The sequence below is a fragment of the Oncorhynchus gorbuscha genome, linkage group LG09 (assembly GCF_021184085.1).
Source record: "Oncorhynchus gorbuscha isolate QuinsamMale2020 ecotype Even-year linkage group LG09, OgorEven_v1.0, whole genome shotgun sequence".
NCBI classification, from domain to species: Eukaryota; Metazoa; Chordata; class Actinopteri; order Salmoniformes; family Salmonidae; genus Oncorhynchus; species Oncorhynchus gorbuscha.
In genome coordinates this window covers 75,251,529-75,358,669 of record NC_060181.1, presented here as the reverse complement: position 1 = coordinate 75,358,669, position 107,141 = coordinate 75,251,529, and the positions used below count along the sequence as shown (strand labels likewise).

Sequence of the window (107,141 nt, the reverse complement as noted above, 5' to 3'; positions counted from 1 at the left end):
TGACCTCCTCCCTATAGGCTGTCTCATCGTTGTCGGTGATAAGTCCTACCACTGTTGTGTCGTCAGCAAACTTAATGATGGCGTTGGATGATGGCGTTGGAGTCGTGTTTGGCCATGCAGTCATAGGTGAGTAAGGAGTACAGGAGGGGACTAAGTACACACCCCTGAGGGGACCCAGTATTGAGGATCAGCGTGGCAGATGTGTTGTTGCCTACCCTTACCATCTGGGGGCAGCACAGCAGGAAGTCCAGGATCCAGTTGCAGAGGTGTTTAGTCCCAGGGTCCTTAGCTTAGTGATGAGCTTCATGGGCACTATGGTGTTGAACGCTGAGCTGTAGTCAATGAATAGCACTCTCTCATAGGTGTTCCTTCTGTCCAGGTGGAAAAATGCAGTGTGGAGTGCAATTGAGATTGTGTCATCTGTGGATCTGTTGGAGCGGTATGCGAATTGGAGTGTTCTAGGGTATCCGGGAGGATGCTGTTGATGTGAGCCATGACCAGCCTTTCAAAGCACTTCATGAGTGCCACGGGGCGGTAATCATTTAGGCAGGTTACCTTCGCTTCCTTGGCCACAAGGACCATGGTGGTCTGCTTGAAACTGTAGGTATTACAGACTCGGTCATTGAAGACACTTGCCAATTGGTCCGCGCATGCTTTGAGTACACGTCCTGGTAATTCATCTGGCCCCGCGGCTTTGTGAGTATTGACCTGTTTAAAGTTCTTGCTCAAAGAGAGAGTTGTCAGACAGTCATCCAGAACAGCTGGTGCTCTCGTGCATGCTTCAGTGTTGTTTTCCTCAAGCGGGCAAAAAAGGTATTTAGCTCGTCCGGTAGGCTCGTGTCACTGAGTAGCTCGCGTCTGGTCTAGCTTTAGCTCGATGCGGATGTTGCCTGTAATCCATGGCTTCTTGTTCGGGATATGTAGGTACGGTCACTGTGTGGACTACGTCGTCGATACACTTACTGATGAAGCCGCTGACCGAGGTGGTATACTCCTCAGTTCCTTTGGATGAATCCTGGAACATATTCCAGGCTGTGCTAGCAAAACTATCCTGTAGCGTAGCATCTGCGTCATCTTACAACTTCTGTATTGCGCAAGTCACTGGCACTTCCTGCTTTAGTTTTTTCTTGTAAGCAGCAATCAGGAGGATAGAATAACGGTCAGATTTGCCAAATGGAGGGTGTGGGAGAGCTTTGTATGCATCTCCGTGTGTGGAGTAAAGGTGGTCTAGAGTTTTTTTCTCCTCTGGTTGCAAATGTGACATGCTGGTATAAATGAAATAAAAACGGATTTAAGTATGCCTGCATTGAAGCCCCCGGCTACTAGGAGCGTCGCGTTTGGATGAGCATCTTCTTGTTTGCTTATGGCCTTATAGTTGGTTGAGTGTGGTCTTAGTGCCGGCATCGGTTTGTGGAGGTAAATAGATGGCTACGAATAATATAGATGAGAACTCTCTTGGTATATAGTGTGGTCTACAGCTTATCATATGGTACTCTACCTCAGGTGAGCAATATACCTCGAGACTTCTTTTCTCTTCGCTTGTGGATAGCTTCCTGTGACCAGGCAAAAAATTGCTTTCCAAGCCAAACCTTCATATCATAACCGCTACACACAGCTTACATCATCCTACATTGTTGTCACCATATTAACATCATAGTCCTCCCGGGGAAGGACTGCCCGTTCCATGATCTCGCCATCACGGTTGACAACTCCATTGTGTCCTCCTCCCAGAGCGCTAAGAACCTTGGCGTGATCCTGGACAACAAACTGTCGTTCTCAACCAACATCAAGGCGGTGGCCCGTTCCTGTAGGTTCATGCTCTACAACATCCGCAGAGTACGACCCTGCCTCACACAGGAAGCGGCGCAGGTCCTAATCCAGGCACTTGTCATCTCCCGTCTGGATTACTGCAACTCGCTGTTGGCTGGGCTCCCTGCCTAAACCCCTACAACTCATCCAGAACGCCGCAGCCCGTCTAGTGTTCAACCTTCCCAAGTTCTCTCACGTCACCCCGCTCCTCCGCTCTCTCCACTGGCTTCCAGTTGAAGCTCGCATCCGCTACAAGACCATGGTGCTTGCCTACGGAGCTGTGAGGGGAACGGCACCTCAGTACCTCCAGGCTCTGATCAGGCCCTACACCCAAATAAGGGCACTGCGTTCATCCACCTCTGGCCTGCTCGCCTCCCTACCACTGAGGAAGTACAGTTCCCGCTCAGCTCAGTCAAAACTGTTCGCTGCTCTGGCTCCCCAATGGTGGAACAAACTCCCTCACGACGCCAGGACAGCGGAGTCAATCACCACCTTCCGGAGACACCTGAAACCCCACCTCTTTAAGGAATACCTAGGATAGGATAAAGTAATCCTTCTCACCCCCCCCCTTAAAATATTTAGATGCACTATTGTAAAGTGGTTGTTCCACTGGATGTCATAAGGTGAATGCACCAATTTGTAAGTCGCTCTGGATAAGAGCGTCTGCTAAATGACTTAAATGTAATGTAAATGTAATCATAGTCAACATAACTACTAGAACTAACATGCTTAAACCCCCTACAATCAGTACAGTATAGTCAGCAGCAAGCAGTTTAGCAGTTACACCGGCGGTTCCCAGTGGCAATAAATTATTCACAGAGGAGGATGGTCCTCCCCTTCCTCCTCTGAGGAATCTCCACTGGAACAAAGGAAACCATACATTGAATTCAATAAACAGAACTTCTACCTCATGAGTCTTGTGAATATTCATGAGCACAATAAAAAAAAGCACTCTCCACTGATGGGAGTTTGTAGAGCGCAGGTGAAAAGCCGCGCATCTTTGCCACAGTAATAATTCATTTTAAACCAATACCAAATGCATTAAATTATACATTTCAAGACGTTGTTACATACCAAAATACCAGTAGACCTATGCTAGTAATTGTTGCCCTATTGCTGATGAGCTTGCAAAGTATTCTTGATCACCAAACTGTTTTTTGGCACTGCATATTCATTTATTATGGCAATCCTTTCTTCCTATAATTTGAAGTTTGCGCTGCACTGATCCTATATCCATACAGCAAATTGTCAATCTGTTTGCTTGTTTACCACCCTAACTGTGTTGATTGACAGTTTATTGGTCCAATCAGAGTGCCGAGTGTAAGTTTCACTAGCCAATCTGTTTCAGTTTTTTTGCAAGGGCGTTGCTGCGGCTACTGTCTTTGGCAGCATGTAGAGTATTCCACGTTGACTCTGTGCAACAAAATGAGTGATAAAACATTACCAAACCTGGACAAATAAATTAAAGTAATCAGTCTCAAGTCAAAATTGAGTCCCAAATCTTGAGGCTCCAAGTCCAAATCAAGTCTCAAGTTATGTTATTGTCTATCAATTCCAGTCTCATCAAAACATTCGTGACTGGAGTCAGCATCCAGTCCAAGTCATGTGATTCAAGTCCACAACTCTGGTATAAATACAGTTCAACTCCAGATGTTCACTCTATGATTTAATGACATTAGCTAATTTACCACTAGATGGAGCTGTTCCACATGACTAGGTTAAGGGAAGGGAGCAACTTCAATCACAATTGGGCTGCTGTAGCAGATATGTAGGCCTGCATGTATGTCTGTAGGGTATTTATGTAGATAACCTGAACATTGGAGTTCTCAACTATAACTATTTTGAGCTTAGACCACCAGGTCAACACTATCACCTGTTGCTCCTGATGTTGTTGACTAGGCACATTTCCTCTGTGCCTCAGAGATCTCTCACCACATTGTGACCCAGTAGCACCATGTCCTGGTCCACACAAACCTCTGACTCCTAAAGGACTGATCTCAGAGCCTCTCGCCTGCCTACCTTTCACCACCTTAACATTTACCTCAGAACCCTTCACCACATCAGGGCACTTCCCCCACAGACTTCCCTCAGCCTGGCAGGTCTTACCTTCGTTATGGGAGTATGTTGAAAGGCTATAAACAAGGACAAAGGCAGACAGATCATGCAGTTACTGTACAGTAGCATCCACACAGGCACACACTCAAGCTCGAGCACATACACATGAATGTATGCACAAACATGCATACATACAGTACAATTGCAAGATACACGCTTTCAGGACCAGTCGGGCTGATACAACATAGTGTGATTGGCAGTACTACGGAGAATACCTGGCGTATACTCAAGAGTTCCTACTCAGTAGATTCTCCACACCTTTTTCTCAGGGCTCAGATTTCACTCTGGCTGTCTCTGTGGTTTTTCTTCAGACCTGAGAGAAGTGTTGACAGACCTCCTCTAACCCTAAATTAACACTGCCATGGTCATGACTCAGGCCTTTGATTCCCCTATCAGGGTCAACATTACTTTGAGGTTTGCATTTATGTAATTGCGAGAGAGAGCGAGAGGATTTTGCTTCATTCACCAGTCTATGGTTGCTTCGGTTCATAAACTCTCTATTTTCCTATCACTCACTGCAGGATGAGAAGGATGGACCATTCATAAACATTATTAGATTCAGTTAGCTAGGCAGCGTAGCTACATGATGCAATACTTCCCAGACTGATAAATCTATATATGAAGGACCAAATGAAATCATTGCTATGGTCGCTTAACTTACTATTATGTTTTCAAAGAAAGAGAGCAATGTTGTTTTACACAGAACTACATATTTGTGTAAAGTACGCTGGTTGGCACTGTATACTGTAATAGTCTTGTTAATTTGAAAGACTATCAGTCAGATATCTTTTATTTTTTCCTTGCTGTCAAGTCAGTGATATCTGTGAAATGTATAAGTGCTAACTGAGAAGTGTGTTTATGAAGTGGCGCCATGGAGGAGCTTGAGACAGGTTGTTTCAGGTGTGTTTAACTTACCTCTGTTGATTGATCATCTAACAGAGATGTAGTATGTCCCTGTCTCTGTCACTGGGATCAGCCTCTGCCCTCCTTTCTCCTCTGGACTAGAAAGACAGGTCCAAGGAGCAGGATCAGAACAGTATGTCTAACTGTCTGGTCATGTACTGGTGATCACTGTGGGGACAATAGACTCCACAATAGCATATGCATTGGTTGAAACTCAATGTCAAATTCAAATCTCCCTACCATCATATCTAAGCCAATATGACAACAATGTCGATGAACATTTGCAAATCAACTAGACTGGAGGTACACAACACACCCGCCTCTCGCCATAAGCCATCTAGCCGTTACCGAGAACCACATACCAGATTATTGAACAGGATTTTGAACAGGGTCGTTAGCATTAGAAAAAAATGACAATTCTTGCCCGACCTAGCTCAATATCTATGCGACCTAGCTCAATATCTAAACTTCCAATAAGGACACTACAGCATCTGGTGACTACAGTGACCGGAAACATGAACGAATACAAACAGTGTAGCTATTCCCTCCGCAAGGCAATCAAACAAGCTTAGCGTCAGTATAGAGACAAAGTAGAGTCGCAATTCAACGGCTCAGACACGAGAGGTATGTGGCAGGGTCTACAGTCAATCACGGACTACAAAAGGAAAACCAGCCCCGTCGCGGACCACGATGTCTTGCTCCCAGACAAACTAAACAACTTATTTGCTCGCTTTGAGGACAATACAGTACCACTGACACAGCCCGCTACCAAAACCTGCGGGCTCTCCTTCACTGCAGCTAATGTGAGTAAAACATTTAAACGTGTTAACCCTCGCAAGGCTGCCGGCCCAGACGGCATCCCCAGCCGCGTCCTCAGAGCATGCGCAGACCAGCTGGCTGGTGTGTTTACGGACATATTCAATCAATCCTCATCCCAGTCTGCTGTTCCCACATGCTTCAAGAGGGCCACCATTGTTCAAATCAAATCAAATAAAATAAAATTTTATTTGTCACATACACATGGTTAGCAGATGTTAATGCGAGTGTAGCGAAATGCTTGTGCTTCTAGTTCCGACAATGCAGTGATAACCAACAAGTAATCTAACTAACAATTCCAAAACTACTGTCTTATACACAGTGTAAGGGGATAAGGAACATGTACATAAGGATATATGAATGAGTGATGGTACAGAGCAGCATACAGTAGATGGCAGTACAGTATATACATATGAGATGAGTGTGTAGACAAAGTGTGGCATGTTAAAGTGGCTAGTGATACATGCTTCGATGATGTAGGCCAGTATATACATATGCATATGAGATGAATAATGTAGGGTAAGTAACATTATATAAGGTAGCATTGTTTAAAGTGGCTAGTGATATATTTACATCATTTCCCATCAATTCCCATTATTAAAATGGCTGGAGTTGGGTCAGTGTCAATGACAGTGTGTTGGCAGCAGCCACTCAGTGTTAGTGGTGGCACAGTCTGATGGCCTTGAGATAGAAGCTGTTTTCAGTCTCTCGGTCCCAGCTTTGATGCACCTGTACTGACCTCGCCTTCTGGATGATAGCGGGGTGAACAGGCAGTGGTTCGGGTGGTTGATGTCCTTGATGATCTTTATGGCCTTCCTGTAGCAACGGGTGGTGTAGGTGTCCTGGAGGGCAGGTAGTTTGCCCCCGGTGATGCGTTGTGCAGTCCTCACTGTTCCCAAGAAGGCTAAGGTAACTGAGCTAAATTACTATCGCCCCGTAGCACTCACTTCTGTCATCCTGAAGTGCTTTGAGAGACTAGTCAAGGACAATATCACCTCCACCCTACCTAACACCCTAGACCCACTCCAATTTGCTTACTACCCCGATAGGTCCACAGACAACGCAATCACACTGCACACTGCCCTAACCCATCTGGACAAGAGGAATACCTATGTAAGAATGCTGTTCATCGACTACAGCTCAGCATTTAACACCATAGTACCCTCCAAACTCGTCATTAAGCTCGAGACCCCGCCCTGTGCAACTGGGTCCTGGACTTCCTGACGGGCCACCACCAGGTGGTGAGGGTAGGAAACAACATCTCCCCCCGCTGATCCTCAACACTGGAGCCCCACAAGGGTGCGTTCTCAGCCCTCTCCCGTACTCCCTGTTCACCCATGACTGCGTGGCCATGCACGCCTCCAACTCAATCAAGTTTGCAGACAACACTACAGTGGTAGGCTTGATTACCAACAACAATGAGACAGCCTACAGGGAAAGGTGAGGGCCCTCGGAATGTGGTGTCAGGAAAATAACCTCACACTCAATGTCAACAAAACAAAGGAGATGATCGTGGACTTCAAGAAACAGCAGAGGGAGCAGCCCCCTATCCACATCGACAGGACAGTAGTGGAGAAGGTGGAAAGTTGAATGTTTTGTGGGGCTTCCTCTGACACCGCCTAGTCTTTAGGTCCTGGACAGCAGGAAGCTTTGCCCCAGTGTAGTACTGGGCCATACACACTACTCTCTGTAGCTCCTTACAGTCAAATGCTGAGCAGTTGCCATAACAGGCAGTGATGCATCAGGTCAGGATGCTCTCTATGGTGCAGCTGTAGTACTTTTCAGTCTCCCCTGTCGTGCCCTCTTCACAACTTTCTTGGTGTGTTTGGACCATGATAGTTTGTTGGTGATGTGGACATCAAGGAACTCTCGACCCGCTCCATTTCAGCCCTGTCATTGTTTGTCTTGCTCACATTGAGGGAGAGGTTGTTATCCTGGCACCACACTGCCAGGGCTCTGACCTCCTCCTTATAGGCTGTCACATCATTGTCGGTGATCAGGCCTACCACTGTCGTGTCGTCAGCAAACCTGATGATGGTGTAGGAGACGTGCTTGGCCACGCAGTCGTGGGTGAACCGGGAGTACAGGAGGGGACTAAGCACACACCCCTGAAGTGCTCCAGTGTTGAGGATCAGGGTGGCAGATGTGTTGTTGCCTACCCTTACCACTTGGGGGAGGCCAGTCAGGAAGTCTTGGATCCAGTTGCAGAGCGAGGTGTTTATTCCCAGGTCCTTAGCTTAGTGATGAGCTTTGTGGATACTATGGTGTTGAATGCTGAGGTGTAGTCAATGAACAGCATTCTCACATACAGTGGGGAGAACAAGTATTTGATACTTTGGGGATCTCAGACGATACGACAGAGGTTGAACAGGCTAGTAATTGGGGTTGCAACAATTCATTTTAGAAAGAGAGTTTCCAGATTATCTAGCCCGGCTGATTTGTAGGGGTCCAGATTTTGCAGCTCTTTCAGAACATCAGCTTTCTGGATTTGGGTGAAGGAGAAATGGGGAGGCTTGGGCAAGTTGCTGTGGGGGTGCAGGGCTGTTTACCGGGGTAGGGGTAGCCAGGTGGAAAGCATGGCCAGCCGTAGACAAATGCTTATTAAAATTCTCAATTATCGTTGATTTATCGGTGGTGACGGTGTTTCCTAGCCTCAGTGCAGTGGGCAGCTGGGAGGAGGTGCTCTTACTATCCATGGACTTTACAGTGTCCCAGAACGTTTTTGAGTTTGTCCTACAGGATGCAAATTTCTGTTTGAAAAAGATAGCCTTTTCTTTCCTATATGCTTGTGTATATTGGTTCCTAACTTCCCTGATAAGTTGCATATCTCGGGGGCTATTCAATGCTAATGCAGTACGCCACAGGATGTTTTTGTGCTGGTCAAGGGCAGTCAGGTCTGGAGTGAACCAAGGGCTATATCTGTTCCTGGTTCTACATTTTTTTAATGGGGCATGCTTATTTAAGATTGTGAGGAAAGCACTTTTAAAGAATAACCAGGCATCCTCTACTGACAGAATGAGGTCAATATCCTTCCAGGATACCCGGGCCAGGTCGATTAGAAAGGCCTGCTCGCTGAAGTGTTTTGGGGAGCGTTTGACAGTGATGAGGGTGGTCGTTTGACCACAGATAATGCATCAAATTTCCTGTGGGCATCCACAGACACATCAGGGATGCAACTGCGTGCGTCCTTATTGAATTCCAAGGCGCATATTAAAGATGTCGGAAGAACTGTCCACATTTACTTTACGTCAGCCAACAAGATGTGTAGGACCTAACGAATAGCAAAATCACTAGCCTATGACAATCTACTATCCCCCATAGTACAACAGTTGACCTATTCTATACTGTGCGAGAAATTAATATTCCAAACATAGACTGGGACAGTTTTGGGATGCGATAGATCCCAAATGAATACAACCACATCAAAAACAGATGCAACAGATCAGAACGCTTAGCGGAACATTTTAGTAAACTATTAGGCTATTTCTTCACATTATAGGCGCAGCAATGCGCAAATGTTCCATTAGAGGAAAACACCATTTTCAAAAGTGACAGCAAATGTGATTATGCATGTATTGCTTTATTATAAAGGTGCATTTTATGGTGAAAATGATCTTCCCTAAATTTTAAACTCACTCACCGCCTATGTTGGTGATAGAGGAATTCTAAATTCCTTTATGTTTTAATTGCCAAAACCAATTTCGCACTTGTTTCTAATTCATTAATGATGTGTAAGTTCATTAATTATGCATGAAGTAGATCGAGACCAGTCTTAAAAGCCAGGCAAGAGCGTTTAATTCCAGAGAGTACTAAATGCTTACACACATTTCCACAGGTTATAAACTGAACATGACATCATCAAGTTTCCCACCCTCTCTCCGATTCTCACAAGAACCCATTGTTTTAGGAATGGAACCTTTCCCAGACATTTCTTATCTGTCTGAAAAGCCATATAGCATCACTCCCCTTTTGACTTCCCAAGACACAGACAATTAATTCGTTCTGCTTACATTTTCAGTAACAGCTTAACCAATAACTTTTACTTTTCATACCATAACATAATAGTATTAGAATAAATGGTTCTAATCAATAATGTATACATAATTAATCATCTTAACTACAATTTCCTCTAACAATCCTCCCTTTGATCAAATATTATACATTCAAATCTACATCTAGTTTTATTTAATCATAAAAAATATAAGTATAAACGAACTTAACTAACCTTTTTATAGGTTAGGGGTTTATCAGATTATCATATGAATAGACACACACATAATCAACAAATTAACATTATTAAAAATGTTGATCCAACTCTCCAAATATCATTAATCAAATCTAACCTTAACTCCAACTGTTTTTAAACCTACATCAGAATCATAACTCTTCCTTCCGGATTTTCGTCACGACCTTCATTAAAAAACAGTTTAATCATGGAAACAAATTACAATCTAATTCCCCTTCATCTCAACACTAGCCTCATCAAACATAAATTCCCCACAAATGACAGATCCAGATTCGTCCACTTCCTCTGTAGACATGCCTTCAGTCCTCCACAGGTCAGAACCTGGAATCGGCCCATAACGCACCATCTGGAGTGTCATTGATCTCTCCAGAGTCCTGGAAAAAAGGCCTCGCACACAGGGAATTAGACAACAGCCGCATAAAATTAAAACAGTCATGCAGGTGGATGCCGTCCATAACACAGTGATTATAACATTTTTCCATTTTCCAAACGTACTATCAAACCAATTAGTCAGGGAAGTATTCACCCCAGAGTTTTCTGCCAACCCGTGAGCCAGGGTGGTCAAATCAGCTGATGCTTCGGGCACTGATTCGTCCGGAGCTGTGTTACCCCGGGATGTAAAACATGGTCCTGATTATCACGCCCACTTCCCCCTTTTATCTAATGCAATTCTATTCTGTCAGGTCTTCCAGCTGGTTGCTTCAGTCTGTTCTACAAAACCTTTAATAACACCTTTGGTATTCCTGCTAAAGCACTGTTGATTATCATAACTATAATCAATCCAGTCCACGCTCTTGTAAGAGTAGAACCCCCGGAAATGCTTGACTCTAATCCTGCTAGTATCTGATTTCTTGCCTTGAACTCGTTCGGCACACCTCGTGGAACCCTAATGTTATCAATATATACTCTGTCGTTAAAAGACCCAGATGGAGCTTCTCTCCTCTCTCGTTTGTCTAACTTCATGTCTTGGTGTTGTATGAGTGTAAAAGGCATTCCTAACCAGTCCAATCAGTCGGCAATACTGGCCACAAACTCATTCCCCCGCACAACCACCAGATGTCGCCCTGGCCCACTTCAACATATTGAAATCCCCAGAGTTCAACCAGCCTGTCAAATCAGACATGGTCTCGTCAATGGTAATATTCCTTTACCCTGGATGATTACACTAGGAATAGCCGTTGTTTTAGAGGGATTGGTTGAACTTCGGCCAATCATTTTCTCCTTATCGACTCTAACTTCTGCCACCTGGAATGGTACCATAGTATCAGTTGAAAACTGGTCGAAGCCCACATACCATAACCCGAGGTCCTGAGCATTGACCACCTTAATGTTAATTCGCACCTTTATACAATACTTCCTCTGCTCGGGAACACAGTCCAAAACGCCAACCCTTACTATACTCCACCTGGTCCCAAATTGAGTGTATGGGTTTACATAACCATCCCTTTCAGTGTGAGCTATGACCTGGCTCCACGACTTACACAGTGACTTACACAAATACTTCCCATAGAGTCCCATGGTTCTAGACTGCCAAGGATTGAATGACAAAAAATTATACTGAGAGATCCTTCCCAACCTCTACTCTAACTTCCTGTCTACCCAATTCTAGTGATCTCTTATGCTTATTCTGGAACAAAATCCTCATCGTCTAAACCATGGGTCAAATTACCACTCTCCGCATACTCGAGTAGGACGTGCTGTATCAGGAATATGTCACCCGCGATAAGACAGCTCAGACGAACAGCTTCCATGTGAAACCCCACCCTTTCCCCGAGAACACATCACTTAGCAAGAGCCAGACACATCTTCACCTCTATGAACAAAAACAGGGGTGACAGGACAGGGAGGGTTACTTCATTCGAGAGATGGCCCCCGGAATTCTGTTAATTCCAGTTCTCCTCTCGAACACTGTTTATTTGTTCGATAGTGCATGTGTATCTTACCCTCCCGCATTGCGATATGAATCTGGGTGGCCCACGGGACTGTATTGAGCGTCTTCACCTGTAGTTCACCTGTAGTTCACCTGTAGTGCATAAACTCTTGGACATACAGGTTTGGTTAATAAAACAGTTTCTTATTCGTCAAACCAATTAGCTAAAAAAAAAAAATATTAGTTAATTATCCCGTAGGTCACATCCTATTCTAGAACACTATTTACCCATCCCCCCTTTTGTTACCTGGCTCTGCCCAGGTAACAACCTTGCCTTATTTTTAAACAATGACTTAGGTAAAATTTAGTATACTATCCTTATGTCTGATATCATCCTTTAGGAGTGTCCCTTTCATTTTCCACATGTCCAATTCTTGCTTTTGTCTCCACTCAGTAACTTATCTACACACTATGTTATCTTTGCTCGTCCTGGCTCCCCTTCTCTGCTCTCCAACCTTCAAGGTCTCTGCAGTGCGGGGGAGGGCTCCTCTGTCTGCCTGTTCCCCTATCTGTCTATAGCTATGTTTCTCATGTTTTCCAAATTTGAACTACATGTCTCACTGTTTGGCTCCATCCAAACCCATGGACCCTCTTTTAGAAAAAAAAAACATGTCTATGAGCGGCTTTTCTCCAAATTCCCCACAGAACAAGGCATTCTTATAACCCATCTGGTCCTCTCAGCTATTCCTATCCTGCACCAGGTGTGCACCATGCCACCCTTCACGACAGGGAGAACAAACATCCATGGGTCATCCTCCCCTGAAAGCATGCTTCACCTCAGCATCTCCAACTGGAGCATCAAGCAAAGGCATCATGCCTGAAGCCTTCACCACATCTGTAACAGACTTCGTGTCTGTCCCGGTCCTTTGTAGTCCGGGGGTGTAAGTGCCTGCATCAGAGAGCTTAATAGCTTTGATGGTTAGTAGGATTTCATCACCTTTACAAAGTTCAAGAGTGCTCCCAGGTTTCCCCTATATCATGGAAAGCCTATCCACCTTTGTGGGATCCCCTAATACCATAATGATATCCTCTTCTCCAGTCCCAGAACTGTCCCAAGTTGGTTTTCATACGGACACCCTCCCCCATTACACAGGTAATGTCCCCCCGTCTTTTGACACTCCTGTAACCGAGTGTTAAAACCAAACAAAAATATCTCAATTTCTTCCCTGCCCTGTTGGCTCAAAATATGTTATCTTCCCCTATTTATTCTCAATGATAAATATGACTTTCTCTCTGTTACAATACCAAATCACTAATAGCCCATTCAAAAAACTTCACAGCTAATGTTATAAGACAGAATCCTGAACCACTTTCTCATTTGCGGTTCAAACAGTAATTCTAAGACCTCAACCAAAACTGCTTCATTTCTAATGAATTTACCTTAAAACTAGTAACTCAATATGACCCCATTCGTTATACAAATGACTCTCCCCTGAGGCTGATCAGACCTCAGAAGCCAGTCATGATAAGGTCAAAAGGCCATACCATATTAGACATAAAGATCCCTTTATCCTTACAATAGAAATAGTCACCTGTATAATTCAAACCCATAAAAAAACATCTCATAAGGTTCCTTATGTGAGCGTGCCTCTTTAAAATCTCCTTGCACTAAAACAAATCGTTCTAACAGTTGTTTTATATATATATATATATATATATATATAATTTGCAGACCTTTTTCAATTTGATCGTTTAAAGCTGCTCTCTCCCCCACTCTCCCCAAAATTATAATCCCAGGAGGCTTCTAAAAGTGAGACACCACACCCATAACTATCATTCACTAATGCTACCTCGAATCAGAAACTCAACAAGTGAACTATAACTAAAACCTAATGATAATTCCCCTTTGACTCAAATCAATAATCATAAGTTTTAAACATCGTCTACGGATATGTTTACTTAAATGACCATGCTACCTTTAGATACAATTAACCCGATAACATTATTATCCAATGCATTACTTTTTCTCTCTGCCACAAATGTCGTACATTTCACAGTGTAAGGAATCCGTAATTTAATCCCCGATATTTAATAAATATGCATTCGCATTCCCTCATGGCTCCTTTAATTTACTTATTTTGGGTAACTCTCATCCGTTCCGGAACAAAGAGTTCTATCTAAAACCGCCAGAACACACTGTTCAAGTTTAATCAACCCCTCAAATTGACCATAACCAGTAAACAAATAACCAAAACATTTTTATATCAAATTCTTAAAAGTTACTCGAAACCCCGATACACACACTAACAGCCATACATTTTGCTCCGTTATCCCCAGTCCCTGGTGACAAAAGTGTCTCGCTAGTGACGTCATCATCAAGCGCTCAACCTGCCAATTCGTAGCGACTTCAAATGAATTGTAAATAATTCTTGTTCGATTAACCAAACCTAATTTATCACATCTGTTCAAATCCTGAATTATAATTTACCACCCCAACCAACATCTCTAAATTCGCCAATTTTATAAAAGCTTTTCGATGGGCATAAATCATAATTGTCTCTTTGTTATCATTTAGAATCCATTTTGCTCTAAATACCTGTCTCGTCTTTGACTTAGTATTTTAATTACAACTCTATTCCCAATACGTTATTCACTTGTCTAATTACAAACTCAGACCAGCATTAGTGAGTGCACGCCTTAAAAATGCCTTAACCCAAACGTTTACTACAAAAACAAAACCTAATAATTATGATAATCCCCTCACATCGTTTGTTTTAAATCCCTTGAGGTATCATGTAACTTATTTTTCTATCTTCGAATTGTCGTCCCACAATATATATATATATATATATTTTTTTTTTTCTTCCACTGTCATATACTCAAACCACTGTGATTACCGTGCACTGTCCCTTTAAGATAAGGCATTTTATTTGTTCCCCGCAATGAGATCGGAAATCAGATCATTTTTAGAATACGTTACTTTTTGTTCAATTTCACTGGTGTTACCTTAACCAAAAATCAATACTCGGAAAAACAATCACAACTTCTTACGATTAAACTATTCTCACCTAATTTATAGTCCAAAGCGTTGCACTATATAGCCCCATTGAGTGTCTAGCAATTCCGTTGCTGGCTATAGACACAAATCTGCCCGCCTTTGTAAAATATATATTCCCTATTCAGATTGAGTTCAGTTTTAAATTCTAATCCTCAGAGTAAACCCAACCAAACTTCTCAACTTACTATACCCTAACATTTAACGTACCCTGTTTTTGTGCTAAACTTCTCATGTCAATTGATTCATAAATAGCCATAACGTCAGGGCAGGCTGGAATTGTATCGTATCTCTCCGTTATCCCCTCCATTTAACTTTAGGTAACTCTCTCTCTTCTATGATACATCTATTTAATTACGACTCCCATCTCAATAAATTATTCCACCAGATCATTTTGGGCGAAATAGCGTTTTACATCGAAATTGTCTCGCCATTATTTTTAATGACTTTTTTATCAATTCTATCTAGAACACATAATATCCGTTCAGTTATATCTTTTGCAAACACTGGCGACCGTATTTTTCAGGCAAAACATACAAATAGGTCAATTACGATCTAAAATCAATTTTAGTTAAACGCCTCGGCCGGGAACCGAACCGTGGATTACCGTTGGTGAGACTGTTGCGCTCACCACTATACTACCCGCTCTATGATTTGGACTGAGACTCTCCGCAAATATACCCATTTTTACAGTTATCTGTATTTGTTACTTCGACATCTAGACAACAGAAAATAGCCCCAATTTAACAACAAAAGTTTTCCCTCAAGTTAGAATTCTCGTTTTCTGCGCGTCTCTTTCTCTTTTTTGCTTCCGAAAGCCAAACTCCGGCTGTGTATAACCCCTGTTTATTCTGCTTTTCACATTATTACCACATTCCTTATGTATCTGTTTTATAAGGGATTCTAGCTTTTCTACATTTAGACGGCCATCAAAATCGTATTTTTATTTTTTTCCATCTTAGACAGAAATCGATGTTTCTCTTGTCTTTCTGTGCCATCTAACGCTCGTCTCCCGTTAGTTCTGGGGCTTCTTTCGAGGCATTTCTCCCCATTCTTAATCCTTACCGTTACTAGTAGCAATGTCTTTAAACACTTATCTATGCCTTTCTATATAATTTTAAATTCTATATGCGTGCAGTTCTATAAATTTGTAATTTACTGTTACTTAGTTACTTCTAGTTACTATTCTGTCTGCCTATGTGTGTGTTCCTTTAAAAATAATCAGTATGTATTTTCCATCCTGTGAACCGCGTCCATAGAAGACTTTTGATCGGACAATAACATTTCACCCATAGGATATTCCTTTTGGGACTTTCAACGTAAAATGTCTCAAATCTCACTACTCTAGACTAAGTTGACCTCTCCTGTGAACCACGTCTATAGAAGACTTTTGATCGGACATAACATTTCACCCATAGGATATTCCTTTTGGGACTTTCAATCGTTAATGTCTCGAATCTCACTAATCTAGACTAATCACTTATCATTTGATATTAATTTCTTTCAGCATTGTACAGGTTCATTTATTCTGTTCGCCTGGAATTACCCTGCCTTCTCACCAAGCCTAATTTATCCTCACCTGTTTTAACATATCTATCTGCTACATTCCGCAGTCAGCTTCCCATATATAGATAGACTATTAGGTAAAAACTTTATTTAGGTATGTTTATTGAATTATTGGCCATCCTATTTGTACGGAACAAGCGTCCTAATTCTCCAATGCATACTATATCACTCCTTAATAATCCTTGGCTTGCAAAACCAGGCTTTATTAAGCTCTAGTTTATTTGATGGTAGTGCCCCTTACCTCAGGTCAATTTCGGACCTGCTTCCTTTTTATCGATCTCCTGGTTAATACCCCCGGTAGAAACCCATTTTATTTGTTCGGAATATTCAAGCACCTATTATTGATCAAATTCAACTCCTTCATAACATTTTAATCAATAACTATCCTAAATACGGATCAGGGTTGGGTTATAAAAAAATATCAGAAACTTTGAACATCCCACGGAGCACCATTAAATCCATTATTAAAATATGGAAAGAATATGGCACCACAACAAACCTTCCAAGAGAGGGCCGCTCACCAAGACTCACAGACCAGGCAATGAGGACATTAATCAGAGAGGCTACAAAGAGACCAAAGATAACCCTGAAGGAGCTGCAAAGCTCCACAGCGGAGATTGAGTATCTGTCCATAGGACCACTTTAAGCCGTACACTCCACAGAGCTGGGCTTTACGGAAGAGTGGCCAGAAAAAAAGCCATTGCTTAAAGAAAAAAATAAGCAAACACATTTGGTGTATGCCAAAGGGCATGTGGGAGACTCCCCAAAAATATAGAAGAAGGTGCTCTGGTCAGATGAGACTAAAATTGAACTTTTTGGCCAAAAAGGAAAACAATATGTCTGGCGCAAACCCAACACCTCTCATCACCCAGAGAATACCATCCCCACCGTGAAGCATGGTGGTGGCAGCACCATGCTGTGGGGATGTTTTTCATCAGCAGGGAAACAGGGAAACTGGTCAGAATTGAAGGAATGATGGATGGTGCTAAATACAGGGATATTTTTGAGGGAAACCTGTTTGTCAACCAGAGATTTGAGACTGGGACGGAGGTTCACCTTCCAGCAGGACAAAGACCCTAAGCATACTGCTGAAGCAACACTCAAGTGGTTTAAGGGGAAACGTTTAAAGGTCTTGGAATGGCCTAGTCAAAGTCCAGAATTCAATCCAATTGAGAATCTGTGGTATGACTTAAAGATTGCTGTACACCAGCGGAACCCATCCAACTGGAGCAGCTTTGCCTTAAAGAATTGGCAAAACTAGGCAAGTTAATTAGGCAAGTCAGTTAAGAACAAATTCTTATTTTCAATGACAGCCTAAGAACAGTGGGTTAACTTCCTTGTTCAGGGGTAAAACAACAGATTTTTACCTTGTCAGCTTGGGGATTCAATCTTGCAACCTTTCAGTTACAAGTCAAGCGCTCTATCCACTAGGCTACCTGCCGCCCCAAGAGACATACCCCAAGAGACTTGTGGCTATAATTGCTGCAAAGGGTGGCTCTACAAAGTATTGATTTAGGGGAGGAGTGAATAGCTATGCACACTAAAGTTTTTTGTTTTTTTGTCTTATTTCTTGTTTGTTTCACAATAAAAAATATTTTGCATTTTCAAAGTGGTAGGTGTGTTGTGTAAATCAAATGATACAAAGTCCCCCAAAATACATTCAAAAATATATATTTAAAATACCTAGTACAACATACACATTTTCTGGTAAGAGGACTGTCCAACAAAAATAAGCCATTGGTTCCCATTAGGAGCGAGGAAACACATAAACACAGGGGGCTGAGTGGACAAAAGGCCCAGATAGAGGGCCTGGGACCGGCACAGACACTCCACCCCACATCACTGGGCATGGCCCGCTCCTCTACAGGCCCTAAGCCCCTGTTGTTTCAGTAATTCCTGCTCTGTTCACCTGTCACCAGCATGCTGCACTGAACTACATTTACATCAGCCTCCTTAATGTCAAGAGCTGTGAAACACAGCATGGCCTACAGTATGGTTTGCTTTTGAGTTAGGTTTTTATTATGTTATACACCGTCCAATGAAATGCTGAGTCTTCACAGTGTTTGGAAAATGTATAACATGTTGTTACAATTCGAATATCCGTGACTGATTTCTATGAATTTATGTGCCAGATCACGCTCATGTGAATGCATATTGATCAATAGCGGCCATGTTGTTTTAGTTACAAGTCTGGAAAATATTGGGTTGGGAGAACTTTGTCCATAGATGCCACATATCACATTTCGTGGCAGATCGGTCATTCAGTGCCAGAAGAGTAGCGTTTTAAGTGTTTTTCACAAAATTCAAAATGGCAAAAAATCCATCATGAGGGGCATAACCTTTCAAAGCTTGCATTTTCAATTGCTTTGTTATAGCGCCACCATCTGGCCAATTGTCATGGCATTGCATGAGAGGGTGTGGCCCTTGGCCCTTCACCGTTATGCAAGTTACACCTTACTAAGCCTTTCCATTTCATGGAATAATAATCAACGGCAACAAATACAGCTTTGCTGTTGAACACCTAATAATAAAATATAAGAATACGAACATAAAGTAAATGGCTCAGTAGAATAGAGTAAATATTTTGGCATAAATACACTGAACGAAAATATAAACACAACATGTCACGTCGTAACGGAGAAGCAGGATGCAGGTGCAGTCGGTGAGTTTAATAGGAATGAACATGGAGTGAATACAAAAACAGGGGACGCATCAGGCTTCCAGAGTGGCACATCGGCAGTGCTTGATGCGTCACTACAAACCCGGGTTCGATCCCAGGCTGTGTCGCAGCCTGGGAATTCCCAGGAGACCCATGAGACGGTGCACAATAGGCCCAGTGTCACCTGGGTTAGGGGAGGATTTGGCCGGCTGGGATGTCCTTACCCCTTTTTCTCCCCAATTTTGTGGTATCCAATTGTTTTTTAGTAGCTACTATCTTGTCTCATTGCTACAACTCCCGTACGGGCTCGGGAGAAATGAAGGTTGAAAGTCATGCGTCCTCCGATACACAACCCAACCAAGCTGCACTGCTTTTTAACTTTTTAACACAGCGCATTCAACCCGGAAGCCAGCCGCACCAATGTGTCGGAGGAAACACCGTGCACCTAGCAACCTTGGTTAGCGTGCACTGCGCCCGGCCCGCCACAGGAGTCGCTGGTGCGCGATGAGACAAGGATTTCCCTACCGGCCAAACCTTACCTAACCCAGATGACGCTAGGCCAATTGTGCGTCGCCCCACGGACCTCCCGGTCGCGGGCGGTTACGACAGAGCCTGGGCGCGAACCCAGAGTCTATGGTGGCAAAAAATGTACAGTTGACAGGAATATGTTAGTTAATGTAGAGAGAAACGATTAAGAATATTTTGTATCATAAAGTTAATTTACAAAACTTGCAATTTAGCAGGCTAGCTTTGTGGGTGTTGTGACATGAGTATGAAATTGTAATTCTGAATGTTTTATGTTTTAGAGACTCCTGAAACAACCAGGAAAACAGGCTGTCATCTTGTAAAACAGTGGATGTAAAGAATCTAGTTACCTAAAGCATTTACTGTAAATTGAATGTACAATTTTGTAAGCTTGCCTTGCTGATATTTGCCATGCAATGCAGATTGTCACGCCTTGGTCATTGTATTTTGTGTTTTCGTTATATATTTGTTCAGGCCAGGGTGTGACATGGGTTTATTGTGTTGTCGTATTGGGGTTTTTGTAGGCATTGGGATTGTGGTTGATTAGGGGTGTGTCTAGTTTAGGCTTGGCTGCCTGAGGCGGTTCTCAATCAGAGTCAGGTGATTCTTGTTGTCTCTGATAGGGAACCGTATTTAGGTAGCCTGGGTTTCACTGTGTATTCAAATCAAATCAAATCAAATTTATTGTTCCTTGTCATCTGATATCTCAAAGTGCTGTCAGAAACCAGCCTAAAACCCCAAACAGGCTGTAATAGGTTTTAGAAAGGCCAAAACCTAGGAAGAAACCTAGAGAGGAACCGTTTGTTGTTTTTGTATTTATTATAACAGAAAATGACCAAGATGTTATTTCATAAATGACCAGCATGGTCAAATTTGTTTCATTAAAGCCATCATGTCAGGTAGTCCTAACCAGGGCCACGCTGCATTTGGGGTCCGACTCTCTTTCGGGTGGACAAACGAAGCCAAGATGTTCAAATGTTCATAAATGACCAGCATGGTTGATAGAACAGTTAAACTAACAGTGTGGTCCATTCTAGTCCTGGGACATGGCTAGGGCCCAGGCCAGTTGGTAGCAGCAGCATGGCCAGGTGGACTGGGGACAGCAAGGAGTCATCATGTCAGGTAGTCCTGGGGCATGGTTCTAGGGCTCAGGTCCCCGAGAGAGAGAAAGAAGGAGAGAAGGAGAGGGACCACCCATATGTTGAATGTATGCACACATGACTGTAAAGTTTTCGCTTTGTTTTTGTATTTATTTAGTTATTTCATGTATCGTCATTTGTTTCATTAAAAATGAGGCATATCGGTTTTTTTATATATATATTTATATATTAACAGAGCTAGCTATGCTCTTTCTTATGGTGCAGTGGAGGATAAAAATACCTGTATGCCTATGGATGTGTAGCTAGCTATCTAGCCGATCTGTGTATGGACCCAAGCGTTTGGTATACATATTAGTTCAGAAATTGGCTATGAACCTCCGCTATCATAGCCTATTGTATCAACTTCAGAGCAGTCTGAATGACACTAATAATGTCTATGGATTGAGTAGAATATAATATAACTTTGTGCCAAGAATGCAAGACGTATATACATGTAGTTATTACCATGCATGAGATCCCCACATTGTAGTCCATACATTTAATATATTCACTGAGCATGTACTCTACCTTGGCAAATAAAGGTGCAGTTCAGGTATGAATGTCTTTGAGATAATGTTTCAGTCATATCCAATACCAGGAGTATCAATTTCCAGTCTTTGAATGATGCTGTGTCTGCATGTATGTATTACAACTATACACTTCAACAGTGTTTACCAATCTTGGTCCTGGGACATCAATGGTTACACATTGTAACCAATAGACTTGAAACAAGATTTAACTAGTTAAAGGCTGATTTGTAATTCATATAAACAGTACACTACACTTCCTATGCATCATGTAAATACTCTAAAACCGGTTAATCTCAATATCTAATGCCGTTCATCTGCATTGATCTGATAATCACAGGATAGCTTCAATGCACATCTGTTGTGCATGATAAAAACAGAGGAAGAAAGAGGTGGCATCGAGAAAGGTGTAAGAGACAGAAAGGGTAAGAGGTAAGAACATAGGAGCAGGGACGGGAGCATAGGATTAATGAATCAGTGCTACCCAAATATTCTCTCAGTTCATCACAACTACATAATAGTGTCTCTGGTCGGCCCAAAGGTTATCTTAAAATCGGGTGAGGTGGTGAGGATGGGACTGGGGGTTGGCATCCTCTCACATCAAAACATACAGTATCTGCAGATGAGAGAGAGCATGTTTAAGCCTTGTTTTTATTTTTTATTCTAACATTGTTAGTCATCATAATAATCAGGAGGAGAAATGCAAAACTGACCTTGGATCATTAACTCTAAGACTATTGCATCTATATCTGTATTTCAATGTAAAGACTTTCGTTAATAATACTTCCTGTTAATCTGGCCAAGTGACCTCTATCCTCGGATCATGCTGTACACTCCATGTAGCCAGTTCAGATGTGGGAGTGGTTCACCGACACAGCTGATTTAACCTAGAGGATTTAGAGAGAAGAGGAGAGGGGATGAAGTGAAGGAGAGAGACTGTTATTGAAAAAATAAGTTCATTAAAGTGACAGTGTTCAACAGAAATCTGTGTGTGTGGTCTCACCTGGTGTCCACACCACACTAAGTGGCTGCAGAGTACTTTATGCCGAAAAACATGAATGGACACATGAGGACAAACAATATAGCGTAGTTATAGAAATAATGAAGTGTTATACTATTTTCCATGTTATACTATTTTCTATTTTCCTCTTGCCTATTCTTTGAAGGTGGAAGGAGCCAGTTATACACCCGAGCCTATTAAATTCCTTTATGTTTTATTTAACCAATTCAATTAAACACTCTGCCCACTCCTAAGAATTTGTAAGACTCTTATTTGGATAAAATGGACAGAGACCAGTCTCAAAATCAATCTGTAGCGTTTATTCTCGAGAGTACTGAACACGATACAATTTACCACAGGTTATAAACTGAAAATGACGTCATTATTTTTCGAACTCTCCCGTCTCTTCTCCACTCTGATACAATGGCAGTATAGTTCTCAAGCCTTCCCGCATCGTCACCCACCAATTTAGATCATTTATGACCGAGCCAAGGTCTTCCTGTGTAGATAAGCATTCTAGCCAGTCTGATGATAAGTTCATTCATTTCTACCAAGGAATAGACAGTCATTGTTCTAATTCTTGATTATAATTACACACATTATATTCAGTACTGGGATTAAAAGAAAATTCATACATCTATACAGTAACATAATAGTATTCTGATTAGTCAGTCCTGATTGAAATGTATACATAATTAGTCATTATTGATTAAAAAAATCCCTTAACAGCCTGCTTAGGTGCACAATCCATAAATCAGATTGATATATGAGTGTGTAGATGTGGGTTATAGGGTGTCCAATTGTTATTTTTTAAATGTTTATATGGTTATATGGTAAAATAGCCTGTTTTGTTTTTGTACAGACATCACACCCTTACCTAAACTGCACCCTCACCTGAGAAGTAGATATCAAAGGGAGATAAATTGGAAATGTATAACTGCAGTTGACATAGCTAAGTAAATGGAAGTGTACTCTTACAGCAATACGAATGGCTCTTAAAATAGCCTTTGGTTGTGCACAGTGTAGTCTATGGTGTTGCCAGGGAACAGCACCCTCTTCAAAGAAGTTGGAGGTGAAGATCTCCCGCACACGGATTGTCTCTCTTGCTGCGTTGTTGGACCCCATCCTTGAAACATCCTGCAGAGCAGCAAACTTCTCATCTGGCACATGGCGGCGAGCTGCAGAACCCCTCCTGGTCCTCCTGTGTATCCTCGTGAAGTTATGCAGGACACCAGTAGCCTTCACACACATGAATTCCTCCAGGAGGCAGTCCCAGACGGCCCTGGTCACCCAACCTTGCAGTGTTAATTGTAGGCAATCATTTTGAAGGAATTTCCAGTTACAAGGTAACTGTAGGAATATGAAAGACAATGTAATTGTTAGACTTTTACATCACCAGGTCATTGTGGATTACTAAAGTATAATATCCCTGATAACAAATCATGGTAACATTGGATTGATAGATGCATGGGCACACATATGTGCATGTGTAGCATGTGACAATAACAGGATCATATCAAGGATAGCATCACAAATGAATATATAAATACCACTTGAAGCTTGATGATGAGTTGATCATTTGAATCAGCTGTGCAGTGCTAAGGCAAAAACAAAAATGTGTACCCCTTTGAGTCCCCAGGACAAGGACTGAGAACCATTGCTCTTCATTGAGACCTCTTCATTTGTAGACAGGCTTTCATAGCCCTCTTTATCTGAGGACAGAAAACCTCACAAGACTTCATTCTACTCAAATTACACTGCAATGAATATTATGTTACAATTATCTCCATCATCACTTCTAGGGACAGGAACTACACAAAAGTACCAGCCCTATCCAGAATAGCCTACTCTCTTACTGACAGATGGGGCTGCTTTCCTTTCACCCTCCTCCATGGCTGTTAGCTAGCTACCTACAAATGCATATGGAGTTTGTTTTTTACAGTGATAAATACATCAAGATTGATAGCTAATATGAATTTAGGTAGCTGGTGAAATTTGCTAGCCAACTGGCAAACTCATTTTGCAGCTCATTTGAGTTAGCCTGCACGGTAGCTAGCTAGTTAATAATACATTGTTTTTAAAAACATTTTCTAAATGTATTTACTTACTTGAATAGGTCCTCTCAGCCATGTGGAAAGTTTGTTTCTTACCAGAGCGTTTTAGAGGATATTACTTTTGAACTACAGTTGAAGTCGGAAGATTACATAGACTTAGGTTGGAGTCATTAAAACTAGTTTTTCAAACACTCCACACATTGCTTGTTAAAAAACTATAGTTTTGGCAAGTCGGTTAGGACATATACCTTGTGCATGACATAAGTAATTGTTCCAACAATTGCTTACAGACAGATTATTTCACTTATAATTCACTGTATCACAATTCCAGTGGGTCAGAAGTTTACATACACTAAGTTGACTGTGCCTTTAAACACCCCCCCCCCCCCCCAAATGATCCCGCAGGTGAAAAAGCCGGATGTGGAGGTCCTGGGCAAGTCGTGGTTACACACGGTCTGCGGTTGTGAGGCAGGTTGGACGTACTGCCAAATTCTTTAAAATGGCTTATGGTAGAGAAATTAACATTAAATTATCTGCCAACACCTCTTGTGGCATTGCAATTGCATGCTCCCTCAAAACTTTAGAAATCTGTGGCATTGTGTTGTGTGACAAACTGCACATTTTAGAGTGGCCTTTTATTGTCCCCAGCACAAGTTGCACCTGTATAATGATCATGCTGTTTAATCAGCTTCTTGATATGCCACACCTGTCAGGCCAAAACGCTCACTAACAGGGATGTAAACAAATTTCTGCACACAATTTGAGATAAATAGTATTTTTGTGCATATGGAACATTTCTTGGATCTTTTATTTCAGGTCATGAAACATGGGACCAGCACTTTACATGTTGCGTTTATATTATTGTTCAGTGTAGATAATGACTGTTAGCACTTGGTGGCCAATAGCAACACCCCAAAATAAAAGGCTTTAGATATGCCAGGTGCACCTGCAACCACAACAATTCAATAACACTTGACATAAGATCTTCTCTAAGCATTACAGGGATAAGTCTCTGAATATATACAGCAACATCTCCCGCGTAAGCATTCCTATCTCTTCTATAGATGTTATGTCCTCGTATTGCTATTGCTGTATCATCAAATAAATTATCTAAGTGAGTCTCAGAAATGTATAATATATGAATGTTATCTGATGTTAGCAAGTTATTGATTTCATGAACCTTATTTCTAAGACTACATATATTGTCATAGCGAATGTAAGCAATGTCCCCACACGCTCTGGCAGGTAAGTTCTTTCCTCTTCTGGCGCACAGCTTCTGAGTCGCCCTCGTTGAGGAAGATATACATTCCTCTCAAGTTCTTGGCTCTTTCCAGAACAGCTACCTTGTCCTTGAACCTCAGGAACTTGACCACTATCGGCCTGGGACTGTTCCCTGGGCCGGTGGTGGGTTTAACAGTCATGTTGGCATGCTCCACCTCAATCTGCTGTCCCTCTTCAGTTTCTCCGAGATAATTTCCCTCACTTTGTCCTCAGACTCCGTCCAGGTTTCAAGTGGAGATTTTATAATTCCGTCCGCAACCATGTTGTTCTGCCTTCAAATCAAATCAAATACACATGGTCAGCAGATGTTATTGAAAGTGTAGCGAAATGATTTTGCTTCTAGTTCCGACAGTGCAGTAATATCTAACAAGTAACCTAACAATTCCACAACAACTACCTAATACACACAAACCTAAGTAAAGGGATGGAATAGGAATATATACATATAAATAAATATATGGATGAGCGATGACCGAGCAGCATAGGCAAGATGCAATAGATGGTATAAAAATACAGTATATACAGATGGGATGAGTAATGCAATATATGTAAACATTATTCAAATTATTAAAATGACTAGTGATCTATTTATTAAAGTGGCCAATGATTTCAAGTGTATGTAGGCAGCAGTCTCTCTTTGTTAGTAACTGCTGTTTACCAGTCTGATGGCCTTGAGATAGAAGCTATTTTTCAGTCTCTCTGTCCCAGCTTTGATGCACCTGTACTGACCTCGCCTTCTGGATGGTAGCGTAGTGAACAGACAGTGGCTCGGGTGGTCTTTTTGGCCTTCATGTGACAACGGGTGCTGTAGGTGTCCTGGAGGGCAGATAGTTTCCCCCCGGTGATGCGTTGTGCAGACTGCACCACCCTCTGGAGGGCCTTGCGGTTGTGAGTGGTGCATTTGCCGTACCAGGCAGTGATTCAGCCTGACAGGATGCTCTCAATTGTGTCTGTGAGGGTTTAAGGTGACAAGCCGAATTTCTTCAGCCTCCTGAGGTTGAAGAGGCGCTGCTGCGCCTTCTGCACCACTCTGTCTGTGTGGGTGGACCATTTCAGTTTGTCCGTGATGTGTACGCCGAGGAACTTGAAAATGTCCACCTTCTCCACTGCTGTCCCGTCGATGTGGATGGGGGGGGGGGGGGTGCTCCCTCTACTGTTTCCTGAAGTCCATGATCATCTCCTTAGGTGAGATTTTATTTCCCATTACACCCCACTTTGAGTGCCCTCACCTCCTCCCTCGTCATTGTTGGTGATCAAGCCTACTACTGTTGTGTCATCTGCCAACTTGATGATTGAGTTGGAGATGTGCATGGCCACGCAGTCATGGGTGAAAAGGGAGTACAGGAGGGGGCTGATTGTCCCTAGGGATAATCAGATTTCTCTGCCATTGTTATCATGGATTCACATACAGAACTGACATCCTCTCCCAATGACTTACAGATTGCTGTCATCTTGCCTTTTCACGTTTAAACTTCTTGAACTGATCCTGGGAGAACAGAGAGGTCCTGGACCTCTGTTCAGGTTGTCCATTCTTGTAATAGTTGACTCCCAACAGTATTTGGACAAAACACTTGAAGCTATTTTCTTGTTGTTGTAACAACTGCTTGTAGAACTCTTTTTAATTGTTTAAAATATACTTCACCTGTGATAGAGACACCATTGTCCTCAACGGTACTCCCGTTGGCTTTGGTCTTTGTCATAGTAGCAACTTAAGTTACGCTGTTACTCCTCGCAGTTCCAGGCGGGGCAGGTCGCAGGGAAGATTGAAAACAACAACAACAAACAGCAGGGATCTAGACAGCCACAAGCTCGGGACAATCCGTGGTCCTAGCCACAATGGCTAACTGCATTGCGGGCTGCGTTCAAGCCCTCATGAAAGCCCTGCTAGCTTGATAGCCTGCTAGCTAGCAGCTAGGTTAGCTGTTACAACAAACAGCTCCTCAGACCTGGCCTTGGTCAGCAGGATCACTGGACAGACAGTAGTGGTCACAGCAACTGATGCCAACTGCAGCGTGGGATCCAAATTCAAAAGGTAGATAGCTAGTAACCAAACTTTTTCAATAGACTTTCAAAACTTTCCAAAACTTCAAACTTTCCAAAACAACTAACCGAGCTCTCCCTCATTGAGAGTTCAAGAGGAAGTGACGAGTGCCGCTGGACATAAAAACTGAAGACGAGGAGGGAAAGATTTTTTTTGTCATTCCCATCAAAGAAATGAGTGTTTACAAAATGACAGTCGTGCCGGGTGTATAAATTGAGCATTATTGTTAGGGCAGGACAATAGTGCTCAGTGTGTTTTGTTGTGGAGTGCCAGAGTGATTTAAAGCTGCTGACTGTACCAGACGCTTACATTGCGCTCGCCTCTCGCTGGCTCTCTCTCCCTCCGTCATTTGTATGGATGAGCACAATCTGTCTGCCTGCACGGTCTGGTCACAGCCTGCTGCTGCCTGCCTGCCAGTCACCCACAATGGGCAAATGCTCTCATTCGCTCTCTCTCAATTCAATCGTCTATTGCTCCCTCTCTGTACTGTCTATCTCCCCATAGCCCCTCTCTCTGATTCTTTCTATTTCATTCACTTACTTAATCTTCCTCTGTCCTCTCCACAAACATATCTCTCTCTCTCTCCCTAACTCCTCTCATACAGCGTTCCACCTGAGTGTAACAGTCCTGAGGGCCTCCTGGTGTTTTAATTAACTATCTGGTGGCTGTGACTGAGCAAATGACTCAGGGATGGGAGGAGGTGAGAGGAAAGTAGAGGGAATAGTATGAGAGGAGAAGAGAGAATAGGAGAGAGGAGTATGTAATGACAACGATAGTCAGAGAAGTTGGCCAAACAAAGCATTCAGATGGTACCAGACTATCTGCTGTTATTCACTAAGACATTCACAACAACAGGTGGGTCTGGCAGCCAACAGTGATAAAACAGAAGGCACCAGAATACAGGGAGGTGGAGGTACACGCACACATCCAGAACAGACTTCGTGGCAACGGGAGGGGTTACTGACCTGGAGTACCCACCACAATAAACACACTCTCACAATACATGCATGTAGAATAATCGTCAGTGCAGTGAACACGTCTGGCCAGCTCCATTCTGTCTGCAGAATGTTCTGTCTGCATGCCTTTTGTTTCACAGTAAAAACACACAACTGATCTTGTTGTTTGTGTTGTTAAAGTTTTGTTCAGACCAAAACATTTCATTTTGTTGTTTTTGTTAGAAGTTAAAGGTAAAACAGAACTCTGATGCCCTACGAAAACGACATAACAATATGGCTGATGGAATATACATTTTTTTGAGTGATTTATCGCACCATGTTGATACTCTTGTCTACTGTTCATGAAAATAATGTGATTGGCATTATGACACCCATAACACATTTCCCTATCCATCTCTCATAAGCCTATTTAAAATCATGACAAGCTGCAAGCATTTATGATTTTATCCAGTTGGGTTGCACAAGGGTAAAGGAATGGGAATATTCTGTATGAGTCTGAAACTATTTTTTTTTCCGTTGCCTGCCTCTCCCCTGTTGTTCTCTCAGCCTCTTCTCCCCAGACTGCTTTTTGTCTGACTCGTCTGGGCATCAATAGAGCATGCGTGGTCGCCATGTTAGCAAGTTCTCTCCTCCCCCGTCGTCACTAGTTACCACAGCCACACATTAATAAACCCCGCCCATTTCTGACAATTATTTTCATATTTTAAACCTAACCTCAACCGAAACTACACTGCTAATATTATGCCTAACCCTAAGCTTATGTCAAGACCAAAAAGCATTTTTGTTTTCACGAATTCTTACGATATAGACAATTTTCACTCTGTGGCTGTGGTAACTAGTGGAAATCCTCCTCCCATCGGTCTCGTCACACTTCAACGGTTCGAGCCACAGTGCAAGAACAAGAAGGCGGACTGGCTGTGAATAGCTTTTGGAAGAGGGAGTGATACAGCAAACATTGGACTAGCTAACGTTAGCTATAACAAAGACTTTTCAGAATGGATTAACCCGTTTTGCGAGAGAATTAAGTGGATATATTCTCCTAAGGACAACCTTATATCGGTAAAGGATTGCTTGTTTTCATTTTTTGCTTCTGAGAAATTCAATAATGCAACTCACCACAGTGTGTGGATAGTGATGGAGCTAACGTTGCACTTCTGTATCAGCTCTCGCTTTGGATGCTTACTGCTTACTCAGTTTGTGTTATAAGAATTTATCAATTATAACAATTTACCTATTGAGATAATATAGTACAACGACGAAATGCTGGCTTGTATGTGAGAACATACGCGTCTGTAACTGGCTAGCAAGCCCATGAGCTTATGTTAGACTAGCTAACAAGCTAGTTAGCTTGTTAGCATTTCGGCTCGTCAACTGATTGTCAAACGCGAGCATTTTCCGTCACGAGGGAAGACGTTTAGAAATCCCAAAAAGCTAAATGTTTGAACCTTGTCTTTAAAACAGATTTATTTATTGTCGGTTGATATTAATTTATTGTTAAAAATCAGTTTTTGTCAAAACTGCTGCCCTAACGAAGTGTAACGTTATCCCCTGGAATCTTTCAAAATGCACCATCCTCATTCTGCAGGAGACTCTGGCAGCGTCAGAAAGATGGCGCACCCGGCGAATTTTCCTAGAAGGGGTAATGTTAGCAATATTAACACCGGCGCCGGGAGTGTTCCCACGTTGTCAACACCGACTAGTTCAGCTGTTAGCAAATGCCACGTTCCCACTGAAGACTACCAATCCCCCCTATTGATGCAGTCTCAACCTCCTGTTGGATCATCCTCCCCTGGGCCTCAGCACCCTCCCCACAGCCTTAACCTGCACTCCCAGCCACAGCCCCAGGCTCTCTCCTCTGGGTCTCAGATAATGATGAAGAAGAAGAGTGGCTTCCAGATCACCAGCGTGACTCCAGCACAGATCTCTGTGAGCACCAACAACAGCATAGCGGAGGACACTGAGAGCTATGATGATCTGGATGAGTCTCATACAGAGGATCTGTCCTCTTCAGAGATCCTGGATGTCTCCCTCTCCAGGGCCAATGACATGGCTGGGGGCGCAAGGAGCTCCTCAGAGGAGACACTGAATAACTTTCATGAGGCGGACACCCCCGGGGCTATCTCCCCCAACCAGCCCCCCCACTCCTTGCCCCAGGGTCCCCAGCACGGAGGGATGGTGAACGGAAATGTGCACCATCACCAGAGGCAACATAATCACCCTCAGCAGGCCCTAGCTCAGCCTCCTTCCTCTGACCCCCACTTTACTCCCACTTCTGGAGGGGCTGGGGGTGCCCTAAAGATGCCTTCTACCATGGAGGTACCTCTGGAGAATGTTTCAGTGGGTTCTGCCAGTGTTGCTACTCAGCCTGTAGCAGCTGTCTCTCTCCCTGGAATGCACAGCTCTGCTGCAGTAGCTACTGTTAGCATAGCTGATCCTCTGACCAGCCATGTTTGTAATGTGAATATGTACAGCTCTTCCAATGTATCTGTGATGGGAGGTGTTAGCACCAGCGCTAGCAGCAGTGGTGGTGGCTTCCCCCCTAGTGTAATGAGTTGCGGTGGGAGGGTTGGAGGTTTGATGGGGAGTAACTCGAGCATCACTATGATTGCTGCTGCTGCCAGTGGCTCTGTGGTGTTGGGGCCCTCCAGTGGCACACAGGGTGGAGGAGCTGCCATACCTCAGCCAGGGATGAGCTCCTCGGGCATGGCTCTAGCCTCAGTCCCCTCCTCCCAGCCCCCCCCAACCCCAGCTCCTGCCACCACTAGCTCTCGTTTCAGAGTGGTCAAGCTTGACTCCAGCTCAGAGCCATTTAAAAAGGGCAGATGGACATGTGCTGAGTACTATGACAAGGAGACCCCAGCTTCGGCCCCTGCCCCCTTGTCCTCTGAGGCTACTGCCCCTAGTGGCCGGGTTGTGGACAGCATGCGGCCGTGTGGGCCTGAGTGTGTGAAAGTGGGGTCGGAGAGGGAGAACACCAGTGGGAGTTCAGTGAGCAGCACAGTCAGCACACTGAGTCACTACACAGAGAGTGTGGGAAGTGGAGATGCTGGAGGCCCCCCATTACTCCAGCCCCACCCTCACTACCAGGACTACTCCAACCCCCCTCCGTCCTTCCAGACCTCTCGCCCAGGTTTCCCCATGGTGGTGTCCCAGTCTCATCTGCTGCCCACCGTGGCTCCCTCAGTCCCTGCCAGCGTTCACCAGCCTGCCCCCATCAACATGGTGGGCCTCCAGACCACCATAGGCCACCAAACCACTCCTATGCCCCAGCAGCCGCTCACCTACGCCCAGGCAGCCTCCATCCCGGCTCCTGGCTCAGCTCAGAGCCTAGTGGGGGTGCTCCAGAAGCAGATGGGCTATGCTCTTACACAGCAGCCTTCTGCGACTCCCCAGGTAGCCCCGGTGCACAGGCTGAGCCAGGGAGGGGGCATGCCTCCAGACTACCCCCAGCCCAAGGCAGGCTTACCCCCACCTGCTGTGCCACAGGCCCTGCCTGGATCCGGGCAGATGATGGGAGTCTCGCAGCAGCAGGTGGTTGGTTCCATGCCCCAGCTCCAACCCCAGGGTCTCGTCCAACAGCAGCCCCAGCAGACCTCAATCCAGGCCACTGTTGCAGGAGGGGGGTTAATGCCTCAGATGGGCCCAGGAGGAGTAACTGGGTTTGGGCAGCAGCCACAAGGACACTCTCTCTCCCTGGACCACCAACATCAGCAACAACAGCAGTCATTCCCAAGCAAAGCCCAAGGACTTGCCACCCAGCTGTCTAACACTGCCCTCCCTAACCAGGGCTGTCTAGTCTCCAATGTGCTTCCTCCTAACCCACAGAGTGACTCCCAGCCACAAAACGGCAGTGGCCTGGCCCAGTCTCACCCACAGGCGCAGCCGCCCGGGGTCAGCATGCCCCAGGACTTCAGCAGTGCCCAGGCCCACACCCAGGCTGTGGCTTCCCAAGCCAGTGCCCTGTACGCCAGCCTGCCCTCCTTCACCACCACTCAGCTGGAGGATGCCCAGCGCCTGCTCTTCCAGGACCAGTCTGCCCTGCTGGCCCAGACCATGGCCAAGCTGGCTGGGGAGGGTGGCACTGCGGCAGGCACAGGCCTGGGGACTGAAAGTAACGCAGCCGCCGCCACGGCCGTCAGTGCCTTAACCTCCTCTGCCGGACTCTTCAAAGCCGTGGATGGAGACGATGATGGGTGAGTCCCAAATCAGTGCTTTTATATGTTTTTGATTGATATTGGGGTATAAAAGTGACAGTATCTCCTACACTAGTAGGCCAGCTGATATATCACTAAAGAGATTGTCTCATGTTGTCTCTTAACTTCAGCATGCTGCTTTTAACATTCCTTCCATAATGTTGTATCTGATGTGCTGAATTACATTTAGACCATTAATTGTTTAGTCAGCATTTGCCTTAAAACACAGTGTCCTGGACATGACCTTGCATGCGGGGGGAGTTCTTCCTAGTGGAGTGATGCAGCCGGCTGAGTGCCTGGTGGTGGTTAGGAATGGTTTGGATTGGGTGAATCCAGGTCGCCACGGCAGCACTGTGTGTGGGTGAGTGGGATGCCAGACAGTGTGTGTATGTGAGATGGCAGACACAACCATGTGTGCGCTCTCACTGTCTGAGAGCGCTCTATGCTACTCCTTAGACACTAGACAGGGCAGTGCTCAGCTGGAAGTGACATTTTGTATACTTTAGACTGCAGTGACTCTGCATTTGAAAACACACAGACTAGGGTTTTTAGCTTGATGTTTAAACTACAAATTGTTTTTCTGTTTAAAAAAAATCCACTTCAAAGCAGAATAATGGTCCTATTAGGTATGTACGACCGCTATGGCCGGGCAGTCATATGCCGTAGCTGAGGCGCTTTCAAGGGTTTATTTGTCCATAAGGGTACACTACTTATTTTTAAATGCCGACACGAAACCTTGTCTGGAGATGGTTTTGAAGCGCAGCTGAATGGGCATTTTACCTGTCTGTTAAGGAATGCCGCTTCTGAAGCGGGACTAACGTCCATCGCTAGGGGGGACAGAATTTTCCATCAAATGATCTAGACCTGCTTGCGCTTGCTACTACCACCTGCTTGTAGAGCAGACCACTCTATCCTAAAAAAAGTACTAGCTTATAAAAAATAAATCTTAACATAATCACTAGTTAACTACACATGGTTGATAGTACTAGTTTATCTAGCTTGTTCTGCGTTGCATACAATCGATGCGTTGCCTGTTAATTTATCATTGATTGAATCATAGCCAACTTTGCCAAACGGGTGATTTAACAAGAGCATTCATGAAAAAAGCACTGTCGTTGCACCTATGTGTACCTAACCATAAACATCAACGCCTTTCTTAAAATCAATACAGTAGTATATATTTTTAAACCTGCATATTTAGTTAAAATTGCCTGCTAACATGAATTTATTTTGACTAGGGAAATTGTGTCACTTATCTTTCTTTCTGTGCAACAGAGTCAGGGTATATGCAGCAATTTGGGCCGTCTGGCTTGTTGCGAACTGCGTGAAGACTATTTATTCCTAACAAAGACAGCCAACTTCGCCAAACGGAATGATTTAACAAAAGCACATTTGTGAAAAAAGCACAATCGTTGCACGAATGTACCTAACCATAAACATCAATGCCTTTCTTAAATTCAATACCCAGAAGTATATTTTATTAAACCTGCCTATTTAGTTAAAAGAAATCCAGGTTAGCAGGCAATATTAAACTAGGGAAATTGTGTCATTGCTTTCATTGCACGCAAAGTTATGTTATATGCATCAGTTTGGGCCGCCTGGATCGTTGAGAACTAATTTGCCAGAATTTGACATAATTATGACATAACATTGAAGGTTGTGCAGTGTAACAGGAATATTTAGACTTATGGATGCCACCCGTTAGATAAAATACGGAACGTTTCCATATTTCATTGAAAGAATAAACGTTTTGTTTTCGAAATGATATTTTCTGAATTTGCCCATATTAATGAACTAAGGCTCGTGTTTCTGTGTGTTATTATGTTTAAGTCTATGATTTGATATTTGATAGAGAAGTCTGACTGAGCGGTGGTAGGCAGCAGCAGGCTCGTAAGCATTAATTCAAACAGCACTTTCATGCGTTTGCCAGCAGCTCTTCGCTGTGCTTCAATCATTGAGCTGTTTATGACTTTAAGCCTTTCAACTCCCGAGCTAGTTAGCGGTGTGCGCGCTAATATCGTTTCAATCGGTGACGTCACTCGCTCTGAGACCTTGAAGTGGTTGTTCCTCTTGCTCTGCAAGGGCCACGGCTTTTGTGGAGCGATGGGTAACTATTCTTTGTAGATAACTTTTGTCGGTGTGTTCCTTGTTCGAGCCCAGATAGGGGTGAGGAGAGGGATGGAAGCTATACTGTTACACTGGCAATACTAAAGTGCCTATAACAACATCCAATAGTCAAAGGTATATGAAATACAAATTGTATAGAGATAAATAGTCCTATAATAACTACAACCTAAAACATCTTACCCGGGAATATTGAAGACTCACGTTAAAAGGAACCAACAGCTTTCAAATGTTCTCATGGTCTGAGCAAGGAACTTAAACGTTTTTTTTACATGGCACATATTGCAATTTTTCTTTTTTTTCTCCAACACTTTGTTTTTGCATTATTTAAACCAAATTGAACGTGTTTGATTACTTATTTGAGGCTAAATGGATTTTATTGGTGTATTATGTTAAACTAAAAGTGTTCATTCAGTATTGTTGTAAGGGTTAGGGTTAGGGTTAGTACGAGCTTTTTTTGGGGTCCTCCAATAATCGGTATCGGTGTTGAAAAATCATAATCGGTTGACCTCTAGTGTACACACACACACACACTGCCCAAGTCATGTCAGCTTTTGACAGACAGACATCACAGACCGATTGATCCATCCCTGTCTGCTGCGCAGAGCAGTGTTTCTACTTCTACCATATTGTTTTCACATTTTCTGATCTTTGCTGATTAGCAGGGGGAAAATACAGAGGGTGGATTGCCCTACACACTCTCAGCACTTTCTTATTCTACTGGAAAGGGGGTTTAGTGCCCATACACATGTATTGATCAGACTGGCCTAGAGGTGGGATAATGCAGGTGGATGCAGCATTACTATAGAACACTTATGTAATGCTGAAGAATAAACAGTTCAATTGTTGAGATGGATGTAACACTTTGGCAGTGCTATGAATGGGAGGGAAAGCCAATGGAATTTCAGTATTTGAGGTTAGTGGGGAAGGTATTTTAAATGCTTGCCTTTGCAGCAGAAAGTTAACAGCGTTTAGGTTACTAACCTCTTTTGTCTAGAACTTATGTGATGGTGTTGGAATATGGTGCCACCATATGATCTTAAATCCTACGTGTAGAGCATGTTTTAGACAAAGTGTAGTGAACCAGGGATATGGATCAACAAGAACTCATTTTGTTTCTCATTTTGAATATTCTACAGCCAGCTAGACGTGTTCATATGGCGGTCTTTGCCCCTTGGAAACCCCTGGACCACGGCTCACCTCCACAGCCGTAGCGATATTGGAGCTGAGGGATGGCTACTGTTGTCACATGATGGTGTACTCTGAGGAATGTATAATCTAGGAGGGTAATGTGGATTACCGTCTTCTCGCAACCCAAAGCCCTTCACAAATGAGCAGATCATCTTGGTGAATTAGCCTCCTAGTCAGCAGTTTACCTTTTTGTATGAAGAACTTTACATTGACTTGTATTGAGTTGAGCCTTAGCCACCAAAGGATAATCTATTAATATGTGAGAAGTACAAGTTAAATGTTCTGCAAATGGAATGGAGATAGTATGATAATTGATGTTTGTGACATGTAGATGTATAGACCTAATTTTCTCAGTACCTGACAGAGCGTGCTGTAGCAGATGTCAGTAAGATGGTGTTGAGTAGCTGTGTCAGTGACACGCCTATACTGCCCAGGCAGCTCCACTGTCAGAGAGTTCATCAGCGCAGGCAGCAGGAATTAATGAATGCTTACTCCGTGTTAACCCCTCATTACACACATGGCTATGCTGCACACTCAATCAGGGTGTTACGCCTCGGTCATTGCGTTTTGGTACACCAGAAGTACATTTGTTTCCAGTGGAACGCTGCGTTTGCCTTGCAGCATTGCGTCGCAGAGGGAGTTGCAGTGCATTCTGTGTGGTGCATATGTTGATTTTTATCGAACGTGTGCATCAAACTGTATGCGTTGACAGCTTGACAGAAATGTTAGCAAAAGGTGAATGCTGTTTCCATTTTGCCCAATGACGCTGTCAGTATGATCTAGGTGTTAGTGTTTGGAGATGGATAACTAATTACCGCTTTCTGCCTTCTAAATTTGGGTCTCTATTGTAATAGGCTAATTGACATCATGCCTTCCATCGTTTTCCCTTTCGTCCTTGTAATGCTCACAGTGGTCAGATTTTTTCCAGCCCTGAAATGCAAAGTATATCGAGTTCTATTGCTGACATAATTTTCTTTTTAGTTTCGTCCCAAAACACACAGGCCCAAGGTTTCATCACGTTAGCATCTTTGGTTGCAACCCCTATAAGTACCCACTGCACTCGTCCCTTGCCAATAATTCTCCTTGTTTTAATTGTTTTTTTTCCCCCACAGCCTTCACTCTATTGGACACTGATAAAAACCTCTCACAGTGAATTGTAATTTTGTTACAATAGAAATGGGTTCTATTTGTGACACTCAATGCGCTGCAAGTCCGGCCTCCCATCTCATTGTTTTTTCAGGTCAAATACCCACAGGCCAGCTCCTCTTTGGTGTTTAGGAGAATATACCCGTGTGGGTGATTGAAAGATGAACTGACGTCCACACTCCAGTCGGTTGTAGTAATGCACCGTAAAGTTGGTTGCCAACTGCCATGTAAAGTCCAAAGAAATAAAAAAAGAAGCCTGAGGAAGAGATGAGAGAGGAATTCGGTTTACTGTTTAATCTGTGGATTAATTGGGCTCCCGAGTGGTGCAGCTGTCTCAGTGCATGAGGCGTCACTGCAGTCCCTGGTTCGACTACAGGCTGCATCACATCTGGCTGTGATTGGGAGTCCCATAGGGCAGCGCACAATTGGTCCAGTGTCGTCCGGGTTTAGCCGGCGTAAGCCGTCATTATAAATTAGAATTGGTTCTTAATTGACTTGCCTAGTTCATTTAAAAAATAATTATTTGTCAGAGTAGAGGACAATGTGCATTTCAGGTAAAATAACAACCCAATGTTTATATCCCAGGACAAATAAGCTAGCTAGCTAAATTGCCATACATTTTTAATGCTGTCCCCAAAAGAATATAATTTGTTCAAAGTTTTTTTTACATTTCATCCTGCGTGTCCTGATTGTGTCTGGTGTGGGGGTACAAAATCAACATGCGCGCTTCCGGTTTGGTCAGCACATTACTGTGTTCGGAGTTTGTTTTAACCAATTTATTGATGAGATTATGATATAGGCTATACAGTGGGGCAAAAAAGCTTTAACTATGACAGACAAAATGAGAGAAAAAATCCAGAAAATCACATTGTAGGATTTTTAATGAATTTATTTGCAAATTATGGTGTATGTCTTTGTCTTATTTCATCAAACATTCTCATTCTTTTTGTCACTGCATATAGTTGATTTGATTAAAAAACAGGATGTGTCTATATACACAGAACCAGTCAAAAGTTTGGACACCTTTATAAAACTTGACCAATCTATTGGTCAAGAGAATACTCTGTCGACCAAGATTTTCTTTCGTCGGCAACAGCCCTAATATATATATATTTATGCCACTGCTCGATTGAGAAAAGTATGTATTTATTTATTTATTATTGGTCGACCAACAGCTGACAAGTCGAATAATTAGGGTCAGTCCTAAAACAAACTTGGCATGACCGGTGAAAGTTTCTTATCGATTAAGACCTTAATTATGTTTAAGACTTTTATTATGCCATGTGATCACATGCAATGCTCCAGTTAGCAGAACGTGTGATTGCAGTTCATTTAAGAATGTGAATAAAAGCAGAAATGAATCACAATCACACAGAGTATGATTGCCCGCTGGCTAGTTTGGTAACATAAACACACTTCAGAAGCAGTAGGAAGTGCATGAACATTTATCATGATCGCGTTGTGCAGTGATGCTAACTAGTCCATGAACACACTATGAAGTGTTCATAACGGTCTCAAACCAACAAAATTACAATTCACTGTGAGGTTTTTATTATTATGTCCAACAAAATCAGAGTTATATTAAAAAGAACATTAAATTTGGCAAATATAAAGGTCAAATGTAGCCTGTACTTCAAAATACACACATTCAAGGTAAATATGAAAGTAGTTTAACTGTTTCATACGTGAGTTCCAAATATCTCTAACGTTCGTCCCAGCATGAGTTGTTTAATGCACGTGATGTCAGAATGGACTATCTGTTCCAAAATGTGATTTGTTACGCATTTAACACGCGCTGGCTGCTAATTATGTATAGGCTATGTTTCAACTTGTCAATTTCAAATTATTTTCTAACTAGTTGTATTTTCTAACAGTTTGAATTGATGGTTGTTCTGCCTCCTCATTCATTCACATATAAGTAGCCCATTTCAGTGTTGCGTACAATTTGTTTGAGGCCTTACTGAGCCGGACAAACTTCACTCTTCGAGGAGAGCCCTTCCGCACATCAAGTATGCAGACATTTGCTCATTCTTGCATGAAGTGGCACATTTTCTGGTTGGTGCTCGCATTGCCTCCATTGTTGTTTTCCTTACTAATAAAAACTTTGGACTTGTGTGCGTTCCTATCAAAGTAAGTGCCTTATTTTCTTTATATAGTGTTTCTACTGTAGCATGAAGTATGTGTGTATGTATGCACAGTTGAAGTCGGAAGTTTACATAGCCTTAAGTTGGAGTCATTAAAACTAAACCATGGGACCAAGCAGCCGTCATACCGCTCAGGAAGGAGACTCATTCTGTCTCCTAGAGATGAACGTACTTTGGTGCAAAAAGGGCAAATCAATCCCAGAACAACAGCAAAGGGCCGTGTGAAGATGCTGGAGGAAACGGGTGCAAAAGTATCTGTCCACAGTAAAACGAGTCCTATATCGACATAACCTGAAAGGCCTCTCGGCAAGGAAGAAGCCACTGCTCCAAAACCGTCATTTGAAAAAGCCAGAATACGGTTTGCAACTGCACATGAGGACAAAGATCATACTTTTTGGAGAGATGTCCTCTGGTCTGATGAAACAAAAATAGAACCGTTTGGAGGAAAAAGGGGAGCCTTGCAAGCTGAAGAACACCATCCCAACCATGAAGCACGTGTGTGGCAGCATCATGTTGTGGGGGTGCTTTGCTGCAGGAGGGACTGGTGCACTTCACAAAATAGATGGCATCATGAGGAAAGGAAAAATATGTGGATATATTGAAGCAACTTCTCAAGACATCAGTCAGGAAGTTAAAGCGTGGTCGCAAATTGGTCTTCTAAATGGATAATGATCCCCAAGCATACTTCCAAAGTTTTTGCGAAATGGCTCAAGGACAACAAAGTAAAGGTATTTGGAGTGGCCATCACAAAGCCCTGACCTCAATCCTATAGAAAGGATTGTGGCAGAACTGAAAAAGTGTGTGTGTGTGTGTGAGTGAGCAAGGAGGCCTACATACCTGACTCAGTTACACCAGCTCTGTCAGGAGGAATGGGCCAAAATTCACCCAACTTATTGTGGGAAGCTTGTGGAAGGCTACCTGAAACGTTTGGCCCAAGTTAACCAATTTAAAAGCAATGCGACCAAGTACTAATTGAGTGTATGTGAACTTCTGACCCACTGGGAATGTGATGAAAGAAATAAAAGCTGAAATCGCTCTACTATTATTCTGACATTTCACATTCTTAAAATAAAGTGGTGATCCTATTTGACCTAAGACAGGGATTTTTTTTACTAGGATTATAAATGTCAGGAATTTTGAAACACCTTAGCCAAATACCTTTAAACTAAGTTTATGTAAACTTCTAACTTCAACTGTAATAGTCTGATTTAGCTTTTTAACTAGTTTTGCGCACAGATTTCTCAATTGCCTTAAAGACTGCCAGTCTGGGCCCAAGTCTGAATCCACCTTGGCCCATGCAGAATCACTGTTGTGTATGACTTCAGATAGCTCTGGACTGAACCAACGGCAAGACTGATTTTTTTTTTTTTTAAATTCATTTTTTTTTAAAGGGAGCATGTTTTATCTACAATACAATTGAAAACATTTTAGAAGTGGTTCAGAGACAACTTTGGGTCAGGTATAGATGCAATACATTCAAAGTTACCAAAATAAAGGTCACAAAAGGCCTGTTCACTGAAATGTTTAAAATGGATCTTTTTGATAAAACTAGGTTTGAATCGAGGCATCCGTATATCCCTGGCACATGCAATGGGACAGTGGTCACTAATGTTCAAAGCAAAAACCCCACTCCCAGCATATTTCTCTGGAGTATTTGTAAATATGTGGTCAATCAGTCGATTTTGTAGGGCCCTTTAAGTTTGGACGAGTGGGCTTTAATCAGCTGTGTCAAATTGAAATTAGTACAAAAAGCATTTAGAAAATCAGCATCCTGCGTTCCCCATGCAAGATTAAAATCTCCAAAAATCAACACCTGTGGGGTAATAAAAATTGCAATTAAATCAGTGCATTCGTTTAGTATACACTTCTTGGTGGAAGGTGGATTCCTAGAACTGTTATTCTTGAGTTTGAACACATCTGAAGACTTAAAGCCAGCAATACAAATGGTTTAGGACTGGGTGTAGCCTTTAACAGTGACACAGAAATAAGATTCTTCGTGTAAATAGCAACACCACCACCCTTTCCCATCAGCCCTAAACACATTGTAACCATCCATAGCAACTCCGTTTTAGGTAATTCACTACGTTCTAATCAATTACTAATCAATTACGTTCTGTACTTCTGTAAAATGTGTCTCACTTAATTGAGAGGATCAAGTCTGTCAGTGCAGCCCCTTGAATAATGAAACATGGTATGCATATATGTTGAAACTGTTCATTACTGTTCACAAAGGCAATGTCCATACAGTTTTACAATGCAAGACGATACCAGTAGCTTCCAAATTTGATTGTAGTCTAACTTTCCTTGCTAGTTTACAGCTGAATCCACTACCTTGTAGTACTCTGTTTGCGATAATATGCTAAATGTGCTAATTTCAAAGCTGACTGTCACAACTTTATTAATTCTCTGGTTTCAACTAGATTCCATAGCCAAAAATTCAAATTCCATAGCCACATTCAACCCCGAATGACATCATTAATTTCTTAAAAACCCATTAGTCTAAGCCCCGTCTAGTGCTATTGAATAACTGATTCATTACATGGATCAACAGATCGCCTGAAGTGTCTGTCTTTTATCTGACAGATGTAAGAAAGATCAGGACATCTTGTTTTGGTCCTTTTTTGTTGTTGCCAAAGGTTTAAACGTAATGATATTGAACTCAAAAGATGCCCAAAGATTGAACACAACAGTAGCTGAGTTTGTCTGGATCAAGTGCCATTCTGTGACTGGCTAATATATATATATATACATACGTACACACAGTGAGGGGGGGAAAGTATTTGATCCCCTGCTAATTTTGTACATTTGCCCACTGACAAAGAAACGATCTGTCTATAATTGTAATGGTAGGTTTATTTGAACAGTGAAAGAATAACAACAAAAAATCCTGAAAAAGTCATGTCAAAAATGTAATAGAATTATTAGCATTTTAATGAGGGAAATAAGTATTTGACCCCTCTGCAAAACATGACTTAGTACTTGGTAGCAAAACCCTTGTTGGCAATCAGAGGTCAGACCTTTTCTTGTAGTTGGCCACCAGGTGTGCAGACATCTCAGGAGGGATTTTGTCCCATTCCTCTGCAGATCTTCTCCAAGTCATTAAGGTTTCGAGGCTGACGTTTGGCAACTCGAACCTTCAGCTCCCTCCACAGATTTTCTTTGGGATTATGGTCTGGAAACTGGCTAGGCCACTCCAGGACCTTAATATGCTTCTTCTTGGGCCACTCCTTTGTTGCCTTGGCTGTGTGTTTTCGGTCATTGTCATGCTGGAATACCCTTCCACGACCCATTTTCTTTCTTGGGTTCTCACCCTCGATTTGACGGTACATGGTCCCGTCCATCGTACCTTTGATGCGGTGAAGTTGTCCTGTCCCCTTAGCAGAAAAACACCCCCAAAGCATAATGTTTCCACCTCCATGTTTGATGGTTGGGATGGTGTTCTTGGGATCATAGGCAGAATTACTCCAAACACACCAAGCTGCTTGTCGTTGGTCTTGTAGCCCATCCAGCCTTGTGTAGGTCTACAATCTTGTTCCTGACATCCTTGGAGAGCTCTTTGGCCATGGTGGAGAGTTTGGAATCTGATTGATTGCTTCTGTGGACAGGTGTCTTTTATACAGGTAACAAGCTGAGATTAGGAGCACTCCCTTTAAGAGTGTGTTCATAATCAAATACTTATTTCCCTCATTAAAATGCAAATCAATTTATAACATTTTTGACTTGTGTTTTTCTGGATGATTTTTTTGTTGTTATTCTGTCTCTCACTGTTCAAATAAACCTACCATTAAAATTATAGACTGATCATTTGTTTGTCAGTGGGCAAACGTACAAAATCAGCAGGGGATCAAATACTTTCCCCCCTCACTATATATATATTTGCCAAACGTCAGCCTCGAAACCTTAATGACTTGGAGAAGATCTGCAGAGGAGTGGGGAAAAATAAATATTTATTTTTTAATGGTATTAAGATACTAAACTTGGTATCTGTATCGACGTTAAAATTATTGTATCGTTAAAACACTAGTGTGTGTGTCTGTTCCTGGAGCTCTAAGATAAATGACTACTTTAGCAGGACTGAAACATGATCTGGAAGCCAAAACGGCATCAGCAGAGTCAGTCTCACTGTCACCTGCCCTGCCTGTCTTGTCCTGTCCTTACACAACCCCCGCGGCCTGTGTGGACAGCAGTATTGAGTTTATTTTGCTGACGTATGTGGTTAGCTACCTCTTGTGCTTAGATCCCTGGATTTATACTAATTATTCCCCTCTGGTTTATTGGATACTAAAATACTTGTCATGGTCTGCAAGCATTGATTATAGGCCGCCTTATTAGACTACCATAGCAGTATACACATTGTGATTAGTCATAAATAGCAACAGGGTGGAGAGTGACACAATGATGGTATGTTTGTTGTATTAGTTGGGATCTATTAATTCTGGAAGATGTATCTTCATGTAGCGTATGTGTTGCTCTCTGTTATTATACTACCAGTGTTGGAACCCAGGCAACATACTTGGACTGTATTATTTCCATTTAGCAGTCAGTGTAGGCCTAAATTAACTAAGTACTGTTGCAATACTCTACTGTCTGTGCTCCAGAGGGGTATACTACAAAGCAGGATCAATGAGTAAGCCAGCTAACCTTTAATAAATACCAGAAAAAACGATTGGTTTTCTGATTCATTTAAGAAAGCTTAAGTTGTGTTTTTGGTTGAGTCAATTAGATCACACACTTTTCAAACTTGTCCCTCTAAAAAATATATATATATTTTTGAATATTTAGGCAAGTTGGCTAGCCCAACTCATTGGGTCGGCAGGTAGCCTAGAGGTTAGAGCGTTGGGCCAGTAGCCGAAAGGTTGCTGGATTGAATCCCCCAAGCTGACAAGGTAAAAAAATCCGTTCTGCCCCAAACAAGGCAGTTAACACTGTTCCCCGGTAGGCTGTCATTGTAAATAAGATTTTCTTCTTAATTGACTTGTCTAGATCAATAAAGGTCAAACTTTTTTTAAATTATGTAGTAGGGAGTAATATTTCCCCCCCAAATCTACCAAGTTTCAATACCGGGAATAATTCATATTTGTCCAGAGTTCTGGGAAAACAGCAATAATCGTAAGTGACAATGTAAAGCTTTTAAAGTCAAGGTATGGTCACTTGGGGTTCTCCCAAAATAAGATAGTTCCTGCGTTACATTGCTGTCTTGTCTGCGGCACTATGTAAAGATTGCACAGTAAGTGAAACTGATATTTAGTCATGTTAGAGTAACTTTGATCGGCAATAACATTGATTTGCGTAACAGGCTGTTCATAAATTCAGAGCGTTATGTTCCCCAATTCAGCCTAGGCCTACTGCTGAAATGCTCTATCTCGACATGGTGCTCTCAGGACGTTGTCGAATCATATAAACTTTGCAACGGAAGTCAAACAAAAGTATAATGACAAGTTGCTAAGCTTTCTAGATAATTTCCAACGAATGACATATCTCCTATTTGACAAAATCAAGTTGATTATATGGATAGCATATCAGCTCATGAATAACGGAGATGAAGAGAAATTGTTTAAATATCAAGATATCTTAACGGGGACAAAAAAATATATTTTTTAAGAATCCATATCTACTCTCATACAATTTGTTGATCACACATTCTCTACTGAAGCTCAAGGGGCAGCAATACGAGGCAGTGCAGAGAAACGGGAAATGTTAGAGGTATTTTGGCATGCATAGGTGAGACGTGCTTTGATAGTGCACCCTATGGATAACAGAATAAAGTTAGGAATTTTCATGTGAGACAGGAATCTGAATTTTGGGTTTCAGTGGAATTGGGACGATAGGAAAATATGGATAAATAATACACTTGATTTAGACTACATTGTTGCATGATCAGTGATTGAGTGAACTAATAAATGAGCTACCACTTCCACTTGTCCACCCAGAGATCAATTAAGCAAATATACAGAGAAACATTATCACGTTGTTTGATTCAGACAAGTCACAGGTTTTGGTTGGGAGTAGGACAGGCTACTGCGTGATCAGCTAATGTATGAGCAAACGGGAATGAAGATAATCATTAGCACTCACCTCAATTTCAGCAGCCTAAGTGTTACCAAATATCCAAACGGAGATTCCGTGAAAACAAAGATCCGACATCGATTGATTTATGTCGACTCTTGTTTAGAAGCAGCGTGATTGGCGCTGTCCCAATCAAAACAGTGCTGAATTTATAATCTAGGTGACCACACACGACTATTGTTTTAAATAAGTATAACGGCTGTATATGACTAAGAGTTTCAGCATAAGCAAGAATTTGATACATGCCTTCAATTGCATCCGCCTACCATTCCAATATTTTCATAATTCAGTAGATCATAACTAAGGTGAGCTTTCCTCTGTGCTTTTTCTAGGCTCAATGGTTTCCTTGTCTCCTCACTTTATTGCTGCTGGCCTCTGCCACGTTGTTCTCAACACCAGTTGAAATCAATATAGCCTACTGTTTTCTTGCAATCTTTTAAAAAATTTATCGGGTTCGGGCTCATTTCTGTGATGGCGGACCAGGCCTGGGCTTCAGCTTGCCGGGATTGGGTCAAACCGGGAGCACATTTTCAGTTCTGGTGTGATCTCTAAACTGTGTTCGGGTCTCGTGTGCAGTCTGGCCGTATCAATTATGCGTGTGCTTTGATTTTATGTTGAGTTTGTGTCAAGTAAATACGCTAGGCTTAAAGGCTTCCATGAAACAACCTGTTTGTCTAATGTGCTATTTTATTATTTAGCAATCTGCTGCTGTACGTGTGTATCTCTCTCCTTCTCTGCTCCCACACTACACAGCCCAGAGAACACAGCAGAGCAGCAACTTGTGTGAGTGGCCAATTAGTCAGTGGCCTCTTTGATCCAGGTGCAGATGTGCCTTTTCTTTCTGACTTTATTTCTCTCTGTTTTGATGATATCTGTTGTTATTCAAGCCGCAAAGGGGATGGATTGGTGCATGTGCGCATGTCTTGGCCTAGTAATTGCAAATAGGTTATGATGGACTGTTTGTAGTCTACCTTTCATCTCAGAGGCCTTAGAGCTTTAGATAGCATAACACCTTCCTTCACCAATAGGTAGGAGGAACCACCTTTATATAAAGCAGATGTGGGATGCCATTTTAGGCTAAAGCTTTTCAACAGGCACAGATCTTCCTTTTAGGCCTTCTACCTCTTTGAAGGGGTATGACGTCATTGTATTGTAACTTCTAATTTGAGCAGCGTTTAATTTAAACTTCAGTCATTGTGAATTAAACTTAGGGGTAAGTCACTCACACTTTCTCTCTGTCCCTCACTCTTCCCCCCTGTCCGGCCCCGTCTCTCCCTGTATTAGTATTGAATGGTGTTGATAGAGGTCGTCTACTAGTCTGTTAGCTCTCTGAACACTGTGATGCGCTGAATCATACCTGGAATTCCTGTGACCAATACGCTGTCTGGTCCTGGACCCAGGAATGTACTTGTGTACATAGGAACACACACTTGCAATAGATTACTTTGCACATCACACACCGTCTGCCTCAACCTACCCCACCCCCCCTCTCTCTAACGCTCTGTCTCTGTGAGCATGCTGCTGCCTTGCGTGAAGGCCCATGTGTCCCTGCTGCTCTAGTGAGCAGGCACAATTAAATTTCCCTTACTTGTGTCACCGGCTGAACAGCCCCAGTCTAACCCGGTCTGTCCGGCCCGTGTGAAATGAGGTCACTGGGGGAGACGATAGCTTGGCACAAAATAATTTATCCCCCTCCTTTCTCTCACTCTTTCTCACTTGCTCTCTCACTTCAGTCTTAATTTTTTAATCTAAACCTAAAATCCAAGAATGAAGTTCTTCTTAACTCAAACTCTCATATTCTCCCTCCTAAATGAGCTTCCTCAAATCTCCACCTTCCTGCGCAGTAGTATGTAGTCTCAAATTCTTGAAGAACTGAGACGCATGTTTGGGTTTTAACTTCCATTATATACTGTTGGAGCCTGGTGCTCTAAAACAATCTATTTAAATGTATCCATATCATTTGATAGGTCATATGTGGTGTTTAATCCTGTCTCTGGATTTAATAGCTGCTCCCCCTCACTTTGAACTAATCCCCTTTTCTATGGTGCCAGAGCTGAATGAGAGCCCATGGGTTTTGTGACTCTGTGGCTAACACGTTAGCATTAGTATACAGCATGGCCCTGCTCTCTTAGCCATTAGTTTAGCCTTTTATATTACCAATAGAAATAGCACCTCTGTAGCATGCTCATCCCCTGTGCTACCCTTCAGCACAGTAGCCCTTGTTTTAGCACTTAGCTTAGCACTGAGTCATTTCTTAAGTGTCAGTGCCAGAGCTTGCGTGGCTGCCTGGCTCCCTGTGATGTCCTCACCCCTCACCACACCTCTGACTGTCTTTTTTTCTCTGGCTGGTCAATAATTTGTCCCTTTCCATTCATTCTATTTCTATGCATTCAAGCCTATCCGATAGGCAAATTCTAGATAACTTTTGAAAACTGGGCCCCGGGGATTGAGGCTTCAGTCAGCCATGTAACCCCTAACTAAACCAGAAGCCTGTTCAGTTAGTCTGCTGGGTTAACCAACCTCTGATGTTGATGATGACAGCGCTGTTTTGTCAGTATAGGTCTGACGGGTTGTATTTACTGCAGTGTTGCCCCGGGTACATCTTACTGTACCTACTTATCTGGACTCCTTGCCCAATTTTTAAAATTAATGACCGTTTGTTTATTCTTTCACTCAGGTTTTTTCACCACTGCAACCAGGCACGCGTGTCTGTGTGTGGTGTTTGGTGTGGCAGGTGCTTTGAGTTTATCTAAATTTAAGAGGCTGGTGACTGCTTCTGAATAACAGGCAGGACAGTCCTTCTGATCTTTGCACTGCAGGGTGTGTGCTTGGGTGCGTGTGCCAGGTCATAAATTGGGAACTCATCGTTGCTGGTTCCGTAGCAAGTGTTGTCTTACTGTACCGAGGTTATGAGCTTTTCATATTTAAAATGAATAAAATCACAGATTTAAGCAGTTTGTTAGGATGACAGGTTTTCATGGTATCCAGTCTGTTGTGCCATATCATACACATGCGTAAGCAGACATACACTCACACATTGAGCTCCTGTGTTGGTATCATGCAGTATTGATGAATAGCTTTTCCTGTGGACATTCATGCTAATACACACACAGGCTTGCACTGTGTGCTGTAATAGGTAACGTGTGAGGTGGGTGCGGGGGTGTTCAGGCATGGCTATTTGATGTTGTCGTCCTGTTGACAGATTAATATATCACGTGCATCATCACTCTGTTCTGTCACAACTGTTTACTGTAGCATCAGAAACACATTTTTGATTGACATTTTTATTTAACCGTTTTATTTAACTAGTCAGTTAATAACAAATTCTTAATTACGGTGACTGTCTTCACCGGCCAAACCCGGACGATGCTGGACCAATTGTGCGCCGCCCAACAGGGTGAATGTAGGCTATGTCCTGCAATAACCTCAAAACAGTTTGTTTTATTTTAACCTCCTGTTTAGTCTCAAACATACACTGAGGTCATGGGCAGTGAGTCAGACCTTGTTAAAGTCCTAATATTACACAGATCCATTGTCAGAGATCATATTTTCCACCTGGTTTCTACATGGTGGAGCGTGTGTGTGTGTGTCTGTTTTATCTTGCCTCATCAGCTGACAGAGCACACCCACAGGCAAAGAGAGCACTGAAGGCACTGGGTTCTTTTCTAAAGCTGCATGGATTGGAGACACTCACAATCACCCACCTAGCTTCGCCCGCGTGGTCCTGCGGTGATGGAGAGGTTTATGTAGTAGGGGAGCTGTCATCTCTTATGGTTGTGTTCAGAATGAGAGTGAGTTGTTTTAACATGACTTTGTGCTGTTTGTTTTTGGGCCAACTAGTTCAGATTACATAAACTAACCTTTACATGCTCATGCACACACATACTCAAATAGTTATTGAAATGATAGCTCTGTAAAACATTCATACAACACCTCATGGACTATTTGTTGAAACATATTTTTTTAAGGCACACTAATGTGTTACCTTGACTCTCTTTCTAGGCCTCTGTTACCATAAAGTTTGGGTAAAATGAGGAATTTACCAATTTTGTTTTGAGAGGAGCATTTTGCTGCATTGAAGAGGCCTGGTTGAGCATTGCTGCCAGTTACAGGGTCAGTATTATTTGCAGACTGTACAGGACTCAGGAGGTAATGGCTCTATGACGGGGCAACTGAGGAGAGAGAGGTAATGGATCTATTGTATTAATTCCGCTATTACGTCACTGAGTAGTGTTAGTCTCTTGCTCCATCTAGTGCCGATTGGCTGTCAGGATTTATTTAGAAGTTTGTTTTTTATTCATATTTCACAAATATGTTTACCTACATTCCATGGTATACAATATCAGATCAATTCATATATATATATATATTTCCATATGTTTTCATATCGGTCATGTACAGTCAAGGACATGGACATTTTTACATTGTTGGAGAGATGCTTCCCAACTCCTGGCCCTGGGAAACCAAAGGGGTGCACATTCTCAACAACAATTACAGTTTTAAAAGGTAAATAAAATTGTGCAGCCATCGACTGCAATGGAGGGTGGACATTTTTCCTCAAGAATTATACGTCTCTTTGCAAGGATAGTAGAGAAATGGCCAATTTAATTAGGGCCAATTTCAAGTTTTCATAACAATCGGTAATCTGCATTTTTGGACGCCGATTATATTGCAATCCACAAGGAGACTGCGTGGCAGGCTGACCACCTGTTACGTGAGTGCAGGCTGCAAGGAGCCATGCTAGCTAGCATTAAACTTAGCTTATAACCTTTTATTTAACTAGGCAATAAGAACAAATTCTTATTATCAATGACTGCCTAGGAACAGTGGGGTAACTGCCTGTTCAGGGGCAGAACGACAGATTTGTACCTTGTCAGCTCGGGGATTTGAACTTGCAACCCTCCGGTTACTAGTCTAACTCTCTAACCACTAGGCTACCCTGACGCCCCATAACATAATCACGAGGTAACTACACATGGTTGATGATATTACTAGTTTAACTAGCTTGTCCTGCGTTGCATATAATCAATGCGGTGCCTGAAATTGTGTCAATTCTCTTGCATTCAGTGTAAGCAGTCAGGGTATATGGAGCAGTTTGGGTCGCCTGGCTCGTTGCGAACTGTGTGAAGACCATTTCTTCCTAACAAAGACTGCAATTCATTTCCCAGAATTATACGGAATTGTGACATAACATTGAAGGTTGTGCAATGTAACAGCAATATTTAGACTTAGGGTTGCCATCCGTTAGATAAAATACGGAACGGTTCCGTATTTCACTGGAAGAATAAACGTTTGGTTTTCGAAATGATAGTTTCCGGATTTTACTATATTAATGACCTATGGCTTGTATTTCTGTGTGCTTATTATATTACAATTGAGTCTGATATAGCAGTACTAGGCAGCAGCAGGCTCATAAGCATTCATTTAAACTGCACTTTCCTCTGTTTGCCAGCAGCTTTTCGCAATGCTTGAAGCATAGCGCTGTTTGACTTCAAGCCTATCAACTCCCGAGATTAGGCTGGCAATACTATGTTGCCTATAAGAACATCCAATAGTCAAATGTTAATAAAATACAAATGGTATAGAGGGAAATAGTCCTATAATTCCTATAATAACTTCAACCTAAAACTTCTTACCTGGGAATATTGCAACCACCAGCTGTCATATGTTCTGAGCAAGGAACTTAAACGTTAGCTTTTTTACATAGCACATATGCCACTTTTACTTTCTTCTCCAACACTCCAACACTTTTGTATTATTTAAACCAAATTGAACATGTTTCATTATTTGAGACTTAATATATTTTATTTATGTACTATATTAAGTTAAAATAAGTGTCAATTCAGTATTGTTGTAATTGTCATTTATTACAAATATAAATAATAAATCTGCAGATGTTTTTTTAATCGGTATCGGCTTTTATTTTGGTCCTCCCAATTATCGGTATCGGCGTTGAAAAATCATAATCTGTTGACCCCTAGTCTGGACACCATTAACCCAGTAGGTGGTAGGCCAAAAAGGGCCCCCTGAGGGCACAGTTATACATTGACTCCAAAAATGTTATATTGTTGCAAAAACGCTGGACCAAAACATATGAGTAAGAGCTGCAGAAGCCTCTCTACATCGGTCACATAGGGTCTAGGTTTGGATACCTTTTACTTAGCCTGGACTTATTAGTCCAATAGATTTGGTGTAGCAGCTTGACCTGAACAAGTGCATGTCTAGCACAAATAGACAATGGATGAACCCTCTCAACAATACTTCCATTCCTCATCTGAGAATTCATTGTTCAGATCATCTTCCCATTTTGTTTTGATGTACTTACAAGTTGCGTACCTGAAGATAATGAAATGAATCTAGGAAGAGCAATGTTTTTGACTTGTTTGTCAAGTGAGGCAAAATTATTGTTCAGAAAAAGATCCAATACATGAACACCTTTACTCTGCCTTACATCAAATTATATGTCTTCACATGATGGGGGGGAACATATGGTTATTGTGTAGGGACATGCTGAGTGAAGCTGAAAATGTTGTCGAAATTGGATCCATATTCTCATAGGTTGTTTAACGATGGGATTAGATGTGTACCTGGATATCGGCAAAGGTAAGGGTGAACATTAGTGTGTCACAGGCTGATTCTTCCATTTTCAATGTTAGGTTCTAATTCTCAGAGTGAAACACTCTCAAAGCTTAACCAAGTTTAAGCACTGATATTTAACCGTTCCTCATAGGCTGAGTCTCCTCCTACCCATCTGTACAAACATCGTTCTTTACTGCTAGGCAGGACACTAGTGATACAGGCCATAAACCTTTATTTCTCCCTTAACCTGACCTGACCTCAACCCCCCCTCCATCACCAATCCAAGGCTCCCTCCGTTTATCAATGCCTGCGACATGTAATCGCTTCCCTGCACTCAACACATTCCAAGCTTAGTTAAACACACTATATACCTTCCTCCTATAAGCATTAACTTCTGGTGTAGACCCTCTAAACCTCAGCACTCCCTCAGTGACATGAATAAGTATATTTCCTATTCTCAGAACCCAACAATACCAAAGAGGGATGACTTGAATAATTGAGATTCAACCCAGTACATACTATTTCTGATGTTGGCAGACCAGTTGTAGAACTGTACAATGAATGAGGTAATAACTGTAACACTGTAAAACTGTAACACATTGAAGTAGTTGAATAAACCTTGGAATAAACCTTGGAAAGACATTCATTTCACAGTATTTATGCTTCCAGATAGTGAAAGGGGAGAAGCGACCAGCGCTCAAAAACAAGTTTCGTATGTTATTCTAGCTTTGTAAAGTTTGCCTTTAGGTCTTTAAAGTGGTGGGTAACTGAAACACCCAGATATGTGTATTTGTTTGACCCTTTTGAATGGAAGTGTAGCCAAACTGGTGGATCCATCATGTGGGAGAATACAAAACATTTCACATTTATGCAGATTCAGTTTATACACAGATATTTTCCTCAAGATTTCAAGAGTATTTAAAACCATTAGTGCAGATACAGTTGAAGTTAAAAAAATGTAAACTCAGTTTTTCACAATTCCAGACATTTAATCCTACTAAACATTCCCTGTCTTAGGTCAGTTAGGATCACTACTTTATTTTAAGAAAGTGAAATGTCAGAATAATAGTAGAGTGATTTATTTAATCACATTCCCAGTGGGTCAGAAGTTTAGTATTTGGTAGCATTGCCGTTAAATTGTTTAACTTGGGTCAAACGTTTCAGTAGCCTCCCACAAGCTTCCCACAAATAAATTTTGGCCCATTCCTCCTGACAGAGCTGGTGTAACTGAGTCAGATTTGTAGGCCTCCTTGTTCGCGCACACCTTTTCAGTTCTGCCCACAAATTTTCTATAGGATTGAGGTCCGGGCTTTGTGATGGCCACTCCAATGCCTTGACTTTGTTGTCCTTAAGCCATTTTGCCACAACTTTGGAAGTATGCTTGGGGTCATTGTCCATTTAGAAGACCCATTTGCGACCAAGCTTTAACATCATGACTGATGTCTTGGGATGTTGCTTCAATATGTCCACAATTTTCCTTTCCTCATGATGCCATCTATTTTTTTTAAAGTGCACCATTCCCTCCTACAGCTAAGTACCCCCACAACATGATGCTGCGACTCCCGTGCTTCACGGTTGGGATAGTATTCTTCGGCTTGCAAGCCTCCTCCTTTTTCCTCCAAACATAACGATTGTAATTTTGGCCAAACGGTTCTATTTCTTGTTTCATCAGACCAGAGGACATTTCTCCAAAAAGTATGATATTTGTCCCCATGCCATAGTCTGGCTTTTTTAAGGTGGTTTTGGAGCTGTGGCTTCTTCCTTGCTGAGTGGACTTTCAGGTTATGTCGATATAGGACTCGTTTTACTGTGGGCATAGATACTTTTGTACCTGTTTCCCCCAGCATCTTCACAAGGTCCTTTGCTGTTGTTCTGGGACTGATTTGCCCTTTTCGCAACAAAGTATGTTCATCTCTAGGAGACAGAACGCGTCTGTTTCCAGAGTGGTATGACGGCTGTGTGGTCCCATGGTGTTTATACTTCCGTACTATTGTTTGTACAGTTGACCGTGGTACCTTCAGGCGTTTGGCAATTGCTCCCAAGGATGAACCAGACTTGTGGAGATCTACAATTGTTTTGAGGTCTTGGCTGATTTCTTTTGCTTTTCCCATGAGTTTGAAGGTAGGCCTTGAAATACATCCACAGGTACACCTCCAAGTGACTCAAATGATATCAATTAGCCTATCAGAAGCTTTTAAAGCCATGACATCATTTTCTGAAATTTTCCAAGCTGTTTAAAGGCACAGTCAACTTAGTGTATGTAAACTTCTGACCCACTGGAATTGTGATACAGTGAAATAATCTGTTTGTAAAACATTGTCATGCACAAGGTTGATGTCCTAACCGCCTTGCCAAAACTATAGTTTGTAAACAAGAATTTTGTGGAGTGGCTGAAAAACGAGTTTTAATGACTCGAACCTAAGGTTTATGTAAACTTCCGACCAACTGTAACATTGGATCAGAGATAAATACAAGTATATCATCAGCATAAAGTGAGATTTTGTGTTTGAGATGACCTCTTATCACCTCTTTCACTACCTCACTGCTACGTAGAGCGCTGGCTAGTGGCTCCATGGCTATAGAAAAAAGGAGTGGAGACATCGAACAGTACTTCCCAGTGGAACGTTGTAAAGGAAAAGTACTCAGAAAAGAAAGATGCTGTTCAATCTGAAGCCAGTGGAGATTTGTATATTATTTTAACCCATGAAATAAATGAATCTCCAAAACCAAAGCATTTTAATGCTTTGATTAAATAATCCCCTTCTACGGTCATGCTTTTTCTGCATCCATCAAAATAATTATTTCTCTGTTTACAGAGGGTGGAGTATATAAAATATTAAACGGGCATCTCAAATTAAGAAAATGGTGTCTGATCGGGGTTAATTTATAGAAGTCTCAAGGCAAAGGGCTAGGGCTTTAGCTAATATTTTAGTCTACATCGGAAGCGAGAGGCTTTTAGGAGGCACACTCGAGGGGGGATCCTTATGTTTTAGAATGATTTCTGTTGCGGCTTGGTAGAGATTTCGTATTAAAGGAGTGGGAGAAGGCTGAGGCTAAAAGCGGTAGCTGTTTAGCAAATGTCTTAAAAAATTCAGCTGAGAACCCATCTGGTCCTAGTGCTTTGCTGTTCTTTAAAGACTGAGTTGAAACATTTCTAATGTGGTAAGTGGTTTTTCAAGATCCATTCTCACTTTGTTGTTTAGCTTTGGTATTGGTAAACTTCAGAGGAAAGCGTCTGTCGATGGGGAATCTCCAGTGTCTTCAGTGCGATTATATGTGGTCCTTCTGTAGCTCAGTTGGTAGAGCATGGCGCTTGTAACGCCAGGGTAGTGGGTTCGATTCCCGGGACCACCCATACGTAGAATGTATGCACACATGACTGTAAGTCGCTTTGGATAAAAGCGTCTGCTAAATGGCATATATTATTATTATAAAACAAAGTTCTTAAACAGATTATTGATTACGACTATCATTTGAAATCTTCCCTGCTTCGATACGAAGCTGGGGTATTGGGTCAAATATTTAGTTCGACTTGATTTCTAACTAATTGTAAAGAGTCTAGTTCTATACAGGTCAGGGGAGGGGAGATGGAGTACTCATGATCAATACTCATGATCAGTTTGCTGAATACGGTCTTTAATCTCAGCCACCATTGTACGTTTTCTTGTTTTTGTTGGCTGAGTATGAGATTCTGTACATGAATAATAGCTTTCCCATAGAATAGAGGAGAAATATCAAGAGTCTTATTGACTTCCACGAAAGACCATTTGAGCTGTGAAAAAATCAACAAACTTTGTTCAGTGAGTTAATTAAGGCACCGGGCTTTTTCTACCAGGGAATGTAAGCTGGAGGAGCATGGTCAGATATTGCAATGCTGTCATAGTTGCTCTGGTTGACAAGTGACGACAATTTTTTGTCAATGAACCAATAGTCAATATCTGAAAAGGTATGTTAAACATGAGGGGGAACAAATTGTATTGCCTTGTTGTGGGAAATAGTGCCCACCAAGCATCATCAAACACCAAATTGTTCTAAAAATGACAATATACAGTGCATTCGGGAAGTATTGTGACCCTTCATTTTCCCACATTTTGTTACTTTACAGCCTTATTCTAAAATGGATTAAATAAAACATTTCTCATCAATCTGCAATACCCCATAAAGACAAAGCAAAAACAGGTTTAGAAAATTTATACAAATAAAAATTACAAACCTTATTAAAATAACTATTCAGACCCTTTGCTATGAGCTTGAAATTGAGCTCAGGTGCATCCTGTTTCCATTGGTCATTCTTGATGTTTCTACAACTTGATTGGAGTACACCTGTTGTAAATTCAATTGATTGGACAGGATTTGGAATGGCACACACCTGTCTATGGAATGTCTCACAGTTGACAGTGCATGTCAGGGCAAAAGCCAAGCCATGAGGTTGAAGGAATGGTCCATAGAGCTCAGAGACAGTATTGTGTCGAGGCACAGATCTATGGAAGGGTACCAAAAAAGCATTGAAGGACTCCAAGAACACTGTGGACTCCGTTCTTAAATGGAAGAAGTTTGGAACCACCAAGACTCTACCAAGAGCTGGCCGTCCGGCCAAACTGCGCAATTGGGGGAGAAGGGCCTTGGTCTAGGAGGTGACCAAGAACCAAAGGTCACTCTGACATAGCTCCAGTTCTTCTGTGGAGATGGGGGAGCCTTCCAGAAGGACAACCATCTCTGCAGCACTCCACCAATCAGGCCTTTATGGTAGAGTGGCCAGACGGAAGCCACTCCCCAGTAACAGGCACGTGACGGAAGCCACTCCCCAGTAACGGGCACGTGACGGAAGCCACTCCCCAGTAACGGGCACGTGACGGAAGCCACTCCCCAGTAACGGGCACGTGACGGAAGCCACTCCCCAGTAACGGGCACGTGACGGAAGCCACTCCCCAGTAACGGGCACGTGACGGAAGCCACTCCCCAGTAACGGGCACGTGACGGAAGCCACTCCCCCCCAGTGACGGAAACGGGCACGTGACGGAAGCCACTCCCCAGTAACGGGCACGTGACGGAAGCCACTCCCCAGTAACGGGCACGTGACGGAAGCCACTCCCCAGTAACGGGCACGTGACGGAAGCCACTCCCCAGTAACGGGCACGTGACGGAAGCCACTCCCCAGTAACGGGCACGTGACGGAAGCCACTCCCCAGTAACGGGCACGTGACGGAAGCCACTCCCCAGTAACGGGCACGTGACGGAAGCCACTCCCCAGTAACGGGCACGTGACGGAAGCCACTCCCCAGTAACGGGCACGTGACGGAAGCCACTCCCCAGTAACGGGCACGTGACGGAAGCCACTCCCCAGTAACGGGCACGTGACGGAAGCCACTCCCCAGTAACGGGCACGTGACGGAAGCCACTCCCCAGTAACGGGCACGTGACGGAAGCCACTCCCCAGTAACGGGCACGTGACGGAAGCCACTCCCCAGTAACGGGCACGTGACGGAAGCCACTCCCCAGTAACGGGCACGTGACGGGGCACTCCCCAGTAACGGGCACGTGACGGAAGCCACTCCCCAGTAACGGGCACGTGACGGAAGCCACTCCCCAGTAACGGGCACGTGACGGAAGCCACTCCCCAGTAACGGGCACGTGACGGAAGCCACTCCCCAGTAACGGGCACGTGACGGCCACTCCCCAGTAACCACTGACGGAAGCCACTCCCCAGTAACGGGCAACGGGCACGTGACGGAAGCCACTCCCCAGTAACGGGCACGTGACGGAAGCCACTCCCCAGTAACGGGCACGTGACGGAAGCCACTCCCAGTAACGGGCACGGGCCACTCCCCAGTAACGGGCACGTGACGGAAGCCACTCCCCAGTAACGGGCACGTGACGGAAGCCACTCCCCAGTAACGGGCACGTGACGGAAGCCACTCCCCAGTAACGGGCACGTGACGGAAGCCACTCCCCAGTAACGGGCACGTGACGGAAGCCACTCCCCAGTAACGGGCACGTGACGGAAGCCACTCCCCAGTAACGGGCACGTGACGGAAGCCACTCCCCAGTAACGGGCACGTGACGGAAGCCACTCCCCAGTAACGGGCACGTGACGGAAGCCACTCCCCAGTAACGGGCACGTGACGGAAGCCACTCCCCAGTAACGGGCACGTGACGGAAGCCACTCCCCAGTAACGGGCACGTGACGGAAGCCACTCCCCAGTAACGGGCACGTGACGGAAGCCACTCCCCAGTAACGGGCACGTGACGGAAGCCACTCCCCAGTAACGGGCAGCCACTCCCCAGTAACGGGCACGTGACGGAAGCCACTCCCCAGTAACGGGCACGTGACGGAAGCCACTCCCCAGTAACGGGCACGTGACGGAAGCCACTCCCCAGTAACGGGCACGTGACGGAAGCCACTCCCCAGTAACGGGCACGTGACGGAAGCCACTCCCCAGTAACGGGCACGTGACGGAAGCCACTCCCCAGTAACGGGCACGTGACGGAAGCCACTCCCCAGTAACGGGCACGTGACGGAAGCCACTCCCCAGTAACGGGCACGTGACGGAAGCCACTCCCCAGTAACGGGCACGTGACGGAAGCCACTCCCCAGTAACGGGCACGTGACGGAAGCCACTCCCAGTAACGGGCACGTGACGGAAGCCACTCCCCAGTAACGGGCACGTGACGGAAGCCACTCCCCAGTAACGGGCACGGAAGCCACTCCCCAGTAACGGGCACGTGACGGAAGCCACTCCCCAGTAACGGGCACGTGACGGAAGCCACTCCCCAGTAACGGGCACGTGACGGAAGCCACTCCCCAGTAACGGGCACGTGACGGAAGCCACTCCCCAGTAACGGGCACGTGACGGAAGCCACTCCCCAGTAACGGGCACGTGACGGAAGCCACTCCCCAGTAACGGGCACGTGACGGAAGCCACTCCCCAGTAACGGGCACGTGACGGGCCACTCCCCAGTAACGGGCACGTGACGGAAGCCACTCCCCAGTAACGGGCACGTGACGGAAGCCACTCCCCAGTAACGGGCACGTGACGGAAGCCACTCCCCAGTAACGGGCACGTGACGGAAGCCACTCCCCAGTAACGGGCACGTGACGGAAGCCACTCCCCAGTAACGGGCACGTGACGGAAGCCACTCCCCAGTAACGGGCACGTGACGGAAGCCACTCCCCAGTAACGGGCACGTGACGGAAGCCACTCCTCAGTAACGGGCACGTGACGGAAGCCACTCCTCAGTAACGGGCACGTGACGGAAGCCACTCCTCAGTAACGGGCACGTGACAGCCTGCTTGGAGTTTACCAAAAGGAACGTAAAGGACTCTGACCACGAGAAATAATATTCTCTCGTCTGATGAAACTAAGACTGAACTCTTTTGGCCTGAGCGCTCAGGACCTCAGACTGGGGTGAAGGTTCAGCTTCCAACAGAAGAACAACCCTAAGCACACAGCCAAGGCAAAGCCATTAAAAATACAACTAACTTGACAGCGCATGAAGAATTTTGAAAGAATGTGCAAATATTGTACAATCCAGGTGTGCAAAGCTCATAGACTTAATCATAAAGACTCAGTTAGTCACTGCCAAAGGTGATCTTCTGATATTATCTATCGATTTGAATTGACTTTATTTGGGACTACAGGGGAGGGATAAAACTGGTTGTGCAGGTTGTTATAGGGCCCGTTCTCTACTGATGTGGGGGGAGAGAGACTTCTCCGCAAAAGGTAGACAACTGAGAGATGCCATGCATAAAATGTTTTTATGTGTAACAAGAGAAGACAGAAAATAAGTGGTAAATAATTAAAAAATAGAACAGAATATGATGCTGGTCAACAGATGCCATACGTAAAATGTTTGTTTTCTATGTGTAAAAAAAAAACAAAGATTAAGTACGTAAAACAGTAAATAATGTGTTCCATTATTTAAAGAATTTGATGCACTGAATAAGGCTACTCTTAAAGCACTTAAAATGAACTTCTAGCTAAATTGAATTTGAATGAAAGTGAGTTTATAAGATTATAATTGTTTGCCATTGTTCTTATAACGATTTTAGGAAGAGTAATGGAAATGTCTGATGCACTTGTAAATACCCTTTTTCTAATGTGGCCCTTGCCTATAGCCCTTGCCTATAATATAGGCCCAATATCATTATTTTGTTTGCCATTGTCATCTAATACTTAAATATGTATCATTGGCAGTAATCTAGTAAGTATAGGGCCCGAGGCTATTTCTGGCATATAGGTGGAGATCAAATTCATGTTGGCTAGACATCCATTGTGCTGCATACATCTGAGACCTGTGAACTATGCTGTTACCTCTGATGTCCACCAGTTGTCAGTGTCACTCCTCTAATCAGCCTCCTCCATCTACTGCTCACTGGACAAACTCCCTGATTGGTTTTGAAGGAAGAGGAGAGAGCGGAGAGAGAGGACAAAACGTAGCCCTATACTGTGTAAATATTCCCCACGGGGTCTATTGAAGTGGTTTAGAGTCTAGAGATATGCTGTACTCGTTTGAACTGGGAGACCAGTGGACAGTTATATAATGTCAGCACATAAGCTAGGGCTGGGCGATATGGTCTAAAACCATTATCTCACATTTTTTGAAAAGTGTGGGCAATTCACAATATATCTTGATTTAAAAATATATCTATATATTATCTCTAAATTCACTTTGCTGTACAATGTAAAGGTCAAATACACTGCATTTAAAACAGTCAGCAATAATCGAATTAATTCAGAGCTCGTTTAAACAAAATAGTTGTAATTGCTTTTTTTTCAATCACTGATCTGGCTTTCAGGTCTGTCTATAAAAATGACCTTTTTGTTACAAATGTAACCAGAACCATGCAAAATGCACCTTCACGAATAATGTAGCAGGCATAAACAATCTCTCAAGCACAAGCCCACGTGCTAGTGAATAGCCAGCTAATATTTTATATTTCAAGTTTAGCCAACTTGGATCTAGGTATAATTTCACAAGCTCTGAATTCAGCTAACAAGGAAAAACAGTTGAATTGTTATGAACACAACATTCTGTCCATCTCCAACTATTTGAACAGCATGCTAGCCTGTCCACTTTGTTCAGATGTTGAAATCAAGTGGCCTACCTTATTTATCAGAATGGGAACGAGTGGCAAATTCCTTAATTATTTTATGCCTATTTCACATTTATAAAACAGACTTAACATCGAATATAATAATCTTTATATGACTAAAATGCTGCTAGCGATACGTGGTACCTTAATATGCGCATGACAAACTAAGCGTTCATTTTCCGGAATGATTGTTCATTGGTAGATCTGTTTTAGTAGTGTCTGCTCTGCTCGAAATTTGAGTAGTTGAAATATAAACAGGGTAGGAATCGAAAGGTTAATTTATCCTCTATTACAGTCAAATAATGTCTCCCATTTTTTCTGTGTCCATATAACCAATTCTGTTGTAGTAAACCTCCAATTCAAATAGCGAGTTGAAACCGTTTGTCAGAGAGGAAGAAGGTACTCTCACCTTTGTTGTTGTTGTAGAGGGAAGGGCTTGGGAGAAATAGGCGAAGCGAGAGGTTTCACTCTCTCCAAAATAAGCCCAATGCGTTTTGATGCGCTTATTTTGAACCTAAGCTTGTTGCATGCCCCTTCTTTGGGACAACAACTCCCATTGTTAGGGCGGCAACATCCTTATATACAGATCTCTGGTGTAAATGGGAACGTGCACAGAAAGAGCAAATTAGACCAGACCAAAAAGACAACATGAGAACAAGCGGACATAAACGCACATAAATACTAGATTCTACCTAGATACCTAGATTCTGCAATACAGGCATTTTAGAATATAGTGCAAGAACATTCATTCAGATTAATTCGAAATCGCCTAGCCCTACTTTGAGCCCGGGAAACACCTGCAGGGTGACTGTTTTGATTGATTTAACGATGATTAACCATGACAAAACCACACCCTGGCCTCTGTCTGCCTCTTAATGTATGGAACACAATGTATGCCTATTTATGGTAATGATGTAGTGTTGATTTAGATTAAGCTGAGTGAGGATAGACCCTATGGCTCTGGGTTGAATGAGTCAGCAGGCTTAGGGACTAGAGAAAGAATGAGAACGAGAGCAAGAGGGTGTGTGGGGTGACTCACAGGTGTCATATTATATGGCCATTTTTTTAGGAAGTGCTTTTCTGTGGTGTAACGGTGTGTAGCCTACACACAGGAACAACCAATTGTTTTGCTCTATCCTCCCCTTTGGCCTAGTCACTGGTCCTGCCCTTGCCTAACCCAAAACCCCTCATACATCAACACATACACACTATTTGTGTATTATACAGACATATTTACTGTAAACCTATGGGAAATTCCATGGCAATGGAATTACGCTGAAACTCAGATTTTTCACTTTAAAATGTATACCAACAACCATTGATTTCAAAGTTTTTAACAAACCATACAACTCTATGCACAAGGAACACTGAACAATTCACTGAACATTTTTCAAAAACACATTTACACAAATAACTGTGCAGATATACATTTGGTTACAGAATGAAACAGATTTTACAATCATTCTTCCAGTAAAAGTTTTCTTCTTTGAAATCAGTCGGAAGTGGCTTGTGGCAAAATGTACTGTACTATATGTTCATCTGTTTGTCTCCCTCTCTTTTTTCCATGTTCTCTCCTGACCTGCCCTTTGAATGCACTTTGACCACTTGACACCGTTGACCAGTAATGGCATCAGATGGTGGACCCCAAATGGCCCCGGACCCCTTGTATTTACTGACTACTGCAGGCCTCTGGCTAAAGCATTCTAACTGTTCTGCAGGGATGCATTGCTGTAAAAGGGGCTGTCCTTTCAACACTCAGTAAGAGTCACAGCTGACCGGTTCAAACCGGTCGCATCCACCCACACAACAGCTCCTCTCTCTCGCTCCATCCCTCTAGCTTTTTCTTCCTTTGTTATTCTCTCTTTCTCTGTCCCTCTGGCCTCTGCTTTCTCAATATCATAATATATAAACACTCATATGCGCACAGCAGCTACATTGGCCTCAACAGTTGTAGATAGGCTGTAGGTTGTATCTGTGAGTGTGTTACAACTCAGGACAGGACACAGGCCAGTGTCTTGAGTTAATTAGCAAAGAAATACCTTTTTGTGGTTTTCTGTGAAAGTAGTAGCATACCGGTAGATGGACTCATTCTCTCAATCTGTTAGTGGTCCATAAATACACACGAGGTAAATATACAGTTGAAGTCGGAAGTTTACAGACACCGTAGCCAAATGCATTTAAACTCCATTTTTCACAATTCCTGACATTTAATCCTAGTAAAAAATTCCCTGTCTTAAGTCAGTTAGGATCACCACTTTATTTTAGAATGTGAAATATCAGAAAAATAGCAGTGATTTATTTCAGCTTTTATTTTTTCATCACATTCCCAGTGGATCAGACGTTTACATACACTTAATCAGTATTTGCTATCATAGCCGTTAAATTGTTTAACTTGGATCAAACGTTTCAGGTAGCCTTCCACAAGCTTCCCACAATAAGTTGGGTGAATTTTGTCCTATTCCTCTTGACAGAGCTGGTGTAACTGAGTCAGGTTTGTAGGCCTCCTTGCTCGCACACACTTTTTCAGTTCTGCCCACAAGTTTTCTATGGGATTGATCGCCACTCCAATACCTTGACTTTGTTGTCCGTACGCCATTTTGCCACAAGTTTGGAAGTATTCTTTGTGACCAAGCTTTAACTTCCTGACTGATGTCTTGAGCTGTTGCTTCAATATATTTTTCCATACTCATGATGACATCTATTTTGTGAAGTGCACCAGTCCCTCCTGCAGCAATGCACCCCCACCATGATGCTGCCACCCCCGTGCTTCACAGTTGGGATGGTGTTCTTCGACTTGCAAGCCTCCCCCTTTTCCTCCAAACATAACGATGGTCAATATGACCAAACTGTTCTATTTTTGTTTCGTTTGACTCACTGGAATTGTGATAAAGTGAATTATAAGTGAAATCTGTCTGTAAACAATTATTGGAAAAATGACTTGTGTAATGCACAAAGTTGATGTCCTAACCGATTTACCAAAATTATAGTTTGTCAGCAATACATTTGTGGAGTGGTTGAAAAACGACTTTTAATGACTCCAACCTAAGTGTATGTAATCTTCCGTAGTTCATGTATGGCGCTGCAGCCACTGAGCTGTGTGTGTGTGGGATCACGTACTTCTTATGTTAGTCCCCTGTCGTCACTGCCTTTGGCCTGATGCAGTCTCTAGTTAATCCACTCAGTTCCTCCTCTCCCTCTCTCTGGACATCTAATTAGATACAACGCACACACGGAGGAAGGAATGGGTAAGATCCTATAGGTCTACAGGCCAGGGTTTAAGAAGGACGGCCTCCCAGAATGAACTGCAGATTACAGATCAACAAAACTCATCTATTTAAGTCAATATTCAAGTGTGAATCAAATCAAATTGAATTGGCCACATATGTGTTTAGCAGATGTTATTGTGGGTGTAGTGTACCAGTTTTCACTCTTCCACCTGCTGTTTAGGTTTTCTACAGGTCCCGTTTCTCACACAGTGAACAATGGAGGATTTGAGAGGGAGCAATGACTGCTCTGTGTGCATCATTTAATGTGTAGATGTAATTTCTCCTATATTCTGGCCTGACAGACCTATGGAGACTGGGTGTATTGGAGCATGTAATCAGGAGCTTCAGTTGGCTCGTTCAGGGAGAACTATTATTATGAAGACCTTTTCAACTGTCAAAACAGTAGCAAGTTCTATATGCACGCACAACCAAGAGGTTCCCCAGTAAACATTCGGTGCTGTGGCAAGTGTGGGCTACACTTGGCTAGCACAGAAATAACCACATAGCTAGCGGGATGTGACTGTATAGAAAGCTCAGTTTAACCTGGTTATTCAGCAAGATAGATGAAGTTCTCTCACGACAGCCAACAATATAACTAATTGTTTACATCAAAAGTTGGCTAGCAGCAGTACAATCAACCCCCCCCCCCCCCCCCGTCACCAATCTCTCTCCTAGGTCTTTGTTTGCTTCCTCCAAAACACAACTATATTTTACCCAGGTGTATTGCCCACTTAGTTTCAACAAACATAATGTAATTGTATTGAACTGCTAGCTTGTGCTAGGCATGTATTATCAACCTCATGTTATGAGACCTAGCTAGTGGTAATAATTGTGAACTGCATATTAATTACACCAGGATGATATACAAGATGAAGCAAACAAATGACAAATTAACCTTAAAATATTCCATTTTGCACACCCTCATGATAGTGATATTTGCTAATGTCTCTTTCCTGAGCATGTCATCCTTAAGGCCTACCTTCATTACAAGGGTGGGACTTGCACTAATCCATTTCATGACGGCATGTACAGTAGCTGGCGTCCATCAACATTGTTACCCCAGTTAATTGTCTGATAAAAAACAAAAATCCACAGTTATCTTGCCAGTATCAGCAAATTATTTCCCACACAAGTTCTCAGATGTGCTTTTCCTATTTCTAATTGTATCATTTAAAATGGAGGAAACATCTCAACAAAATGTTAACAATGTGTAGATTTGTTAATCCTGTTTCATTATAGAAATGACAAGCCACATGTACAAGTGCATTTGACATGCCCACAAGGCCAATAAAAATCCCATCATACAGGGCCTTCGGAAAGTATTCACACCTCGTGACCTTTTCCACATTTTGTTACGTTGCAGCCTTATTCTAAAATTGATTAAATCATTATTTTCCCTCAACCTACGCACAATACCCCATAATGAAAAGTCGTTTTGAATTATTTTTGTTGAGCGTTGCTTGCAAAACTATTTTCAGGTCTCTCCAGAGATGTTTGATCAGGTTCAGGGCCGGACTTTGGCTGAGCCAGTCAAGGACATTCAGAGACTTGTCCTGAAGCCACTCCTGCGTTGTCTTGGCGGCATGCTTAGGGTTGTTGTCATGTTCGCCCCCAGTCTGGGTTTAGACATTAATCTTACTCCAAAACAAGAGAAAATTGAATAGTTAAATTATTATTTTCTAATCAAAATAATAAGCAGAATGTCAGGGTTGAACAGAAACATCTGCACCCGGTAGCTAGGTTGCCATGCATGTTTTATGTCTATGCATTGTTACTTTTAACAGTATTTTTGTAGTCCTACAACCAATTTTAACAGTAAACCAATAGCATATATAACCCATTGGAGATATACCCTTCAGTCTCTCCAGGACTTGGGACTTTCTTTGAGACCTTTGTCCACAGACCGGTTTTAACAGCTTTCACAGGGCTCTGTGTCTGAGGTTAGGAAACAAATTAGACAAGGACTTGCTTCATCAAGTGATATAACATTTGATATTTTGTTGCACTTATGTTTTTGTATTGTGTTCTCTCTTTTGGACTGAAAGTGTGTTCATTAGATAGCTAGTAGCTAAACTAGCTAAGTAGCTAACATGTTTTTTTTAGCAGATCATGCAAAAAAAATGAATATTGGATGGCTGTCTATTTCTCTAGCTAGCTGACGTTACCTAGAATAGATGGTTAACTTGCTAAAGAAACGGACCTGTGTGCTACACGTCATCTAGGCGCAGCCACCTCCTGCTTCTGAAGTTACTAGCCATGCAGGCTACGCAACCCACTGCCATGCTTCTTTGGGTGCTGACCTGTTGCACCCTCGACAACTACTGTGATTATTATTATTTGACCATGCTGGTCATTTCTGAACATTTGAACATCTTGGCCATGTTCTTATCTCCACCCGGCACGGCCAGAAGAGGACTGGCCACCCCTCATAGTCTGGTTCCTCTCTAGGTTTTTCCTAGGGAGTTTTTCCTAGCCACTGTGCTTCTTTGCCTGCATTGTTTGCTGTTTGGGGTTGTAGGCTGAGTTTCTGTACAGCACTTTGAGATATCAGCTGATGTAAGAAGGGCTATATAAATAAATTTGATTGATTGAACTTTCATTTTCAAAAATGGATTGGTCTCTGGACTTAAGGACCACCCCACCCACGAATACTATGGTCAAAACCTTGAGAAAACAACTAGACTAAGTTAGCTAGTTTAGCTGGCTAGCTGTTTGCAAATGCACCAAACGTGTTTGGGTTTCTGCAGTTCATTTCTGCTGCTCTTCAAAAAGTTGTTAAAAAGGTCTACAACATGGACCACAGCTTATAACACAACTTTATTTACATTTACATTTAAGTCATTTAGCAGACGCTCTTATCCAGAGCGACTTACAAATTGGTGCATTCACCTTATGACATCCTTTATGCTAAGTGCTGCTTGCAGTAGTCCCTTAGTTAAACCACTTTGTAACGTCCTTGTCCAATAATGTGCAGATGGATACTTATTATTAGGCTATACTGTAGCATTTCAGAGAACCAGTGAGGAAAAGTCACATTGAGACCCTCTGTCAGGCATGTTTGTGTCTCTTGGTAGTAGCCTATCTTTGTTTTCTCTGTGTTCATGAGTATTCAAGTCTGATAGAGCGAATGATAAGTGGGTATATCACTGAGCCCCAGTAGTTAATGTGTCTCTGTGAGAGGGCATGGATGGGCTGGGTGATTGCTGCTGCCCACTTCCATCTTATGTCCTCTCTATACCCTCTGCCCTCAGCTCTCTGCTGTGTCATGGAGCTGTAGGTTGGAAAGCTATTTGGCTGTCCTTCTCTCCCTCCATCCAAACCGGCTTGTACCGGTTTCCCACTACTGTTCCAGTCAGAAGTAGGACATAGCAGGGCAATTCCACGGTAACGGAATGACGCTTTGACTCATTCACTTTAAAATGTATGTCACACAAATATTATCGAAATTTAACAAACCATACAAATCTATGCACAAGGACTACAACATTTTACTGAAAGTAAAATCTCCCTCAGGTTTAAAAAAAAATGTAACCATGGTTTCCAAAGACTGTTAAATATCTGCTCCGAATTAAGATTTATAGATGTCTGCAGAAAGAATGGGATGTCAGCTATGACATGGCACCTTGAGTTTGAAGAAATCTCTTTTGGTTATTGAAGTGAAGTGGATTTACACCTTGTAATGGAATTATGGTAATGGGATTACATCATGGATTCCTGATCTCTACTACACAGAAATGCAGAATTATGGATATGAATGTCATTCTCATGTTTCACAAATCTGGTCATCACAGCAGACCACAGTAGACTACAGTGCAGTACAATACAGCAGGGTAGAGTTTAGTGCAGTACAGTACAATATACTGTACTACTTTTTGTACAGTATTGTACTGTGCTCTACTCATTGTACTGTAATGTACTGTGCTATCCAAACTTGTGAAACATAATTCTATGATGGGTTCAGATTTGGTCCGGTTAGTCTGTGGACGGTAACATCAAGGCCAGGGTGGAGTGACCATATCTCAACTACTTTTCAATGTTGTTGATGTCCGGTGTTGGTCAGTGCTCAGTGGGTGTGGATGCTGGTCACAGTGAATGGAAATAGTGGGCTCATGGGTAGGTGTCAGTAAGAGCTGGGAAGAGGTGATATTAACTGGAGGGAGGGGTTGTCCAGACTGTTTTAACTCTCTTGGTTTGACAACCAGATAACAGAAAGAGTAAGAAAACAGCTATGAGTTGAACATAACAGTATGCCAGTGGAAGGGAGGACGTTAAGCATGTGACCCAACTGTGGTTTGTCACTTATGATTTCCCATTGTAGCCAATTCAGTTGCAGTAATTCCATTCCCAAATTGGTAATGGAGTTATGAGTTTTAATCACTTAATAATTCATGAATAAAATTGACATCAGTAAAATCGCTATGATTGGTAGGTCTTTCATTATTTGTTACTCTGAACTTTCATTATCCTCCCTCATGATGGAGAGAAATTAAAAAATATCTTTAAAATATGCAGGGTTTTGGTAATGGAATTACAAGGCAATATTTCTTAAAGAAGGTAATCAATTTAACTAAATATGTGTTGATATTCTGTGAACATTGTGTTTTGATGCATTTCTGATACCTTTTTAAGACTTTTTCTGGTAGATGTTTTCTAAAAACCCTTTTCCATATGTTTATCCAGAAATCAAAGCCATTACTTATGCCTCATTTTTCAGGTGGGGGGTAACTGTATATGCCTTAATTTCCCAAAACCGATACTCTTAGCTTTCATTTGACACCCAATTTGATATGCTGGACCAGACAGATGGGCAGATGAAGAGAGGGATGGATTGGGTGGGAGGGCGGGGGGAGTTTGAGCTGTAAATCTGGTAGTGTAGTAAGTGTTATTTTTGGGGATCTCCATTAGAGGTCGACCAATTATGATGTTTCAACGGCGATACCGATTATTGGAGGACCAAAAAAGCTGATACCGATTTAATCGGACGATTTATTTAAACAAAAATATATATATTATATATATAATTTTATATATATATATTTTTTTTTTGTAATAATGACAATTACAACAATACTGAATGAACACTTATTTTAACTTAATATAAAACATCAATAAAATCAATTTAGCCTCAAATAAATAATGAAACATGTTCAATTTGGGTTAAATAATGCAAAAACAAAGTATGTACCATATAAAAAAGCTAATGTTTAAATTCATTGCTCAAAACATGAGAACATATGAAAGTTGGTGGTTCCTTTTAACACGAGACTTAAATATTCCAAGGTAAGAGGTTTTAGGTTGTAGTTAATATAGTATTTATAGGACTATTTCTCTCTATACTATTTGTATTTCATATACCTTTGACTATTGGATGTTTTTATAGGCACTTTAGTATTGCCAGTGTAAAAGTATAGCTTCCGTCCCTCTCCTCGCCCCTACCTGGGCTCGAACCAGGAACACTCGAAGCATCGTTACCCATCGCCCCACAAAAGCCGAGCCTTTGGTCATTAATAAGATTGAATCCAGAAACGATCATTTCTAAAACAAAACGTTTATTATTTCAGTGAAATACGGAGCCTTTCGGTATTTTAACGGGTGGCGTCCCTAAGTCTAAATATTCTTGTTACATTGCACAACCTTCAATGTATGTCATAATTACGTAAAATTCTGTCAAATTAGTTCGCAATGAGCCAGGCAGCCCAAACTATTGCATATACCCTGACTCTGCGTGCAATGAACGCAAGAGAAATTATCATTTCGCCTGGTTAATATTAAACTGGATTAGTAGTTATAACATTTACATTACATTTAAGTCATTTAGCAGACGCTCTTATCCAGAGCGACTTACAAATTGGTGCATTCACCTTATGACATCCAGTGGAACAGTCACTTTACAATAGTGATTATGATTGATTGTTTATTTAAAGATGCGTTTAATGCTAGCTAGCAATTTACCTTGGCTTCTACTGCATTTGCGTAACAGGCAGGCTACTCGTGGAGTACAATGGTTAGAGCCTTGGACTAGTTAACTGTGCGGTTGCAAGATTGGAAGTGAAAATCTGTCGTTCTTTCCCTGAACACAGGCAGTTAACCCACAGTTCCTAGGCCGTCATTGAAAATAAGAATGTGTTCTTAACTGACTTGCCTAGTTAAATAAAGGTATAAAAATAATAATTGTAAATCGGCGCCCAAAAATACAGATTTCCGATTATTATGAAAACTTGAAATCGGCCATTCCGATTAATCGGTCGACCTCTAATCTCCATGAGCTGTTGTGATAGCAGCAGCTACTCATCCTGGGGTCCAGACAAAACATGAAACATGAAGTTATACAGAACATTAATAGACCAGAACAGCTCAAGGATGGCACTACATACAAATGAAATCCCCTAGTTCAGACACAGAGGTGATATTGTGGAGAATTTGGATTAGAATGGGGATGTTCTATTTGAGGAGGTTAGAGATAAACACGAACATTATGTATGGGGAGGTTTGGCCTTGCTTTTCTGAAATATCACAGAGTTCTGACTAGTCTGTGTACTTAACTCACTCCACACCCTATTCTTTCTACTCTCTTGTGTATGTCAGTGGGGGATGGGTTGTGTGTTTTTATTGCAGTTTTGTGTTCTGAAGTCTCCTTGCCGATGCCAGGTAAAAGCTGCTCAGTAGAACATGAGCTGCACAGGAGTACATCACACAAATACGGACATGCATGCGTGAACACACATACCCGCTAACAGAGCAACAGTCCACAAGAACACAATGCCTCCAACTTATAGTACACTTGACACGTGTGTTTGCTCTAGTTCTAAAGAATCTTTGGGAAAAGCACAAAGCCTGTCCAATGCGTTTAAAAGCAGGTGGCTGGTTTACACTACGTCAGGCAAAAAATCATGCTCCGGACACATGAAGAATTTGCGATTGTAAAGTTTTGAAGAATGTATTTGTTATTTTAAAAGAAGAAGGTGGCTGGTATCAGGCAAAAAATTGTTATTCAAAGTTTTGAAGAATGTATTTGTTATTCAAATTAAAAGCCCAATGAATACTCACCTTTGTCATGATTTAACTCCCACCGCTTGTGGGACTTTTATTTTGAAGGCACGTATATATAACTGCATAAGGACAGACAGTGGCAGGCTGACACACATGTCAGTTGCAAATAGTAGCTAGCTAGAAATGGTGATAAAATTAGTTTTTCAAAGGAAAGTAGACAATGAATGAAGGGTGTTCCAGCCAAGAGTGGACAACGAAATATTTATTTATTGAGGTATCAGGTAAAGCTGTGTGCAGAGAGAGCATCGCTATCTTGAAAGACTACAACTTGTCCTGACACTTCCAGACAAAGCATGCAGAGAAATATAGGAATATGTCTTCTGAGCAGAGGGCATCGAAAGAGTTGCTTTCTCAGTTGCATAAGGACTTTTGACAACTGCATTCAGAAAACGACGGAATTGCGAGAGCTAGCTATGTACTGTCCCATAAAAGTGATAAAGATGGCAAGCATTTCGCTGAGGGCAAATTAATGAAATAATTTTTTGACTCTGCAGCAGTACTTTGCCCCGACAAAAAAAGTTTCTCTGTCAAGACGAACAGTGACATGGCGTGTTGAGGACTTCGCAGAGAATATGGAACAACAGTTGAAAGACTAGGTAAAGGATTTCACCTATTTCTCCTTGGCCCTGGATGAGAGCAGTGATGCATGTGACACGAGGCATAACCCCAGACTGTGCAATTACAGAGGAGCTTGCTTCAGTGCAGTCAATGAAGAACACAACCACAGGGAAATATTTATTGGCGGAGGTTAATAAGTGTGTGGCAAAGCTGGGACTGAGTATTGAAAGGTTATCCAGTGTGACCACTGATGGGTGCCCAAACTTGGCAGAAAAAAACATTAGTCTTTTGAAAAGGATACAACATCAAGTAGCTGAGCTGAACCCAGATCAGAAAATAATTTTCCTGCATTGCATTTTTCATCAGAAGGTGCTTTGTAAATGTGTTCTGAAAATGAGCCATATTGTGGATACAGTCACTAAAGTGGTAAACTTCTTAAGAGCAAAATCATTAAACCACAACCAGTTTGTCTCACTGTTGGAAGAGACAGTCGGGTCATGCAGAGCTCCCCTTCCACACAAACGTGAGATGGCTGAGTTTGGGGAAGGTGCTTAAAAGGGTGCGGGACCTGAAGTTGGAGATTACTTCGTTTTTGCAAATGGAAGGAAATATGTGGAATTCCATCAACTGCAAGATAAAGAATGGTTCGCTGTGGACATCATGGCCCTCATGAATGAACTGAATTCCAAACTACAAGGGAAGGTCCTTTTTGCACATTAGATGTACAGCCTTGTCAGCCTTCAAGGGAAAATGACTCATCCTGACCTGCCAAGTAGAAGCCAACAATCTCACCCACCTTCTGACACTACTAGTCTGTTCCCTATCAGATGACCAGCGGGAGAAGTATACATCGCTGCTGCGTGCTTTGAACAGTGAATGTTGAGGATTTCAAAGTGTTGGGAAATGACATGCTGTTGGTTTCCTCTCCTTTCACCTTCAATGTGGATAATGCTTCTGACCTGCAACTTGAGCTTATCGATCTTCAGAGTGATGCAGTGATTGGAGAACTATTCAAACACTGAGGTTCTATGCATCTCTTGATGAACAAAACTTTCCAAAGAATAGGAGTTCTGCTCAGATGTTTGTACTGTTTGGGTCAACCTATGTATGTGAACAGAATATAACACGTCACAGATAATCTCTTATTGACTCTCACCTCTCAGCAATCCTGCCCATAGCGACGTCAGAAACTATACCTGACTTCACTGCTCTAGTCAATGCCCATCAGAGAGTTGATTGAGTCGTTTAAATGTAATGTTGAGCGCTCTCTCTCATGTTTTTGTGCATACCTGTTAACAAGAGTTCTGTCCGTGGTGCTGAATTCACAGTGTACTTTTCCCTCTGTGTAGTTCATTGCATGTTTAATAATGAAAATACCTACCAAAAGGAGAATGTGGATGTGGTTTATTTCTGTGCATGTTAAAGTTAAATGAATAGCATATCTGGATGTGATTTCCAGTAGATATCTGTCAACACAGTCATACACATGTATAATCCTGTAATATGGTTCTGGCCCGCGATGGAAAATAATTGTCCAGGCCTGCTCTACATGAACACATCTGCCCTCAGCTTAACCCTTCTGTTAACTGTGGCAGGTAATATGGCTGTGTTCTCAAAGGCAGCCCAATTCTATTTTTTTTTTCACATCTGGTTTGCCAAAATACCTACTTGTGAAAAAATCTGCCTAATTGTGTGTGAGAGCTTGTATGTCCTGAATTTGGCATTGTTGATTACTGACACACTGTTCATTTAGTTTATACTAACAGTATATTGATGAGGATCTGTACTAGGTTACTTCACATGAATACTGTATGATTATTTTATTTTTTTACGCATTTTTATCTAGACTTATCCAGTCTAATTTCCCAGTAAAGAAAAACAATTTGTACATAATATATAATGGATTATGATCTATTATCTGGTTCAAACCAGCAGGTAGTGTGAAGGCCTGGTCTGGATTTACAATCACAAACCATCCATCTGCCCCGTCTGTCTCGTGTGTGTGTGTGTGTGTGTGTGTGTGTGTGTGTGTGTGTGTGTGTGTGTGTGTGTGTGTGTGTGTGTGTGTGTGTGTGTGTGTGTGTGTGTGTGTCCAGGTTAGTGTGGAAGGGCCAACCAATCCTGTTTGATTAAGCTATCACGCAGGGGGTCCATATAATGCACTATAACATGTGACTGACCCCTAACACTTGATGAGTGTGCAGTATTATACATCCAACTCAGCTTAGCCCTCCCAATCCCCTCAGCTGCTGCAGTGGAAGTAATGTTCTGGTTTGTCTAGCCGTCTGGAGTTAGAACATCATGTTCTAGGCCAATGTATAGAGCCCCCCCCCCCCCTCTTTCTTTCCCTCTCCTCTTCCCTCTAGCGTCATCGTCCCCTTTTCCTCTCCCATCGCTCCAAATCGGACAGCTCTGCCATTGTCTCTGTGGATAAGCCCCAGTTCATACCACACACACATTGATGTGGCCTAGCTGTGTTGGTGGTTACATGTGGAGGGGAGCAGCAGTTGGTTCTAGGCTTTAGTAAAGCCACCCCCCCTCGTGTCACTTCTCACATCAACAGCCCAGTGGCTCCACACAGACTGACTGGAGGGACACCACTGTTACAGATACAGGCACGACTGACTGTTTCTTTCCCCATCTCTCTGTTTGTCTCTGTCCCCCTCTCTCTTTTTGCTTTCTGTCCCCCTCTCTCTTTCTGCTTTCTGTCCCCCTCTCGTTTTTTTCTTGTCCCCCCCCATTTCCTGCTCCCCTCAAATTGGTGCATTCACCTTATGACATTCTGTCTTCCCTCTTTCTGTTGCCCCTCCTCTCTTCATGGTTCATGTAAGAATTGCCAGCTTTTCCGCCCCAGATCTTCCTCTTTGAGCACTGTGTGTTCAACAGGTCTTTGAGCAGTGCATCATGTGTTTGTGTTTTGGAGTGTTAGTCCTGCTAATACCAGGTTTCACGCCACATTAGTCATACCTGCTGCTCTTGTTTTTCTTACAAACACCTTTCTTAGTAGACCTGTACTGATCTTAATGTTTGAGCATACTTGTTGAATGGTGGGCTGTAAAGCTCTATCTGAACCTATCAAGATGTATTGGATCCAGTTGACCACATGATGTTTAGTGATGGGGGGGGAAACTATCACAGTATTATTTTGGACAATATTATATCGATACTTGACTCCATACTTGTTTTTTTCACTAGGTAGAATTATTGAATGCTAGTAGGGTGTACCTACGTCAACTCCGGTATTTATCATCATATAGCTTGTAATCCTTCTTTTTTTTAGTAGTGGGCCAACATGTTTTCAGCACTTTTTTTTATTTCCATGAATGATCAACTCATTTTATCATACTTTCTCATTTCTCTGCAGCAGACATATAGTGAGCAATATATTTGGAACATCAAATCACAATAAAATTGCTGTATCGAATCACAATACATATAGAATCTTGAGAATTGCAATACATATCGTATCGGCACCTAAGTATGGTGATAATACCGTATCGTGAGGTCCCTGGCAATTCCTCTCTCTCGCTCTCTGAGACAGAGCAACGTGCTGAGGCGGTGTATCTGGTCCATTCTCCCCTGGTGAGAGCCGGAGAGAGCAGGACTCAGCTCTGTTGTTTGACCTGCTGCTGTCAGCCCAAATGTTCAAATGGCACCTCTCTCACCCTCTCCCTTTCTACCTCTCTCACGCCACAACCTAATGCCAAAATGGCTACTCATCATTTTCCCACAGTGAATTACTCTATCCATAGTTGTCCTATCCAGGCTTGAAACTTCCGGTATAGTCACATTTTTTGGCTATGGAAATGAGAGCCGAGATGTCCCATTGGTGATATGACAGTATAAACTGGAGAATATTCTTAAAATAGACCTACATGGAATCACCATCAGACAGTGAATGTTAAGACTTGCTATTTATAAACTGGGAGTTGTGTAATAAATAGGCTATTATATATGGTAGGGATTAGACTGAAATGACAGGGGCAGCATCTTTAACCCACTGTTTCCCAAAGAAATACAATATGACTGGATCAATCCCCTCAGGGTTAATTTGGCCAGGCATAATTAGGAGAACAATTACAATAAAAATACAGTATGATGTTCTACAACATACTATTTTCCACCAAATCACCATCTTTGGGCCTCACTAGTCCTCCATAATCGTTCACTTGAATTTACCAAACAATCGGAGCACTTGTAGCCCTAAAAGGTGTCGTAATCAATAAAAGTTATTGGATAGCGCATGAAGTATGTGGTCAGTTGTGTATGATTTAATGTCTCATCATGGGTCAGGTCAGTATTCTTTAGGCTAAACTGCAACAGTTGGACATGTGACCAACAAAGCCCCCCTCTGACTCAGCCCACAGTGTATTTGAACAGGGAAGCCCCCCCTGCTTTGTCCTTGCCTGTGGTGTTCCCCTGACCCAGGCTGCTGGCTGATAGTCTGCAGTCGTGTGTGTTGTACTCGTTTTGAGCGTGCAGGTGTTAAGCCCACTCTTAGCCCGCCCTACTGATGAGAAGTGACAGGAAAAGACCTGGCTCAAGTACAGAGGCCAGACTCCCTGCCTTAAATGGGGGTCAGGGGTCCGTCCTAAACACAGAGGGCTCCACTCTGAAGGGAGAGGGCTCACCAGGGAGAGGAGTAGAAGCGGTGCTCATCAGGGCAGAAGCTAATCTGTGTTGATGCTTTTATGTAACTAGGTCACATGACCTCGCAGTGCTGTGATGTCACGTCTGCCCTACACTTGTTTTTGCTCAATCAGTCGCTAGTTCTCCTGTCTTGGAGATGCATGCAGAGGATTGACACACACACACACACACACCAACCGACACACGCAGCCCTGGCTTGTCCCCTCATCTCTACCACTGCTCTCCACACTCCGGTGGGACTCAGAGAAGATAAAAAGAAAGGGAGCGAGGGACTAGAAAAGAGGAATATCTGATTCTATTGGAGGAGAGTGAACAGACAGCCCGATGAGAGAGCGGGTGGTCCGGGTGCAAGGCCAGGACGAGATGGCCATGAAGCTGCTGTTCTGGGAACTGGAGCAGCACCTCAAGAGGTAAACTAAGACTTAAACTGGAGATGGACAATACGGACCTAGTCCCCCCTTCCTGGATCTAGTCTACTGTTGACTATACCGACCTAGTCCCCCCTTACTGGATCTAGTCTACTGTTGACAATACTGACCTAGTCCCCCCTTCCTGGATCTAGTCTACTGTTGACAATACTGACCTAGTCCCCCCCTTCCTGGATCTAGTCTACTGTTGACAATACTGACCTAGTCCCCCTTACTGGATCTAGTCTACTGTTGACAATACTGACCTAGTCCCCCTTCCTGGATCTAGTCTACTGTTGACAATACTGACCTAGTCCCCCTTACTGGATCTAGTCTACTGTTGACAATACTGACCAAGTCCCCCTTACTGGATCTAGTCTACTGTTGACAATACTGACCAAGTCCCCCTTACTGGATCTAGTCTACTGTTGACAATACTGACCTAGTCCCCCTTACTGGATCTAGTCTACTGTTGACAATACTGACCTAGTCCTCCCTTACTGGATCTAGTCTACTGTTGACAATACTGACCTGGTCCCCCTTACTGGATCTAGTCTACTGTTGACAATACTGACCTAGTCCCCCTTACTGAATCTAGTCTACTGTTGACAATACTGACCTAGTCCCCCTTACTGGATCTAGTCTACTGTTGACAATACTGACCTAGTCCCCCTTACTGGATCTAGTCTACTGTTGACAATACTGACCTAGTCCTCCCTTACTGGATCTAGTCTACTGTTGACAATACTGACCTGGTCCCCCCTTACTGGATCTAGTCTACTGTTGACAATACTGACCTAGTCCCCCCTTACTGAATCTAGTCTACGGTTGACAATACTGACCTAGTCCTCCCTTACTGGATCTAGTCTACTGTTGACAATACGTACCTAGTCCCCCCTTACTGGATCTAGTCTACTGTTGACAATACTGACCTAGTCCTCCCTTACTGGATCTAGTCTACTGTTGACAATACTGACCTAGTCCCCCCTTCCTGGATTTAGTCTACTGTTGACAATACTGACCTGGTCCCCCCTTACTGGATCTAGTCTACTGTTGACAATACTGACCTAGTCCCCCCTTCCTGGATCTAGTCTACTGTTGACAATACTGACCTAGTCCTCCCTTACTGGATCTAGTCTACTGTTGACAATACTGACCTGGTCCCCCCTTACTGGATCTAGTCTACTGTTGACAATACTGACCTAGTCCCCCCTTACTGAATCTAGTCTACTGTTGACAATACTGACCTAGTCCCCCTTACTGGATCTAGTCTACTGTTGACAATACTGACCTAGTCCCCCTTACTGGATCTAGTCTACTGTTGACAATACTGACCTAGTCCCCCTTCCTGGATCTAGTCTACTGTTGACAATACTGACCTAGTCCCCCTTCCTGGATTTAGTCTACTGTTGACAATAATGACCTAGTCCCCCCTTACTGGATCTAGTCTAATGTTGACAATACTGACCTAGTCCCCCTTCCTGGATCTAGTCTACTGTTGACAATACTGACCTAGTCCCCCCTTACTGGATCTAGTCTACTGTTGACAATACTGACCTAGTCCCCCCTTCCTGGATCTAGTCTACTGTTGACAATACTGACCTAGTCCCCCCTTCCTGGATCTAGTCTACTGTTGACAATACTGACCTAGTCCCCCCTTCCTGGATCTAGTCTACTGTTGACAATACTGACCTAGTCCCCCTTCCTGGATCTAGTCTACTGTTGACAATACTGACCTAGTCCCCCTAGTCTACTGGATCTAGTCTACTGTTGACAATACTGACCTGGTCCCCCCTTACTGGATCTAGTCTACTGTTGACAATACTGACCTAGTCCTCCCTTACTGGATCTAGTCTACTGTTGACAATACTGACCTAGTCCTCCCTTCCTGGATCTAGTCTACTGTTGACAATACTGACCTAGTCCCCCCTTCCTGGATCTAGTCTACTGTTGACAATACTGACCTAGTCCTCCCTTACTGGATCTAGTCTACTGTTGACAATACTGACCTAGTCCCCCCTTACTGGATCTAGTCTACTGTTGACAATACTGACCTAGTCCTCCCTTACTGGATCTAGTCTACTGTTGACAATACTGACCTGGTCCCCCCTTCCTGGATCTAGTCTACTGTTGACAATACTGACCTAGTCCTCCCTTACTGGATCTAGTCTACTGTTGACAATACTGACCTAGTCCCCCCTTACTGGATCTAGTCTACTGTTGACAATACTGACCTGGTCCCCCCTTACTGGATCTAGTCTACTGTTGACAATACTGACCTAGTCCCCCCTTACTGGATCTAGTCTACTGTTGACTATACTGACCTAGTCCTCCCCTAGCATGTCTGCTAACAGGGTTAGTGTCTTAATACTGTAGTTGAAGAGGTATAGACTGTATGTCTGCTCTTACTGTACAGGAGTCTGGAAACAAGCAAAGGAAGGGATGCACTAAGCTGAATTGTCTGTCTTTTGTCTTGGTCAGACTAATGATTTGTTAAGTGTTAAGTGTAGGGATGGGCATGTGAAATTATTTCAGAATATGAATAATTAACATATTTTTTCAGGTATCCGAATAGTCTAAATATGTTTGTTTTTTAATAACGTCATTTTAAAATGGCAATGGAGACTTGATCACGTGACTTGAGAGAGCTGCTGCGCTGGTTTTAGCAGAAGGGTGGGGGAAGGGCAAGAGGTGCGGGGGCCGGTATGTGTGGCATGGAGGAAGACAGCGAAAGTAGCCAAACCGACTCGTGCTAGTTAGATTACCTATTGCATCAACAAGTTTGTCTATCATACCATCTGGTAGTGCCTCTCTTGACTGCACCAAGTCATTGCAAAGAAGCTAGCTAGCTACAGTAGCAAGCTTAGCTGCGGAAAGTAGTTTGGGGGTGTTGGTGCAGGGTTTTTTTCGTGGTGGACACAATCATGGTGGGACATTTATTGGGGGGGGTGTTCTGGAGCAACTTTTTGCCCGCGCTGCAGACTGCTATATATTTCTCACTATCATTTGTATTTCATAGGCCTTTGACTATTGGATGTTCTTATAGGCACTATAGTATTGCCAGCTTAATCTCAGGAGTTGATAGGCTTGAAGTCATAAACAGTGCTGTGCTTCAAGCATTGCGGAAAGCTGATGAGACAATATAGACAAGCTGATGACCTGCCTGGTGTGTTCCTTGTTCTTCATGATGCTCTCATTGCTTTTAACGGACCTCTGAGACTATCACAGTGCAGGTGCATTTATACGGAGACTTGATTACACACAGGTGGATTGTATTTATCATCATTAGTCATTTAGGTCAACATTGGATCATTCAGAGATCCTTACTGAACTTCTGGAGAGAGTTTGCTGCACTGAAAGTAAAGGGGCTGAATCATTTTGCACGCCCAATTTTTCAGTTTTTGATTTGTTAAAGTTTGAAATATCCAATAAATGATTGTGTCCCACTTGTTGTTGATTCTTCACAAAAAAATACAGTTTTATCTTTGTTTGAAGCCTGAAATGTGGCAAAAGGTCGCAAAGTTCAAGGGGGCCCGAATACTTTCGCAAGGCACTGTATTTATTGTCAATCAGTGTTGCTTCCTAAGTGGACAGTTTGATTTCACAGAAGTGTGATTGACTTGGAGTTACATTGGGTTGTTTAAGTGTTCCCTTTATTTTTTTGGTGTGTGTGTGTGTGTGTGTGTGTGTGTGTGTGTGTGTGTGTGTGTGTGTGTGTGTGTGTGTGTGTGTGTGTGTGTGTGTGTGTGTGTGTGTGTGTGTGTGTGAGTGTGAGATACTGCTCGACTAAAACAATCTAGGTCGACCAATCGCCTAACGAGCAAACAATCTACCAGTCGACTAATTGGGGTCAGCCCTGAGGGGTTTCCAAACTTTTTCACTCGGAGGCACCCCTTTCCAGATTTGGGGAACATCCTGCACATTTGGGGCACAGGCACTGTTAAATGACAAACTGTTCACACACATTTTGCAGGTTTAAAGCTTATTTCCTGCAACAACAAAAAATGAGTTTAAAAGCTACTTTACTTGCAATTCTATACATTTTGACATCTAATGTGTATTCATGTGATATTTGAGTGACAAAAAATTACAACAATATGTAAAAACCTAAATAAAAAAAACATTAGGAGACATGTTATAGTTGATCTGGACATTTCTGGTCGCAGTGTCACTGTTGTGTGTTTAGGTAGACTGAGGTTAGGTCGTGCGCTTCCCAGATGTATATTTGGGTCTGTATTTGGGTTAAAGACACCTCCAGGCAAAGAGGACAGGAAGTGTAGAAAACATTAGGAACACCTGCTCTTTCCATGACAAAGCTTTCACCTGGTCAACCTATGATCACTTATTGTTGTCACCTGTTAAATCCACTTCAATCAGTGTAATTGAAGGAGAGGAGACGGGTTAAAGAAGGATTAGACAATTGAAACGTATTGTGTATGTGTGCCATTCAGAGGGTGATTGGGTAAGACAAGTGATTTAAGTGCCTTTGAACAAGGTGTGGTAGTATGTGCCAGGCGCACTGGCTTGAGTGTGTCAAGAACTGCAACGCTGCTGCTTTTTTCAATTTCAACAGTTTCCTGTGTGTGTCAGAATGCTGTTTTCAACACTCTCTACCGCACCTGCCATTTCTGAATGCTCGGCTGTGAAAAGCCAAGTGACATTTACTCCTGATGTTTGACCTGTTGCACCCTCTACAACAACTGATTATTATTTGCTCTTGCTGGTCATCTATTAGAAAAATCTGTCCTTAATGGCCATGTACTGTTATAAATCTCCACCCCGCACAGTCAGAGCCTGGCTCCTCTCTAGGTTTCTTCCTAGGTTCCTGCCTTTCCAGGGAGTTTTCCTAGCCACTGTGCTTCTACATCTTGCATATAATCTGACTGAGCATACAAGTATCTAAGTATCTGACTGAGCAGTGGTAGGCAGAAGCAGGCGCGTAAACATTCATTCATACAGCACTTTTGTGCGTTTTGCCAGCAGCTCCTCGTTGTGCGCTGTTTATGACTTCAAGCCTATCAACTCCCGAGATGAGGCTGTTGTAACCGAAGTAAAATGGCTAGCCAGTTAGCGCGCGCTAATAGCGTTTCAAACATCACTCGTTCTGAGCCTTCTAGTAGGTGTACCCCTTGCTCTGCATGGGTAACGCTGCTTCGATGGTGGCTGTTGTCGTTGTGTTGCTGGTTCGAGCCCATAGAGGTGCGAGGAGAGGGACGGAAGCTATACTGTTACACTGGCAATACTAAAGTGCCTATAAGAACATGACTATTGTCAAAGGTTAATGAAATACAAATGGTATAGAGGAAAATAGTCCTATAATTCCTATAATATCTACAACCTAAAACTTCTTACCTGGGAGTATTGAAGACTCATGTTAAAAGGAACCAACAGCTTTCCTATGTTCTCATGTTCTGAGCAAGGAACTGAAACATTAGCTTTCCTACATAGCACATATTGCACTTTTACTTTCTTCTCCAACACTTTTTGTTTTTGTATTATTTAAACCAAATTGAACATGTTTCATTATTTACTCGAGGCTAAATTGATTTTATTGATGTATTATATTAAGTTAAAATAAGTGTTCAGTATTATTGTAATTGTCATTATTACAAATACATCTTTAAAAATCGGCCGATTAATCTGTATCGGCTTTTTTTTTTGGTCCTCCAATAATCGGTATCGGCGTTGAATAATCATTATCGGTCGACCTCTAATTCACTGTTACTGTTGGATGGACTCAGTACTGAGCACTGGGCTATGTTTGAACCTCAGACTAACACCAAGCCAACTTCTGCAGAACTAGATAACTTTCTGTGAATTGTGTGTAAAGACGGACACCTTTCCTATGACTGATAGATCTGTGAATAACCGGATGAAAGGGTGACCTTAATGTCTATGTAGTAGCCTATTTTGTGTTTATCGTAAATGCGCTCCCAAGTGGCGCAGCGGTCTATGGCACTGCATCTCAGTGCTAGAGCCGTCACTACAGACCCTGGTTCGATTCCTGGCTGTATCACAACCCGCCGTGATTGGGAGTCCCATAGGGAGGCGCACAATTGGCCCAGCGTCTGGGTTAGGGTTTTTGCCGGGGTCGGCCGTCATTGTAAATAAGAATTTGTTCTTATTTGTGTGTAAGGCTCTAGTGTGTGTCTCTAACTCTGTGTCTCTGTTTGGTATTAATCCCTGCACCCTGCTGGCAGGATTAAGACATTCTTCAACAGTGGCCACCCTCTCCCTCCCTTTATCCCACCTGTCCTCTCAGGTATCCCAGCCATCCTCTCTCCCTCCTTTCCTCCCAGGTAGTATGTGTAAAAGAGGGAACTTGCATAAATCACCCCAGCTCAGCACACAGCCTGTACACAGCGGGGTTCAGATTTCTGTCTTATGTGACTGTGTGGAATGTAAGATGTGGGACGGGTTGAGTTGTGTGAAGTGTTTTTTTGTTGTTGTCTGTTTTTGAGTTGTGTTTAGGGTGTGTTTGAGATCTGTGTGTATATGATGTCTAGGATATGTGGATGAGTGTTCCACACTGTTCCATTCTTCCCCCAGAAGTACTGAGACGGCAACACTCAATCCCCTGTATGTGTGAAGGTTTTGTCTGCTGCACATAGTAGGCCAACTAGGATGCTCATCCACATCCTTGTCGTGTTATGGTTTGGTTTGCATTAAAATTAATATAGAAACTAGGATCTCTATGGTTAATGTTCTGGATTTCAACAAGAATGAAACCCTCACTAGGCCCTGTCTTATGAAATAAACGATGCTCTCGTAGCTTTAGGCCTACTTTAGGGACTTGTTGTTCAGAAGTCCTCAAAGGCAGAATGTGCAATCCTCTCCCCTGGAACGTCATGTCCATATTCACACATTCTAGCTCCCTGAGGCAAGCCTGCGCTTGTGTGTGTATGTGGAGTTTACGAAAAAAAATTCTCAGCCAAAACTTTTACGCAAATGAACAGAAGCTGTTTTTTTTGTTGTCTAACTCTAGGCCATTTTACTGACAGTTACTGTAGATGGATCACCATAAGACAACCTTTAGGCCTTTACGGTGTCTTCCGTGACAAGCAAGGCATGTGTCCATGTGCATTCTGTACATCCAAGTACTGAAGTTGTCTAACAAGAGAAAGTATATATTTCTTTGATTTCAAGCTATAGTTTGGTGTAGTTCAGACTAGAGGTCGACCCATTAATCTGAATGGCCGATTTAATTAGGAATGATTTTCAAGTTTTCATAACAATCGGAAAACGGTAGTTTTGGACGCTAATTTAAAATAAGAATAATAATATTAATGTAACACCTTTATTTAACTTGGCAAGTCGGTTAACACATTCTTATTTTCAATGATGGCCTAGGAACGGTGGGTTAACTGCCTTGTTCAGGAGCAGAACGACAGCAACCTTACAGTTAACTAGTCCAACGCTCTAACCACCTGCCTCGGATTGCACTCCACGAGGAGCCTGCCTGTTACGCGAATGCAGTAAGCTAAATTTGCCAGAATTTTACGTAATTATGACCTAACATTGAAGGTTGTGCAATGTAACAGGAATATTTAGGCTTATGGATGCCACCCGTTAGATGAAATATGGAACGGTTCCGTATTTCACTGGAATAAGAAACTTGTTTTCGAGATGGATAGTTTCCGGATTCGACCATATTAATGACCTAAGGCTCGTATTTCTGTGTGTTATAATTAAGTCTATGATTTGATAGAGCGGTCTGACTGGGTGGTGGTAGGCAGACGCAAGCTCGTAAGCATGAATTCAAACAGTACTTTTGTGCGTTTTGCCAACAGCTCTTTACTGTGCTTCAAGCATTGCGCTGTTTATGACTTCAAGCCCATCAACTCCCGAGATGAGGCTGGTGTAACCGATGTGAAATGACTAGCTAGTTAGCGGGGTGCGCGCTAATAGCGTTTCAAACATCACTCGCTCTGAGACTTGGAGTAATTGTTCCCCTCGCTCTGCATGGGTAACGCTGCTTCGAGGGTGGCTGTTGTCGATGTGTTCCTGGTTTGAGCCCAGGTAGGGGCGAGGAGTGGGACGGAAGCTATACTGTTACACTGGCAATACTAGAGTGCCTATAAGAACATCCAATAGTCAAAGCGATACGAAATACAAATAGTATAGAGAGAAATAGTCCTATAATTACTATAATAACTACAACCTAAAACTTCTTACCTGGGAATATTGAAGACTCATGTTAAAAGGAACCACCAGCTTTCATATATTCTCATGTTCTGAGCAAAGAACTTATACGTTAGCTTTCTTACATGGTACATATTGCACTTTTACTTCTCCAACACTTTATTTTTGCATTATTTAAACCAAATTGAACATGTTTTATTATTTATTTGAGGCTAAATTGATTTTATTGATGTATTATATTAAGTTAAAATAAGTATTCATTCAGTATTGTTGTAATTGTTATTATTACAAATCAATTGTAAAAATCGGCTGATTAATCGGTATCGGCTTTTTTGGGGCCTCCAATAATCGGTATTACTGTTGATAAATCATTATCGGTCGACCTCTAGTTCAGACGCCAATGTTTCAGCAGCACTGAACAGATATCAGCCTGTGATGAGCTTGTCTCTGGTGCAAAATGGCTGCCATGGCATCACCCAGTTGCTTGCTGCACACAGATAATGGATATGTTGTGTTTCTTTGCCCCATACAATCGAAAGTTCTTGGAGCATCTGGAAAAGCGCTATTTAAAATGAACCCCCTTAATTAAGTTGATGGATATCTCCTACCTCAGAATCAAAACATCTAAAGGTTCTTACAGCTCTTATTTCAGAGGTGTAGCTTTGGGTCAGGGAGAAGCCACCCCACCAGGCACTGTAAATATGAGGAAGTGATCAGTTGAATCCGTGCTTTGATGGTGTGTTTGTGCTGTCTTTGATAGAATGGGTGGTAATTTTATCTTGTTTTGCCATGGTGGCATGAGTAGAAAAAGCCCAATATCTCCTGTAATGGTTGTCGTAAGGTGTGTTGGGCACAGGGCTGGTACATGTCTGACTTAGTGTAGACAAGTCAAGGACTCTGGATGGATAGTCTACAGCAGTGTTTCCCAAACCTCTCCTCAGCTGATTTAACTAATGAGAGGCTTGATAATTAGGTGACCATTTGAATCAGCTGTGCTAGTTCTGGAATACATCAAATACCAGCTGAGGGTATTCGAGGAGGTTTGGTTAACAGGTCTACAGTCTCTGAGATTTTTCTAACATTATTTTCATGAGGACATTAACAAAACAAGTACATGTTATTATCCATCTTGCCTGTCAATTCACTTACCCACTCCTTAGTTTTTTGCTTACAGTCAATAGGTATTTTGTGTGGCTAAAGCTATTTTTGGGGGGGGAGTGACACACAACAGTTCTAATTTCTGGAGCACTAATAAAATTAGCAAATGCGTCTATCTAAAATAGAGACATGGTGCAAGGAGCATTTCAAGTGGATTTGGTTAGTATCTGACTATGGTTTGAGGTGCCTGTGTCCCTGGCACATACGAAACGTGCTGGAAGAGTTCTGAATGCATTTGTTCACTTGTTGTAATTGGATATTCTTAAATGGTTTGAGTAAATCCTGTGTGGACAAGAGTGTTGTTATCCTGGTGTGGGGCTGTGCTCATAGTAACCGCCAGGGGGCGGTATGTTGACGTGCAGAACTTGTATACAATTCAGATATGTTCAGTTGTTTTTGGATCCACAACGATCTTGAAAGGTTATTTTTCTGTGTGAATGATTGATTCGTTTTTGTTCATAATATACACTTTCATCGCGTTTAATCATTTTGGTAGTTGTAAATGTACCAAATACATTTTTCATTTGTCCATTTCTCGTGTGTAATTCCTGGTATTCGGACATTTCTTGGTAGCCTGATTCTCGACAAGTAAACGTAAATGTCCCTTTGTGTCTTTGAAGTACTGTCGTGTTCCTCACCAACTCATCCGGTTTTTCCCAGTTTCGGCAGAGGGTGCATCCTCTAAATAATTTATGAAAATGAAATCAGCTGAGCCGCAGGTAGGGGCGTTTTCTACATAGATTATGCAAATATTAGTATCCCTCCACCAATCGGGTGCATCGGAGCGCTGTTTTTCTTAGATGCATTATGCAAATGTCCCCGGGCTGCAGATTTTCAGCCGAGCGGAGATGAGCTGACCTTGGAGATTCTTTGTGCTGCAGCGGTAGATAGATGTTCAGGCTTCCCGGGATACGAGGCTTTTCTGAAGGGACATAAAGTGCCTGCTAACGCCTCTCCGAACCACGGAACTAGAGAATGTGATTTGTGATACACGATAATCGTCTAGAGGAGTTTTTCGTTGCTTAAAGCTTGGTTTATATCTGTGATATAGCATGAATAGTCCGTACTATACAACAGTGGCGATGGATCTCGGTGTTTGCCAGTTAAGGAATTTTTCTATCTCGTTTTTATCTTCGTTACTGAGCACGGATAGTTCACCTGTCAGGCTCGACAATAGGTAAATATATTTTACGATGACATTGTGCTGCAAGGAGGATGCCTATTGCTGGTAGCTAATATTATTTCTGTATTCCGAAAGAAGCGCTGCTTTATACACTGATCATACAACACTTAGTCTATGTATTATAGAGAACTTGATTATTAAAATACAAGTATAGCCAAATGCCTTTGTTTGACGTTAATGCTGAGGCTGCCATTTTGATTGGGCTCAGTGAGAGAAAATGCACTTGTCGTGATGGGGCATTACTAGGATGGCTTTGCTTATTGCTGGCCCAGGAAATGCTGTAGCTAACCCCCTTAGTTGATTTACATTGAAGACAGTAAAATAACATTAGTTGATTTACATTGATGACAGTAATAGAACATGTACGGCTTCTTTGTGGCATTTGAGAGGAATAGTCTGCGGTCTATTCAATACACCCTGAACACTTGGCTCTAGAATGGTCTTCAGTCGAAGTGATGTCACCTGTATAAGGATATGTATACTGTATTTCATTGTATTGAAATGACTGGTGTTAGATCTGCAACATCGACAGTAGTTTCATTCATTCTTACCGATGCAGTGTATTGAGACTTGTTTTCTTTTCATTCTTTCAGTTCGTCAGGAGCCAGTGTGGTGGCCATAGACAACAAAATTGAACAGGCTATGGTAAGTTTATGCAAGCTAAAACTCGCTTTATCTGCAAACTATACTACACCCATCACATGCGAATATAACTTATTTCGAAGAATGCATTCGGAGAAAGGTCAGTTAAAAGAAAAGGTTGCTTCAGTTAGCGCAATGAATGGATTACATAACCACGTAACCAGCGAGAACTGGGAAGTCATGCAACATATAGGGGCTTTTGCTGATTCTTTCTGAACGCTACTGGATTTGGGAAAAAAAAAACAGAGAATCACCTTCGATTTGCACGTTACTTTGTTACCCATTTAATTTGGCGCTGTTACATAGATCGAGAATAGCTTGATGCTCTGGCAACAATGTTGCAGCATATGGTGTTATTATGCGCCTTGACGTCAATGTCATATTTAGTTTGCCAAAGTGTATTTATGGGGCCCTAGACGTTAGCCAGGTTTGTCATCACGCAAAGTCGTATCCAGATGACCATGGTAGCACATTTATGTAATGTGTACTATCCACTTCTGTAAAACACTGTATATCGATTTCTACCTGAAGCTACCATTTATTTCAATAGACACGTTGACACAGGGTGAACGAGATGAGCGTGCGTGCAGGATTTTATTTTCATTTCCTCAGCATTCTAGTGTTTTATTGTCTCTGGATCCCTTCCCGCTAAGGACGCTCAGGGCGCTCTCTCACTGCGCCATACTGTGCTTGCCTTTGTTGCTAGGCAAACAGAAAATATTTGACGCCTGGATATAAGATATAAATATCTCCGGCTCTGATTGGCTACAACGTGTATGTGGGCCGGCCATTTTGTCTGTTTGGTGACGTTGAGTCCTGACCAGGCTTTAGAGGAAGGGGAGATTTAGACCCTGGGAATATTTGTCCCAGAATCTACAGAATCTTTGTCTTGATTTAATCCATATGCTCAAACAGGTTATGTGTTTAAGATCAGACCCACTTCTTATATTAAAACACAGAAGCTAGCTACAATAATTAACATGTATTACATAGTACTAGTAATTCCCACAGAAAGAGCCATAGTAATGCTATGATTGCATCAAGACTATAATGAGTTTATTTTATTTTTACAGGGACAGTGCACATTAATCAACGTTTCAGTAAAAGTGCAGTTTTTAGCCAGCCGGCTAATTTTCAACCGCAGTCCCTGCGGTATATTTATGGTCATTTAAAAAAACAGAACAAACTTACAATTGTTTTGTATGTAATTTCAAATCAAACTTGATTTGTCACATGCGTGCTGAATACAACATGTGTAGACCTTACTGGGAAATGCTTCCTTACAAGCCCTTAACCAACAGTGTAGTTCAAGAAAAAGGTTAAACAGATATTTACCAAATTAAGTAAGTAAAATTTAAAATAAAAATTAACACAATGAAATAACTATAGAGACTTTATACAGGGGATACCAATACCGAGTCAATGTGTGGGGGGTACAGGTTAGTTGAGGTCTTTTGTAGGTAGGGGTGAAATGACTATGCAAAACACTGTCTTTGTCGTCTTTCATATGATATTTTTGTCATGTTTAAAAAACTAGACACTAAAGTCTGTTCTGTTGGTTCATCTCTCTGTCCCTTTAGGACCTGGTGAAGAGCCACCTGATGTACGCAGTGAGGGAGGAGGTGGAGGTTCTGAAGGAGCAGATCAAGGAGCTGATTGAGAGGAACTCTCAGCTTGAGCAGGAGAATAGCCTTCTGAAAACCCTGGCCAGCCCAGAACAGATGGCTCAGTTCCAGGCCCAGACCCAGACAGGCTCCCCTCCCACCTCCACACAGCCTCCAGCCCAGGCACCAACCCTACCCCCGACTCAACCATCACACAACTCTGGACCCTCTGCGTAGCATCACCTGATACCCCCGGAGAGGGGTAGATGAGGAAGTCTATCAACCAACCAGGGCCTGACTGACTTGACAGTCCTCAGACAGACTCCTGTTCTAACGCTGCAGAACAACCAGGCCTTCATTGCACGGGGCTACGCTGTTAAGACAAGAATTTGCACATATTTAACTTTGAGAGCGGCGACAGGTGTTGTCATCGTTTCAAGACTATTAAAGACACTATCAAAGACAATCTGCCTAGGAGAGGAGGGAAAGGGGATGTTATAGGAGAATGAACATTGCCAAAAAATTCATGGACTTGGGAGAGAGAGAACAAGATTGTCTGACTAAGAAAAACAAAACCGACAAGAAAGTAGACATGACTTAGTTACTGTGCCCGTGTCAATGAATTTCAAGTGATGTCGACTTCAGTGGTAACGATGATGGAGGGAGATGGTAACGGCCATGCTTTGCCGAATCCTGATAATGTAAATAAATACAGCGGTTCTCTTCTGCTTGCGTGCTACAGAGAGACAGACCGAGAATGGAGCACCCCTCATGGTGACAACGTGAAAAATCAGAGGATTATCATGGTGTGATAGTCCCCATCTGGCATTTGGGGAGTGAGGGGGAGGAGACCTGAAGGGAGAACACGACAACATTTCCATGGACGTCATCATTTAAACTGTGGGATTGAATGGAGTATAGTAGCCTATACTTGCTTATTAAAAGAGGTGATGATTATGACATTCTTATTTGAATTTGAACCCCTCAGCCTTGCGCCCTGTTAAACCTCATTGCGGCTTCTCTTATGTAAAGGAGCACAGGGGCTGAGATGATTGGCTAAGCTGCATTTTCAAAAAGGAGTTGATGGGCTTTCTACATTGTGTATATTTCTGTATATTTAGTGTAAGTACTGTGTAATATAGTGACATAAGGAGAGAAGACAGATGCTATTTAGGTCAAGTACAAATGGTGAGTGATCTAGGCCTAGTAATGGGCTGGTCTGAAGATATGTGCTGTCTTTTTAATGCTGTAATTCAGGACAATAGAGCTGTGGAGGTTATTTAACTGACAAATATCCAGTATCCATATCTTCGGCTGCAACATTAACGCCTACTGTAAACCATGGTTCACTTGAAATTATTTGAAGTAAATTTATTTTGTTTTCATTTTTTGACGGTAAAGTACTTCCGGATGATCAGCTCTTAAACATAACAAACATGTTACTCTGAATATCAGAAAGATGAACTGAGATGGATTCTTTGCATTCTATGTATAAGTTGTATGCTCATGTTCCGCATGTTTCCTCAAACCAGATGAGGTATTGTAAACATACTTAACACAATTGCACTTGACAGTTTCACTTCACAACTTTCAATAAAATGTTAAAGGAATAATCAACTTGTTCATGCCTCATGTTTACTTTAGTCTTCATTTACTTCATCCTCCTCTCCACCCTCTCCGAGTTGGGCATCCTGTAGGCCATTTTGCGTCCTACCTGACAGGTCGCTCCTACCAGGTGGAACGAGAATCTGTCTCCTCACCACGCGCTCTCACCACTGGTGTCCCCCAGGGCTCTGTTCTTGGCCCTCTCCTATTCTCGCTATACACCAAGTCACTTGGCTCTGTCATAACCTCACATGGTCTCTCTTATCATTGCTATTGACACACAATTAATCTTCTCCTTTCCCCTTCTGATGACCAGGTGGCGAATCGCATCTCTGCATGTCTGGCAGACATATCAGTGTGGATGACGGATCACCACCTCAAGCTGAACTCGGCAAGACGGAGCTGCTCTTCCTCCCGGGAAGGACTGCCCGTTCCATGATCTGCCATCACGGTTGACAACTCCATTGTGTCCTCCTCCCAGAGCGCCAAGAACCTTGGCGTGATCCTGGACAACACCCTGTCGTTCTCAACTAACATCAAGGCGGTGGCCCGTTCCTGTAGGTTCATGCTCTACAACATCCGCAGAGTACGACCCTGCCTCACACAGGAAGCGGCGCAGGTCCTAATCCAGGCACTTGTCATCTCCCGTCTGGATTACTGCAACTCGCTGTTGGCTGGGCTCCCTGCCTGTGCCATTAAACCCCTTCAACTCATCCAGAACGCCGCAGCCCGTCTGGTGTTCAACCTTCCCAAGTTCTCTCACGTCACCCCGCTCCTCCGTTCTCTCCACTGGCTTCCAGTTGAAGCTCGCATCCGCTACAAGACCATGGTGCTTGCCTACGGAGCTGTGAGGGGAACGGCACCTCAGTACCTCCAGGCTCTGATCAGGCCCTACACCCAAACAAGGGCACTGCGTTCATCCACCTCTGGCCTGCTCGCCTCCCTACCACTGAGGAAGTACAGCTCCCGCTCAGCCCAGTCAAAACTGTTCGCTGCCCTGGCCCCCCAATGGTGGAACAAACTCCCTCACGACGCCAGGACAGCGGAGTCAATCACCACCTTCCGGAGACACCTGAAACCCCACCTCTTTAAGGAATACCTAGGATAGGTTAAGTAATCCCTCTCACCCCACCCCCCCCCTAAGTTTTAGATGCACTATTGTTAAGTGACTGTCCCACTGGATGTCATAAGGTGAATGCACCAATTTGTAAGTCGCTCTGGATAAGAGCGTCTGCTAAATGACTTAAATGTAATGTAAATGTAAATGTAAATAATTAACCTTATCCTGTAGGCCATTTAACATCCAACTTCTTACTTAGTGCTGACCTGCCAAGTGAACAAAAGTTGAGGTGTGGATGAACTGGTGGTCCTCCTTGGCCTAGTGGTTGTATGGATACCACATGTTTATGGAAATAACAAACCAGCACCCGGTCCCTGATTGACATTTTTTCTCTCCCCTGCAGTCCAATGGTAGTCTCCTCCACCTTTTTTCTAGTCACGTAGGCTATTAGCATGCAGCTAGTTCAGCTGGCTGTATCTCTACTTGTAGGATTGTAGGCATGTTATAGCAGCGCTGCTGGATGAGCTTTGACATATTGCCATGGCTAGGTTATGTTATGTCCTGTGTTTAAGGGGTGAGTTAGGGAAAACATGTTTATATGGGATAGGAAATGCGCACACAGAGGGATCTGTGTAGGAAAGGGACAGGCACTGTTCGCGTTCTCCATCTCCCCGAGACGGGGGCGGGGCGTCAGGGTAGCCTAGTGGTTAGTGTTGGACTAGTAACCGGAAGGTTGCAAGTTCAAACCCCCGAGCTGACACGGTACAAATCTGTCGTTCTGCCCCTGAACAGGCATTTAACCCATTGTTCCTAGGCCGTCATTGAAAATAAGAATTTGTTCTTATTAACTGACTTGCCAAGTTAAATAAATACAAATTTAAAAAAGAGAAATGCCAGGCCGAGCATTGACCTCATGGTGTTCAGCAGACATACCTTTGCTGTGGGTTACTGTTGTAACAATCAGACCTGTGTGCCTGCTGATTACTTATAGCAGAGTCTCACTGTCCTCATACTGTAGCATACTTCAACACTGCTGTCACCAGAAGTAGGCAGCAGTTTAACCTTAGTCTCAACCTTAACCATTATGGAGGGGAAATGTAAAACTAACCCTAGTTTAGTGTCTAGGGCCACATCATCCTACTGTACACTGAAAAGAGAACATATGAAACAGAGCAACAGAGCACTGCCTGTATACTGCAAGCTGTAGGTTAAGCTTTTCCTCCGCTTTTCACCAGGGTCTGCCTTAGTTAACAGCTGCATAGATTACATGGTCCACAAATCACTCCAATTGCCCATTACTTCAAGTGAACAAACAGCGATTGTGTAACTCCACAACTCACCACACTGGATAAATGTGTGAACAGCATTCCATTCAAATGATGATAAGCTGCCATCTGCCTTGAAGGATGGTTTTGGGAGACATACATTTGAGAGGCTGAGTAACAAGACATAACCCTGGTGTCATGCAGGTATGTTGGAGAAAGGACATGGCATAACCCTGGTGTCATACAGGTATGTTGGAGAAAGGACATGGCATAACCCTGGTGTCATACAGGTATGTTGGAGAAAGGACATGGCATAACCCTGGTGTCATACAGGTATGTTGGAGAAAGGACATGGCATAACCCTGGTGTCATACAGGTATGTTGGAGAAAGGACATGACATAACCCTGGTGTCATACAGGTATGTTGGGGAAAGGACATGACATAACCCTGGTGTCATACAGGTATGTTGGAGAAAGGACATGGCATAACCCTGGTGTCATACAGGTATGTTGGAGAAAGGACATGGCATAACCCTGGTGTCATACAGGTATGTTGGAGAAAGGACATGGCATAACCCTGGTGTCATACAGGTATGTTGGAGAAAGGACATGGCATAACCCTGGTGTCATACAGGTATGTTGGAGAAAGGACATGGCATAACCCTGGTGTCATACAGGTATGTTGGAGAAAGGACATGGCATAACCCTGGTGTCATACAGGTATGTTGGAGAAAGGACATGGCATAACCCTGGTGTCATACAGGTATGTTGGAGAAAGGACATGACATAACCCTGGTGTCATACAGGTATGTTGGGGAAAGGACATGACATAACCCTGGTGTCATACAGGTATGTTGGAGAAAGGACATGGCATAACCCTGGTGTCATACAGGTATGTTGGAGAAAGGACATGGCATAACCCTGGTGTCATACAGGTATGTTGGAGAAAGGACATGGCATAACCCTGGTGTCATACAGGTATGTTGGAGAAAGGACATGGCATAACCCTGGTGTCATACAGGTATGTTGGGGAAAGGACATGGCATAACCCTGGTGTCATACAGGTATGTTGGAGAAAGGACATGACATAACCCTGGTGTCATACAGGTATGTTGGGGAAAGGACATGACATAACCCTGGTGTCATACAGGTATGTTGGGGAAAGGACATGACATAACCCTGGTGTCATACAGGTATGTTGGAGAAAGGACATGGCATAACCCTGGTGTCATACAGGTATGTTGGAGAAAGGACATGGCATAACCCTGGTGTCATACAGGTATGTTGGAGAAAGGACATGACATAACCCTGGTGTCATACAGGTATGTTGGAGAAAGGACATGACATAACCCTGGTAAATAGTCGTGACGGTTTAGCACCTGGAATTTAAACATTAAGACACCTAACATTCCATGAATCCGTGGTTCTTTAGTGCTAAGTTATATAACACGCACATATGCATGTACACACACACACACACACACACACACACACACACACACACACACACACACACACACACACACACACACACACGCACCAGGAAGCACCAAATGAACCACACTATTAGCAAGCTGAATCTGCACAACATGCGCTGGGATAGAAGCAGCCAAAGTGGAACTGAAAGCAGACAAACAGACATGTCCCAAATGAGTCACATTTATTTGAAAAAGGTTCTCACAACACAGATATACACTCACCGGCCCGTTTATTAAGTACTTCCATCTAGTACTGGGTCGGAACCCCGTTCCATCTCAACCAATAGATGCTCTATTGGGTTGAGGTCTGGGGACTGCGCAGGCCAATCAAGTAAACTGAACTCGCTGTCATGTTCCAGACAATGTTTTTCCACTCCTCAATTGTTCAGTGTTGGTGATCGCGTGTCCACTGGAGACGTTTCTTAATGTTTTTAGCTGATTGGAGTGGAACCCGGTATGGTCGTCTGCTGCAATAGCCCATCCGTGACAAGGATCGACGAGTTGTATGTTCCGTGATGCCGTTCTGCACACCACTGTTATACTGTGCCTTTATTTGTCTGTTTGTGGCCTGCCTGTTAGCTTGCACGATTCGTGCCATTCTCCTACAACCTCCCTCATCAACTAGCTGTTTTCACCAACACTGACTGGATGTTTCTTGTTTGTCGCACCATTCTCGGTAAACCCTAGACACTGTCATGTATGAAAAGCCCAGGAGGGCGGCCATTTGAAATACTGGATCTGGCGCGCCTGGCACCGACGATCATACCTCGCTTGAAGTCGCTTAGGTCAATTGTTTTGCTCATTCTAACGTTCAATTGAACAGTAACTGAATGTCTAGATTCCTGTCTGCCTGCTTTATATAGCAAGCCATGGTCACTGTCAGTAGGAGCGATCCATTTTTGTGAACAAGGTGGTGTACCTAATAAACTGTCCGGTGAGTGTATATAGAAACACAGCAGTATTGCACAGCAGCCAGTCACATCATTGACTGCACACACATACACATTCACTCACAGTCTCACACTCACACATATGAGCAGGTGTAAAACACTCTGTACGAGATTGAGCCAGCCATTGGTTGTGGTTTAGACTGTCAGTAGAAAAGCTCTCATCTCCACGGCCTGGAACTCCGTAAACATGTGATCGAGAAAATCGAGGGGGGAAGGGGGGTGGTCCACTCATCTCTCAGACCTTCCGTGATGGACACAGAGCTGTCCGGACCTCCAGGCCTCCTGGAGGTGTTAGGGAGGTACGTAGTGTGGCGAGCAGCCTCAGGTCTGATGAGTGGGTGTGGGGAGAGAGGGGAGAGTCTGTGGGACCTCTGGATCACATTCCCATCCTGATGCTCTGGATGATCTGAAAGATGGCTTCGAGAGAAAGTGGCTGTTGTTACAACATCCAGTTAAGCAAAATAATTGAGCAGAAAACTGAAGTGAAACTAAAATTGGTTTAGTTCTGTGGTTAACCAATGTTCCCTAGGTGAGTAATATCAAGGCGAACGTGAAACAGAATGTTGAACACTGGATGTTTGCACCTTACCAGATCCACAGACGACGAAGACGAACAGAGCCAGGAGCCACGGCCCCACGGGGTACTTCTCTTCCTGAGGTCGCTGAGAGGGAGTAGGGAGAGAAAACAACAACAATGTTCAACCACTGAGACATACTGTACAGGTCAAATGTCATCTTAATGTCACTAATTATGTCATGTCTTAGGACCCCTTTGGAAACTACATGATCCTTCTGAATGAAACAGTTGTTATCTGTGTTCTTCCGTTAGTTAACTATTTTAGTTTTAGAGACCTGATAGGGCCTGAAACCCCAGTGAGCAAGTTTAGTGTAACAATGGCCAGGAAACCTCCACTGTAGAAGGAGGAAATCTTGAGAGGTGTCCTCCTCTGGCTGGCCACATACACCGGACATAAGGTCAGACGTAAAGTCAGAGTTAGTATGACGGTCAAGGTCAGACAGTTGTTGTTCAAGGGTGGTCAAAACTGTGCAGAATATGCGACTACAGGACACCGTTTGGTGGAGGAAGACCAAGCAGGTTGAACAAACATCCATTGGATGAAGTTTCATACAGTGTTATGACCTTTAGGCCGAAATCAACAACATGCTGAATAGGACACATTTCAAACCATGTTAGGCCAGGCTCAGTCTGACTGTTTTAAACCATGTTAGACCAGATCAGTCTGACTGTTTTAAACCATGTTAGTCCAGGCTCAGTCTGACTGTTTTAAACCATGTTAGTCCAGGCTCAGTCTGACTGTTTTAAACCATGTTAGTCCAGGCTCAGTCTGACTGTTTTAAACCATGTTAGTCCAGGCTCAGTCTGACTGTTTTAAACCATGTTAGTCCAGGCTCAGTCTGACTGTTTTAAACCATGTTAGTCCAGGCTCAGTCTGACTGTTTTAAACCATGTTAGTCCAGGCTCAGTCTGACTGTTTTAAACCATGTTAGTCCAGGCTCAGTCTGACTGTTTCAAACCATGTTAGTCCAGGCTCAGTCTGACTGTTTTAAACCATGTTAGTCCAGATCAGTCTGAATGTTTTAAACCATGTTAGTCTAGGCTCAGTCTGACTGTTTTAAACCATGTTAGTCCAGGCTCAGTCTGACTGTTTTAAACCATGTTAGTCCAGGCTCAGTCTGACTGTTTTAAACCATGTTAGTCCAGGCTCAGTCTGACTGTTTTAAACCATGTTAGTCCAGGCTCAGTCTGACTGTTTTAAACCATGTCCTCATCACGGTGTGGCTGTTTTGTACCCAGTTACACCAGAATAGACTGGATCTAATAATAAACTGAGTTCTGCAGAGTTAGCATGTTGCCCCTCAGACTCAGCTATGAACACATCTAGTTCTTATGGAAAACAGGAGTGGAAACCAAACCACTGATGTAAAAACACATGATATACAATATGTCTCTGGAAACCCTCAGCCTGCCTGGCTGTCTAGACCAGCAGCATGAGAATCACCATCATAAACCATCACAACCACAAGATGTGGTCTGGTGTGGGTGATGTCATAACACAGTTAGATAGCACCCATGTGCTTTCTGATTGTGGTACGGTATTATTGTGGATGACACAATAGCTATCTAGAATGTACAGCGCAAACCCCAAGTATTCCTTTATTCCAATACAAACAATGAAAACAATCTCTATTCCACAGTGAGCTATTCCATTCAGTGTCACCTTGCACAATGCAGTCATGTTGAAGGCATGTAAAGATTTCTGGTATAGTTTCATAATTCAAGGTTGTCCGAAGAAAAACCGACATCTTAAGGAACACCAAGAGAACAAGTCAGCCTGCCATGAAAATGAATCTGTTAGACTTTGGATAAATTGGGAATACTATAACATTATATTCAGCAGTTATGATAATTTAATAAATTATGAACACCTCCCATTTCCCTAAGGCTATTACAGCACAATTATACAAGTGTTTAATGTACACTATTTAAACTAATACAGGCCAGTGTAACCAATCCCCATGAGGAAGTGTTTAATGTACACTATTTAAACTAATACAGGCCAGTGTAACCAATCCCCACGAGGAAGTGTTTAATGTACACTATTTAAACTAATACAGGCCAGTGTAACCAATCCCCATGAGGAAGTGTTTAATGTACACTATTTCAACTAATACAGGCCAGTGTAACCAATCCCCATGAGGCAGTGAATCCTACATTCCAGAGTAACATAGTTATCAGTATCACTACCTGTACTATAATATCTGTGTATGTGTTTTTGTTTAACTATCCTTGTGGGTACCAGAAGTCCTCACAAGAATAGTAAAACAAGGACAATTCAGACAAGTGGGGACATTTTGCCTGTCCCCACAAGGAAAAATGCTATTGTAGGCTTAGGGGTTAAGGTTAGGGGTTACGGTTAGGTTTAGGGCTAAGGTTAGAGTTAGGGTTAGATTTAGGGTTAGGGAAAACCTGATTTTGGGGGGAAATTCTATGGTCCCTACAAGCATAGCAATACAAAACTGTGCGTGTATTTGTGACCCGGTCAGGATACAGATGGACCATAGAGTTCATCAACAACCTCATGCCTTATATTTGCACTGTTCAACCAGATGATGACACCATCCTTATCGACAATCTCGATCTTTATCTACGTGGCATTGATCTCTCATTAATTATTGATTTTGGAGAATACCGGGCTGTAAACCCTGTGGCAAACCGCCGATTCAAGATAATCGACCATTATATAACATACAGCCATCAGTATTGATAAACCACCCAACCAACAGCCCATGAATTACAATGAATGGAGAAGGGCTTGAATACTCATTAATTGCGGCTTGTATGTGTCGTGTGATTGATCAGAATGGTTTGAAATGAATCATATTAGATAGGATACAACATGCGTTTTTTTTACAATAACATCAGATAGGCCTTCACAATCAATAATTTATCATGAAATGGATGGGTCACATTATTGAAATCATGCTATTCTCAGTGATGCTTGCATCTCCTTTCGTCTGATGATGAACACACACAGCATGAAGAAAAGCTTCGCCTCACCAGGGTCTTTGCAACGTTGCCTCTCTGCGTGATGTTTTTGCTGTGCTTTTCGTTTGCCATACGGATCCTTTGTTTTGCTACCATTTTCTGAGAATGTTATATTGATGTAAAATTGTTATATGCCGGCGTAATTTCGATGCAGGGATGATGAAGCCGCGAGACCCCCACTGCTCTCTGCACCTGCTGACGTGCGCGCGGACGGAAGTGCTCTTCCATGAAGCGTGGCGCGCGCGATCCGCTACAGAGCTTTTTTTTCTGCCTCACCTCTCAATCCAACCAGCCATTAGCAGTGAGTCAAACTATTTATTCTTCAACATGGAATGCATGAATAGTTCTCTCATTTGCCGTAGTAACACACTTTTTAAGAGTAGCATAACCCTCAGTTGTCCCCAGTACTCAATCAGTAGGCTAAAGTTATTCTACCTTTCTCAACAGAAGCTGTTGCCAGGGTCTTGTCTGTGTGCTGCACATGCCTGGATTGTCTGGAGAAACAGCATCATGTGTTAATCTGACAAATACCTTGCATTCAGGACATTGAGTGTGGTGGCCTAGAAAATGGTGCAAAAGTAGGTTAGAAACATTTGAGTGACCTGTTTTTTAAATTTATTTTAAAGACAAAAGTATAAATTAGAATTACAACAGCGTACACCACTCATAACTATCAGCTTCTGGGGTTTCTAATACTCACAAAATGATATCATATCTTCAAATGTGATTAGCTTAAGTAGAGAACGAGAGGAGAGAGATAATAAGAATAAGATGAGAGAGGAGAAGACAACAGCAGTGCTGCACTTGGACCCATGGTGCTGATAAGAGTGGTTGCCTAGCAACTGCATCTAGAGGTGGGCCAACCAGGGTTTCACAGCAGCACTGTGCCTTGGCAGGGAGGACTTCAGACATAGCTGGCCCACCCCTAGATGCAGTTGATAGGCAACCACTCTTATCAGCACCATGGGTCCAACAGCTCAACCCATGGATGGATTTCATTATCTTTACTTTATTTACATACAATTAATAAACGTCTAATAACATTGTCTTTATCTATTAAAAGTCTGTTACTGTATGTAAGATTTCCAGTCATTTCAACCAATGACGTGTGTGTTCTGTGTGCACAGTGTGTAATGTTGACTTCATGCTCTGTTTTACTAATTGGGTTGTTCTGGTGTTGCACAGCACTGAACATTGTGAGCCCAAACACATGTAATCCAGACAGTTCACTTTGCAACAACAGTTTGGCTCCTCTTGCCCACAGTATCTATATTCTAGGTCCATATTCAGCCAAACTGCAGGGCAATGCAACAACCTCCAATACAAAAAACTCAGCTTTGACACGCACAGATGTGTGTGTGTTTAATGTGACCATTCAGTGAGTGTGTGTGGTCTGCCTTGCTCCTGTATGTGTTTACCAGCTTTACACCATGTGGAGGGTATTCTCAGCCCAGCCCAAGGACACACGAGAGGAGGGAAAATGGAGAGGACAGGAGAAGATGAAAGAAGGGAAGAGGAGAGGAGAGCAGGGGACAGGGGAAGAGGAGGGGGACAGCGAAAGAGAAGAGCAGGAGACAGGGGAAGAGGAGAGCAGGGGACAGGGAAAGAGGAGGGGGACAGGGAAAGAGGAGGGGACAGGGGAAGAGGAGGGGACAGGGGAAGAGGATGAGGTCAGGGGAAGAGGAGAGCAGGGGACAGGGGAAAGGAGGTATGAGCAGAGAGAGAGGGTAGTAGAGGAGGGGGACAGCGAAAGAGAAGAGCAGGGGACAGGGGAAAGGAGGTATGTATGAGCAGAGAGAGAGGGTAGTAGAGGAGGGGGACAGCGAAAGAGAAGAGCAGGGGACAGGGGAAGAGGAGAGCAGGGGACAGGGAAAGAGGAGGGGGACAGGGAAAGAGGAGGGGACAGAGGAAGAGGATGGGGTCAGGCGAAGAAGAGAGGAGGGGACAGGGGAAAGGAGGTATGTATGAGCAGAGAGAGAGGGTAGTAGAGGAGGGGGACAGCGAAAGAGAAGAGCAGGGGACAGGGAAAGAGGAGGAGGACAGGGAAAGAGGTGGGGACAGGGGCAGAGGATGGGGTCAGGGGAAGAGGAGAGGAGGGGACAGGGGAAAGGAGGTATGAGCAGAGAGAGAGGGTAGTAGAGGAGGGAGCAAGGGAAGTTAAAGGAGAAAAGGCAGCAAGGGGAGATGAGAGTAGGTGAACAGAGAGAGATTGGAGATTGGGGTCCCTCATGCCTGCTTCTATGGGGATCCACTATATTGCTTGTCCCAGACGACCCGCAACCCCTCGAGCAACACTGAGGACCAATGACACCTCTCGTGTACAGAGGCTGAAAGTGACCCGACACACACACACACACACACACACACACACACACACACACACACACACACACACACACACACACACACACACACACACACACACACACACACACACACACACACACACACACACACACACACACACACACACACACACATAGTTTCCCAGGGCTCTAATCAATGTGAATGAGGATGGATCTCACAGTAACATACTGGGTTGTTATAGTGCTAGTAGGACACTCTCACATAGTTTAACAGACTCTTACAATAGAACATTCCTGAGACGGTCAATGCCTGGGGAAATCATCTCAATGGCAGTCTGAACATTGTTGAAGATGATGGTATGTTGGGCAAACAGAAACTCAACCCTGGTTATGTGGTGTCATCTTTCTCCCTGTAGTTCCCATGATTATTAGAGCAAATTACGGACTCCTCTTTATATCTGCGTATTCCTTCAAAGCTCAGTTGTCCTGAGTCTGCACAACTCTGCCAGGACCTAGCATCAAGAGAGACGCTCAAGTGTTTTAGTACTATATCTCTTGACACAATGATGAAAATAATCATGGCCTCTAAACCTTCAAGCTGCATACTGGACCCTATTCCAACTAAACTACTGAAAGAGCTGCTTCCTGTGCTTGGCCCTCCTATGTTGAACATAATAAACGGCTCTCTATCCACCGGATGTATACCAAACTCACTAAAAGTGGCAGTAATAAAGCCTGTCTTGAAAAAGCCAAACCTTGACCCAGAAAATATAAAAAACTATCGGCCTATATCGAATCTTCCATTCCTCTCAAAACTTTTAGAAAAGGCTGTTGCGCAGCAACTCACTGCCTTCCTGAAGACAAACAATGTATATGAAATGCTTCAGTCTGGTTTTAGACCCCATCATAGCACTGATACTGCACTTGTGAAGGTGGTAAATGACCTTTTAATGGCATCAGACCGAGGCTCTGCATCTGTCCTCATGCTCCTAGACCTTAGTGCTGCTTTTGATACCATCGATCACCACATTCTTTTGGAGATTGGAAACCCAAATTGGTCTACACAGACAAGTTCTGGCCTGGTTTAGATCTTATCTGTCGGAAAGATATCAGTTTGTCTCTGTGAATGGTTTGTCCTCTGACAAATCAACTGTAAATTTCGGTGTTCCTCAAGGTTCCGTTTTAGGACCACTATTGGATTCACTATATATTTTAACTCTTGGGGATGTCATTCGAAAACATAATGTTAACTTTCACTGCTATGCGGATGACACACAGCTGTACATTTCAATGAAACATGGTGAAGCCTCAAAATTGCCCTCGCTAGAAGCATGTGTTTCAGACATAAGAAAGTGGATGGCTGCAAACTTTCTACTTTTAAACTCGGACAAAACAGAGATGCTTGTTCTAGGTCCCAAGAAACATAGAGATCTTCTGTTGAATCTGACAATTAATCTTAATGGTTGTACAGTCATCTCAAATAAAACTGTGAAGGACCTCGGCGTTACTCTGGACCCTGATCTCTCCTTTGAAGAACATATCAAGACCATTTCAAGGACAGCTTTTTTCCATCTACGTAACATTGCAAAAATCAGAAACTTTCTGTCCAAAAATGATGTAGAAAAATTAATCCATGCTTTTGTCACTTCTAGGTTAGACTACTGCAATGCTCTACTTTCCGGATACCCGGATAAAGTACTAAATAAACTTCAGTTAGTGCTAAATACGGCTGCTAGAATACTGACTAGAACCAAAAAATGTGATCATATTACTCCAGTGCTAGCCTCCCTACACTGGCTTCCTGTCAAAGCAAGGGCTGATTTCAAGTTTTTACTGCTAACCTACAAAGCATTACATGGGCTTGCTCCTACCTATCTCTTTGATTTGGTCCTGCCGTACATACCTACATGTACGCTACGGTCACAAGACGCAGGCATCCTAATTGTCCCTAGAATTTCTAAACATACAGCTGGAGGCAGGGCTTTCTCCTATAGAGCTCAATTTTTATGGAACGGTCTGCCTACCCATGTCAGAGACGCAAACTCGGTTTCAACCTTTAAGACGTTACTGAAGACTCATCTCTTCAGTGGGTCATATGATTGAGTGTAGTCCGTCCCAGGAGTGGGAAGGTGAACGGAAAGGCTCTGGAGCAACGAACCGCCCTTGCTGTCTCTGCCTGGCCGGTTCCCCTCTTTCCACTGGGATTCTCTGCCTCTAACCCTATTACAGGGGCTGAGTCACTGGCTTCCTGGGGCTCTCTCATACCGTCCCTGGGAGAGGTGCGTCACCTGAGTGGGTTGAGTCACTGATGTGGTCATCCTGTCTGGGTTGGCACCCCCCCTTGGGTTGTGCTATGGCGGAGATCTTTGTGGGTAATACTCAGCCTTGTCTCAGGATGGTAAGTTGGTGGTTGAAGATATCCCTCTAGTGGTGTGGGGCTGTGCTTTGGCAAAGTGGGTGGGGTTATATCCTTCCTGTTTAGCCCTGTCCCGGGGGTGTCCTCGGATGGGGCCACAGTGTCTCCTGACCCCTCCTGTCCCAGCCTCCGGTATTTATGCTGCAGTAGTTTATGTGTCGGGGGACTAGGGTCAGTTTGTTATATCTGGAGTACTTCTCCTGTCCTATTCGGTGTCCTGTGTGAATTTAAGTGTGCTCTCTCTAATTCTCTCTTTCTCTCTTTCTTTCTCTCTCTCGGAGGACCTGAGCCCTAGGACCATGCCTCAGGACTACCTGACATGATGACCCCTTGCTGTCCCCAGTCCACCTGGCCGTGCTGCTGCTCCAGTTTCAACTGTTCTGCCTTATTATTATTGGACCATGCTGGTCATTTATGAACATTTGAACATCTTGGCCATGTTCTGTTATAATCTCCACCCGGCACAGCCAGAAGAGGACTGGCCACCCCACATAGCCTGGTTCCTCTCTAGGTTTCTTCCTAGGTTTTGACCTTTCTAGGGTGTTTTTCCTAGCCACCGTGCTTCTACACCTGCATTGCTTGCTGTTTGGGGTTTTAGGCTGGGTTTCTGTACAGCACTTTGAGATATCAGCTGATGTAGGAAGGGCTATATAAATAAATGTGATTTTATTTGATTTTGAAGAAGTGGACACACACAGACCCATAGAGCATAGCTGCACACACCTGCACACACACACATGCATGCATACACTGTTGTTAGGAATGATTTACATTTACATTTAAGTCATTTAGCAGACGCTCTTATCCAGAGCGACTTACAAATTGGTGCATTCACCTTATGACATCCAGTGGAACAGCCACTTTACAATAGTGCATCTAAATCTTTTAAGGGGGGTGAGAAGGATTACTTTATCCTATCCTAGGTATTCCTTAAAGAGGTGGGGTTTCAGGTGTCTCCGGAAGGTGGTGATTGACTCCGCTGTCCTGGCGTCGTGAGGGAGTTTGTTCCACCATTGGGGGGCCAGAGCAGCGAACAGTTTTGACTGGGCTGAGCGGGAACTGTACTTCCTCAGTGGTAGGGAGGCGAGCAGGCCAGAGGTGGATGAACGCAGTGCCCTTGTTTGGGTGTAGGGCCTGATCAGAGCCTGGAGGTACTGAGGTGCCGTTCCCCTCACAGCTCCGTAGGCAAGCACCATGGTCTTGTAGCGGATGCGAGCTTCAACTGGAAGCCAGTGGAGAGAGCGGAGGAGCGGGGTGACGTGAGAGAACTTGGGAAGGTTGAACACCAGACGGGCTGCGGCGTTCTGGATGAGTTGTAGGGGTTTAATGGCACAGGCAGGGAGCCCAGCCAACAGCGAGTAGCAGTAATCCAGACGGGAGATGACAAGTGCCTGGATTAGGACCTGCGCCGCTTCCTGTGTGAGGCAGGGTCGTACTCTGCGGATGTTGTAGAGCATGAACCTACAGGAACGGGCCACCGCCTTGATGTTAGTTGAGAACGACAGGGTGTTGTCCAGGATCACGCCAAGGTACTTAGCGCTCTGGGAGGAGGACACAATGGAGTTGTCAACCGTGATGGCGAGATCATGGAACGGGCAGTCCTTCCCCGGGAGGAAGAGCAGCTCCGTCTTGCCGAGGTTCAGCTTGAGGTGGTGATCCGTCATCCACACTGATATGTCTGCCAGACATGCAGAGATGCGATTCGCCACCTGGTCATCAGAAGAGGGAAAGGAGAAGATTAATTGTGTGTCGTCTGCATAGCAATGATAGGAGAGACCATGTGAGGTTATGACAGAGCCAAGTGACTTGGTGTATAGCGAGAATAGGAGAGGGCCTAGAACAGAGCCCTGGGGGACACCAGTGGTGAGAGCGCGTGGTGAGGAGACAGATTCTCGCCACGCCACCTGGTAGGAGCGACCTGTCAGGTAGGACGCAATCCAAGCGTGGGCCGCGCCGGAGATGCCCAACTCGGAGAGGGTGGAGAGGAGGATCTGATGGTTCACAGTATCGAAGGCAGCCGATAGGTCTAGAAGGATGAGAGCAGAGGAGAGATAGTTAGCTTTAGCAGTGCGGAGCGCCTCCGTGATACAGAGAAGAGCAGTCTCAGTTGAATGACTAGTCTTGAAACCTGACTGATTTGGATCAAGAAGGTCATTCTGAGAGAGATAGCGGGAGAGCTGGCCAAGGACGGCACGTTCAAGAGTTTTGGAGAGAAAAGAAAGAAGGGATACTGGTCTGTAGTTGTTGACATCGGAGGGATCGAGTGTAGGTTTTTTCAGAAGGGGTGCAACTCTCGCTCTCTTGAAGACGGAAGGGACGTAGCCAGCGGTCAGGGATGAGTTGATGAGCGAGGTGAGGTAAGGGAGAAGGTCTCCGGAAATGGTCTGGAAATGGTCTGGAGAAGAGAGGAGGGGATGATTACATGCAGAGCTAATAACCTATTATACAATACAGTCCAGGCACCAGTGCAACCCCATCCTGACAGTAATTCCCTTTCCACTGCAAGACAACTTTACACTCTGCACTAAACCATTTATTTCTAGAGAGAAACAGAGAAAATATCTGACCTAGTTTCAAACCTGTTCTCTCTCTCTCTCTCTCTCTCTCTCTCTCTCTCTCTCTCTCTCTCTCTCTCTCTCTCTCTCTCTCTCTCTCTCTCTCTCTCTCTCTCTCTCTCTCTCTCTCTCTCTCTCTCTCTCTCTCTCTCTCTCTCTCTCTCTCTCTCTCTCTCTCT

General features: G+C 43.2%; 2 protein-coding genes across 5 annotated transcripts; one reads left to right on the top strand and one right to left on the bottom strand.

Moving 5' to 3' along the window:
- The first annotated feature begins 29,438 nt into the window (after positions 1-29,438).
- On the top strand, positions 29,439-91,376 carry tsc22d1 (TSC22 domain family, member 1). 4 transcript variants are annotated; one of them, XM_046363448.1, is made up of 3 exons: positions 29,439-32,755; positions 88,107-88,158; positions 89,736-91,376. In XM_046363448.1, the coding sequence occupies exons 1-3, from the start codon at positions 30,126-30,128 to the stop codon at positions 89,994-89,996; spliced, it is 2,943 nt and encodes a 980-aa protein (XP_046219404.1). In that variant the 5' UTR covers positions 29,439-30,125; the 3' UTR covers positions 89,997-91,376. The 4 variants fall into 4 exon arrangements, with proteins under 4 accessions (XP_046219404.1, XP_046219406.1, XP_046219407.1 ...); XM_046363450.1 differs by lacking the exon at positions 29,439-32,755 and adding an exon at positions 76,762-77,033; XM_046363451.1 differs by lacking the exon at positions 29,439-32,755 and adding an exon at positions 86,183-86,282.
- Positions 91,377-95,332: 3,956 nt separating this feature from the next.
- Positions 95,333-99,929, bottom strand: serp2 (stress-associated endoplasmic reticulum protein family member 2). The gene is made up of 3 exons (XM_046361110.1): positions 99,698-99,929; positions 96,707-96,779; positions 95,333-96,534 (listed from the first exon to the last, which is right to left on the bottom strand). Exons 1-3 carry the CDS (start codon positions 99,779-99,781, stop codon positions 96,494-96,496), a joined length of 198 nt encoding a protein of 65 aa, XP_046217066.1. The 5' UTR covers positions 99,782-99,929; the 3' UTR covers positions 95,333-96,493.
- Between the last annotated feature and the right edge of the window lie 7,212 nt (positions 99,930-107,141).

Coding starts and splice junctions, on each gene's coding strand:
- tsc22d1 (XM_046363448.1), top strand. CDS start 30,126: ATGCACCATCCTCATTCTGCAGGAGACTCTGGCAGCGTCAGAAAGATG. Junction 32,756..88,106: donor GTGGATGGAGACGATGATGG/GTGAGTCCCAAA, acceptor TCATTCTTTCAG/TTCGTCAGGAGCCAGTGTGG. Junction 88,159..89,735: donor ACAAAATTGAACAGGCTATG/GTAAGTTTATGC, acceptor CTGTCCCTTTAG/GACCTGGTGAAGAGCCACCT.
- serp2 (XM_046361110.1), bottom strand. CDS start 99,781: ATGGTAGCAAAACAAAGGATCCGTATGGCAAACGAAAAGCACAGCAAA. Junction 96,780..99,697: donor GCAACGTTGCAAAGACCCTG/GTGAGGCGAAGC, acceptor ACTCCCTCTCAG/CGACCTCAGGAAGAGAAGTA. Junction 96,535..96,706: donor CTTCGTCGTCTGTGGATCTG/GTAAGGTGCAAA, acceptor TTTCTCTCGAAG/CCATCTTTCAGATCATCCAG.